This window comes from Camelus dromedarius, chromosome 32, assembly GCF_036321535.1.
Source record: "Camelus dromedarius isolate mCamDro1 chromosome 32, mCamDro1.pat, whole genome shotgun sequence".
Classification (NCBI taxonomy): Eukaryota; Metazoa; Chordata; class Mammalia; order Artiodactyla; family Camelidae; genus Camelus; species Camelus dromedarius.
In genome coordinates, this window is record NC_087467.1 from 12,557,646 (window position 1) to 12,683,841 (window position 126,196).

A 126,196-nucleotide genomic window follows, 5' to 3' on the forward strand; every position below is an offset into this window, starting at 1 on the left:
ATCACAACTGGAATACTCAATTCTCTCCCCAAATGATTTCTTCATCTTTCCTTCTACCTACCTTCTCCCAGAGGAAACCTCTACCCCTCTGGTTGCTTTTCACCAGGACTGTTTGGAAGAGGAACAGTGAACACATACTCAGATGAGACTGGATTCTTCTAGTGAAGGAGGAAAATTTACAAAACAGTAAGAAAACCTGTGACTAAATCTCTCAAGGAAAAATTCATACATTGTTTTCCCAAAGATTACAGGAAGATACTACTACAACCCTTGGCCTGGTACATAGTATACATTGAATTAAGAAGAATGGGAATGCAGAAATGGTAACGGATAGATAAGCATGCTGCCAGATGCAAATAAAGGGGGAACCTACAACTGTGTGCCTGTGTGTATACAGGCTATGACCGGAAGGAGATACAAGAAACTGGTAAAAGCAGGTGAACCTAGGGAGGAGAGCATGGGACCGAGGGTCTGTAAGAGAATTACCGTGGTAGACCTCGTTACACAGTGGGAATGTTCACCATATCTACAACAGTTCCAACTAAAGATTTAAAAATAATGGTATGACTTCCTTACTGCTTTCAAACCTGTAAGAAACTTAACAGGCAAAGCCACAAACATTAGAATTACTGTTTAACGGCTCCACTACAGTATCATACCTTTCTTCTTCTGGCCTCCCATCCTCAAATCCCAAATGCAATACATCAGAATTTGCATGAACGTGATGATAGTTAAATAAGACCCTAGGTTCATCCATTCAGCTAGTGACTTTCATCAACACAACCCCGTACTGGAGGCGGGAAGGAGGTGCAGTTATGCCATTCAGAACTAATACAATTGTAACAACCATTACCAACGTACAGTGTTCATATATACGTCGTGTTTATATATGTGACATACTGTTCTGAGGGCTTTACCTATCAAAACTCAATCAATTCTCACCACCATCTCACAGGTAGGTACCATTCTTTGCAGATGAGGAAACAAAGGCAGAGAGGTTAAGTAGTTTACCCAAGGTCATACAATGGTAAGAGGCAAGACTGAGATGAGCAGCCAGGGAGACACTGCCTCAGTACCACTGAAATAAGAGGACTTGGAAAGATATCAGCCTGGCCTGATTATGTCATCTGTCCCTCTCACTTAACCAGTCAGTGTCCACATACATGGTGGCCAACATTTTAGGTTCCTTGCATGCACAACAGTCTCTCAATGTTTCCCAAAAGAAAAATACGGCAAAAGTATCCTACTGAGGACCAATTTTCCAAGTGGTGAAATAACCACAGTGAAAATGGAAATGCACCAAAGCCAGACGACTGAAATGCATATGAAAATATTAACAGGCGGTAAAAAGTCAGAGAAAAAGATATTGGTATTAGATGTAAATTGCCTAAAAGTTAAAAAAAAAATTGTTTCAGTGCAGCAACGCATATGAAAGTATCTGAAAATATAATAACGCCAAAAACAACAAAACAAAAACTGGTTACTAGGTCATACATAAACATAGGGCACATTATAGTTTTGTTTCCTGAAGGAAGAATCACTGCGTCTTGTTGAGGTTAACGTTCTATAAACACTTAGTTGGTTCATTGTTCAACTAGGCATCAAGTCCAACTTGATCAGCATGAGATCTTGGTTTCTTATTTTTCTAAAGAATGTGCCCTAATATTACTTTTACATTTTGCTGTAACTATGACATAACTAGTGTAAATGGTTTTAATTCTAAATAAAGTTTTGTCAAAATTCCAATGAAACAAAATTTACCTCAAAGCAGATTTCAGGAAATAAAAGTTTTAAAAGGATGTTAAACTTTGCTTCTCTTAAGAGAATCTTTAAGAGCTTTTCAGAAAGAAACAATTTAAGAGTTCCATCAGTCATATTACAGTTAATGGATAAAATGGTGAAATTTACATGTAGAACATACCTCAATCAAGTTGCTTTAAAAAGAAGTAAGTAGAGAATTTCTGGTATTTTCCTTTTACCGTTCATCACTCAAGATAAATATTGAAGGCAGAGGGTCTCAAATTTCAACACTTAAAGGGATCAGACAAGGGAAGGTAAACTTATGCCCCCATATCTAAAGTGGACAGCCAATTACTGGCTCCAGCAGACTGTCATACAAACAGGTGCACCTAGTGATTCCAGATCTTCCAATTTTTCGAAAGAAGTGGAAATATAGATTTCTATGAATTAAAGTATTGGCCGCACTGTGTGAGTCACAGAGAATGCATTTATAGATCAAATCTGCCCAAGGCCCCCATTCTGCAAACTGAGTGGAAGAATATCTTGGGTCCACTGTTTGCTCTTTTGTATATGCCTCAGGACACAAAGTTTAAAAATGAATATTAAAAATAAATTTTGAAAAAGAATACCTTCGTAAAAAAACCTCAATGGGCCAAGAAAAGCTTTTGTAATGAATATGTGAAGCATGCATTGTAAGTCAAATACCATGCAAATTTACAACTGTTTCAAAGAAAAGCGATATAGGAAGTTGGATCTGAAGTGAGGTTCTGGAACCCATAAATGCTGACACTCCAAAGTAAGTACCAATCAGAGCCAAGAAAGATCTACTTCCTGATAGATATGACCCATTGCCCAGGCCCCAACTTCAGCGGCCAACTTCTAGAGATACTGGTTTTCAAAGTCAGAGACTGAGCAAAGTTAATCTTATAATAAAATAATTATTTTAATGAAGTGTTGGAAATAACTTTAAACATCTGATCAATAAGATTATACACAAATATGGGAGTGTGCTGCACTTTACAAAAAATAAAGCTAAGCATTTAAATATACAAAAACAACTTCAGGTATAGATCTCTTCTTAAAGGACTCTTCTATCATATACATAATTTATAGCATTTTACATGATAACTTGCTGAAACCAAAAACGTGGCCAATGTAAAACTTACTACAGTATAGAATATGGCCATAACAGTCCCGATGGGAAGAATAGGATGGAGAATAGCATACTTGAGGTTTCTCTTTTCCCCCTGAATTCTTTTTCTAAGCACAGCTTCCCCCCCCCCTTTTTTTGCCTTCTTTGGAGGCTTTACTCATTCTTTTAATAACTAAGTTATTATTTTTTTTTACCAGCTACATGCCACAAAAGTGGAATTAAAAAAAAAAAAAAAAGAAGAAGAAGAGAGTTTGCTTTGCAAAATGTCAGCTTCCTCCCCAGAGGAGAATATATAACATGCTTTTCATAATATATTTAGAGCCAAGATTTCCAAGAGTAAGATGCTGACATAACCTTTTGAGTATAGGACCCAAAATGGAGTCCTGTTGCTAAAATTTATCATCAATTAGGATTTTTTTAAATGCAACAAGATGCTTAAAACTTAGGGTAACTAAAAGAGTTTTTAAAAGTACCCTTCTTAAGATTTAAAGCAATACACAAAACAAAACATAACTTCTTCCTTTTGAAATACTGTAATTTGGAAATGTTTGATACATTTTTCCTTCTTGATTGGGCTGTGATGTTCTCCCATCAATGAAACATGTAGTTGTTGCTCTGGAGTTCCAGTTCCACCACGGCCCTTCTCAGGCACATGCAGCACATTTCCTGATTTATGATTCCATTTTCATATTTCTCCCATCAGTTTGGACACAACATCCCATCATCTCTTTCAATACTCTCCATCTTTTCCATTTTTCAACGAGGTATATCAGCAGCTTCAGTTTTAAGGTCTCCTTGACAAGATGTCCCCTCACTTGGTATCAGAAGCAGCGTATGGTCATGTGAACCAGGGAACAGCAACCTCAGGCACAAACTATCCCCATCTGTCTCAGTTTTGACAACACCAGGACTCAGCTGACCAAAGCCACCACAAGCCCTAAGCTGTGGCTTGTCACCTTCAACTACAGAAGGTGATTATCATAATTAGCTCAGCAATTTCTGATTCCAGCCCAGAAAACCTAACACTTTATGAGTCAGGTTCAGCATGGGATGAAATACATACAGTTTCTTGGTAAGCAGTGACTCTTCCTTCCTCTTGCATCTCAATGCAGGCTGTATTAGGGAAAGACATCTTACCTGTTAACAGTCTGGCAAATGAAGCAGGCAGTAACAAACAGGGTCTTGCTATAATTAAACACATAGGTAGGCAAATGCCTACCTGTGTAAACTGTATTTCACAACCGATTTTCAGAAGACAACGCTGACTCCTAGTCATTAAGAACCCCCACGGGATACATAAGTAAGATTTAATAAAAGTTTATAACTGTAAACAATGGTCTTCCCTATTGGTGACTGTTTTCCAGAAACTGAAATTTCAGGACAGCGTGGCAACGCTCTTCACGTCTTCTTTGGCAGTAAATAGCAAGGACGTGGCCGGAGAGGGGCGAGGTCACTTCAGAAGGGCCAAGTACAGAGCTCGGGAGTACTTCATCTCCCTCTCCTGCTCCATACAGAAGATCAGGTCCCTGAGGCAGACTCTCGTGATTCTTGGACGAAGCAATTGTTTGGTGGCTGTCAGGTTAGATGCCCCAGAAGCAAAAAGGTTGTCTTTTAAGCCCTAAATAAAATAAATGGAGAAACAAGTTTAAAATAAGCAGTCTTTCATAAAGGGAGAACCCGTCAATTCAGCGAGAACCCACTACCCACGAGCCCCTGGGTTAGGTGCTGGAGACAATACCACAATGCAGCTCGAGCCTGTCCTCCAGCAGCCCAGACTGCCACCACACCGCGTTTATGACCTCACTCATTCTCTCTCACCTGGGCCACGGCCACAGCCTCTTAACTGCCTTCTCCACTCCGTTCTTTGCTGCACATCGCAGGGCAGACTGTCCTCCTTAAAGGTCTTAGACAAAACTTTCGGGAGTGATCGATGTGGTCATGACTTTGATTGTGGTGATGATTTCACAGGTGTATATATGTATGTCATACTGTACACTCCATATGTGTGCAGCCTTTCATATGTCAATTACAAAAGTAAAAGTAAAAGCCTTCCATGGTTCAGATCCCACCACTCCATGTGCAAAATCCTTTCACGGTGCCTCACTGTCCAGAGTAACTACCTGAGCACTTGCTACAGTTTGAGAGCTACGTTAAGCACCTTCCACGTGTTATCTCTTTTCCTTTATATAACACTGCAGCAAGTTATATGGGTGCCGTCCCCATTTATCAAATGAGGAAACTGATGAAGGTCACCAGCAAAACTGAGCTGGGACTCAATTTTTGATCTGATCTAAAGTGAATGCTCTTAGTCTCTTCTATATTATACATCATATCAGGTACAAACTCATCATCTGCCTTCCCTTAGCCTTACCTCCTGCTGCCAAGATCAGCCAAAAGCCATTCAACACCTATCTACTCATCCTTTAAGACCCATTTCAAATGTGTCTACTTGCCCTCCATTCCCTGCAAGAATTCTCACTGTGGCAACTACTTAAGTTTATTATAGTAATTTGTGTATGCTACCATACCACCATCAACACATACCCACTAGATCAAATCCAATACTCCTGCATTAATATAGTTTTCTGTATATCAATATATCTCCACACCACTATTTTATAAAAAACAGATTGGAAGAAGAGAGGAAAAACACAGAATACTCAAACAAAGGATAATTTGGCAAAAATGAATCCTTTATTCTCCTTTTTTTTTTAACCACCATACTTTGTTTCAAAAACATCTCAATTTGATTGGCAAACCCTCCTTTCTCCACCCGAAAGACTTACACAAGGAAAGATATTTACACAAGAAGTAAATCTTCCGGTTTCATTACTATCCTTTTATAACTATCAATTTTTAATTACTCTCAATATTTTTTGTTTTGCTCTGTTTTATTTTAATGGAAAGTAAGGAAATCTTTAATGTCTCCAAAACACTATGGTCAAAACAAGTCAACTTAATTCCATACGTGTTCACAGAATGACTGGGGGCATTTTATCTCACAGTCAAATAAAATTTCCTTCAAAGATGCTATTCCCTTTTGAAGGGATATGACATCATAATCACATTTCTATACTCATTAGGTTAAACTTGTTCAAAAGCATCCATGGAACAAATTTTGGGAAGTCCACGTTTTAAAAAAACAGACAAAGAGATTATTCTTGGCTGCACAACTGCCTGCCTGCTTCTTCTAAAGCCTCTCTAAGGCGCAGAGCTGGTCTCTCATCACCTCTGGCAAAGGTGTTGCTCAAGAATGCAATTTGTACAAACGCAAGTGCCAGCCCCATAGCTTCGGCTGAGCATGGCCGTCAAGCCCCAGCACACCACTTTCCCTGCTGACAGGTGTAATCTTAATTCTTACAAACTACCACCACCATCAAAATATTCTCATAAGATTTTTACTGAATAAGCCCACTAACTCAGTTTTGGAACACTGGATAAAAGGGACACATTAGGAAGAAAGTTAATAAAACATATCACGGGCACTGCATGGCAATTTTGTCGTATACAGGAATTATCTGTTTAAAACTATGGTACTTTTAACTAGACATTTTTCTTAGCCGAAAATTAGACATATATTATGCTAAAGCTGAATCCATATATGTTTACAAATGTTTCCTACCAAGAGTTCACCTAAAATCACTCATTTAGTGTTTTACATGAATTTTTAAATTAAATGGCTAGATGGATACACTTTGCCTTGGCAATTTCACTTCTATGTAAATATCCAGAAATATGTCATGTGTTTACCAAAAGACATGTATGAGAATGTTTAGCACTACTATTCATAAAAGCCCGAAACTAGAAATAATCCAAATGCCCATTAAGAGCAGAATAAACTAGAATATTCATACAAAGGGAATACTACACAGCAGTAACAAACTGAGTACCATGGATAAATGTCACAAAAATGTTAAATGAAAGGATTCAGATACAAAGGAATACATACAGTCTGATTCCATTTCTATAAAGTTCAAATCCAGGTAAAGCTCTAGAAGTTGGGATGATTCCCCTTAAGGGAGAAGAGAGGTGATCAGAAGAAGCTAGGAGAGGTTTTCTGGGATTCTGGCGATATTCCCCCCACCCCTGCCTCTCTTTTTTGACCTGAGTGCTTGTCTACATGGGTGTGTTCATGCTGTGAAAATTCAGTGAGCTTATTCATGATTTGTATTTACTTTTGTACATACTTGTCTGCATTGATGTTATACTTCAATAAGAAAATTAAACTGCTATCAAAAAAAAAAAATCCTGTGTAGGTAGGAAATAAACGGGAACAAAGAGGAAAAAGAGGAAAGAAAATAGGCAAAATTGTTTAATAGAAAAAAAATTAAGGAGACCTAATCATCTGGGTAAGGAACAAAGAGGTCACAGTTCATGTCTGTCATGTGACAAGCCCGAAGGATCCAAGGGATAGAGCTGTATCACAGCTGCCAGCACAGGGTTGAAAAGGAGGTCATTCCAACAGGATGCAGCAGAAGGCCCGAGGCAACGTTATAAATGAAACAAACCCCAAGGGACATTCAGTAACCCCACAGACATGCCTTTTATAATGCACAGCTTTACGAAGGTGATAGCATTCTCTTCCTCCAAAGAGTGACTGGCTCGGAGAGTCAATCTTTCTTAAATTTAGGTACAAATATACAGCGTTTTTATTCCTAAGCTTATGACTTGGGAAAATCCATAATTTGACTTGTCAGCTGGCCAGAATAATCAGCTACCTCTCAATTATTGTGGCAAGGAGGGTGGAATGTGCATGGGTAACTGAGAGCCACACAAACTCAAACCTGCCTTCACCATCAGTTTTCATTTTCTTCCTCTCCCAGTCCTTTCCCCAAAGTTGCCTAGGACTGATTTCTGACTACACGCACAGTCAATGCCAAAGAACACTAATGTAGTTAAGAGACCAGAATTTGTAAGAAGGAAAAAAAAAGACTCTTGGGACAATGTACTATTTGTTTCTGAAACAGAGGGTTTTCCTAATTGACCTTCTATGTGAAGATATTCCTTAATCTGCATTCTTCACTTAGATTGAAAAAAAGCTAAAATAGAGGATGAAATTCAATGAAGATGAAAGAAATAATTCACTTACTAAGTGTACAACAAATGTTTTTGGAAGTGTAACCAAACCAAGATATAAACATTCTTTGACACTCCCAGGTCGATTAAGTTAGCCTTCATTAAATTGTTCAATTATATCACTAAACGAAGTTTCATATTTTTATAATGAAACTTCTGAGGAACTCTTTTTGCTCTAATAAGAAAAAACTGAACACTATCAGCTACTAATTTCACAGAAATAACACCATTTTAAGAATGACACTAAGTAATTCAAATAACCAGTTATGCACATTTCCCCCTCAACCTAATAGAACAGGTGCTGTGAAGTAACACCTTTAAAAGCATCTCTACTTCTTTTTTCACTGTTTCCTTAAATTATGCTACTGCTATACTGAGAAGCAGAAATAACATCCTTCTGAGCCCAGGGGCCTCATGAATCTGGCTGAGGGTCTCAGTGATTTCAAAGGGGCCTCTGTTTCCAAGAGCCACCATGCAAAGTCACTTAGCTTCATGCTAGTCCATGTGTTGATTCAATTCAAAAGTTACCTGGGTTACAGGGCACCTACTGTGGACAAGAAACTGTTCTGGCAGCATAAGATACACAGGAGGACTGAACAGTGGTGAACACAGGTTGTCTCCTCCATAAGCAACCTCAGACAAACTACTTTAACCTCTCTGTGCCTCAGCTTCCTGACCTGCAAAACAGGGACAGTTACTATAATTATCTCATAGGGTGGGCTTGAGCATGAAATGACAATGCCTGGCATACAGTACATACTCTATAAATGTCACTCATCAGTTGGGAGGCATTGAAGGTTTATAAACAGGAAACAAAAAGCCAAAAAACAAAAACAAACCAAAAACAGGAAACAGTATAATCCTAGTTCCAGATCTTTCCTTCCATCCCCTAGTTAAATCTAATTAGACTTTCCTGCCCATCCCCGTTTCTCTAAGTCCTAGCTAATTTAAAGAAATAATTTGTCCTGCCACACTTACCTTGTCCCTCCCAGTGAATTTTTTTTAATTTTAGTTGAGCTTTGAATACTTAAAGCTAAAAAGTAAACTAATGGGCATTTCAAACATATGGCAGGTGCATGAAGGGTGTATCCTGGGACAGCAAGGTTTACATAAGCCCTTCAAATCTAATAGTGTTCTGCTCTACAGAGCCAACCAGGCTTATCAATACTGTCTCCAGGAGCTGATGCCCACCTCTTCCATTCTAGTCCCTGAATCACTAGACCAAGAAAACACAAATGTATCCCTGGGTCTTAGCACTTAATTAGGAACAAAAATTGGGCATTTTTAATAGACAGAGGCAAAGATTCATTACATTTCTCAAACTTTCTACTTGATTTTATGCTTACCCCCTGTCACCATGGCAGGTCTTAAAGGATGACTCAAGTCAAACTTAGGGAAAAAATAATTAGACATGGGGCCTAGGGGATGGGGAAGAAGAACTGGCTCCAGAACAAAACCTGAACATCCTCTAAGTCTTAGAAGCAAGGGTAAATAAAAGTGCCCCGGATGCCTGGCCTAGTGTAACAGGTACACTGAAAATTTCTGTTCTGAAAACCTGAGCTTCTAAGCCTTAAGGGCAGCACAGAGTAGAAAATACTGAACTGAGAGACTGACTGCCCTCTGCTGGTCAACAAGCAGAACTTCTGAAGCAACAGAACTCCCACCTCTTACCACCTTCCTTTCATCCCTTTATTTCAGAATACTGACAACCTTGCATGTTAACTTCTGCCCTAAAATTTTGTCACCTCTAAGTATCTGTGTTTCAACAGTCTTTTAGAGAAGCAATATGTCTAAACAGACTGATGTGATACGCAGTCATGGGCTTTGAGTTCTAGTTGTGCAATTACAAGAGCTATAAATACTGGCTGTTCTATGCTAATGACCATCCCATCTTTATCTCCCAAAGAATGCTTTACTAAAAGACCTCATTGTTCAATTTCCTGATGAAGTAAGTATCCTAAATTTAACTTGTTTCAAATCATTACTTCTTTCCTTTCTCCTCTTTCTCATTTAAAAGAATAGTAACACCACTCACCTCCAGTGCCTAAGCCAGAACACCAGGGGTCATCCCTTTCTTCCTGTTCATTCCAGCTACACTTCCTATCTGTTCTGCTTCTTTACCAGTTTCCAAATCAGCTACTTCTTTCTATGTTTTCACTTTCATTATCTTCTGCCTAACATTACTTCATCAACCTTCTAAGAAATTTCCCTATTTCCAGGATTAATATTGCTCACACTGCAGTGAGAAAGATCTTTCTAAAATAGTAAGTAATCTGACAACACTGTTTTCCTGTTTAAAATGCTCCAGTGGCTAACAGTCTCCTACAGGACCAAGTCCAAGCATCCTAGCATGACACATACAGTCATCCCTGAGCATACCAAAGCCTGTCCCCACATTCTCATCTTTCATTGCTTGCTCTGTCTCAAACTATTGATCATGCCATAGAATATTTTTTCCTCTTTGTTCCAGACAGGTAATTCTCTCCTCCTGGAAGTCCTTCTCCAAGCTCTCTGTCCTATTCTTGTATCACATTCCTAAGTTCTTTAAGACTCAACTCAGGTAACATTTCCCCAATGCTGCAAACACAAACTGACCACAGGCCTAGATGAGGTACAACTTCTTTGTACGTTAGTGGTGCTCTGTGCTTTACTATCACATTTATCCGGTGCAAAGCAACTACCTCTTTAACTGTCTCACTCGCTGGAAAGGAAGGATTCTGTACCTGTAAATATTTTATATAGTGTTTGGCATTTAGCTGGTATCCAATCAACGTCTGCAGTACAGGTATGCATCAAGTGCCACCCAATAATACCAGTTATATGAATGACCAAACAGTGAAAATAAGCCATATTATGGGTTTTGGACCTTTAAAATCAAGATCCTGCTTTAAGCCAAATAAATCTGGGAGAAAAGCTGTAAAGGTAAAGTCCTTTGATGACTTGTTCCTCAGCACTACTCATCCCCACCAAGCTGCCACCAGATGGGATTTGCTCAAAAGGCTATTTTCTGCTACTTTCTCTGAACAACCCACTAAGTAATATAACACACAAGAAAAGCAAATAACCAAATACACAGTCAACTCTGAAAAGCAGTAACTTCCTGCAAGTTGAAAAGCCCATGTTAGGACTGTCCTCTTTATACTCTGGTTATTTTCTTCAACTTTTAATTAAGATACTTACAAAGTCCTCTAAAAATTCAAGTAAACTATGTCCAGAAATAAGTTTTATTTATCTATTATTTTAAGAAAACTTCTTTAAAGGAGTACCAGTTAAAGATTTTTCTTTCAGAACCAGCTCTGATTTTATCCTTGGAGGATGTGAAGGCTTTAAAAAAAAAAAAAAAAAAGCTACAATATCAGTAAGGATTGCTGTGCCTTATAACAAAAGGTAGATTTTTACCAGTATATTTAAATATATTAATAGTAGCATTGTTTAATTAAAACTCTGATAATTCTAGAGTTGGTGAATTGCATACTGAGGAAAAAAATACTAAAAAGATACATGAATTTACAGGAAAAATGAAAGAGCACTAGAAATGATAAATACTTTAAAAACTATTTTTATTTCCATAAATTCTTTAAAAAATATATGACCAAGTAATAACAATGTACTATGGAGGTTAAAACATATGCAGAAGTAAAACAGGCGACAACAGCACAAAGGATGGGAGGGATCTGCCTAATGGAATTATATAGTTAAAAGATTTTTACATAGGTGAAGTGGCATTAATTTAAGATTAACTGTAGTCAGTTAAGGATACATATTGTACCTTTAAACAGACACAGTAACCACTGAAAAAATAAAACAGGTATAGTTAAGAAGCCAACAAAGGATATAGAATGACATACTAAAATACTACTTGATTGACTCAAAAGATGACAAGAAAGGAAAAAAGACAGGACAAAGAAAACAAATAGCAAGATGGCAGACTCAAATCCAATCACAGTAATACCTACATTAAATGTAAATGGACTGCATAGTCCAAATAAATTTTTAGACTGGATATAAATCTGAAACTCAATTACATGCTACTCAAAAGAGATCAGCTTTAAATGAAGGCACAGATGGGCTGAAAGTAAATGGATGGAGAAAAAATAAACCACTTGAATGTCAAGCACAAGAAGGCTGGTGTGGCTATGATATCAAATACAGTAAGGTTTAAGACAAGGAATACTACTAGAAATGAGAATCATTTCACAATAACCAAAGGGGACAATTCATCAAAAAGACATAATGTGTTTGTAACCAGTAACAGACCATCAAATAAAAGAAGCAGTAATTTACAGGTAGGCAGAGACAAATACAAATGCACAACCACAGTTAAAAAAAAAAAGAACACAACTTATGAAATATTATTTGACCATAAATAGGAATGTAGTACTGATATATGCCAGCACATGGATGGATCTTGAAAACACTGTGCTAAGTCAAAGAAGTCAGAAGTCAAATATTGTATAATTCCCTTCATATGAATGCCCAGAATAAGCAAATCGAGACACAGATGGTTGCACAGCCATGTGAATATACAGTTGTCCCTAGGTATCTGCAGAGGATTGGTTCCAGGATCCCCTGTGAATATCAAAATCTGTGGTGCCCAAGTCCCGTATATAAAATGACACATCATTTACATATAATGTACATATATCCTCCAGCGTACTTTAAATCATCCCTAGATTATCTGTAATACCTACTACAATGTAAATGCTATGTAGATAGTTGCCACCACTAGGCAAATTCAAGTTTTACTTTTTGGAACTTTCTGGAATTTTTTTTTTTCAGATATTTTCAATCTGTGGTTTGTTGAATCCACAGATGTGGAACATGCAAGTATGGAGGGCCAACTGCACTCAAATCTACTGAACTGTACACTTTAAACATGGTGAATTATATGGTATGTGAATTACACTTCAACAAAAAACCAAAAGATTGGCACAGTCTAATAAGTCAAACAAACAAATTCAAATACACGTTTCAAAAGCAACTTACATTTATTCTTTTCAAGACTCATGTATTCTTAAGAAAAATGCATAAATAGTTCAACAACATACTCTAAATAGGTACTGTTGCAATATTTAAGGCAGATACACTGAATTTTTCCATGTAAACCTGGGTTTTCACTGGCAACATTAACTAGAAAATTTGAACATTTTATTTGGGAATATTGCAGAGAAATTAACTGTCATTTGAACCATGAAATGTATGCTTAGCAACGGAGTTACCAACCACTTCTGCCATAAACATTAGTTTGTTGTTAATTAATACTCAGCTGTCACTTTGGAAAACCTTGTAAGACCAGACTGATATTTATTATAGGCAATCCTATACAACATACACACTATTACATGTACCAAACAGATGCATAAGCCACTGAAACAAACAGGTACTAGCATAATATTAGGGAACAAGTATAACAATATAACTGGCCACGTGAGACAACTACAATTGAAAAACCTAAGGAGAATAATACCAGCCTCAATTACAGACGGAGTATGCATACAGACACTCTGTTTCAAACACTGCTTCCTGGGAGCCTGATAGCTTACAGGAGTCATTTTAAAGCCCGACAACTTAGGAGGTAAAAAACCTCTCTTACCATTTCCTCATCATTATGCCAACTATAATTAAAGTGCTCTGAAGGAAAAAATACCATATAAAGCTTCAAATATTACATTTAAGACACTATTTGCCCTGGGAGGAATAGTGACCAAAATACTTACTGGAGCAGAGGAATGTAACACTAAAAATACTCGAGGAAAAGACATAGGAATCTTAAAGGCTCACAGACAGTTCTGCAGAGATAACTTGATTTTTTATACACACTATGTTAATTTCCAGTTAATCACAAGTATCCATGGCCTACTGCTAAAAAGACCGCCACGCTAACAAAGTCCATCATCAGCGTCCTGTATCACAGGCTCCAAGGATTCCCCGATTCATGCTTAGTTACAAGGCAAAATAAAATAGGCCAGATCAGTGTGAATCCAGCACTACTGTAATAAAACTGTAACTTCTGGACCATAAATTCCAAGCAAGCCAATACCTAATTCTTTCTTCTCATCACTGTATCTAGCACAAGTGGGTGACCGAATGAATGAATAAGCTAACACAAATGCCATCCCAACAAATATATTATGACTTCTAAATAGAAAATAGAGTATTCACAATTCAAAAGACTGAGAAGAAACAAACGGCGTAAAGTTTGTAAAATAACAATATCTGGTACTGATGAGATGCAAATAAACACGTTCATGTACTGCTGGTAGGGACGTACACTAGTTCAAGTTTGGGGAACAACTGGCAGTAAATATTTTAAAAGAACTTTAATAATGAGTATCTCGTCTGACCTTGCAATTCTATTTCTGGGGGGTGGGGGAACATGGTCAAAGATTTAATTACAAATAGGTTCACACAATATTACTTTGGAAGCTAAAACATGTCCAGTAGGGGAGATGGATAAATCACAGTATGCCAATGAAATGTGTAAAACAGTTAAATGGCATGGATGAGATGCATATGTTATTCATTAAGTAAAAAGAAAGTTATAAAAAATTACACTATAAATTTTATAAAAATGTGATAGGGTATGAATTATTTTACATTTATTTCTCTAAGTTTTCTACAATAAACATTCATCTGGATGAAAATAAAAATTTTAAATATGAAAATTCACATTACAGAGACAAGGGAGGAACACTTAAGAAAATCACCAGCCTGAGGAATGAAAAGGTTTAAGTGACAGGAAAAGGAAAAGGACTCGGGAAGAGTTGACCGCGAAGGACTCACAGGAAATAAAAGAGAAAGGAGGAAGAACAGACCCCAGACACAAAATGAAAGAGAAAGGGGTAGCTTTGGAGCTCTGATTAGGACAACAGAGCAGAGCAAAGCTTGTGGAAAGAGGGACAGTCCTCATTTCAGATCAAGTGATGTGTATGTTGCCTCCGAAATTCAAATATTCCCCCTTTCTTTGTGATGGGAGAAGCCAGATATAGCAAGCTGTCTCTTACCTTGGAAAGGGTATCTCAGTATGCTGCAAACCACTGGACTCCTAGGAAGTACACCAAGATGACAGGCCCCCTAGTTTTTGTGAGACTTATTTGCAACCCTCTGGCACGCATGCACAACGTCTACAGGAGTTGTGACTTCCGGCTCACCAGCTCTGACAACATGATATCGATGTAATGGATTAGCATAATGTCCTGTGGGAGGGAGAGGCCATCCAGATTCTTGCACACTGGCTCATGACATAAGGCTTGATTTAGCCCCAAGACAGGTTGGTGAAGGTATACTGCTGAATCTGCCAGTTAGAAACAAACTAATTCTGATGGTCTTATATTAATAAGCATAGAGGAAAAAAGCAGATCAACATCTGCATATCAAATGCCAGGAATTGCACTGACTTGCTACGGCCGTAAAACCACATCTGGAACAGTAACTGCAATTGAAACCACCACCTGATTAAGTTCATGATAATCCACCATCATTCTCTAAGACCCATCCATCTTCTTCAGTGCCAGATGAGTGAGTCGAATGCGGATGTGAGAGGAATCACCACTTCTGCATCTTTCAAATCCTTAATGGTAGCTCTGCAGTCCCTCCAGGCAATAGTTTACTATTTCTGTAGGGAGGTGACATTCTAGTGGCTTCCACTGGACTTTCTCTCACTTCCACAGGTCAGTGAACCAATGTGAATTTCCCCTTCCCCAGTGCCCAGTCACTCTAACAAACGGCTATAGGTCTTTGGGGGAAAGGATAGACGGAGATTCACAGCATAAAATTTTGGCTATGTTGTAGAGTCTTTCCTCAGGAGGAACTGACTTTCCCTTCATTCAAAGGCATTGGGTCTGCGAACTGGCCTAGGTGTGGGGACTAGTTGAGTCGCTCTAAACTCTTTACTGAGACCATCCAGTCACACTTCTGTTCCCCAGGCCTCTAGTTGCTCTGTTTACACATCAGCGAAGACTTAACAGACTTAACAGGTTGCCGACCCATTTCAGTCGTAGGGACACCATGATCAGCCAGCCAGTGCCAAAGACCCCTGCAGCGGAGGCTGTTGTGACTACTTCCTGGGCTATGTAACCACACCAACTCTGCCTTTAGCAGTCAAGCACCAGTACCTGCCTCTGCCTCCTGGGCACTCTTTCACTCCTGACAAATTCAGGGATCCTAGTTTGATGGCAAGAGTTAACCCATCATTACTGGTTTAAAGAGAATAGCCAACAGAGCTCCCCAGCGATGCTGAGGCCCCTCCAATGAATGTGCCTCTCAGAACTTTGAGGAAAGGAGTCTCCTCTGGGCCCACCCAGGGGACACATGTGATCAAGTTTTTTTAAAATGAAAAATCCACTTTAGCATTCGAATCTCCCTAAGCCTTTGGGTAACTTCCTCAAAGTTCTAGCATCTACCTCAACTTGAGTTTAGGCCACCTTTTAAAATAATGAAATGTTCAATCAACTGACAAACCACTCCTAGTCCTCTGACCTAATCCCTTCACTCTGGAATCTCTCTGTTCAGTGTGCCCACATCAAAAAAATCACCTGATCAACTTTATATTCTGGCTACTCTGATCCCACACCATTCCCCAGGTAACTGCAGGCAAAACCACGCAATTCTTTAAGTGTGTGTCATACTCTCTCATGGGTGATCTTAGTACCTCATTCTCCGGGGGGTGTTGTAGGTACTTAAGCAATGACAGGTGGTGAAGATAGTTCCTGAGGAAGATACGTGGTCTCCTGCAAGGCAACGGCCTTAAGGGCAGCCATCACAGCTCCCTCAGGAGACTAAGCTCCCTGAGACGGGGTGGAAGGACTGGCAAAGGCAGTGAGGCAGAACTGAGGAGTTCAAGGTTCTCCGCCTCACTGGAATCTGCCCATATTCCCCATCCCAACGTTCAGTTTTCCATTCCTTTCCAATGTTGTTAACTTGAACACAAGAGACTGTACAAGACCGGAAGTTGAACATGCACGGTAATTCAGCCACCTGCAAAATCAGATTTAGGGTCTGGTTTTTAGAAATCTCTACCTCTGGCTACAAGAGATAAAGGCACCTTCCAGGGCAATCACTGAGGCTTTCACTCCCTTATGGAGATGCTGAGCTCAGAATCTCTAAAGCCTTTTCCTTCCCTAAGTTCCCCAGGGTACTGTGAAGGACCACCTTATCCCATGATCCCTATTTTCACTAAATGTTCTGTGGTAGTAAATACTCAGTATTCTTTCTATGGGCACTGGATTTGGAGATTTGGAACATTGAGGACATTATGCTAACTGAAATAAACCAGTCACAAAAAAGATAAATAAATACTATATGATTCCACATACATGAGGTATCTAAGTAGCCAGATTCATGGAATCAGAGTAGAATGGTGGTTACCAGGTGCTGGGAAAGGGGGAGAAGGGGAGTTGTTTAACGGACACGGAATCTCAGTTTTGCAAGATGAAAAAGTTCAGGGGATACGTTGTACAACAATGTGAGTATGCTTAACACCATTTAACTGTACACTTAAGGATGATTAAGATGGTTAAAAAAAGATTTGGTACTAACACATCAATAGTCATAAACAGACGTACGTCAGTAGACTAGTCCCGCTGCACTTACATAGTATCTACTAGCCTCCTGTGACTATTAACACTTACAGTAGTTTTTTTAAAGCTCAAACTTCATTTCCTCAATCACACTGGCCACAGTTCAACTGCTCAGCAGCCATATGTAGCTGTTCAGGACAGCACAGACACAGAACGTTTTTATCACAAGAAGTTCCATTAGGTAGCACTCGCTCAGAGTATACAGAAACAGGCTCAAGTACAAACAAGAATTTGTATTCAATACAAATTTGTGTGTAATAAAAGTGTCATTTCAAATCGGTGGGGAAAGAATTGTTGAGTAAATAGTGATTGGACAATCTGCTAGCCTGGAAGAGAATGAGAGAAGACTGAGGGAATACAGTTAAATCTGTATCTCAGCTCTTAACCAAAATAACCTGTGAATGAATCAAAGATTTATACTTAACAAGTAAAATAGTATAGCACTAAAACATAAGTCTAATTATTAAGAAAGGGTTTTCCAAACAGAACAGCAGCCCAGAAGACAAAAGCAAAAGACTGATTTTTGTTTTTGAAAATAAAAACTTGTAGATGAATAAAGCCCAAACTGAAAGAAAAGGGAAGGAGGTTGTACAGTGTTCCATATTCTTAATCTATTAAAAAATATAACTCAGTGGGGAAAAGGTAAATTGAAAAGTGCCAATATAACATGAAAAAATTGCTCAGTTTTTCTCATCATTTAAACACTCTATTAAAAATTGCCATTTTCAACCATCAGATGGAAAAGATAATCCCTAGTGTTAGTTAATCAGAGTGCAGAAAAATAGGCATGAATGGAGGTAAAAACTGATTCAACTTATTCAATTGGTTAATTTTAAAATAGTTACCAAAAGTCAAAAGCAACAAATAATATTTATGGGTAAAACGATATTGAGTGTAGGATTGATTTTAAAATAACCTGATGGGTGAAAACTTACCTGAGAAGGTTGGTTCAGATATAAATGAAACAAAACTGGGTATATATAGATAGGAGTTGTAACAGGGTGGTAGGTATGTGGGGGGTTCATTTTACAATTCTATCTTTGAGTGTGTTTGAATTTTTCCAAAAAGTTTTTCCTATTATGCATACTCTTTAACCCAGGAATTCCATTTCTAGGAATTTAGCCAATAGTTACATGGGACAAGCATACAACAATATAAATACAAGGATACTCTTTGAGTCAATAAAAGCAAAAACCCAGAAACAAACTAAATGTCCATTAGAGGAATGGATGAATAAATTACATTTATCTCAACACAGTAATGTCATATACCTTTAAAAATTATGGAGGTAAATTATACGAGAGAGATTATGGAAAAGTATCAAGGGCTGAACAAAGGTACAGCTGCACTGCTTTTAGTAAAAACAAAATCACAGGTGGATTTATGAAGGCACATGAGATATATGTCCATGTTCATAACAGATTTCTAGAAGGACATGTGAAATCTTAACAGTGGCTACATATGGCTGGGCAGGGGATGGGGGAGTGGAAATCTGTGAGGAGAAACATTTATTTTTTTCAAACAGTTTTATACCGTTACTCCTTTTTGCATGTGAACATGCCGCATTCATTACATTTTTATTAATAAAAACAATTAGTTTTTTTTAATCCTTCCTCTATTAAGATGATTGTTGATCATTTAGGAACTGTCAATGTTTAGGGTCAACGCTGGGAGGAGTCTGTCACAAAACACATTTAATTTCGCAGAACAGAACAGATAAACTGTGGCTCCTTTATTGCTGACCCTAACTCACGGCTCTCATAGATTTACTCTATCTCAGCCCTGATGATTAATCTGAAAATCTAACACTGTATCAAATAATTGCTCTGAAGATGCAAGTAAGATCCTTCCTTGGCATTAATCAAACAATTAATGATATTTATTGAACATATATGTGCCTAATCCTGTGGGGGATACAAAGAAACAGGATGATAGCTTTGTTCAGAAGTTCATACTCTCGAAGAAAAAATATGTATGAAAGAAACAGAGAACAATAAATGCCATGCAGACACATTATGTGCTGAGAAAAGAAGTCAGTGTGGGTATGAATAGTCAAGAAATGAGAGGGCAGATTTAACTTTAACAGATGAGCTGAATTTAGATACACAATGAAGAGAAAATTACATAAAACTGCCAGAATGAATGCACAGAAAAAATTGAGACAGACTCAGTATGACTAGAGATGGGGGATAGGAAGAAGTATAAAATAAGTAGTAAGTAGCAGTAGTTCAAGGCAATATATATATTTAAAAAAAACAGGCAAAATTAAGATTTTTTTTTAGGATAAAATAGGCAAAGGAATTTTAACAAGCATTTTGACAGCAACAGTAGGGTGCAAGGTAGAATAAACTATCTGCATTCTTTGCTTCCTTTCGTCTTGCTTTTTTTGATATGAAAAACAAAATAACAAACAAATATTATTTCAATACCTCACTTCCAGACCCAGATTCTAGTGGCCTCTTCTTTCTTGGTCCAATAGCTGCAAGAGCTGTGAGATTAGCATCTCTATGCTGTATCTGTGCGAGTTCCAACTGTTGTAACTAGAAGATGGAATAAAAAAAAAATCAATGTTTACACACAGTCATGCTGAGACGGGGAAAGAAAGTGATCACTAAACCCATTTTTCAGTTCTTCACCAAATATGTTACAGTGTAAAATAAATACCAGGTTTCACTAACAGCCAAGGGGCACATCAATTCCTGATTCCTTTACTCTAACAAACTCTTCAGTCCTGAGTCTCTAAATAATAGAAGGGCAGAATTTAAGTAAGGAAGAAGTATAGAAGAAAAAGAAGAAAGGAAAGACATCTAGAGCTGAATTTCTCTTGGGTTAAGCATAGGTAAGAAATGCCTGAAGAATAACTCAAACAGTAAACTGGAGGGGAAGTAGCCAAACTGTAGTCAAACTTTTCAGATTAAAAGAAAAATTACGGCTGACACTTAAACAATGAATGTGGGGATTAGAGGCGCTGACCCTCTATGCAGTTGAAGAAAATCCATATAAAACTTATAGTTGGCCCTCCGTATCCAGGTTGCTCCACATCCACGGGTCCGCACTGGCTGATTCAACCAACCACAGACGTAGTACCGCAGTATTTAGTGAAGAAAACATGCATATCTAAGCGGACCCATGCAAATCAAACCCGTGCTGCTCAAGGGTCAACCATACTTAAAAAGAAGCAGTTTCTGTATTTTATAGGAAACAGTTCTATGCTGTACGATTTACAAAGTACTTCCTTAAAATTAATGCATTTAACTCTTCCAGCCACATTGAAAGGTATTTATTAATTCCTATAATAACATGAATATTATACATAATTCATCCTTCTTTTTTTTAACTAAGTGAGACAGGCTCTAAGAGGCTGAGAAAATTTCATAAAGGTTACACAAACAGTAAGTGGTAGAAACAGAACTCAGAACTTACAAACTTTTTCAATATATCACACTTCCTTCTAGATTTACTCTGTATTTATCTTTATACCAAAAATTGAAAGTGAGGTAGTATTCTTTTGCCGTACAGCTTTTATTATGCTTAACCCAGAATGACCAAATCTACAAAGTATAATTTTTTTATTATGTGGACACTAAACTACACAGGGGTACCCATGAAAGATACCTATTAAGGTAGATAAATTTAAGATATTAAACTAGGATATAAATCATTAAACACAGCATCATTTCAATAAGGCAAGTTAAGTGTCAAATGGTATTCTTAAAAAAAAAAAAACCAAGGTGAAGAAGTCAAAATAAAATATCACTACACAGGTCCTTAAGCTTTTCCAGAAGAGGAAGAATATTCAGTTCCCATCAAAACCTTATTACCATGGAGAAAAAGGAAGAATCAGGCACTGGTTTGCAAAGTAAATATTCAAACAAGATCAGATTCCAAGAGAGTCAACTGTAAGTAACCTATTGGGGAACTGTAAATATATTATGAGAATAATCTTTTAAAAGAACACTAACCAAATTTTTAACACTTAAAAAAAAAGAGATTAAAGTAGGGAATAGTTTGTGGTGAAATAGGCAGTCTCAGGGAGATATAAAGCAAAGATCACTTCAAATTATTTATAATATTAGGGTAAAGACAAAGAATAAGCCACGGGTAACTGCGTCAAGCAAAGCAGCAAACACTTAACTAAAGAAAATGAACCAGGAGCCACTTTCCATTTGCTGCACAAATTACAGGGCAGAAATCCTTCTTCTAAATTGCATATTTACTCATATATAAATTGCTAGAAAACTGTTTTCAGGAGTTATAACTTATCTTTTGTTGATGCTGGCCTTTTAAATAAAACATATACTTTCAGAGTCTGATGCTGTTGCAATATAGAACTTCTAGGTGACAAAATGCAATTTTAGTTAATCTACCCTGCAGCACAAATCAAACAACAAGCTCTATTTTAAAGTCTTTCCCTGTAGAGAAATGGCATCTGCAGGATAGTCACACCAAATAAACAGTTTTCAAATTGACCTTTGTCAAACTGACCCAATCTATGCAGTAACACAATGTCTTCCAATCCGCAAATTATACTTTGGTTTTCTGAAATCTCACACACAATGTTTTAGAAAATTCTGCAAAACTCTAACAACACTGGAAAGGGACCATGGTTTGGTTGGCTCTGTATTCACAACAAACTTTTTTAGAGACAATGTATCTTGGTCAGCACAATACAGAAAAACTAGGCACTTTTAACCAGAACAGGAGGATGTTAACGCAAATTTGGCATACACAGTGGGTGAAGATGACATCTAAACTCAGTTCTGTAAAAACAGCCATTGAATAAAAGGTTTGCTGGTGGAAAACAGGATTGCAAATGGCATGATTATCTACATAGAAAGCCTCAAGTTAGTTACAAAGAAACAAAAACAAAAACCCTCCTAGGACCAATGAATGAGTCTAGCAAGGCTGCAAGATGCAACATCAATACACACAATAATCAATCATACTTCTAAATACCATTAAAGTACAATCAGAAACTTAAATTAAAAAAATTGTCACTTATAATAGTTATCTCCGAAATGAAATATTTAGGTATAAATCTAACATGTACAGGTATTTATATGTTACAAACCACAAAACGCAGATGAAAGAAAGAAAACAGACAAGTGGAGAGACATACTGCATTCACAGACTGTAAGACTGAATACAGTAAAGATTTCAATTCTTTCCAAATTGACCTACATATTTGACACAATTCCAGTAAGTTTTTTTGTAGATATGGATAAATTTATTGTAAAATTTATATGGAAAGGCAAAGAAACTAGAGAAGTTAAATCACAGTGGGGAAAAGGGGAACAAAATTGGAAAAACTACACTATATAATTTTAAAAATTACTTATATAAGGCTATAGTAATCAAAATAATGCAGTACTGAAAAAGGGATGGACACATAGATTAATGAGACAGGACAGAAAATCAAGAAATAGACCCACATAAATATGCCCAACTGATTTTTCAACAAGGTGTTAAACTCAATTCAATTGAGAAAGCAGTTGTTTTAACAAATGCAGCAACTGAACATTCACATGCAAAAAAATGAATCTTGAACCTTACCTCTTATACCAAAATTAAATCAAAATGTAAACTATAAACTTCTAGCAAAAAACACAAGAAAAAAATCTTCATGACTCTGGGCCCAGCAAAGAATTCTTAGATATGACAGTCAAAGTAGGTCTATTTCTTTTTAATTGACAAATTTTACTTCATAAAAATTAAAAACTTTTGCTCTATAAAAGATACACAGTTAAGAGAATAAAAGGACATGCTATTTAATTTTTCTCTTCAATCTACATGCTTTTTATTTTTCTTGCCTTATTGTACTGACAATATAAAGTTGAATAACAGTGAAAGTTTATGTCCTTCCCTAAATTGGGGGAGATTTCAGTTATTATTTTTTCAAAAATATTTTTAGTATATCTCACTTTCTCTTCTGAGACTTCAGTAATATGAATGCCAGATCTTTGGTCACTGTCCCACAGGTCTCTTAGGCCTTTTTTGTTTTTATTTCTTTTCGATCTAACTTTCCTCTCTATTGTTCAGATAAATTCTATCTATCCATCTTCAAGTTCACTGACTCTTTCCTTTGTCATCTCTCTTCTGCTATCCAATCCACCCAGCAAATGTTTTATCCTGGTTATTGTCATTTTCACTTCTAAAATTTCCACTTCAGAAATTGTTATATCTTCTACTTCTTTGCTGGGACTTTCTAATTTTCCAACCATTTCAAGAGTGTGTGCAATTGCTTTTTGGAGCATTTTTATAGTAGCTACTTGAAAGTGTTTGTCAGATAATTTTAATATTTGCGTCATCTTAGGATTGGCATCTGCTGACTACCTCTCCCCATGTAAGTTGAGATGTTCCTGGTTCTTCACGCTAAGTAATTTGGATAGTGTCCTGATTATTTTGAATATTATAAGATTCTGGGTCTTCTTTAAATCCCTTGAAGAATGTTGATGTTTCTGTTTTAGCATGCAAAACAGGTCTGTGACATTTTGATAACAAGTTCCAACATGACTTTCTGTGGGCTGTGGCTCTAAAATCAGTTCAGTTTTCCAAGCCTTTGTAGTGCTATTTGGATCTGTTCCAAATGTGCATCACTCAGTGATCAGTCTGGGACCTGGCAGTGGTCTGTTAGTGCAATTGCTAAAATCTTTGGTATGCTGATCAGAATCAGATTCACATACGACAAATGTGTAGCTCAAGAGTGGGCGTAAGAATTTAAAATAATAATATAAGGTTGCTTTCCTAAGCTCCTCCTCTTCTACAAATCTCTCAGTAACTTTCGGTTCCCTGGGCTCTAGTTACCCCTCTTTGCCACTTACTCTGTGACTGTATCCATGTCTAGGGTCAAGCAGCAAGAAAAAATGGGGGTGGAGGGTGGGGTGAAAGAGACGCAGCAACCTCACTGCTGATTCAGAAGTCAGTCTGCATTCTCATCTTCTTCCCCACTTTGCCTACTATTTATTTTTCAAAGCCTTCAAATAGCTACTCCATGCATTCTGTCCAGGTTTTAAGGCTGTACTTGGTGGGAGAAACAGTATGGGATGTTTTTACTCCATCATAACTGAATACTTTAAAAGCTAGTTTAACCAGAATTCTAACAACAAGTGTCTGTTACATTACATTCCTACTAGCCTTTGCTTCATAAAACTTAAGCCTACTTACTCACCTGCACCAGCAACACTCAACTTGGTCCAAAAGGACCTAACAAGTTTGGCAGCTTCTCTTTTAAGGGTACCCTCATTCCTTCCTTTATGGCTAACTGAAAAAGACAGAAGCCTTCATCTTCCTTATCACAGTCTCTCTGATATCAAGTAGAGGTCCCCTAAAATTCAAGTCAGTGCCCTAGAGAGCAATACAGCAACTGTAGTAAAAATTACTTTATCCCCAGTGTTTAGTACTTGTCTCTGTTCCCTTTCAAGTACAACTACGGTAGTATTGACTTTAATCAAGATCCAAAACACATTAATAGATTATCTTAAAGATCACACAAGTTCTCAGAGCTAAAATTCAATGGAGGTACTTCTTGATGCTAAGCACACAAGTTTCAAGAACAAAAGATACAGAAAAATAAAAATAAATGAAAACAGAACCTGGAAAGTTTAGGCAGAATCAGAGGAGCTGCAAAAAGAATGAATAAACCAGCGTCTTACAGCCAACTCCTTCCACAGATATAGGGATATATTTAACAGGAAGGGCTAAATTATATAGATAATTATGACACTGACATAATGGGAAATCCAAAAATGTGTTTCTTTCTCATGCTCAAGGAAGGCAAGATATAGAGAAAAAAATGTAGGCACAGAAAGTACAAAAGATGACAGCAGAGATTTCCTTCGTAACAAATGATCCAAAAATATGAAGCAGTGTCATATTCAGTGTGATTTTCCTACAAACTTCTGGAAAATGATAATAAGGTATATAGCAAAGGGAGGATCTGAGACATAAGTTAATGTCTCCCTAAAGGCTTATGTGTGCTGTCCGACGAGAAACACATTAACAGTAACAAAAGCAGCTAATGCCACCAAACAGTAATGTTTGAAAGACTCTAAACAAATAAGAGAAATAAAGTACACTACCAGGTTTTGAGTCCAGCATACAAAGGATTACGAATTATGTCCTGCTTATATTTCACAATTAAGTGTACTCAGAGATAACAATAAAACCCCACCATCAAACAACAGATGCTTCTTAAATAATAAAAATGTAAATAGAATTTTAGATATACTGTGAAAAAATAATTGACCAAACACTAAAATTCTCAGCAATGCTTACAATCACTTCTGAAGTATGGCAATTTATTGAGAAGCAAAGTTAATCCTAAAATATTATACTATAAAACAAGCAAACAACATGGCACCAAACTCTTTTAACATAAATCTTAAACCAAAGGAGCAAAATCTTAAGAGAACTTACCAAAAAATCACCCCCCCAGCTTAAATTCAAGGACATCACAATTGAAACACAGGATCCTTTACAACCCTTTAAAAATTAATAAGCAGGCATTCCACCAAATCAAACAATTAGAGTCTGATTAATTTTTTCTCCCAACCATTAAGGCTTAAGATAAGCAGAACACCTGAGATACTAGGAATTTGAAAAATATATTCTGATGCTTTGCTAGTCAGCCCTTGTAATTCATCCCTAACTTTCAGGAAAATATCATATTCCACGTAATCTCAATCAGACACGTTCCCCCTTACATTCAAACATAATACTTGATTTATGTATTGTTTAGAAGAAATATAATGCACTGTATTCATATTAGGTTACATTAACTTTTTTTTTCCAGTTCTCACTCTTACATTCTTTTTTCTTTCCAACCTTCTTTTCAGTCCTGTGTGAGGAAAAAAAAACTCCACTCCCCACCCCCCAAATACCAAAAAGTAACTGACATATCCGTGGTCAATCTCCAGCTTACGTTTAAGAGCTTGATAGCATCTTTCTTTTTTTTTTTAACATTTTTTAATTGAGTTATAGTCATTTTACAATGTTGTGTCAAATTCCAGTGTAGAGCACAATTTTTCAGTTATACATGAACATACATATATCCATTGTCACATTTTTTTCACTGTGAGCTACCGTAAGATCTTGTATACATCTCCCTGTGCTATACAGTATAATCTTATTGATCTATTCTACATAGATAGCATCTTTCTTAAATGTTCCTACAGCAAATGTTTTTAAGCTACTGGTTTTCCCTGTAATACCTCACCTTTCCCTAAATTATGACAGCTCTGTAATATAAGCAGAACATGTATTGTTACATTCATTTTAAATACAAGGAAACTGGGGTAAATTCAAAGAGGTGAAGAAGTTTTCCCAAAGTGAAATTCAGAGAATGGCAGGCCTAGCATCCAAGACCCCTGACTCTGGTCCAATGCTATTTCTTCTGTAATACACACATCTTCTACCAAAAGGAAACTACGTTTCTCAAGACACACAGATCTCATACTTCAAAATTAAGAATGCTTACAACCTTCTGATGAAGTTCTAAATAAAAAGTTATCTTTTCTGTGTAAGGTACATCAATCAAGAGATACAACCAATAAAGGTCTCTTGTGAAAATATCCATTAAAAAAACCTAGTGAAGCAGTAAAGCCAAGAGAGAGCCTAGTCAATGGTAACTTGATGGTAACTGAACTATGTGCCAGTTCAAGATGCCAATTTTCAGATTCCCAAACCACAGTATTATATTCAACTTTCTATGACCATTTAGTCAATGCAAAAATGGAAGTGAAAGATTTTAAAGGCTCTCGTCTTTCTTCTCCTACACTGATGGTTTTAAGTGTAATCTCCAGAGCAGCAGCAGAAACAGCAGAATTACTGGAAATTTGTTGGAAATGGAAATGCCCAGGCCTACTGTATCATAAATTCTGGGGGTAAGACCCACCAATGTGTGTTTTAACAAGCGCTCCTGATAATTCTCATGCACATTAAAGTTTGAGAACCACTGCCTTAGACATCAATGCTTTGAAACACTGCATCTCTGTTTCTCTGTTACGCACGTAAGCTCCTTATAACCTGTCATTTTAAGAACATCTTCTCCATACCACACTAATTTGATTGCTAAAATGTACTTTAAATGACAAACTTCATTTTTGCCTGTCTAGTGTTCCATGAGTTTTGGCTTGTGCAGAACTAGCACAAAGTTTAAACACAAACTGCTCTAATTTAATAGACTTAACTATCACACTTCACCGACTCTGTATCTTTTAAAATTTTTGTTTAAAAAAATCCCTTGCCTTTCTTAGGCTTGATCTCCAGAATATATAAGCAGCTCATACAACTTAATAAGAAACAACCAAACAACCCAATCCAAAAATGGGCAAAAGACCTAAACAAGCAATTCTCCAAGGAAGACATACAAATGATCAATAGGCACATGAAAAAATGCTCAGTATCAGTAATTATCAGAGAAATGCAGATCAAAACTACAATGAGGTATCATCTCACACCAGTCAGAATGGCCACTATTCAAAAATCCACAAATGACAAATGCTGGAGAGGCTGTGGAGAAAGGGGAACCCTCCTACACTGCTGGTGGATATGCTGTTTGGTGCAGTCACTGTGGAAAATAGTATGGAGATTCCTCAAAAGACTAGGAATAGACTTACTGTATGATCCAGGAATCCCACTCCTGGGCATATATCCAGAAGGAGCCCTACTTCAGGATGACACCTGTACCCCAATGTTCATAGCAGCACTATTTACAATAGCCAAGACATGGAGACAACCTAAATGTCCATCAACAGATGACTGGATAAAGAAGATGTGGTATATTTATACAATGGAATACTACTCAGCCATAAAAACCGATAACATAATGCCATTTGCAGCAACATGGATGCTCCTGGAGAATGTCATTCTAAGTGAAGTAAGCCAGAAAGAGAAAGAAAAATACCATATGAGATCGCTCATATGTGGAATCTAAAAACAAACAAACAAACAAAGCATAAATACAAAACAGAAATAGACTCATAGACATAGAATACAAACTTGTGGTTGCCAAGGGGGCGGAGGGTGGGAAGGGATAGACGGGATTTCAAAATTGTAGAATAGATAAACAAGATTATACTGTATAGCACAGGGAAATATACACAAGATCTTACGGTAGCTCATAGAGAAAAAAATGTGACAATGAATATATATATATGTTCATGTATAACTGAAAAATTGTGCTCTACACTGGGATTTGACACAACACTGTAAAATGATTATAAATCAGTAAAAAATGTTAAAAAAAATCCCTTGCCTTTCTTGTATGTAAGTAATATATTTTCTAATCAGTAATGAGCCTTATGATTTAGTATTTTATTTTTTTGTACAATAATGCTTTATGGAGAATTGTATTGCTACTAGTTTTTATATCTTATATTTTCTATAAACAAAAATTCAAAATACTTCAGGGTACAAGTTTTCTTTTTATATATATATATATATATATATATATATATATATATATATATATATATACACATATATGTGTATATATATATATATTCCTGTTACACATCTGAATCATTTAGTACTTATTCTTTTGCCCAGTTTCTACAGATTGCGCTGGTGAAGCTAATGTGCCAGCAGGTACATGTCTGGCATTCCTTTGTCTTTCTTCTATTGTCTGGTAACAAAATGAAAGTGGAAATGCTAGGAATTGTTAAAAAGAAAGTCAGTGCATTCTTTGTCTCACTCTGCACAGATGCACTGAACTCATTTCTCAAAAAAGAAAGAAGATAGTCAAAAGGAAGTAAGGGTCACAATATATACAACAAATGTTTAAGGAATCAGGATGTTTGAACTCCAAGGTCAGATGACTTGCTCCACAGAATTCTGGATGATGTGGTAAGAAAGGAAAACACTGACGGCTAGATGGTAATCTAGGACACACAGCACAGACAAGTCTGCAGCTGCATTAAACAAAGATGCGCCTGCTTGTCTGAAGTTAGAATTTGGCAATTAGTAATCTATTTAACACCTTTCACAAATTAATGATGAAATGGAAGAATTCAGTACCTACATTGTAATAAAAGTGTCTAGGGGATAAACATCATAATTTAAAAGTGTTCATATTTAGAACATAAAGTTACAAGAGAGAGAGAAAAAAACACAATGTTTTCTTTTTTAGGCAAAAACAGAAAATGAGAAAAAGACACCCATAAAGTTAGAACTAAAATGTTTGAATTACAGAGATATCCACATTTTAGCCAGACAATAATAAGGTTTTCAAACAGACAGCCAGCCTAGTAGGTAATAAGAACAGTATGCACCAGGATTTACTTCAATGGATTGAGACTAGGCTGGAGGCAAACCCAAAGGCAGCCTACTTTTTTTTTTTAAGTGCCAAATGAGAATGACAAAATTGGAAGAAGTCAATAGGAAGGATGAAAAGAAACTAGACACCTTTATAAAAACTGTCTAATTTAACACAGTTTGTCCTTGCACCAGAATGTAAAGAATAAATAAATAGATTCTTAAAACTGTATTAGAGAGAAGAAAACCTACGGGAGAAATGATCAAGATCAAAACTCTAGTCCTTAACAATTGAAAGCAATCATGGATTACAAGCCCATGTATGAAGGGGATTCAAGCTGTGATTTAATATTTATATGACAAACATCACTGCTGAAACATTTCCCAGGATCAATAAAACCTACAGCTTCTCTAAACAGCTCTTTGGAGTTTTCCATTCATAAGATACTGTCATTAATCTATTTCCTATGACCAGCGTGGTAGGTAGGTACCTGGAAGGGGAAAGCAAAGCAGTTTAGATGGAGCAACTGTAAGGAATCTGTGCTAATTTTCACAATTGGATAAAGAAAACTTTCCAGCCAGCCAAATACCAAAAACAACTCACAAACCAAAGCTTTATAGTTTATGCCAGTGTAGTATCAATTCATATACCCCAAACGATAACCTTACAAATTACCGTGTAAGAGAACAATTCAACTCTAGATGAAGATAGGGTCAATGACTTTTGCAACCAAAATATGATATCCCTGTGTTTGATTCTAAATTAGAGCTCCTTAGAATATTAGTTATTAGGAGCTCTAGGGGGCAATGGGGTGACAGAATGACAATATTTTACTTTCATCAAACATTTGCAACTAATACAGAGTGGCTCTGTTAATGGAACTGGACCAATGTATTTGATTTTTTTTTTTTTTACATCGAAGATGATTTAGAATAGGAAGCAACCAGAAAACTTTCAAAATATTTTGGGGAAGAACACAGAGTCCTTTTACTCTTGCTAGGATAAAGAAACAAACAAGTGAAAAAAGAGTGGGAGGAAAAAACAGGTCTGCCACCACCTGCTCTCACTGAGAGTTTTTTTTTTCCCCATATTCGCTCCACAATTTTCTTCAAAAAATCCTGTCCACCTATTCATCCCTCAGGGAATAATTAAACATAATATTAAAAGAAAAACCAACCAAACTAAACCATTCCATACAAACATGAAGGAAAAATTAATTTATGATTTAGATGTTTGTGAAGGTTTATGAAGGAAGAGCAGACAGGATAAGATCTTTAAGGATAGAAGGGTAAGCTTTCTGAGATACATTTTCCCAAACGAGGGTGTAATTACAAGAAAGTAAGATAAGAATCGAATCAGTCTTCAATGAAAACAAAGAGGGATACCCATGATTCACGGCAACAATAAGTTCCCCATCCCCAAATAACCCATCATCAAGCCAGACTTGTTTAAAGAAGATTATAGGTACAGCTCTCATGTTAATTTTTTAAGATAATATTTTTAGATAAATTTTCAACTGGAAAGAAATGAGTATGAGAATTCTTCTTTTATTGAAATAAAATGATTCTGGTTTCAAATCCTTTTTAATATTCTCCTTTTCCAGTTCTCATCCCAATCCAGAAACCCCTCCATCTAGAGTTCACGTTTTCTTCCTTCTCTATTTTAGTAAAAACATACCACATTGATTGTAGGAATCTTACTAGATTTCCATTTGTTTTGCCTCAGCTCCTACATTAATCCAAACAATAAGGGCCTTTACAACATTCATAAATAACCTGCTGCTGCTGGCACCTAGGAGCCGGTGCAGCACTGTTAAGCAACAACAAATTTCATAGTTCAAGAGGCACAGTTAAGGAAAAAGGTTGCTCAGGAAATCACTCTTATTTAGCACAAAGATCCTTAAAAATTGCATGAAATCAGTCAAGTAACTATAGAAACCAATTTCTTCAGCTCCATATCACACGTCTCACACCTCAATTGTCTTTATTATCGTCTGCTGTCAGATCCTTAATCAGAAATGTGAACAGGCTTGATGATTTATTCAGCAGGGAAAAGAGTCTGTAGGTCAAGGGAAAAATTTCACACACACACCCATACACACACCACATCTTCAACCTCAGGTACTTTCATTTCCTTCTGTTCTCAGCAGCTCTGGGGGCAACTCCAGTGAGATCCAATATTAAGGCTCAATTAAAATAAGCTCCAATTAGTGGAGCTTTTTTCTCTGGGGCTAGAAAAGTCAGGAAATGGATATTGGGAAATGTAAAAAGTCAGCTACTGAGAGGAGGCTGCAGACATAAATGAACTTATTTGTTGATTTCTACAGTTGCTATGCAGAGGCCTCTGGGAGTAAAAGCTTAACCAGTCTAAGCTATAAACTAAAACCCCTGCAGCTAAACATGAACTGTGTGAAACAAGGGCTCCATTCCAGAACAGAAAACTGCTGGGCCCAGAAAATTAAAAGCCAGAGGCGTTTTCCATTTAAAACTAAATCCCAGTACCACCTCCCAGCCAAAGAATTATAAGCAGTATCAGATTTACAAAACGAACAATTACCCTGGAAAAATGTAGCCTATTGTACAGTCCCAGATGCTAAATCTCAGAAGTTTCTTTCTTTCTTTTTTTTTAATCCCACATTATATTTCTCCAAGTACGCTGCTGTAGTTTACAAAGAGCCATTTCTAGACAGGCCTAAGCCTTGAAAATAAATTTTAAAAAGAGAGCACATAACTCATTGACCTCATTTGAAGTACTGCCCTTGCCTTCAGCAGTTCCTGTCCTTCCCCAAGGCTTCGGCAAATGGTATGCAACAGCAAAATAAACCCTGACCTAATCGCCAGGAGAGAGCTGCCAACCTTCCCCCAAACACAAAGACAAGCATGGTAACTTGAAAGTCCTACCTCTTTGGCTTTCTGCTTTAATCTCAGCTGTTCTGGATCTTCTTTATTGGAACGACTCTATCAAAGGAAAAGAAAATTTTAATAGAAATTACTGGCATCTAAACACCATAGTTGCCGTTAAATATTTAATAAATGACAATTTTCTCTTGTGATTGAAAACCTTAGCTCCAGGGGAAAATGCCTCAATCCAGTCTGGTGCACTCCCTCCCTTCCTCCCCCTCCCTCGCATCATCTGGGCCGGCTGCTGCAGTTCTAGCCCGGAGGAAGCTTATACAGAAGTGATGCTAACAATGTCAGTCAGGTCCAGTTGAGGCATGACGTTGTTGCTGGAATGCTAAAAACTAAAACACGAACGGTAAGGATGAAGGAAAAGAAAAGGAGGATAACTCTTGGCTCAAATAAATGAAATCAACACAGGCTAACCTTCAGGTGAAGCCATTTTGGTAAAACATATGGTACTTCAAGGACTATTAAAATCAAGAACCCGGTGAATTTTGAACCAAACCTCTCATCAAAAGTGTAACTAAAAAGAAATTAAGTAGGAAATACGTCCCAGTGTTTTCATTAGAGTATCTTACCACCTTCAGGTCCTCTATCGCACTTAACAGAATACTGTGCCCAGGTGAATGTTCAATAAACGTTTATTGGATGTTGCTTTCCATACTGATGCAGTTTAACATTCCAAAAATGAACTATCTTACAGGACTGCCATAAGAGAGCTACCTTCTACATGTAATGCTACGATGGAACAAAGGGTCAGGGAGGAACTTTATGTCTAACACCACGGGCACTTGTCCCCTTAAAAATACGCTGTGGATGGGTGTAGCCTTTTTCTCATCCTAACAAAGTTACCTAACTCCTTATAAACTTGAACCTTTGTTCTATAAAATGCAACATAAGCTAACTAAAGACAGCTAACAAAACAAAGGCTAAAAGGATTTTTTTTTTACTGTACTTTATCAGTACTTTCATTAAAGAAAATATAAGAAATTGTTTAGCTTTAAAAGAGTGCCTTCTAATTTTAAACATCTTAATTTAATATGTACATAAGATTCTACCCAACGCTAATCATTGTTTTCTTCATTTTGTCCCCAACCTACTAAAAAAACTTCACTTACGCCCAAACTAAGAAAACTCCTTTGTTATTCTACCTATATTAGGAGAGAATGAATATGTATATATATGTATTTATATAAAATGTGTGTATATGAATACGTGTGTATGTAATTTTTTTTGCCACAGTACAAAAATGGGCACATGTGGGCATCAAGTCTTTGTCAGGCAATCAATATTTATTGAATATCCACAGCGTATATTCTACGCTGTGTGCGACTGTTCTAGTTCTTGGAGATAGGAAATGAAATAACAAGATAAAGTCCCTGCTTTCCAGTAACTTACATTTTAAGAAGAGAAAAATAGTAATACAATTTTATAAAAATTAAACAGAATTATACAATGTAAAACATGTATGATGGGGGAGAATAAAAAACGGTTACCGATAGTGCTAAGTGCTATAATGGAAGTAAACAGGATAATGTGATGGAGAGGAAGAGAGAGGAGGGAGGTAGCCAGAACGGGAGGGAAGACATCCAGGAGGAGTGGCAGCTGAGAAGAGGTCTGAATGACAAGAAGGAGGTGGCCATACAAAGATCTGGGGGGAGAGCACCCTCAGCAGAAGGCACAGTCACTGCCAAAGCCTCAAAATTGGAACACAGTTGGCGTACCCGAGGCAAGATAGAAGCCTGGTGTGGTTGGAGAAAATCTGAGACTGCGTGCCACCTTGTAGGCCATGATACAGAGCTGGGGTTTGACTCTAGTTATAAGAAAAAGTCACTGGCGGGTTGGGAGCACAGGAGTGAGATGTCACTGACATGACACTTTGGAAAGATCACTTGGCTGCCATGTAGAGGATGCACTGTAGGGGTCCAAGACTGGAGGCACAGGCATACAGAGCAATCCGGAGACTGTTCTAAAACAACTGTTGTGAATACAAGACGGGGAAAAAGATGAAGGCCACTTGGACTAGCAACACAGCAGAGAAGATGATGACATGTAATTAGATCAAAATATATTTTGGGGGTAAAGCCAACCAGATTTATTGATGGGTTGGATACAGGGTATGAAGAAAAGAGAGGAATCAAGAACGACTCTCAGGATTGTGGCCTAAGCAATTGAAAGAATGAAAATTCCAACCTTCTGAGAAGGTAAAGACCAGAGCAGACTTAGGGAAGGGAACTCAGTGTTCAGTTTTAAATGCCTCATTAGTAGTCTAGGATAGAAACTTGGCACACACAAAGAAAGGTCACTGTGACTGAAGCAGAGAGAGTGAAGAAGGGAGTGACATGAGGAAGCTCAGAGAGAGAGGTGGGTGTCTTTTAAAGTGTGGTAAGAAGTTTGGATTTTAAGTGCAAGGGGAAGCCACTGAAGGCTTTTAAGCAAAAGAGGCACACATGATTTGCTTTGAAAACATTATCCTAACAACAGCATGAAAAATGGATTATAGAAGTAAAAGGAAATTAGAAAACATTATAAAAGTCCAAGAGAAAGACAACTTAGACCAGAGTAGTAACAACAGTGATGAATAGAAGGTGATGGGTACATTCTGGGAACAGAATAGGAAGTGCATTGGATGTAGGGAGACGAGAGGAAAAGGAGTTAAAGAGATCTCCTAGGTTTTCTGGCTTGAACATCTGGGGGAATGATGTCTTTATTGAGTTAGGAAATCCTGTAAGAGTAGAAGTTGTTTTGAGTAGGGAGAAAAATCAGGAGTCCTTCTGGATGTATTAAATTTGAGATGCCTATGGCCAACCAAGAAGAGATTTCAAGCAAGCAATTGTCTCCAGAATTCCATAATGCAGACTGAAATGGAAATATAAACTTAAGAGAGAATGCAGACAGAGAAGAAGCTCTAGGATTGAAACCTGGGACACTCCAAGATTCAGAAGTCTGGTAAAGGAGGAAAAACTAAGAGAGACTCAGAGCAAGTATAATATATTACACCAATAATAACTAAATAAGTATTTAATAGCTTATGACCTTGTTTACAGCATAGTAACTGGAAATAAAACACCAACAAACCACCTCATTATATTGGCTGTGTGCTTGCTTATAACTCAAGGGCTCAAGAAAGAGCATCTTCCTGTCCCTGCTGCCCCTTCCCAGGGCAAGTGGGGTCACAATGGAGACTGAGACTGCAGGACAGCAAGAAGCTGTACAGTGACAAGGTTGTGGTGCACCTTGGCACATGAAGGTGTACACCAGAGGCCAAGACTGCAGGGTGATGAGGGGCAGGGGAGACTCACAAAGGCAAGGGCCAGTGGGCATGGTGGCCAATTCCATAGGCAGTGAAATGAGGGCAGGTTAACAGTGGTAGCTGACAAAAGAATCAGTCAACATGGCTGCTTGGGAGATCAGTTATAAATTGAGAACATAAGTAAATACATCAAGGATAATGAAAGCCAAGTTTCTGACTAAAGAGTAAGTATTTATAAACATGGAAAGGTTAAAGCTAGAAAAAATCCTAAGATTTTGACTGGACTCAGAGGTATTCATATTAACTCAGTTTTATAATGTATGCACACAGAAAAATAGTTATAGATCTGTGTGTGTACATATATACATACCATACATGTATTTCCTAGATCTGCCCACTTGAGAGGGCCTACATGTAACGATACCTTAGCAGTGAGCATACTGTATGCTCTAATCTTGGTTTCTAGATATTATCCTCAAATGAAAACACAAGGTTCCTTGGAGAAATGACTGGTTCTAGGGCTGAAGAAGGATTAGTAAAAGCTGGGCCTGGAATAGCTTACGCCTGGAAGTAAGGACATGCTCGGGGAATAGTAGAAACATGACGAAAGGATGGAAGTGCTAGTCTCCCATTCAGGAGCAATCTGAGCATCAAAATAAATAATGATAGTAATGGGTTACAACCTGTTGTAATAGAAATCAAACAGAAATCCATGAGTCCATATTGAAATAAATGAAATGCATGAATGAATAAATCAGTGAATGAGAGAAATGAAAGCTCTTCCGTACAGTACAGTACTAGTAAACGTAGAAGGGATGATGAGAACAGACTCTCCATTTGGCAACCATGATAGAGGTGGCTGATTCACAGATATTGTGTATCATCTACAGATGCTAAAGTTGCTATGTGGAGGTCTGATGAGGAATGGGATACTGGCATCATCTTACAATACCTCCCTCCTGAAAACTGAACTGATTACAAATGGGAAACGGGAAAATTTAAAATGGAGACAATTTATCAAGGTTGTCTTTTGATATGATCCGCTGAGAATGCAGCATCATTCTATGTATTCCCGCAAGAATGCATGACCTAAGTTGTGAGGAAACATAAGATGAATGAAGGTTGCAAGTCACCTTACAGAAGGCAGGCCTGCACTCTTGAAATCTGTCAAAGACATGAAGGAAAAAGAGTGAGAAAATCTGACTGAGGGAGTGTGAAAGGAGATGACAACTGAATAAACACATATTCCTGAATGGGGAAATGGACCATGAAAGAAAAGAGTGCTGAGACGGCTGGTGATATCTGCGTGGGGCAGTCTTACACTGTTCCTGTCCTGACTTGGGGGTGATGCAGGGCAATGTCCTTGTTTTCACAAATACATGCTAGAATGTTAGACTGAGGAGACATCATGTCTGAAGCTTACTTTCAAAAGGTTTTGAGAAAGGCTACTCAGAGACAACAGTTGCATAATTTTGTGAATACGTAAGAAATCTCTGAATTGAAAGAAAAAAGGAACAAAAGAATGAAAGAATAATGATAACGGGAGTGTACACGTGTGTACAGAAAGGGTGGAGATGGAGCAAATGCAGTAAAATGTTAAAAATGGGGAATCCCAATTGAAAAGAAGAGAGTTCTTCGCATAGTTCTGGCAACTTTTCTATACGTATGAAATAACTTTTAAATAAATTAATTTTTTTTAAAGTGATTCATATGTGATTAGGAACAAATATTCCAAAAGGGGAAGCTGCCAAGAACACTGGAAATCAAAACTAAAGTGTTTTAACACAAAAAATAAAGCTAGTCTCCAAGCCGTAAGACTGCTCACCAAGGGCCAAGGCCTACAAAGAAGTGTGCTGCAACAGAATGTAAACTGGTGGGGAGCGCATTCACTCCACCCACCACTGACAGGCCAGGAAAACGTGTAAAGAAGGAAGAAAGAAAATCAATAATTGCCTTACCTGTTCTCTTAGTGTCACTCTAACCCATCTCTGCTCATCCTCTACTCTAATCCTAATTACTCCTAATTTTACCTTTAACCCTCCTGCCCACTTCCTCTCGCAACTTCAACTGGGCACTTATCAAATCATATTCCTGAAAAGACTCTGAAAATCTTACAAAACGTTTTTACTTGGGGGGTGGTAGATATGATGTTAGGCCCACAGGAATGAGGAGACAAAAGATTATCTCTCATTAAACTCCATTAACTGAAAGCCACTGTACCACATCCTTCGGTGGCTGTGTGAAATTTTATGAGTAATTTCATTACAAAACCAAGACAGTCAACCAATGACAAAGCCAATTCCGGCCTCCTTACCAGGCCATGTTCACTTACCACCCACACAGGATCTTACCTTGGCTGCCTTAAGTAACATTTCTCTTTCTTCTAAATCCTTCCTCTGCTTCTCCAGTTGATCTAGCTTTTCAAGAAATTTGAGCTGTGATCTAGTGTCATTAGACAGGATGTAATTTTCACTTGCCTGGGAAAAAAGAAAGTCTTATGATGATTCTAGGCAACACATTCTACATTAGGTCTTGTTAAACCAGCTAAAGATAGTAATACCAACATACACAGGGAGCTAAATCTTCAGGAGGTAGTATTTTTATTTCTGTTAAACAAACAACAACAAAAGAACTTTGACCATCCTTAAAATCTGAGAGGTGATTAAGCATTTAAGTTTAAAAGAGTTTTCTTAGTAAGCTTCCTTCAGAAGAGGGAAAAAAGGAATTAATCCAAGAAGATCCTAACAATAGGAAGTAGAAAGCAAAAAAGTGTACCATTTACTTATAATTTAAGTCTTTTTAATTAAATTATTGTCCATTTCATCAGACCTCAATATGATGATTAAATCTTAGGCCTGTGAAAGATAAAAAAGAAATAACCACCTCACTGAAAAATATGCCAAAGGTGACTTTAGTTATCACCCTTGTTTCTATTCTTGTATTGGTCTAAACTTGACAAATGAGTACAACTTCTATCAAAATACAACACAGGATAAAATGGTAAACATTAAAATCCTAAACCCTGTTTTAAGGACTCCCTTAAGCTATGGATTTGGGCAAAAAATACAGTCAAATAAATTAAGTACACAATGAGAGCCATAACAGAGAAGCATAATTATTTGTCTTAAATGTTTCATAAAATGATGAAATTTACATCATTTCATTTATTCCAATATTCTAAATGTAAAACAGTGCTTCAATGCCTAAATATTTTGTAATTTTCTTCATTCCCTATGACCACCTATCTTTCCTCCCTTACTCCCCTTATGTTTGTGGAGGCTCAGGGGTGACCTCCTGCCATCCACTCATCCTAGTAATTCAGACCTAGTAATTCAGACCTGCAAGCTACAGGAGTAGGAAAACTGAATGTTTTTACACATTTAGTCCAACAGTCAACGCCTGGCTTGGAAATCTCGAGCACAGCACCATTCCCATCTCTGTTTTATCCCATGCTTATGGCTGATTCAATTAACTGGGACTGAGAGATTTCATATGCCCGAGATTCTTTTTAAATTAAATTTTTATTGTTGGTACTTAACTAGATCAAAAGAGTATTACATAGTATAACGAACAAGGATGTATTAATGATACTTACTTTACCTCATGTTTAATACAAAAAGAATTCTCAAATGTTTTTAAAGTTAAATAATACAAGATAGAATATGGAATATGTTATAGCCAACCATAAAGACATAAACATAATAACCAGTGGTTTCTTAAATACTTCATTTTTTTTTTTTTACCATTTTTTTGTGTTCAAATACTCTGGAGATAGTTTACTGACAGGATTTAATTTTAAAGGACAACAAATGCTAAATTAAAAAGGGGCACAGACTTTCTAAATTTGAACTCAATCTCATTCCCATGCTAAGATTCCTTCTCTCTCCCTCAACTCAGATACAACTGCCTCTTGCTTAATGCACCCTTCCTTCACTCTTCCAGCTCCTAAACAAATGAGTGTCTCCCCCTTTTCTACTGAGTCTCTAACCTTATTTAAACAACATTAACCCCAATCTGATCATGTTCCCTCCTTGTCTACCCAGCTGGTCTAACTGAAGTCTTTACGCACCACAGAGCAGGGTGGCTTAGCAATGAAAATATAAGGACTCAGACCAAATGATAACATCATCAAGTGAACCCCGTCTAAAGAAAGCACAACAGCCCTTCCAGCTGGAACACACTGAAGTTTCTCCACAGCCACCGGCACGCAGAAGCCTCGTATTATACCTTCAGCGGGGAAAGCCTGGCAGCGAGATCAAAAGCTTTGTATCACACACGTCACTTTCTACTTCTTTACTTAAACCTCAGTTTCTGGACTATGATTAATCAGCAAATTACATCTAACCAGGTGAAAGATTATCAAAAGTAGAAGGATTTCAAATGGAAAAAGATGGTGGGATTTTGCTTTCAATAAAAGTAGCTCACTATTGTAAAATTCATGGAGTAAAAGTTCCCACACTGTACAGATAAAAAATAAATCCTATCAGGGATGAATGAAATGTAAGGTTAGGACTAAATCTATGACACAAATATTATTACAATCAAAGTCGACAAAACAAGTATAATTTTGAACTAGATCCAAATATAATTAAATGATGATTATTTCTGTTTAGAGAAGGATGACATAGAGCTATCTTTCTGTGTGTGCAAATTCACACAGTGGCAGCAGCTGTATATTAAGGAATGACCGTGGGGAAATGGGGACAGGGAAAAATCAATCAGGACAGGCAGTATCAAGACATAAGGGGTTAAGGATGTGTTAGCTTTGAGCTAAGTTATTGAGTTTCCAAGTGGGGTAGATACTATCCACTTTGCCTGGGGTGACTAGATCCTAGGAATACACGCTATTGATATACACCAGAAGAACTGCGTCTGAAGGCTACACATAATAGTGTTTTGGATGACACTTGGAAAAATTCTATTCCATACCAAACATACATGCTACGCTTTGTACAGAAACTGCCCACTGGAAAATGACAGTGCACTCGTGTATCTCTGAAACAACAGAGTGATTGAGGCAAGAAAACAGGAGAACCCAGATTTGAAAAATTGTGAGGCTCTTTAAAAAGTTACGGTAAAAAAATGAAGGAAAAAAAAAAAGGCTATTTCCTCCCACATCCCCAAACTGAAGGAAAGCTACTTATTAATTCAAATTAGGTTATTGCAAATTTAGGCTGTTAATTTTAGTCCCCAAGGTAACTACTAAGAAAACATCTAAAAAAGAAAAAAGAACTCCCCTCAAAATGAGAAAGGAATCAAAACAGTACACACCAAAAAAATAAGCAAAAAAGAAGGCAGTAACAGAGGGTGAGGAACCAAAAAAACCTATGAAGCACACAGAAAAACAGTGAAATAGCAGAAGTAAGTTCTTTCTTCTTTAATTAGTAATTGCTTTAAATGTGAATGGATTAAACTCCCCGGTCAAGAGGTAGAGACTGGCAAAATGGATAAGAAGCATAATCCAAAAAAGGCTGTCTACAAGAGATTCACTTTAGGTAAAAGCACATAAACAGGTGAAAGTGAAAGGATGGAAAAAATATTCCACGCAAATAACAAACAAAGGAAAGCAGGGGTGGACGCTATACTAGTATCAGAAAAGATGGACTTTAAGTCAAACACCGTTAAAAGAGATAAGGACATTATATATTGACGAAAGAGTGAATTCATCAAGAAGACATGACAAGCAGATATACACACCAGACAAGAGTCCCCAGATATATAAGGAAAACACTGACAGAACTAAAAAGAGAAACAGGGAGTTCTACAATAATAGCTGAAGTCTTAAATACCCTACTTTTAATAATGGATAGAATCCCTAGACAGAATTTGAAAAAAAGGAAGTAGAGGACCTAACACCATAAACGAACCAGATCTAACATACATATACATACATGAACACTCCTCATGACTACAGCAGAATACACATTACTCCCAAATTCACAAGCGTTGTTCACAAGTGCGCATTCTCCAAGACAGACCGTGTGTTAGGCCACAAAACAAGCCTCAATAAAATGACTGAATCATACTAAGAATACTCTGACAACAATGGAATGAAGTCAGAAATCAATCATAGAAGGAAAACCAGAAATTTCACAAATATGTGCGAATTAAACAACATACTCTCACTCAATGGATAAAAGAAATCTCAAGGGAAATTAGAAAATACTTAAGAGATGAATGGAAACAAAAACGCAACGTACCAAAACTTAAAGAATGCACTGAAAGCAGTGCTCAGGAAAATTTATAGCAGTAAATAAATGCCTACGTTAAAAAGGTAAGATCTTAAATCAGAAGTCTACCTTAACACTTTCAAGAACTAAAATAAAAAAAATGAAAGTGGGAGCTTTACTATTAACCTTACAGAAATAAAAAGGATTATCAGAGAATACTATGAACAACTCTATGCCAACAAGTTAAATAACCTAGGAGAAATGGAAGCACACAAAAAGAAATACTAATATTAGGGTCTTTTACTTATGATCAGATATTTTAAGTCAGTCCAGCAAATTCTCACAAAAATTTATACAAGTGAGGACCTTAGCAACTATAAACAGTAATTTTAAAGTTCTAAATGAAACAGAAAGAAAACAGAATGATTTACCTGTGCTGTGGTAGCTGATACTTACCTGGATTCCTTTTAATTTATGTCTAGGACATCATGACAATAACCATTCTTGGGAACTCAAAACCTCAGAAGGTTACCCAAAAGCATGTTGTACAAAATCTAGCTAGCAACATTTCCTGATGGGAGGGGGGAGAAAGGTTATCTTTTTCTTTTTCAACCTTCATCACCCAATAAATTGGCACTCCGTCGAAACCATAACGCAAATAAATCTAGTGCCTTCTTTCATCTTGATGATGGCAAGTGATTTGGTTCACACCACTAGGGACAAGACAGACTATTTCTGCATTTAATTTTTTTTAAAAGTAGCCAATATCAATCAATAATGAGTGGCACCAATATTGGCACTCAATGCAATCATTTAACTTATTACTGAATCCGATACTCTCTTCTAACACATCCTCCTTCCCAACCAAAAGCTTCAGGAGGAGAAGCCTCAGGCAGAACAGATGTATATATATTTCAATCTACACTGACACAGAAGCTTTGGATACCATATTAGACTTTATTATAATTTTATTTGTCATGTAAGCATATCTACATAAAGCAAATTAAGAATGAGACTGATTTTCTACCACTCTGAAACATGACTCAACCGTTTCCTTAAAAAATACACCTAGAATATGAATCCATACCAAAAAACTACCTTTAACACAACAAAGAGGAGACAGAAAAATCTGTACTTTTTTAATGATTTCCTTTACCTTGTAAGTTGTCATTCGATGCTGAGCAATTGTAGTCAGTTTTTCTAGAAGGCCTCGTAATCGCTCCTGTGTTGCATGGGAGATCAAGTTCACAGCATCAGAGTTAAGTTCCGTAATGTCATGCTTTTTACCTGTGGAAGCAGAGAAAATCCATTACGTATTTTAGTAGTGGCTGATAATTGAAATAATTAGCACAGCAGGTATTCTGTTCCCCCTGGAAGTCATACCCATTATGAATAAAGGTTTGGAGATTATGATTTTCCTGGTAAAGTCACAACTTCAAAGATCTTAGACATTACATTAATAAAACCTAGCCTGAAGCCTCAGAAAATATAGACATTGTTTCACTTAGCCTCTAGAATCATTCTCCTTGCAAGGTCATTTATAGGACAAAGTTAATAAGAACACAAATCAAGTCTAGTGTTCAGGGAGGAAAACGGTAACTGCAGAAATTAGTGCCGTATTCTGTTAATTTTAGTAATTAAAAAAACAGAAAATTACATTTTGCCCTGTTTGACACTGTTAAGAGTTTATGACATTTATTTCAATGAATTCATATTGTGAGTCTCTGTTAATGCCTTGTCTACACGACACCACTATACTCCCCTTTGTCCATTATCAATCATGCTTATTTTACACTAACTCATGTTCTATAAATTGACCTGGTATTTAATTGACAAGTTGAAATGAGTTCAAAGCATCATCACTTTACCCATCAATATGAATAACTTCTCTTTCACTATATCCCAATCCAGAAATAAACCAACCTTCTTTTCTTTTGCTAACTAGGAAGAAAGTTTCAGGAAAACAGCCTGGATCACATATCCAAAAGCAGAAGCTCATTTATAAATCAACTTTATCAGTATTTAAACAGTAATTCTCCAGCTCAGTGAAACCACCTGTAAAATCAGTAGATCTAAATCTAAAGATACAGGAAATTAGGTAATCTAATTTAAATAGCTTTTACTAGTGCTATTGTGTTTGTTTTTAAGGTACGCATTTACACAAATTTTTAAAATATTGTTTGGAAAAAAATATTATTTGATTTTGTATTCTATCTGAAACATACTCTTATATACTTATCAAAGTGTACATGAGTATAGCAAAAATAAGATTTAATTAAAAGCCAACAAATTTTAAATACATTCTTTGACATTATTCCATAATAAATGTTAAACTTTAGTTCAAAAAGTGGGTAAACTGGACAGAAAAAAAGATAAAAAATGATTCAGTTTCTCCTATACCAAACCTTCAAAATGTAGTTCATTACTTGGTAGCAAAACTGAATTCATCACCAAGTTACGATTCAGGGAGGGGAAAAACACTGCAAGGTCAAAACTGCTTTACTAAAACGTCAGCATAAACAAAAAGTGGGAGCCATCTATATAGAAGGAATAGTCCAATTTCAATCCAATGATCAAAGTTATAATTAAACACAGGGTAGGGAGAGAATGACATGTCAGTTCACACTTAAAGAAAATGAGCATTTAAGATACTTACTGTTTAGGGGTAAACTTTGAAAATAATTTCATATGTATTTATAAAACAGAACACTATATAAGAGGAAAATCTGTATTTTTAAAATATTAGAAATAAACGAGGGCTGGGAGTTGCAATTTCAGGTCTCAGTGAACAATTAAATGTTCTAATATCTTCACTAAACTGATAATAAAATATGACAGAGTTACAGAGTTAAAGTCACACTTTTAAGTAAAACACTCTCTTTTAATAAAGTCAACACTTACTGATTAAGGAGATCTAGCTGGTGTTTGCAACCTTACTACATGATTTTTACAGAATGTCTGTGTAATTTAATTTAGGTAATTATAATTAGCAAAAAAGGAAGAATATTGGCACATTTACTGCCCTATCATTATTCAAGTAAGAAAATCTTCCTCCCCAAACTCTTTGGGTTAACTTATAATTCCTGTTATTAAGAAACGATCTTGGTTCTGACCTGTTCTGTAAGCATGGACTTTTATTATAAATGAAAAACATTCCTAGAAATATGTAACTCTCCATTCACTCTATGTTTCTGTTTTAATACTTAGATAATTTAGAAGTAAGTTTTGCAATTTTCCATCACATTAAATGACAAGTTTGTGTTTTATTATTAAGAACTGAAAAATACAAATTGTCCCCAGAATTCTCTTTGAAAGCAGAGGTTGGCAAATTAAATTGGGCCTCTTTTTATACCGAAAGTTTGATGGGAAGACAGTTTTTCCCATTTGTTGCAATATTGTCAACAGTTGCTTTTATAATATAACAGCAGAGGTGAGAAGTTGTGACACAGACCATATAACCCACAAACTGGCAAATATTTACTATCTGGCCCTTTACAGGAGAAAAAATTGTCAATCCCTGTACTAAATAATTGAAAATGCTCTTTCAATATTAAAAGTTTGCCTATCACTTCATCAATGTTTAAATCAAGTTAGAAATAAAATTCAGAAGGGGGGCAGGAAATTGGTAAAAGTAAGTACGCATCTATGTCTACTCTACTAGAATTTTAAATAATTATATGGCTGAAGGAGCTAATAGTAAATTTCCCAAGCCATCACAGAAAGGTGTAGTGCTTAAGCTTGTTCCAAAGTTAAGGAACCGCCTCCTGTACAGTACAAAACACAATGCAAAGAAGAAAACGAGAAAGAACAAAAGGGAGGGAAGAAGGAGGAGGGAGGGCTGGAGAGAAGTCAAACAGGACACAGGCAAGGAGCAAACAGGCATGTTACAATGAGCTCTTCTGAATTCCTATCCTTTTCAACTACTTGTAAATTCTAGTTTTTCAAGATAACATATACCCAACTTAGAGATGAAAAAGGGTGATAATTTGTATAACATATAGTAGGAGCTCAAACACTTCCTTACTGAGTAATTGTGAAGCCGACTTAGAATATGTAACAGTAATGCACTCTGCAGTCCTTAAATATACCAGGGATGTATCAACAATCTGAAACCTACACATCTTCACATTAGGCCCTCAACACAGAATGTAAAGGTTCTTACTCAAGCATTCTAAAAGGCCACGGGTACTGACCTCCCGATTTGACATGGGTGAAGGAAGAGAGCTGGTGTCACGACACAAGAAACGAGACAAGTCACATGCAACAATCTCTATGCAATCTGCCTCTCTTTTTCAGGCAGTACTGTGAGTTTGGTATTAAACAACAACAAAAAAGCTGGCCCCAGAATAAAACTGGTATGTTCTCTTCCACTTCCGTTCACACACTTCAGTTACCTAACAACTACTCCAGGCCAGAGAGAACTCTGAATTCTAGTTCAGTTCTTTTATGGAAAGAGTGGGTCTGAACTTCAGGGCTGAGATGAGAAGGGGACTTCCTCTCATTGGCTGTTTCCGTATTTCATAAACACAAATTTGTAATCTAAGTGTGCATTTGCACACATACATGCCTAAAGGCCAATCAAGGAAGAACAGGACAGGGAAAAAAAAGTTTATGACATGTATATATTCATTTGAAAATATACACATCTATTCTTCCTTAAGATGAATAAAATATTAACTACTATTATCTACACCAGAAGCCATAGGTTATATGATTTAAGTTATGTTAATAGTTTTTAAAATAAAACACTTTTCCTGCAACACCCATGAAATCTTTATTACTTCCAGAACCTTTTCTGAGCCTCAGAGTTTCCAGAAAAACCAACCCAGGCTGTCTCTTTTAATATTTTCTTTGGAACAGAAGTCCTATCAGGTCAATAATCATACTTACCGATGTCTAAAATTCTTTTTTGTAGAGCTCCAATGAAAAGGAACGGTTCATCTTTACATGACTGAACGAGTGAGCCAACCAGTTCAGAGTTTGTTGCTAAGATGCAGGCATTTTCTTCACTGAGGCTGACCCCTGCCATGGCAGTCACATCATTGATGTCATCCTCATCTCTAATAGAAAAAACAGATAGTTTTTGGTGGTGGTGGTAAAATGAGAGATTTAAAGAGAGCAAAAAAATTACAGCTCTCACCTTATAACGAAGGGCTATTTTACTCAGTTCATCCAAGAAAGAGAAGAACTAAGGAATGGCTATCTTTCCCTGTAAGCCTTTGAAATTAACTGGTGTCTTTACACACTGGGTACATTCAATATCAGAAAGATGAATCAGAAGCAACTCGGTCATCTAGTGCCCATCTCTCCCTCTCTCAGTTTATTTAGTAAGATACACCAAGGAGGTCTGGAAGTTATACTAAGTTATCCACAAATCCCCAGCAATGAAAGACAAAGAAATGAAAACAGACTTCTTTGTTTTCATCCAATATGATGAAAAACCCCTCAGATATCCCCAGCGCACTCAATCGTTTCACTGAGGAGCAGGAGAAATACCCTGATCCTAAAAGGTCCGTACCCACATAAAGACCCTTGAGAAGAAGCTTACTTGACTAGCTATTGTGAAACAAATGGTTAAAACTAGCTTTGTTTTTCTGCTGCAGACTTTTGGTGTGCTCCATCTGCACCAACTGAATTCTTTAAACCACATCCTTGAGCACATGGCTGCAAAGGGCCTATATTTAAAATAAAAAACTGTATGTGCACACACAGGTAAAAGACATACATATAAAACACAAACTATGCTTGGGCTCCTTGCATTGTGCCAGCAAAATTAAACAGTTGTTTTTATCTAATAGAATTACTACATGGGTACAGTACCAAGATGAGTATATATATATGTTTAAGGAGAGAGACGAGAGAGAGAAAAGAAATACTAAAATTCCCTCACAGTATCCTTAACACCATATGTAATAACAAGCATGTTACTGATCATAACTCACGTACCAATGGATAACATAATCCACACAGACATGATTATATATTTTAAAAAGATATTGTTTCGCTTTATTGCATGGGCCAAATGATATATCAAGCGGTCTTATGTCAAAAGATTTAAATTATGAACCTCCCCGTGGTAATGCATTTGTGCACGGAAAACAGAAATAAATTATAACTGTCAAGCACTTAAGATATGAAGGTCTCTGGTGTTCAACTTTAAAGAGCAGCACGTGAGGGGTGAGGGGCAAAGAGCCCACACTCACACACGTGTAAGAGGCTCAAACTAAAGGGAAGAAAGTGAAGTGCTAGACACAGCAGCTCTAAGTGAAGAGAATGAACAATGGTCTTACAGTCTGAACAGTGTCTGTTTGTTTATTTATTCAAAAGAAGAAACTTTTATTTTTAATTGAAGTATAGTTGATTTATAATGTGTTAGTTTCAGGTGTACAGCAATGTGATTCAGTTATACATACATATATATACACACACACACAGTCTTTTTTCGATTCTTTTTCATTATAGGTTACTACAAGACATTGAATATAGTTCCCTGTGCTATACAGTAGGACCTTGCTGTTTATCTGTTTTATGTACAGTAATGTGTGCATGTTAATCCCCAAATCCTACTATTTTTGACAATGTACCAAAGCAATTTAATGGAGGAAGATAGTCTTTCTGATAAATGATGCTGGAAAATCTGGACACTGACAGGCAAAACAATGACCCTCAATGCAACACTTCACCTTATACAATGAAAATTTCAAAGTGAATCAGATTATTTAAAAAAAAAAGTATATATAAAAATGCAAAATCATAAAACATTTAGGGAAAAAAGAAGGTCTCTGGGATCTAAGGTTGGGAGAAGTGTTCTTAGACTTGACACTAAGAGCTGGATCCATCAAAGGAAAACAACCTCGTCGAAATGGAGAACCTTTGCTCAGTGAAAGATCCTCCTAAGAGGATGAAAAGATACCAAGTGGGAGAAAATGTGAACGAAGCACATATCTGAACAGTCTATTTAAAAGACTAACATTAAAAGACTTAACTTATGTAACATCTGCAATGGGGAAAAGGAAAACTTTTTACATTAATATCTCAATTCAACCAAATGAAACATTCAATATAAAGAAACTCTATGAAAATCGACTCCACCTTATCAAATGTCACAGAGGTATTGCCAGGGGTATGGGATGCTGAGAATAGTTCTAAGAATCAATTTGCCACCTATATAAATATAATAGTATTCCAGAAACACCTAAACATTTAAAACCTAAAGTGTAAGAATGGTAGAAATCATAGACCTAAAGACAGACTAAGATCTGAGTAAAAAAAACTTATAAAAATATTTTTTACTCAGATCTTTTAAAATAACTAAGTATCAAGAGAATGAAAAGATAAGCCACAGACTGGGAGAAAATATTTGCAAAAGACATATCTGATGAAGGATTGTTACCCAAAATATAAAAGAATTCTTAAAATGCAACAAGAAAACAAACCGATTAAAAAATGGGCCAAAGGCCTACTAGATATCTCATCAAAAAAGATACGTAGACGGCAAACGAGCTTATGAAAAGATGCTCCACGTCCTATGTCATCAGGGAAATGCAAATTAAAACAAGATACCTCCCCATACTCATAAGAATGGCCCAAATCCAGAACATTGACAGCGCTAAATGCTGATGATGGTGAGGAGCAAAAGGAACTCTCACTCACTGCTGACAGGAATGTGGAACGTTATTGCTGTAAGACAGTGTGGCAGTTTGTTACGAAACTGAACACACTCTTAACCACACGATCCAGCAGTTACGCTCTTTGGTATTTACCCAAGGAAAATTTATGTTCACACAAAAACCTGTAAATGGATGTTTACAGCAGCTTAACTCATGACTGCCAAAACCTGGAAACAACCAAGACGTCCTTCAGCAGGCGACTGGATTAAAAAAAAAAACGCCAACTACATATCAATGAAAAGTCACTTAATACCAAAACAGAATCCTAACCAATTAGTTAATACCTTTAGGACTCCAATTTTTCTTCCTCTGAAAAATGTACAACTTAGGTACTTTCTAAGGTCACTCCCAGTCACTTAAAAGAACGAGGCAGCTCTCTTTGGCCTGATACAGAACAACTGTCAAGGTACATTGTGAAATAGGAAAAAACAAAACAAGGTGCAGAACAGACTGCACCTTAAAACACACACACACACACACACACACTTATATGGGCATAACTTGTGTCTGAACACATAAGAAACTCTCCCTTCTCTGGAGGGGGAAACAGGGAAGTAGGGCTAGGAAGCCTTGGTTTATACCATATTATACTCTCTTCTACATTTTGAATGTTGCACTATGTACATGGATTACCTAATCAAATGATTAATGATATTAAAAAAATATGTAAATTAAACATTCAGAGAAAAGAAAACTGGAGATAGAAAATATGATGAAGTTTAGAAATACAACCTCATTCTTTCCATAAAAAAGATCAGAATTGTTTAAGGTACACAGCACATGGCCTTTACACACACACACACAACACTGACTGTTTACAATCTCAGCTGTGTGTCAGGTACACAGTTTACAGCATCCTGCTTCCATAGGCGAGTTTCTGCATAGCCCCTGTTGAGATTCCACACAAAGACCTGAGAGACCGGCACGAGGCCTCCTTACTACCAGTACCATGCACAGTACGAAAACTGAACAGAGTTCATCAATGAAGAGACTGTCCCACATCTTTTAGAATCTTCTTGCAGCACTTCTCTGAGATAAGCAGGGAGCTAACTGCCCAATAAGGTTTGCTCTTGCCTGCCCTCCCTCCTCCTATTTGGCCCCAAGCTGATCACAGCTCCCTCTAGCACTGCTGCCAGTTGCTATAGTTACAGGGGCAGCAGGAGTGAAGAAGACCCCTACTGAGGGAAGAGGAGAGGTGCCACAATAAACCGCACCCGAACCGTTTAAAACTTGCTCGAAGAAAGGAGGCAGACCAAAGGAAAGCAAAGACAACACGGTGCTGAAGCAGCATTATACATAAGGCTAAGACAGGCCAGAGCAATAGTAATAAAGGCTTTGATGCTGAGGCGTATTTGTGATTCGGGGCTGGCTTTCATATTAAAGGATAAGAAAGTGGGAATCTCCAAATCATGTCCTCAAGTCTTTTGGTCTAATGCAGTGCCTTTTGATGAAGGTGCTGTGAAAGATAACCTGTTTTGTTTTGTTTTAAAAGATATGCAAAAGGAAATTTAATAGTGCCTCAATAGAAAAAGGCTTCCACCTCAAGATTCTATAGTGGCGTAAGAGGTTACTATGCAAAATTGAAGTATGACTACCCAATTATCATTAATGCCTTGCATTCTGGCTTCTGAAACAGAGCTAATTCTTTAGCTTTTAATAAAGTTAACCACTGCTTGTGCCTGCCTTTTAAAATCTCTTCTATACTCTTAAGATCTATAATAGCACCAGACTAATTCTTGTGAAGTAGAGAAAATCACATTACTTTCCCACTCAAAAACATTTCATGATCCCATGAACTCAACCTGATGGTCAAGGCCTTCCAGGTGATGGCCTTAACTTAGCACTCTTCCCCACCACTACTCACCATCAAATAGCTCCTACTGACTCTGGCCTTTCACAGGCTGTTTCCCCTTTTCTGTTCTAGTTCTCAACTCCTCTTGCTTTATTATCCTTCCGCTGTCAATGCTTTAATCAAATTCCAGACGTCCTTCAAATGCCTACTTTGGAAACATTGGTTTAAATTGTTTTTATATTTTTAAAGCATGTGTCCAATTGCTACAACTTTTGAGCTTCTGAGAGCATATACTGTCTGTTTTGGTAGGTCTTAGTCTGTCTTCTAGTCTAATAATCAACATCTGCCTTAAACTCCAACCAGATTAATTTTATTGATCATATTAATCATCTTCATTACCTATCATTCCTAGCAGAAGAGTACATATATGACACTTAAATAGTTGAGGCATTTCTATGGGCTCAGAATGTGTGCTGTCTATGACAATGCAGTGGGAAGTAGAAGAATGGTAGGTAAAAATGGTGAGTCAAACTGCCTACTGGGGAATCCCAGCTCTGCCACTTAGTATCTACATGAAATAAAGCAAATGAATTGACCTCTCTAGACCTGCATTATCAGTAAAACAGGGACAATAACACCTCTTATATCTTAGACTAAGAATTGAAGGAAGCAATTCATATCATGGAAAAAGCAGTTGCCTTAATACATAAAGAGCTCCTACAAATAACTTAAAGAAAAGATCTATAATCCAATGGAAACTAGACAAGTAAATCTTCAATTAACAAAAAAATTAAAATGACTCAGTGATGTTTTAACTCTACTCATAAGAAAAATGTAAGACATATTTTTTCACCATTTAAACTGGTAAAAAATTTTGAAAGTTTACCAGAACATGTGGAAATATGCTATCTTAAGCTTTGTGCCTTGGATTATAATTTGTTAATCTAAATAAATAATCTGCTTAAAAAGTATAAACAAAATATTTTTATTTTAAGAAGATCAAGGTTTCCCCTTAGATCACTAATATTTAGTAAAATAAATTTGCCTTCAATAGTCCTTTATTTTTTTTTTTACCACCCTTGGGCATAACCTTTCTATTTTACCACAGGTAGTATATAAACTCACACAACACCCTGCTTATTTCTCCTTCTATGCCTTTTTTTAAAAGTTATTTTTCCCCATGGGAAATTCCCTTTCCTCTTTTTACCACAAACACATAGTCTACTGCAGTATTTCTCAAACTTCAGTGATTTTAGGAACCGCTTAGGAGTATATTTAAAATTCAGGTCCCATAATCAAACACACACCCACATAACATACATGATTCTCACTCAGTGAGTCTACAATGGAGACCACAAACCCTAAGTTTCTTAACAAACACACTTAGGTGATCATGATGCAAATATTCTATGGCCCACACTTGGAAAAATATTGAGCTATAAAAATTAACAGTATCAATTCTAGAGTTAAAGAGACCAAGGTTTTAGTCCCTGTTCTGATAATTTTTAAAAGAATGACTGACAAGTTTCTTTCCATCTCTATTCAGCAACCCCCTTATCCATCACATGGAGGTGAAAACTACACCTATTGTGATTTTAAATGAAAACTGTGTAAGAAACTAAAAATGAGTATTATTTATTCTCTGAAAAATAATAAAACTATTACATGTTAATATAAATCACATTTTAATGAAAACTAACATCAAAATTAAAAAACATAATTAGTCAAAAGAGTGGCATTGTTTTCTACTTTGGCAAATCTCTTTAAAATGCACTGGTCCTCTTTACTTTGAGTGGCTTTTACTGATGCATGGTTTTGTAACATTATGTATTGGTAATCTGGAAAATATTAGTTCACTGAGATATATAGATGTTCCAAATTTAGACTCATACATAATCCAAAACCACATATTAATATCACTACCAATCTAATCAGACAATCTAAGTATTGGGAAATTAATCTCATGATAGTGGATACAAGTTTTCCAAAATTTTAATTTCTGCTTGAAATGCTCAAACTTTATCACTGGCAAAAAATACTGTCCATTGTTTTCCCTTAAGTGACAGGGTCATTTTTTTCATTTTCATGAAAATGTCTGGCCAATCTTTAGGTCTAAACAACTCTAGTCGTTAGTTGTTCTTTGTTCTTTCAAGTAAAAGTGATGCTCCATGAAAAAGGTGGTTAGTTCAGCTCTAGTAACTGAAACACAAGCACAAGTACTTGTTTGTGACAACCATGTCACTTTGACCTGCAGCAAGAGAGCTTTATGCAAACTTCCCACTTTTCATACAGAATAGTTAAAAAAATGTGTATATTCAAGGATCAAGACCGAATAAAAATAATAATGTGTACTATCTCATTAAAAACATTTAAAAACAGCTTTTCTTTCTTCGTATTTACCTCGAGTGTGTTAGGATAAAGAAAAAATGGCTACTAGTAGGATTTCATGCCCCACCTTGATCAATGTTAACGTGCCAGCAGCTTTACCACTGTGGTTTTGAACCATTAACACAAATAATATACTGAAAGGGGGCAACTCACATAGCTATTATTTTTATTATAAAAATTGTTTTGACCTTGAAAATCCCTGAAAGAGTCTCAGTTTCAAAACTATTTTCTGTAGACCACATTTTGAGACCTGCTGGTCTATACCTACAGTCCTAAACCTATAAGAAATATTATGAGGATCATAACATTATGAAAATTATGAAAACATCAGAAATATTATGAGGATTTTAAACATACAGTTTCCTGCCCAGGTCCAGGCTCCAGAGATTTCATTTTGGATAAGCCTCACAATCAAAAATTTTAATGAGATCTCTGGGTAATCCTGAAATTGTTGATCTATATTATACTAGCAAATATTTATTTAGAAATTGTTCCAAAAGTATCTACTACCCTTTTATTGTTTGTACATTCTCAATTAAATTATTAACCCTGTTAGTAAATTATTATTATACATCGTATCACAGCATTATCACTATCTCTTGGCTTTGATCCTTCTTGAGAATGCCCATGACATGTAAGTAAGATATGTGGGATCTCCTGCCATGGTAACTTAACCTTTGGCTCATGATGTGTCTACCTCTAATGTCTTTCCTTCCCAGTTCACTCTGCCTGTGAGCATATACATAATTTTTCCTAAATAACATTTTACTATGACAAAATCTGGCTAAAAACTAAGAAAGACTTCACAATCTTATCGCTAAGCCTTCATTCATGTAATTTCACTGTGAGGAATGTTTAGAAATCTAATTGTTAACAGGACTGTGCACAAGGCAACTCCTCCAAGAAGTTTTTTTTGTTGAATTTTAACCCTAGATTTAGAGTTAATCTGGGCACAGCTCACAGGGATGCTTCTCCCCTGTACCCTGTCTTTCCAAGTTTTTGTCACCAGAGACTGTTATTCTAAGTCCTTACGTGGAACAGTTAACCATCTATATTGTCATATATCCTATAATGAGTCTATATTATTGATACACTTGTACATATAAGGACACTCAATAAATACCTGATGAAACAATTAATTACATTTGAAGCACGGTAGAGCACATTTTTAATCTACACCAGAAAATCTGATTCCTGCAATATGAAAAAACAGGATTTTAAAGTTGATGGGGTAATGCTATTGGTGCAAATAGCACGTAACTTTTTCCTATATTACATTCTAAAAGTGTTTTTTAAAGCAAATTTTCAAAAATAACACTCAACACCTGGCTGTTAAAATACCTTCACTAATTAATACATATAAATACATGCATTATTCATCCATAAATATTATTTCTAAGATATAAGGACTCTTCAAAAAAAAAGACCTTAACTATAAGGCATTATCATCTCTTCAAAAAATTAACAATAATTCCTTATTATCATCAAATAGCCAGTCAGTTTAAATCGGGTTAACTATACAGACATGCAGAGGTACCATAGTATTTGTAACTCTAATTCTGAGACATGAAGAATAAAACAGATCTCTGGCACCCCCTGGTGTTTAAACACCATATAGCTTCCCTTATTCATCCCAGACGTACTGACAAGCACGAAAGAAAATTTACTCAAGGGAAAATTTACAAACAAAAAAACCTTTCCGACTGAGCTAATTGTCCTTTTTGTACACAGCATCTCTTGTTTACAAGCAGCCCACCAGAATGCAGAATGCAATGCAAAAGCCTTCAAAATACCACTATGGACATTTTGTGTCCAATTTCTTAGTGGAAGTTGTTTTGCCGAGGGGACACTGATAGCACTTTCACAACCAGAAGAAAACAATTTTGGTCTGTAATTTTTCACAAAAGAGAAAAGAAACGGGAAAGGCAACCTAAAAAAGCCTATAGTATCTTCTGCCACCTCAAAATGTTCTTTCACACATATAAAAGTAGAAGAATGTTAATAAAAGCATATTTAACTCCTAAAAAAATAGGCAGATATTGCTCTATGTTATTATACCTCATCCAGTTAAGTCAAGACAAGATCTAATGCCATACACTATTGCCTCCTTTTACTTAACAAATTTAAAAGATGAAATATACAAAACTTAAAAAATATAACTTTCTGAAACTGACATTAAGATGACATAGAAAATCTATTTATAAATGAAACTGACTTTCTTATCAAAACCTTCCCCTAAAAGAAAACAAAAGACCTATTTAGTTTCAATGGTAAATTCATTCATATATTTAGGGAAGAAATAAGGTAATTTCTACTCAAAGTTTTAAAACATAGGAGGGAAAAACATTTTACAATTCATTTTTTGAGGCCAGGTTAACCACAGATACCAAAATCTGTCAAAGATAAGAACAGAAAACTATATACCAATATCATTAATAAACATACATACAAAACCCCTAACACAGTATTAAGCAAATCAAATACAGCAAAATACAAAACGGATAATAACACTTCAGGAATATTAACATCTAAACTATTTTTTTAAATCAGTATAATTCATAATACATGTAGAATTTTTTTTAAATGAACGACCATTTAGATGCAGAAAAGTGCATGACAAAATCACTCCATTTAAAAATGGGCAAAATATTTGAACAGGCATTTTTCACAAAAGGAGTTACACAAATGGCCAATAAGGACATAAAAATATACTCAGCATCATTAGTCACTAAGGAAACACAAATTAAAACCACAATAAAATACAGGTGACTCTCGATCAATGCAGGTTTGAACTGTGTGGGTCCACATGTACAGACTTTTTCCAACAAATATATACAGTAGCCGATGATCTGGAGCTGGCTGAATCTGAGGATGCAGAATCATGGATATGCTGGGCAGACTGGAACCTGAGCATCTGTGGCAGGTACTGGAACCAACCCTACCTTGGATACATATACCAAGTAAAATGGCTAAAACTTTTAACAACCGCAGTTTATCAATTGTTAGCAACAGTGTGGAACAACTGGAACAAACTCTCATACTTTTCAGTAGGACTGTAAATGGTACAACCACATAGGAAAACAGTGTGGCATCTTCTTACAAAGTTAAACACTTATCTATTAAATGATTCAGCAATACTTAGGTAAGAAAGGGGAAAGTATATGTCCATGCAAAGACCTGGAGACAGGTGTTCCTAGCAGCTTTAGTCATAATAGCCAAAACCTAGAAACAACCCACATGTTTACTAATCGATAAAAAGATAAACAATTCAGTGCAAACAAATGCAGTATATCCATACAGTGGAATACGATTCACAATGAAAAGGCACAGATTGCTAATACATGCAACAACCTAATGTAAATCAAACACATTATGCTGAATAAAGGAAATCAGGCATAAGAATACAAATTACATGATCCTATTGATTTAAAAACCCTAGGAAAGACAAATCTACAGTAAGAAGTCAATCAATGGTTGCCTAAGATATAACGAGGGGACCGGCTGGGAAGTTCACAAAGGAAACTTTTGGGATGTTAAAATATTCTATGTATCTTGACTGAGGTACTTGGTATATGGATTTAGGCTTTTATCAAAAATTGGTATATTGGAAGGTAATGATGACTGCCAAGATTAATCTTCCAACATTTACCGTGCCCCAAATAATACAGAACAAAAACCACAGCCTCAGCACAACTTGAAGACAAAAAATACCCAAACCTCAAAACAAGAATAAATGAAAAAGGAAAACAACAATTCCCAGTACACACTCTCTTGTCCTCTGGAGACCAATTCCCCACCCACTCACCCCTACCTCATTTGACACAAGGCTTTGGGCAAAAGCAGACTGAGAAAAGCTGCAGAAGAGAGACCAGAGAATTAGTGGCAGGCACAAGGATGAAATCTATCACTGGCAGGAAGACTAAGTACATCCCAAGTGAAAAAATATTAAATGCGTGTCCTAGTAGATCAAAACATGGGCTGCTTTCAATTAAACTTCATCCAAACAAGAGATGACTGAGAAAACTTCAGAGAACAGACCAAAGGTAAGCATTTTAATACACAAGGAGACCTACAACTGAAATGTAGACAGAGATGAGGAAGGAAGACTCATGTATAAATATTTACATACTGTGACAAATGATGCAACTATAATTTGGAGAAAATAAATAAGAAAACAATATTCACACACTGACTTTTGAGTAAGCAACTGGTGAAAATTAAAGAATATCAATTCAAGAAGGACAAATATAAAACTGTAAAACTTCGAGAACAAAGCATTGGAGAAAAATCTCTGTAACCTTGGGTTACACAAACATTTCTTAGATAAAACATGAAAAGCAGAATCTACAAGAGAAAAAAATTAATGAACTGAATTTCAACAAAATTTAAAACTTTTGCTCTGTCAAAGACACTGCTAAGAGAATGATAAAAGACACCACAAGGAAAATACTTCCTAATCACTATGTGACAAAGGACTTGGATCTTGAATATATAAAGAATTCTAAACATTCAATCATAAGAAAACAAACAACTCAATAAGGAAATATAGGCAAGATTCGAATATACATGTCAGAGAAGACAGTATATGAATAGCAAATAAGCAAAAGAACAGATACTCAGCATCTTAAGTCATTAGAAAAATGCAAACTAAAATGAGAATAATACTAACCACTACACACTTAGAATAGTAAAAATCAAAAGAACTGACGAAGTTGGAGAGTAACTGGAATTCTTATCACTGCTGGTAGGAATGAAAAATGGTATATAGCCCCTTTGGTAACAGTTTGGCAGTGTCTTAAATAGCAAAACACATACTTACCTAATGACCCAGCAGTAACACTCTTAGCTATTTACTACAGAGAAATGAAACCTATGTTCACATAAAAATCTGTATGTAAATATTTACTGCAATTTTATATAGAATCATCAAAAACTAGAAAACAACCCAATTTCCATCAATGGGAAAACAGATAAACATTCACACAAGGAATACTGCTCAACACAAAAGAACAATCTAATAATCAAAATGATATGGATAAACCTCAAAAACATGCAGAGTAGATGATGTAATTTTCTATTTACGTAAAGTTCAAGAATAGACAAAAATAATCTATGGTGATGGACATGAGAATAGTGGCTGCCAGAGGCAAGGGCTGGAAATAACTGATTTGAAAGGAGCATAAAGATGATGGATACGTTTAGCATCTTGGTCTGAATTATGATTATACAAGTATATGTCAGAAGTCATTGAGCTCTACACTTACAATGAGCGCACTTTACCACTTATAAATTATACTCAATAAAATACTGTTAGCTTTTTAAAAAGGCATCGTTATATTTATTTTGTATTATTCTGTCATCTCTTGTTTTTCAAAAAATATTAATTTCTTAAACCAGAGCAAATTTTAACTATTTAATTTCTTTACCTGAAGGATGTTGATCCATTCTCTTTTACTTTATTTTTCTGAATAGATGATTGAAGTGATAGAATTTTATTTCCTGGCAGCGTAATTTGCTTTAGAATGGAAGCTATAAAAACAAAAGTAGAAGGAAAAAAGTAGAATTAAAAAAAAGCAATCACACTACATTAGGAAAATTTCAGGACAATAGCTTTTAAGCATATAGAATAATCAAAGAAAATTTTAAGCTGCCCTAGACTATGTTTAAATTCAAACAGGACAATGAATTTATTCCCTACACAAAAAATCATACAATCAAGACCTCTCCGTATCTTTTTATATGGTCCTTAAATTGTCTATAGAATTACCAGCGTTCTAAAAATATTATGCAGAAAAGGTGAAATAAACACGTTAATAATACAGCTGTATTATTAAAATTTTTAATTTTATTATTTTAATTTAATCTTTTTAAAATTCATACTGGTAGATTTTAAAAATACATAAAACCCCTAACTTTTACTTGTAAGACTGACTTCCAAACGTAAAGAAAGTACATTTAAAAAAAAATGAAGCAATAACAAATTTTTTAAGTTAAAAAAGTATTTTATTTACTAGTAGATTATTTTATCCAGTTACAAAATACCATGAGTAGTGCTTCTTCAATCTTAAAAACATATACCCTTAGAAAGTAGCTATGTAAGTACAAGGAATGTAATAAAGTTATCTTTCAGTCTTCTCTCATAGGTCTCAACTTAAAAGAAATCTCTCTTAATGTAAGAGTGAAAAAGAAAAGTACAGAATCCCATTATGTTCCCAACCCTGAGTGATGGAGCAGGGATGGGCCAGACTCTACCTTGAGGAAACTGACTGGTAGGTACTGCAGGGCTCACTGTCACCTTCTTCTGTCCAGATTTCTGAATGGTCAACGCTGAGGAATGGGTAAGTGTGGTCACTTGTTTCGCAAGGCCTCCTGAAGGCTGCTGGACTACCTGAAACAATGAGAACTATCAATACAGTATTCAACTAAACTTGCTTTAGGAAAGAGCAAGCTTTCAATTGTAACAATACAACAAACGTTTGTGCTCACCTAACTAAATATACCTTTATCTTAGCATCACAAGAAAGCTTACTTAAAATTTAAGTTTGTAGCAAAATTATCTTATTCAAAAGTGAAAAACATGACCATTTCACACCATAATTTTTAGAGTGGAATTCAAATTTATACACTGCTTTATTTAAATCTCCAAAGAGACCCTATTTTCATCTTTTAACTTACCATGGAAAATTTCAAACATTTATACAAAAGCAGAAGGAACAATAAAATGAAACCACCAAACCATTACTACCCAACTTCAACAATGATTAATTCTCGACCAATTTTACTTCATCTCTATCCCTTCTCACTTCCCCCTACCCTCAATTATTTTAAAACAAATCCCAGATATATCTTTTTATCCATAACTATTTCAAAATATACCGCTAAAAGATAAAAACTTCCAATGGGCTGTTTTTTAAAAGTGAAAAATAACAATGCTAAAGGCATTCTCCAAGATAACAGTTCAAGAAATACAGAGGATGAGGGTTGGGGATAAAGGAAGAGAAAGTTGTAGCAGTGCCTTATTTTCAGCTTCAAACAAGAAGAAAAAACAGAATAGCAGAGTTTCATTTTCCACTTCAAAGAAAAACAGTCACCATGTATTTGAGTCATCTATTGATAGTGAACTATTCATAAGTCCTCAAACTCATATGTGGCTAATTATAAATGATCTAGGAGACAGACTTCTGAATAGAATTCTGGGCATATAATTTATTCTATACTCTGATTTTTCAAAAATAAAATTTTAAGTCAAGTACATATTATTAAACAAAAGTAACCCACAAGAAACCCAAAATGTCCCAGTAAATAATCGTGTAGGAACTAATGCCCCTAGAGAAGAAATATAAGATGGATCAAGTCAACTGCCATCATTCTATGAGAATAGACTCTTGAAAGAGAGAAAGAACTGTTGAAAACAATGATGTATTTCAGTAAGTCACAATCATACTTATGTAAAGTCACAGGGATCAGATTTAAATTCTACAAAATAACATATATTTAGAGCCCCATTTATGCATTCAGACTGAAACACCACAGAAAACAGAAACACTCCTAACAGTTCTGGCTCATCTCCCTACTCACATTTTCTTCCTTGGTATCTTTTATCTGATAAATTCTTTTCAGTATTTTAATTATAAAAGATAATAATAAAATGCTATTAGAAATTTATTTATGAGTTAGTCTTCACACTCAAAAATACTAAGAAATTTTTTTTAATTAATAATAAATTACAGCCTAGAGGTTGGTCCCTGAGGTGGATGAAGGCTCCATGCCTCCCAGGGACCAGCCAGGAGGGGTAGGGGTGGGGAGGCCAAGACACGCCAGCAGCAGTGTGTGGCCTTGGCAGAGAACAAGGCAGGGAAGATGAGTGAGCCTTGGTGCCTGCAAGCGGGCTCCTGGACCAGGGATGTGTGCCACATGGCCTGTAGATCAACTGTTAATCGATTTAACATTCCTGGATCCCCATCATTCCTCACCCTTATGACTGAAACACTTAGTAGCTTATGTGCAGCACATTCCTGCATACTTGCTGAATAAAATAAAATACCACAAGTGAGAAAGTATAAAAGAATTCATTACTGTTCTTTCAAAGAAAGTACCATTTTAAACCACAGTATTAGGCATTTTATGGAGACTGAAATTAGAGAGCTGGAAATTGGCCCAACGATGATATATCTGCTCCTACTTGGCAAGCAAAACAAAGAGGTATTATATTTTTTTAAAACATGTCCTTTATTGCCTTTCCCTCCAAAAAACCACTAGAAAGGAAGAATAGTAAATAGTACATACCTTAGCTTTTTCTCTTGACAAATCAAGTTCTCATGTTTTACTTGGATGTTAACAAAACTTGATGTTCTAGTAGCTTATAGAAACCAAAGGTCTAAAGAGCTACCCAATATTCTTCAGGTGGTAACTTTTTTTTTTAAACATTAATTAAGATTTTTTACATTAACTATAATCTGGGCTATGTTACACAGAACTTCTTAAATTCCATAAGGAAAGGAAGCAAAGAAACACAAATAGGGATTAAACAAGCAGATGAGAACACCCTTCACACTTTGCTTTCTCTACATCTCAGCCCCACCAACTCATCTGTTCATAAATACTTACAGTCGACAACACAGCCTTTAACACGAAGGTTTACCAAAGAGAACAAGGGCAATCACCCAAAATCAAGAGAACAGTTAGCTCTGTGATACTGTGAGGTAGGGGAGAACTTGACTAAAATACGATTTTTAACTCACCATGTACTATCTCCCACAGGTTAACAATACTTTCACAGTCTTCTGATAAAACCCGTCTTGAGTAAAGTAGATCTTAACATTAACTGATAAACAGCTAAGATTTCTTTCACTCAAGAACCTCTCAACCTACTGAGTTTAGGAAAAAACACAACTTCTTACTCACCTACTCCCCTCACTGTATTCCTCCCCCTTCAGCACATTTTTAAAAGAAACGTTACCATAATATCACCTTTGTAACAACCCTACCAAAAATATTTAATTTGAATATAATCTTGAAGAAACAATCAGACAAAACTAAATAAAGAACATTCTGCAAAACAACAAGCCCAGGCACTTGAAGTATTACAGGTAAGTGTAGCATGCAATTCTTTACTAGGAATAACGTCAGGGGGAAAAAAAGTAGCTATAAAGGACATTGTTGGGACAATTGGGGAAATACTGTGTTAATATTACCTTTCCATGTGTGACAATAAGTACAGTTTAATTATGTTAAAAAGATATACACAGTACTTAGCGTTGCAGAGTCATGATTTCTACAACCAACTCTCAAATGGTTTGGAAAACAATTATGTGTGTGTTTGTCTATGTGAATGGAGAGGGGAGAGACAAAGCAAACACGGGAAAATGTTAACGACCGTCAACCTTGGTCAGGGGCACACAGACAGCTCATTTTACTAGTCTTGCCAGTTTTCAGAATGTCTGAAATTTTCAAAATAAGAAATTGAAGAAGAAATGAAATGCTACTCACTAGTTGTTTGACTTTAACTGCCTGTGGAACACCAGCTGGTTGTGCAAGGATGGGGCCCGGCTGTGCAAGTTTGATTTGGACTGGAGTGCCAATGACCGGCTTGTCAGGTGTGGTCCCAGCAGAGGTAACAACAGGTTTCACAGACGGAAGACAAATAGCTGCTGCTGAAGTTTCTCCAAAAGTTACCGAGGGAAGGGCCAGGGTCACCGCTGCCCCAGAGACAACTGGCTTTTCAGGCTGAAGTGAGACTGCTGTCACCGTGTTTGGCAGAGACGTCACAAGTGGCTTTGGAGTCTGAAGCACAACAGTTCCAGCTGTTGTTCCTACTGGCACAGCAGCTGGACCCACAGAGTGAAGTGTCACAACCCCAGTTTTTGCTCCCCCTGGACCAGCAAGTGGATTCAGAGTCTGCACTGACACAGCTCCGGGCGTTGCTGCTTCAGAACCAACGACGGGCTTTTCAGGCTGGACTGAGGCAACTGCTGTTGTCACCACGGGAGAAGCTGTTACTGTCGTGGTACAAGCAGCAATGACCACCTCGCCAGAAGTCTGCTGAATGCACTGCTGAATAAAGCTCTGGGAGCTAGGCAAGAGTTGTCGTAAGGCTATCACACTTTTCTAGAAAGGGGAGGGAAAAAAACACTGATAACTAAACAAATTAGCTCTAGTAAAACAGAACTACTTTATATTTTGTATTTTTACAATATAAAAAAATACATCAATGTTTCAGTTGAAGAAATCTGTTATCAATTCTTTATACCCTGTCAATATCCAGGATATAACCAACTTAAAGCTCAAAAGTGCTTCATTTTTCAATTCAAAATTATGCCTCAGTATTAAACTTATTTTATATTAACTTAGTATCAAGTGTTAATTTGGTGAAATAAAACACTGTATCCAGCTTATCTGTATTCATCTAAACCCCAAAATAGATCACTCATAACTTCGGTATCTACAAGTTTGTTTACAGACAGCAGATTCTAAAAAAAAAAGTGTTTTATTTTTAAACAACTTTCAAATTTTGGACAGGAATAGTCTTTACATCAAAATAAAACTAATAAAAACAAGGTCAATTCCCTTAGTTGAGCTAGAATATTTTCTGACTGGACTTTAAGTTGGGGTCTATCTTTGTACCATGCTGAAAAAATAAAGACAGTTTAAACTAAAAGTAGAAGGTTCTGCTGGGATTTTTGTTTTTGAGTAAGAAAAAAACATGGGGGGAGGGGTATAGCTCAAGAAGGAGAGCGCACGCTTAGCATACACGTGTCTTGGGTTCAATCCCCAGTACCTCCTCTAAAAACAAGTAAATCTAACTACCTCCCCGACCAAAAAATAAGTAAATAAATAAATAATTTTTTTAAAAAGATGGATAAGTATGTAGTTAGGAGTTTATGTTTTGGTGAATTCATGAGCTGTTTTGGAAGATTTCCTTGTTTTGACACTTAACTGACTTTACTTAAGAAGCAAATGAGAACTATTGCTACACTTCCTGTCTTTTCCTTTTAGCTACTTCTTTTACTTTTTTTATTAAAAAACACTCAGAAAATTTTTATTTGAAGGTTTTTATTGTATGTATACATATATATAGTGTGTGTATATATATATATATATATAAATTTTTATTGTATGTATATATATAAATAGTATCAAAGGAAAGAAACACAAAGTCTCTTATGCTCTTTTTCCAAACTTTAAAAATGGTAGGAAACAAGCTGCTTTGGAAATATATGAACAATTAAAGTGATTTGATTACTTAAATTTAAGCAAGAAATCTAAGATGGGGGGACCTGAGAAAAACACAACTGGAAAGAAGTGTCAAAGTGGTAAGAATTTTAGAGACAATAATAAAAATATGTATGTTAAATTCTCTCTTGATCACCTGGCCAGAGTTAAGCCTAAATGCTGAATTCCTCAATCCTTATGCAATACCCAACCTCCAGAGCTCTCAAGGATGAGAAAAAAATATTCTCAAGAAAAAGGCATAAACTTCAGTCATTAGTAAACTGATATAAAGCGCAAATACTGGACGATAATATTTGGTAACCTCAAGTTAGCGTTATACAGTCAATAGAGTCAAGCTAAATCCTAGACCTGTGTGTTTAACCAAAAGTTAAGTCAATTTAAATAATTTTCTCATCTCCAAAATGGAAAATACTATACTATCTAGCCCTGATTCTCGAAGACTGATAGGAAAATTAAATCCAAACAAGGCAAATTAAAAATAAAGTATCTACCAAGCACAGAACACATAGTAGGTGCTTACTTCCTTCCCTCCTTCCCCCCCAGTGTCTCCAGTTGAGTATAAAATACAGATACACTAAAAAAGAGTGGTCAGTGTCACGTAGAGACCGACAGCTCACAGAGTACTGAAAGGGGCCCAAGGAAAAGCTGCCTCTAACTTCCCAGTCAAGAGAGGCACCTGCAAACAGGGCACTAGTCATTTGATTTTTCACTGCTGTGCTTACCCTTCAACCTTCCCTTCTCCAGACCAAGTCTCCTCTGACTAAAATATTCTCAGTTTCTTTGGTCACACTTCATATCACAGGATTAGCACCCCCCTGATCGACATGCGCAGTCACGCTCCTAGAGACAACTCTGAATATTTTAATAGCCTTCTGAAAATGGGGTGCTCCATCTCATTTCCCACTCTTCACTCATGAGGAAACTAAAAGGAGTCTTCCACTACGAAGTCTCTTTCCTCTCCCCTAGACACTTTAGTCAAATGTTTCTAAAGGCAACTCTTCATTCCATTATTTCAAAATACATGGGATGAGTCTTTGGTTCACTATAATCCCAGGTTTTAATGACTCCATAAATTTCAATTCAGTTCCTTTTCAGCTTCTAAGTATCCAAAAGTAATACATTTTTCCAGTCTGCCAAATTAAGTTCTTATTATCAAACTTACTGTTCTCCATCAAAATTCTACTTAATTCAATAAATCTCATATTATGTGCCTACTAATAATATGAATTAATTTTTAAAAATAATAGCTTTCTCATTAAATTTGGCACTATGTGGTTTATTATTTCTAAGACAACATGAGTCATTAGAAAAATAGGGTCTTTGCTTTGTTCTAAAGTCAAGAATCTGAGGATACAAGCACTAAATAATATAATCATTAAGTTATGTTCATGAATGAGATGTTACTTCTATTTTCCCAATGGGTCCCAATCTAAAGAATATGAATTATAAACATGCTGTACAGATTACAACAGCTCTGAGAGGTTTCTCCTACACTGTTAGTATCTTCACATTAAATTACTATCCTACTGAAATATTCAGATTTTAAATTACTTTAATCTAATCCAAACAATTTCTTCAAAGTAACATATAACTCTACCTTAAGAAAAGGAACTAGGTGAGGCTGAGGTGAAGACTTGAGTTCAACATACAGTTGCCTAGTAAATTCTTCTGCTTCAATTTTTGCATCCTGAGGAATGGAGGAAAAAAAATACTTTTAGGTCTACAAATATTTTAAGAGAAAAAATGTTTAATTCATGATTGTAGATATAGCAAGCTTTAAGCAGTGATAAATTCAAAGTCTATCATTAAATGGGGGCATTTTTATTCAGGTCCCCTATGAAATGAATGAATATACAGGGTTTGTTTTTTTTTTAAATTCAGACAGAATACAATGAAGAGATAATTTTTTTTTTTTTTTTTTTTAAGATCCCATTAAGCACAGTGAGAGAAGGGCTGACTGGCTGAATAAGGGGACAGTACTACAGTCTGTAGCAAAATTAAGAAGTGAAGACACTGGAGTCCCACATTTCTTAGGTAGGGAACTGGAAGTCATTTGTTCTGGGGGTCTTGGAGGTTTTTTTGTTTTCTGCTTTTTCAATTTTTAAATTATTTTAACTGAGGTTAGACTGTATTTTTAGAATGCTACTACAAGGCCACTGTAATAGATATGCTATTGTTTTAAAGGACTTAGGAACCGTTCCATACTGTTTTGGACTCTAAGCATTTCAGGGGTCTATGAGATCTAAATTATTCCCACTAATTGTTTCTCAGTCTTTTTCACTGTGCTGAGATCTGCACTGACAGTACAAAAGCAACAGTGGGTAAAACTGCTGGCAAGAAAGGCAATGGCAACAAACTGAAATAGTTGTCAGAGTACTCTCCACTGCTATGCGTGTGTGGTAAAAGAATGAAAACTAGAGCCAGCTCCACTTTAAACTGTCCTCGACAAAGCAGTAAAATTTAATTTTACTAAATCTCAACCCTTCAGTAGACATCTTTTTAATATTTTGTGTAATGTAATGGGAACCACACATAGAATGGACCAATGTAAGATGCTCAAGGAAAAGCACTTTGTGATTTTGTTGCTAGCTGAACTAGCTGCTTTTCTGTTTCATTTACTGGAAAGAATGTCAAACCAGCTGCGGTCATTAACACTGGGGTATTTTGATAGACTCTCAAAAAACAAGTCAAGCTTGCCACTATACAGATAACAACTGACAGTATCTGTTGCTAATGATAAAAATTAAAACTCTTAAGCCAAAATCAGAATTTTGAAAAATTTGTAACCACAATCCTGAGCTTGATAGCTTCCCTGCACTGAAAAAATTTTCTGATGAGATCGTTGGTGAGATTACAAGTGTGATTTTTTGATATCTTAAATAACAAATCTGTCAACATTTGGAAGATCTATACAACTCAGTGAGCCAATATTTTCCAGATGACCAAATTTGAGCTGTTACAAAAGTCATACATGGGTAAATAATTCATTCAGGGTAAAAGATAAACCAGGGGACTCTAAAGAATATCCATAATGATCTGGAGAAAAGCTCTTAAAATACTTTTCCAACTACCTCTTCATAAGGCCAAATATTCTCCAAATACTCTGACCAAATAACACATCACAGAACAGATTAAACGCAGCAGATATGAGAATCCAGCTGTCTTCCATTAAGTCAGATATTAAAGAATTTGCAAAAATGTAAAGAAATGGCCACTCTTTTCACTCAATTTTGTTTTGGAAACTAGAATTTTCATTTAAATGTTATTGTATGTTAACTTGCAATGGGTTTATTGTTATTTTTAAATAAGTTAGTAAATTTTAAAAAAATAACTGACAATTGCAATTTGCTGTTTTAAGCTGCATAGATCTCAAGCTGGAAAAGATATTTGATTAATTCCTGACTGCTCCTAGCTGTCCACAAAATTCACAAAAATCTTTCGTACTTAAAAATTTTTTAACATTTTACTGAATATGTGTTCCTTTCCATCCATCACGCCTCTCCATCTCAGAGAAACAAGCCACCAGATCCCCTTTCAAAACTAGCATATCTTGAAAATGGAAAACCAAAAGCTCAATGTTTACTTTTAACAAAAGGTGCTCAAACTTAAATTAAAAATTTGTTTATGACTTATTTTAAATATCTAAAATAGTTTTCCCAAATGGAAAACTAACCATTTCAAATGTGCTCTATCTCTAACAAATCACAGGTAGCACAAAAAAAAAAAATAGTAAAGAAGACATTTTAATATTTATAAACTACATTTGTTCTCCTGTACAATATTTGAAATATACACATTTTTCTGCTGGAAAAATGTGACCATTTTTATATGGAAAATACACACACAAAAAATTCTCACATGGTCAGAGAAATGTATAGATTTCAATAACTAAAAAAATTCAAAATTATACTTGTCTGTTGTATTTTCAGCATATTTCTTAAGCAAATAATATGTAATATTTGCTAATTTCTACCTTCATCTGCTTTAAAGTATCAAAGCATTTTACCTGAAAGAGGACATAAGAAACCAAGAGCGTGTAATTTGGCATATAAAAGGCACTCATTTAAACTTCAATAATCATTACATTTATTCTTCTCATCTTATAACGAAGGAAACTGAGACATAAGAAGGTTTACCTCACTTCCACAGGTCCCAAAATTTGTTGTTAGGACATACAGAACTGAATTTCCTTATTTGTTGACAGTCTGGCTTTCCGACATTTCCAATTCTAACAATAAAGTTTTATTTGCCCAAATGGTCAACCTTCTCTCCAAAGCCCTTTTTAGTCTAAGGGAAGCAGGACTGGCAAACAAAGTGATACAGTCGGCCCTTCGTACCCGCACTTTTCGCACCCGCAGATTCAACCAACCACGGATCGGTTTACTACTATGCTTAACAATCCGTGGTTGGTTGAATCCACAGCTGCGGAACCAACAGATACCAAGGGCTCTGAAACTTGAGCATCCGCGGGTTTTGGTACACAGGGCAGATTCTGGAACCAACCTTCATGGATACTGAGGAACAACTGCATAGAATAGATTTACAACCATTACAAAGATTTATAATCATTACAAAGCTTTTAAGAAGCAAAAGCAAAGTTTATCCAAAAATCCACGTAAGATAAACCTCATTTTAAAATATTTGTTTCCCATTTAAAACATGTTTTATGGACACTTACAGAGCTTGCGAGATTTTACAGTACCAACTTACCAAAAGTTGCTCCACCAACTTCTTCACGTTCTGCCCCATTTCCGGGGACTGCGATCCACTACATGCTAGTTTTATTAACATTGCCAGAAAGTTCTTACATTTCTTCACATTTTCTAGCATCGTCTAAATACAGAAATAGAAACAAACACTTACACATGTTAGCTAGAACATAAAATCAATAAAACTTGTAAAGAGCTGTATTTAGGTAAATTGCAAGTGAGAGCTTACCGGAGAAAGGTTAGTCTGAGCAGCAGCTGAGTTCTCTGCTTTGGGATGGGGCTCATTTGAGGGGATGGATGGTGCTCCCAAACTTGAAGGCTTCAAGGTAGTTACAGTATTCAAGGGCTTTACAGGCGTAACTGTGACAACGTTGGCTGGCACAGCCACAGACTGAAAGTAAAAGCAGTAGAAGCTGAGTTACGTATTACTACGCTATGTGTCACGGTGGGCGCCTCATTTCACACCCAGACTGTAAGTGGATCTTGACAACCTTGCTTTTATGTTATGCTCTACTAGTCTAATCAATGTAACCCATTGTCCCAGCTCTGGATTCTAGCAGCTCTGAGTTTCATTCTCATCTAGCTAGCTGCTTTTCACTGACAGCTGACCGCTGACCTCAGGCAAGTTACTTATTATTGCGAACTCTCTGATTCCTTCCTGTAAAAAAGGACAGCAAAGGTACATACTACCCTGGGAATGTTTTTGAAAAATAGTGCTAAGCACACAGCCCTCAAATAATATTGAGGATTTGAAATAGTAAGTCTTTATATGAAAATACAGAATTTCCTAATCTGTAATATTCTGCTTTTTATTAAGTACAAAGCTGAGAGATCTACTGATCATCTTGTATTCAGATAAGCTGCTTTTATGTAGACTATTAGGAAAGGCATAACAAATATTACAAAATGTGGTTATCTTATTTTCACACTGAAAAGAATTTGTCTCTTCTATCCTCTACTAAATGAGGTGTGATTATGGCACCACCTGCAGGATAAACAGTTTAATACAAGAACTCACAAGTTGGGTAGTAATTTAGACAACTATACTGAGATAAAGCAACAACCTGATTTTAAAGACAAACACTGAAAGTTATAGAAAATGAGTAAAGTTTGGGGGCTGGGGATAGAATAGTATTTACAATTCACACAGAAAACTGAACACTGCACCATCATTTGAATTCAAATGCTTATGTTCTACACGCATGCAACACAAAAAGATCAGGTTGCTATTATTACCTTCAAGAAAATTTCTGCAATAGCCAAGACAAGTGAATTCAAGTAACACCAAAATTTCCCACTTTAAAAAGACCGGAGCATATATTAGACAAGAAACTTTTGAAGGTAAAAGTGAGAAAGAAACCAAAAACACTGATTAATGATGAAGATTAAAGCTCATGATGAAATGTTAAGCAAAAACGGTAAAATTAAAAATCATACCTACACTAGTATAATTTTACTAAATACAAACAGACCTCAAAGACAACAATGAAAAGCAAATTTCCTCCTATTTTAACCTTAGTCCTGCTCTTTAAGGACAACAACTATGCAGTTTCCTCTGAATCCTTTTGGAGATTTTTTAATAAACTTGTTTTAGGTTTATGTACAGTAAATACATACTCCTTCTTCGGTAAGTCTATTTCATACTCTGCCATTAACCCTTTGTACCACTGTATTTAATGAAGTGTAATCTGGAATGTTAGCTGGTGATTACAATTACTTCAAGGGACTAGTGGGAGCAGTTCCTCAGGGGAGTATTGTCCCTTTTCCTTCTGAAGCAAGATAAGGCCCAATGAAATGCGAGCTGAGGAAAAGAGTCCGATTTTTTATGAGTAAAGGGAGCATTTAGAGCATTTCTACTTTCTTTGTCAATATTTTATTCTGTCTCCAGTACAAAATGTATCCTTCATAACTCCTTCTAATATAGCCACTACCTGTAGCTACTACCTGTACCAGATACCTGCACCTTCCATGCCAAGGCCACCTCTTAAGAGGCATGGAGATGCACCACCCCGGTCTCACTCTAGGCACGTGATCACACTGCAGTAACAGAAGGACTGTCTTAAACTGAACCATACATAACTCTCGATATTCTAGACCAGCCAACAGTACTTCCATGCTTTGCAAGACCTTCAGTGGCCCTGCTTAGGCATGTCTAGAGGAAAGGAGAGAAAAGACCTTGGGTATATGTGAAATAAATTTGTGAAAGTCAGTTATACAAAGAGCCAGTGAAATGAATTATGTGCAAACTTAACAGACTAAACTGCATTTCAAGGAGAGTCATCCAAATTCTAGCTCCTTATTTCCAAGAAATGCCTAAAACTGAGATGCTTTACCCCTCAAAATGCATACATATTATTGATTTCACCGTTTGATAATGTCTACTGCCTTAGCCTATCACTGAAGAGCAACTCAGCTTAAAATATACATCGATCTAAATTAAGAAAAGGTATAAACAACCCACATGGAAATAGCAATGGCAGACATATATATAGGAAAAATAATCCAGTGAAAAAAATTAAGCAACACATATGTACCATTTTAGAACAACTATATGTACTAAATCTTTAAAAACTAGATCCAATGAAAAATACTGATATACTCAAAATACTGCTGAAATGATAAAACCCTTTCCTAAAATAATTGTACTGTCAATTCTTCAAACTTCCTATTTTCCTGGTGCCTCAACATCCCCATAAATAAGCTGTGAGCACCTCGCCCAGGTGACCAGGTGCACCAGCATGATAAGGCTGGTCCCTGCCACAAGTTCTTTCTGCCCTCCTGACTGTGACCTAATGACATGCAAAACACCAATGAAATCCCCTCATGCCTTTACTTGTGTATTCCATACAAGCCCTCAATTAAGGTACCTGCCCCTGGGTCCTCATTCTCTCTCAGATTCCCACTGTTTGGTTGGGCCTGCCCTGGGTGCTCCTCCCATATGGCCCCCTGCATGGTGTGCCATGCCCTACCACCTCCCCCACCGCCCAGCTTCTAGGACCTGCGAGTATAATTAGTCTCTTTCACTTTCATACACCTCCCTGGGGTGTTCACATCTGACTGATCATCAAAAAATCCCATTTTAAGAAACATTAATTATTTCCTACAACACACAGCAGGTATCCCTAGTCCTAAATCCATACCCTTTGGCCCAGTGAGCTCCTTAGAATAACCTAGGGGTTGTGTGGGGGGGTGGGGCTTAGAATTTGAGACAGTCAGTACAGAGGTCATTAAGACCAGAGTGACACAGACCTTGGCTCAAGTCCCCATTTTGCTACATATCAGCAGAAATCATGTAAGTTTCTTAACCTCTCTAAACCCATTTTCACAAATATAAAATGGAGATAATCCTTCCTTACAGAACAGTCACAGGATGAAATGAGATGAGATGGGAAATGTAAAGCACTTAAAAAGTGTCAAACACATTAAGAATTCAATAAAAGTAGCCATTATTAGGGGGGAAAAAACTGTTTAAAATCAGATTCACTGTTCAGGAAAAGAATGGGAGCAATATGGTTAAATAATTTTGGAACACCAAACACCATGTTTGATCTACAGCATGGCATTTCACATAACATGCTCCAAGAAGATGCAATTTCTATACTGCAAAGTAAGTGCAACAGTGGTCCCAGCACCATGGGATCTACTGATTGTATCACACATGGCATGACCCAGAAGCTGCTGGCCTAGTAAAGTACTACCAACAGCAGAAGGCACAGGTGAAGTGCAAACTCAGAAGCAATACTCTATGAAGATGGAATTCCATCCTCCATCCTCCAGAGACTCAGTGTACTCACTGAACCAAAAAAAATTCTATATGGTACTATGTAACAGGACAAATATATGAAGAACCAAGGAATCAAGGAGTAGGATAAGTGGATTGACTTACCATCACTCCCCAGGACCCACTGGGGGCTCTGTGCTTCCAATGGTACACTTTCACCAAAGAACAAAGCAGAAGTACCTATAAACTAGACACCATGGCTGCTTCCTGGGCACTTCAACTTCCCTGTGCCCAGGGACCAGTAGGAGAGAGAAGAGCCATTATCATGACAGGGGTAATCGACCTGACATCTGGAATAGGTAGTGTTGCTTTTACACAATGGAAGCCAAGAGGAGTATGTGTGGTGAATCCAGGTGATCTACTCAACTGCCTCTTGGTATTTCCTTGACCAGTTGTGATAAATGAACAAGTGCAACAACTCTTGCTTCAAAAGAGCATGACAATTTGGACTTCAGATCCGTAAGGAATGAAGGTCTAGTCACACTACCAGTTAAGCTGCCAAGATCAGCAGAGTTGGTGCTCGTGTGCAGCAATGGGGACTCTAGTTCATCCTATACCTTCTGCTCATTGTTTCCCCAAGGAAGAAACCCACTGGGATCTAAGAAGAGCTGGTTTCCAACATGTATGAGGAAGTAGATCCCAGGGATGCAAGGAGTAGACTGTGATATACCATTACAATGAGAGATTTGTGTATCCTAGCTGTTGGGAATGCTATTAGACTGACAACTGTCACTTCCTTCAGGGTCTGCCTCAGCCACAGAGAATTATCTTGCCCATGAGCACAACTCTCCCTGGAGAATCCACATCAAATGACTGATCACAGAGGGGAATTAAGGCCTAGCCAACCAAGCTGGTACCCAGTGGGACAACTCTGACAGGCCACATTTGCTCCAAAGCTCTCCGTCAGGTTGGCCAAGGCCTTAACTGGGCCCACATTTAGTTCACGCTCTTCCTCTCCTTCCCTTCACAGGTATCTATCCCTAATAAATACCCCATACACCAAAATTCCATCCCAGTACCTGCTTCTAGATATTGCAACACATGACTATTAGATGCATCTAGATCAATATTCAACTAAAACTGATATTCCAAGAATATATATGATGTTCATTTTGTGTTTCCCATACTTCCAACAGTTCCCAGTTTGATAGGTACCCTCATATAATACCAAATTGCTCTCTTCAGTGTCACATAGTCAGCAACTTATACATCTGGCAAGAAACATTTAAGTAATAATGAAAGATGAGAAAATAACTGATGCTTATATGGCCACAAGTCGGTCACAACTTACTTGTACCGAGGAAGGCTTTGGAACAGTGGTTACCACAGTAGTTCCTATTGGTGCCAACGGTTTAACAGGTGCCACTGCCACCTTCTTGATTAATTGTGAACTAGAATTCTGGGTGGGAGGGTGGGGGGCAGAGAGAATACAGAGTCATTAACATTAATAATTTAAAATCAATCAGTACTGAGACAAACATTAAAACACTATACCACAGCAAATGTCTTTGTTATAACTGGTTTTATAACCCTAGGGATTTTGTGTACATTTTCTACTATAAGCTTCACTGGTCAACTGGCCAGCTGACACTCATTTCATATTCTTAACGTAACAACTGGTTAAACAAATAAATACCATAGTATTTCAGCATTAAAATCTTGAATTTTACTCTTTGGCTCCCACATAAAACATCCTATTTAATGTATGATTATAAAGAAAAATCTGCTAACCTATCTTCTGAACTCCCAGCAAACAAGAAAGGGAAGGAGCAGCTATCATTGACAGATACAGTAATAGAGAAAATGACTGGCTAAGAACCTGGAATCAAATTGGAAGAGCACAAAACAGGGTGGGGGGTGGGGGGGGTGGCAGAAAATGATATCACACATTACAATGAAATCTTCTGTTAGGATGAGGCTGATTCATCAAGAAAATGCTATACTACCTTCAGCATTTTCAATTTAACTAAAGAAATTTAACCTATAAAAATACATTTTTTAAAACTCTAGCACTCAAGATAAGCTTCAGTTACCCTAGAAAGATTATCATGTATGTAAAATAAATCATTTTTTAACAATGCCAAGTTAATGAAATAGTAAGCAGATTTCTGAATTTCTTACAGGTAATTCCTGTAAGATATGGATAAAAATGAATACTATAAACTGTAGTGTTGCTATTTTACCACAAATTAAAATTGAAGCAGAATGGTTATTTTCTTTACATTTAGAGATGCAAATAGCCCTCTGAATATTCCCTTGAAGACTACAAAATTTTGAGAATGAAGATTAATTTTTTATCATTTGTTAAAGTGGCAGTTTATTTTTATTTATTATGTAAGGAGGGGTTAGGCTTATTTATTAATTCATTTATTTTTTAATAGAGGTACTGGGGATTGAACTCAGGACCTTGTGCATGCTAAGCATGTACTCTACGGCTGAGCTATACCCTCCCCTCTGAAAACCATGTTTTTAATTTTTACCAAATGACAAAAATAAAAAATCTTGATTGAATTAACATATTCAAAGAAAGTCATTTAATTCAAAAAATTGAGCAGAATCATTTCTTCTATTATTTTTACTGGCAAATACATACACATTTGTATGAAGATAACAGCTGGGAAACTAAGGAAGACGAAAAAAACTTTAAGGTATATTACCGGCACTGTGCAGATTTTGACCGTTTGAGTGTTCGTTGGTACAGCTGGCCTTGAAGTTATGTTACTTGTAGTCTCGGTTCTTGTTACAGCTTGCTGAGGAGATACCAACATCAACTGACCACTATTACTTTTGATCAAAACTGTTCCTATAGTTGAAAGAAAACAAAATGTGAGCTAGTAAGTGAAGCATAATCGTCATATATTTTGTTCTCCCATTTCTTTCAATGCTATAAAATGCTCTGAAGAAGTAATTAGTTAGTATATACTGAATTTCATGTCTACTAATTACCACATATAATATGGAAAAAATGTTTTCACTCTAAACTATTTAAAATATTAAAAGCCTGGGTAAGCACATGGCTGAGATACTCCTAAAGAAGGCAAAACACGTTTCCTTCATGACACTGAACTATTTATTAAGCCACAGTAGGTAAGATGGTATAGCACAAGACTACACAAACTGACCAATGGAATAGAATATAAAACTCCCAAATAAACCCCCAACAGCACAGATAGGTCATATCAAATTTTCCTAAGAACACTGTAGATCAGCGAGGAAAAGAGTTACTATTCAATAAATAGGGCTTGTTCAATTAGTTATCTATATGAAAGATGAAAAGTTTCATACTATACACAAAAATCCAAGGACATTAGGATACAAAGATAAAAAGTAAAAACTATTAAACTTTTTCACAATGTAGAAACTGTCATTCTGAACTTGGGATAGAAAGGACTTTTTTAAACAAGTAAAGTTTGATGCATTCAACTATATTAAGAGAACTTTTGTTAGCAAAAGACATCATAAGGTAAAGTGATAAGCTACAAAACTGGAGAAAATTTTAGTTCACATACATTCAAAGAAAGAATATCCAAAATGCACAAAAGATACACCGATATCAATGAAAGGGAAAGGCAAATTAAGACCACAGTGAGATATCACTTTATACCTACCTAGACAGGCACAAATTAAGAAGTCTAATGACAACATTAAGTGTGAGAGAGATGTGCAGCAGCATCTGGATGCTGGTAATTTGGTACAGCTGCTTTGTTCAAATCTACGTGATTATGCCAAACTGGTTCCCATTTGTATACCATTTCACCCAGTGTTTCCAATCTAAAGAAATTCGTGTACTTGTAAGTAGGAGACACAAACAAGAATATTCGTAGCTGGAGTTAGATTTCTGGAATGGCAGCATGAAGAGCTCAACAAAGTCATTCTCCAGCAAAACAAGCATAACTAGTGAAAATTATTTTTAAAAACAATCATTTAAGAATAGATCAACAAGATTATACTGTATAGCACAGGGAAATATATACAAGATCTTGTGGTAGCTCACAGCAAAAAAGAATGTGACAACGAATATACGTATGTTTATGTATAGCTGAAAAATTGTGCTCTACATTGGAATTTGACGCAACACTGTAAAATGACTATAACTCAATTAAAAAATGTTAAAAAAATCATTTAAAATCTTTGGAAATTGCCCTAAGGCGTTGAGAAAATGACTAGACAATTATTAAAGAGGATCTACTAAAACTCAGTAAGAACAGCAAGAATCTGTGGCATCTGAACCACGACCCACTCCCTCTCCCTTCTCAGCTCGGCCAGCGTGGCCAGCACAGGGCCTCCCTCTCTCAAGCTCCCTGGGAGGCATCTTCCTGGGAGGAGAAGGCCACCAGCATCGCTCATCTCTGCCACCCCAAGCTACATACAACAGAGAACAAATTTAAGACAAGTGCATCCAAGAGTTTCCAGGCTCCTTGTTCCACTCATTCCCACTCATAAAGGGAAGACTCTACGCCAGAGATGGCATACTAAGAATACTTGGGCCCCGATCACCTTCACCCCAGTTCTTTCAAAGGGTGGAAGTTTCATGCTGGAAGAGGTAAGCAGGGAAGACCAGAGGCTACCACCTATGCCCAGTACCCCACTCCTAAAGCAGGGTTATCATTCAGAAAGGACCATGCCAAGGTCCTGGGTCCCTGCTCCAAGTATCTCCCTAGAGAAACTATTTCAAACAGAGTGTGGGAAAGGTCAAGGCTAAAGGCACTCTCAAATACAATAAACAATAAGAGGCTATTGGTAGCTTCATGACAGATACAAGCTAAGCCATAGGCCTTTCTCTAGTTTACCAGAGAGAACAAGATAAAAAGTCAACTAAGAAGGGCCCTTTTGGGGTCAGAACAAACCTCAGACAATAACCTCAAACACTATCTCTCTAAAGGAGTCCATATTTAATTGGATCAGGCTATAGAGCAAGTTAGGCCCCAGGGCACTGTTGAAAATAAGAGAATAACTGGCTGCCAATGAGTGGAGACTAATAGCTAGGCGTGATACCAGCAGAGGCAGAAAGCTTAATAGAGAGATTAGAGAAAGAAATAGTGAAAAAGAGTCCTCTGTCATACCAGGGTGGCTGTGCTTATGCCCAAGGCTGTACTCTGTGGTGAAAACAGACTTCACTAAAGTAATCCACCCAGACATTTAAAAAATAAACAAATAATAATAACCCACTCTAGGGAGTAAGGACCAGTATTTAGAATTGGTACAATATACTGGTTTTGAATAACAAATTACGACACATGCAAAGAAACAGAAAAGTGTGGCACAGAAAAAAAAAAATTGGGGGGGTGGGGGGCAGGCAACAGAAACCTGTTATGAGAGGGAACAGATGTCAGATTTAACAAAGACTTCAAAGTAACCATTATAAATATGTTCAAAAGACTAAAAGAAATCATGGTTAAAGAAGCAATGGAAGATACGATGATACCTCATCAGACAGAAAATACCATTAAAGAGATATTATTTAAAAGAAAAGAAATTCTGTAGTTAAAAAGTACAATAATTGAAATAAAAATTTCACTAAAAAAGCTCAACAGCAGACTTGAATGAGCAGAAAATAGGTCAGTGAACTTGAAGATAGATCAATAGAGATTATGCAGTCCAAAGAGAAAAAAAACTAAAGAAAAATGAACAGAGCTTCAGAGAAACGTGGGACAGTGATAGGCACACCAGCACAGGTATAATGTGAGTACTAGGGAGAGGGGAGGGGGGGAGAAGGAGACAGAGAGAGGGATGTGGGAACAGAAAAAATTATTCAAAGAAATAATGGCTAACAATTTTCCAAATCTGATGAAAAATAATCTAAACTTCCAAGTTGCTCAACAAACTAGGATAAATGCAAAAAGAGCTACACCAAGACACATTATGATAAAAATGATCAAAGACAAGAAGGAAATATTTAAAATAAGAGAAAAATGTACAAGAAAACCGCCCCCTATTAGGATTAACAGCTAACTTCCCATCAGAACAAATGGAGGCCAAACAGCAGTGGGATAGCATATTCCACTTGCTGGCAAAAACAAAGTAAAACAAAACTATCAACAAACAGTCAGTTACTCATCAAAAACAGCTTTCAAATAAGGAGGCAAAATAAAGATATTCCCCAGGTAAAAACTTGGAGGATTGGTTGCTAGCAGACACAGAATACAGGAAATACTAAATAAAGTTCTTCAGGCTGAAAACAAGAGACCCCAGAAAGTAACTCAAACTCACATGAAAAAGGGCACTGGTAAAGTTAATTTATAATTTTACAGTATAACTGCATATTACTGTCTTGTCTTAGTTTTTTAAAAACTGTATAGAATAATATATATAATTGTATCACTGAATCTATAACATATAGGAATGTAATATACTTATGAACAATAACACAAAGGAAGCAGGTGGGAGCAAAGTTGTATTGCACTAAGGAAATGACTTCAGATGGTAACTCAAATATACAGGAACAAATGAACAAAACCAGGAATGGTAAATAAGAAGGCAATAAAACAAATGCTACAAGTACATCCTTGTGTTCCTTTCTTCTCTCAGCACCTTTAAAAGATATAAGGTATTAACTATATAACAATATAGTTATATATATTGTATATATATATGTGTGTGTATATATATATATATATATATATATAACAATATAGCTCACTGAAGTAAGTTAATATAAATGTGAAGTAAATTCTAGTAAGATATATACTGTAAGCTCCAGAGCAACCACTAAAAAACATTCACTTGATGCAAAGGAAAGAAGGAACAGAGGAACAATAACAAAAAAAGGAAACACCAGAAACAAAAGTAAACAGCAGGCCTCCACGTACAACTGTATCAGTAACATTAAATGTGAATTGATTAAACATCCAATCAAAAAGCAAACAGATTTAAAAACAGAATTTAAAAACAGGATCCAACTACATGCTGGCTACCTAGGACACACTTTAGACTCAAAAATACAAAAATGGTTAAAGTAAGAGGACAGAAAAGACATATCATGCAACAGCAACCATAAGAAAGCTGGAGTAGCCACACTAATATCGGACAATAGATTAAAACAAAAAGTGTTACTAGAGATAAAGACAGTCATTTTATAATTAATAAGACAGCCAATGAATCAGGAAGATTTAACAATTATAAAAATTTACACACCAAACAACAGCCCAAAATATATGAAGAAAACCTGACATAAATGAAGGGAAAAATAGATTACTTGGGAGACTTCAATACTCCCCTTCACTTTCTTTCAGTAGAAGATAAACATCTAGACAGAAGATGAACTAGGAAATCAAATACTTGAACAACACTCTAAATCGACCATACCTAAACACATCTATCTACAGTCTACTCTACCCAATAATAGCATTCTTAAATGTACATGGAACATTCTCAAGATAGACTACATGTTAAGACATAAAACAAATTTCAATAAATTTAAAAGGACTGAAATCATAGAACATGTACACTCTAACTACAATGGAATGAAATTAGGAAGAAAAAGAAATCGGTGAAACCCACAAATATATGGAAAATAATTACTCCTAAATAGCCAGTTGATCAATTAAGAAATCACAAAGGAAACTGGACCATACTTTGATACGAATGAAAATGAAGATACAACGTATACTCAAATTTATAAGATGCAGCTGAAGTAGTGTTTAGAGGCAGATTTATACAGCTGACCCTTTAACAATGTGGGGTTTAGAAGCACTGATCCCCCACACCCTTGTTCAGTTGAAAATCTGTATATATCTTTACAGTTGGCCCTCTCTATTCAACAGAAGTTCTTTAACCACAGATTGAACCAACCACAGATGATGCAGTACTATAATATGTATTTACTGACAAAAATTTGAGTATAAGTGGACCTTACACTTCAAAAGTGGTTTGAAGTGTAGTTCAAGCCTGTGTTTTTCACAGGTCAACTGTTGTGGTAATTGTTATTTTAAAAGGAAGATTCAAATTAGTAATTTAACTTTCTATTTAAGATACTGGGGGGGGGGGAGGCAAAATAAAAAGTAAAGCAAACAGACGAAAGAAAATTAATGAAGATTAGAGCAGAAGTCAACAGAATAGAGAATGGATGAACAGCTGACAAAAGCCAAAACAAAAGCTGGTTCTCTGAAACAGGTAACAAAACTGACAAATCTTTACACAGGCTAACTAAGAAAAAAGGAGAGAAGGCTCAATCTGCTAAATTCAGGAATGAAAGAGGGGACATTACCACTGATCTTACAGAAAGAAGAACAGGTGAATACTATGACCAACTGTAAACCAATAAATTAGATAACTTACATGAAATGGACAGATTCCTAAAACACACAAACTCAAGAAAATAGGCAACCTGAATAGACTGCTACCAAACAGAGATTGAATTAATCATCAAAAAAAGCATCCATGTGACAAGCCCAGTTCCAGATGGCTTTGCTGGTGAATTCTACGAAATATCTAAGGAAAAATGAATGCTAATCGTTCACAAGTTCTTCTAAAACTTAGAAGAGGGAACATGTCTCAATTCATTCTGTAAGGTCAGTATACCCTGATATTAAAACCAGACAAAGACATCACAAGAAAACTAGAGACCAACATGCCTTATGAATACAGATGCAAAAATTCTCAACGAAGTACTGGCAAACTGAATCCAGCAACACAAAAAGTGTTAAATTCCATGACCAAATGATATTAATCTCAGTATGCAAGGTTGGTTTAAGACACACAGTTAATACCATACTTAATGGTGAAATGCTTTCCCCCTAAAATCAGGAACAAGATACGGATATCTGAAATGAAGAATGAGACAAGGATGTCTAAAGTCACTGCTACTTCTATTCAACACTGTACTAAGAGCTCTAACCTGGGCAATTAAGCAAGAAAATGAAATAAAAGCCATCTAGAAGAGCAAGAAAGAAGTAAAATTATCTATACACACATATTACAATCTTATATGTAGAAAATCCTAACAAATTCATGAAAACACCGTTAAAACTAATAAGCGAGTTCAGCTAGGAAGCAGGATAAAGAATCAATAAAATAAATAAAAATCAACTGTATTTCTATAAACTTCCAATGAATAAGTGTAAATGGAATTAAGGGGGGGAAATCCATTTATAGTAACATCAAAAAGAATAATACACTTTAGGAATAAATGTAACAAAATAAATATAAAACCAATACCCTGGAAACTACGAAACGTTGTTGAAAGAAATTAAAGAACATTTAAATAAATGGAAAGACATTCCATATTTGTGGGTCAAGAGACTTATACTTACCTTGCAGGATTGTTAAATGGATCAAATGAGACAACACTTTTGAGTGAATTAATGAATTTTAAGTTATTGGTAGGTATTGTTATTAATGCCAAAAGATTCACAAGCTTTGAGTCTATTTAACTGAAATGGGAGTTAAAGTGACTACACAGCCTTTGAAATCTAAACAGTGGATGGCGCACGCATATGGTGAGCACTAAAGACTACAGCCTTCCATTTCATGAAGTCCAGAAGCACTGTAACAACTATGGAGCAGATGATCACGTAATATCCCCTTGATAAAGCCAGGGTGGAAACAAGAACCAAGAGCTTATTCAGGAACTGATTCAGGAATTCGAGAAAGATGCAAGACCTATGACATGTCTCAGCATGAAGAAGTTGATGAAAAAGGACCTAAGCTATTTCATAAGCAACTGTCACAAACTTCTGTACAGTAAGACTGGGAAGTAGAATTTATGAAGCACAGTCTATGACATAAAAAAGCAATCAAGTCCTTACTCATCACTCTCAAACACATGATAGAAGAGACAGAATACCAAAAACAGAAAAGAGTAACAGTTTGGCCTAAATCCTGTAAGTTCACAAAGAGAAGACTGAAGAGATCACCAAACACATTTGAAAGACAAATTTTCAGAGTTTTGCTACAGTTTCTTTCAGTTCCTCACAATGCCTCCCTTTTTGTTTCCAGCCTTATCTCCTTAGAAAAACCTGTGGTGCATATTTATATACTTTAAAACTAGTTTTCACAGAGGAAATTATGAAGTAAAAAGAAATCAAATACTTAGTATTCACTACCTACGAAAAATCAGAGCTGACGTCTACGTAATTTAAGAATCCTTAAGTAATCATCTGCTAATCCTCAGTATATAAAAGAAATAGTACAAGACTCATAACCTGTTGAAAAAGTAACTTTAATCAGTGTTTCTATTTCATTACTAAACTACTGGTTATCTTATTGTGCACCTATGAGAGCACAAATCTAAGGATGCTCTTCTGCCACATGTCAGCAGAAATTCCCAAAAGCTGCCCTTCAAAGTACTTCCTCACCTCCTCTCTAAATAACAATTCCTGAAGGCAATTTACCTCCTCTCTTTTATGGGAGTTTCTCCGTGGCCAATAGCACAACATGTTTTCGTGTAGTGCATACTAGGCTGTGGTCCTAGTTTGCTGCTATTTTGCTCTGATAAGTTTCAGTTTTGGTTTCTTTGTGTAAAAAAAGGATCAGGCTCTAAAATTCTATAAATTGCCTTTTAGCACTGCTATTCAAAGAGGCATATTTTACAAACACACACCAAGTGGTAAGCATAGCATTGGGGAAAGAGCAGAGTTAAACAGACCTAGACTCAAATTCCCTCTGACATCTGAGTTACCTGTCATTGGGCAAATAATTTACCCTTACAGACCTCTTTCCTTATTAGCTAGTTATCTATTATGATCAATAAACAGAAGGGTACAAACAATGTATAAAAAGTGCCCAATAATATAATGTTGTATGTCAATTTTACCTCAATTTAAAAAACTGCTTAGCACAGTGCACCCTCAATAGGTGATCAGTTTCCACTTATCATCAAGTTTTCACTCTTGAAAAGTTTTTCTCTCTCAATACTTGGATTGTTTCTAAACAAACTTCACTGACTAGATAAGAATTTCGTTTTCAACATATTAGGGGGTAATCTCATTCAAACACATTCATAACTACTTTATAAGAGTGCAGACAGGATTACAATTTAGAATAAGCAGAAAACGTATCCAGTGGTGCATACAGCCTTAAGTATATGTACCCCTGTACCACACAAAACTGAAACAGAACTTCATCAAAGGTGAAGAAAATCTTTCCACAATGTTCATGACCAAACAGAACATTAGCTACAAAAGAGCCCCTCTCATTTTGCTAGGGGAAACTGAAATCATGTGAATCAAATGCTTCCATATCTTTACCATATTTGCTGGTCAGAGTTCCAATCGCTGCTAAGCAAAATACATAGAAGACAATATAATTATGAGTGAGTTTACTCCAAAGATAAGATATGATTTTTTCCCTCACTGAAATTCCAAGCGACTTTCATTTGAGGAAAGAAACAAAGTAGAACTCTCAAATATCCTTCAGCATATTTACGTATATGATCACAAAGCAAACCTTTGCCTCAACCATGAAAAACTGTCCAACAGAGGAAACCCTAGGATAAAAAGTAGTCGCAGACTCATTAACTGTAGCATTCACACACTGCTTCACATACAACAACCGCACGGCTCTGATCTGTTTGTCAACTCTGGCATTTACTCCCTGTGAGAAAGATTCTTCTAATTGAAAGTTAAAATCATCACACGTACAAAGATTGTGCTATTATCCATTTCTGCTACTAGAAAGCAGTAAACTTATTTTGGCTTGATTAAATTTAAAATTCTCTTTCAGTCTTAACACACAAGTACCTTTTAAAAACACTTTTTTTTTACATCGTAATCTAAGCGTGTGGATAAAAAAAACTGACTTTTTCTCCATATGAAAATAAACTTGGCGATACTCCATCTTTTCTCACTTAAGAACCAATGCCTCAAAGGCCCTCCCGAATAAGCTGCTCCAGCTTTTACTGTATCACTTAGCTGGAAAGATGCTTTCCTTAAATATGAAAAGGAAAACTGCAATACGAATTTATATTGCTTGTAAAGTCAAATCACTGCCCCGCAAAGTCAAGATTATGAAAGGTTCTCTTGGCTGACTTTTTAAGAACTACCAGAGAAAAGGTGCAGTCTCCGGCTGCGACGTTTCCCGCGTCACCGCTGGCTGGACCGACGGGTAAGCTGGACAAGGTGCGCGACATACCTGGAGGAAGCTGCAAATTAGCAGGCAGCTGGATTGTTGTGGTGTTGGGGGCTTTCACAGCGACAATCTGAGGAGCTGGCAGCCGAGGGCCTGTGCTGAGTTTAGGAAGAGCATTGGCAGGAGCCACTTTGGTCACCAGGGTCCCCACGGGGGACCGCAGGGGCTGGGACGCCACGGACTCCACGCAGACACTGACAGGAGCCTTAGTCACGGCGCCCAAGGCTACCGGAGTGCTCTCCACCCGGACGGGCAGAGCTGCGGCGGGGGCCATGGTCACGGTCCCGGAGGCGCCCACACCGGCGGTGGGAGCGGCGCCGGCCGGTTCTGTGAGGCCCGCGGGCATCCCCTAGGTAGATCAGCGGCAGCTGCGCCGCAGCCGTTCCGGGAGCACAGGCGAGGGGAGGCTCGACAAGCGGCAGCCGACTCCAGTGCAGTTCCGGCTCCACAGCATCGCTGAGGAGAGGCGCCGGGGCCGCGACACAGGAGTCAGTGACGAGCACCGGATGGACAGCAGGACCCCCGGGTCCCGGACCTTCCTCCCGTCCGCGCGGCCCCTCCGGTAGCCACACCTGCTCGGCCGCTCGCCGCCTTCTCGGCGGCGCTCACACGTGCGTCGGCTCAACCCGGCGCCTCAGCCTCAGGACCAGATGCAGCGGAGCCCGGCAGCGCGGCTCCCGGAAGGGCGTCACTTGGACTCCCACCTCCCAGCAAAACTGTGCGCCGCGGATCCCCCGCCAGAAATTTCAAAACTCCAAACCCGGAGCGCCCGAAAGCCCCCTACGCGCGCTCAGCACGGCCCCGGCGCGCGGCCACGCCAGCCATGTTTATATAGCCACGCGGAGACCTCGCGCCTGCGCATAGGGCGCCGCCGCCGCCCCGGGCTTCCCCCGGAATCCGGCCGTGCGATTGGTCACAGACTGGAATCGCGCTCGTGGCGTCACGAGGGACGGCTCCAGAGAGCGTTAGACTCTTACCCTGAATCCCGAGGAAGGCGGGGCGAGTTGCCAAAAACCTACCACGTGGGAAGGGCAGACCGCACTCCGAAAACTGCGGCATCCGCGTTCTTCTTTCTCCTTGGTATCCCAGTTGCGTGTTCCTTGAAAAGCCAGGACTTAACTCTCCACAGGCTTCTACTTTTTAAGGAAAAAATGTGGAGGGCTGATTTCAGAGGACGGTTACTCAGAATTCAGTCACGCTTCCTCACTGTTTTTCTGCGAGCTTGGCTCCAAAGCGTCGCTAAAATAAGCATTACATTTGACAGTGAAAAAAAGTCTATTCCTTTCTTTTAAATGTATAAGAATGGCGTATAATTTTATCTGTAAAGTGTGCCTATTTTCAAATAATTAATTTAGAGTTGAGCTGCCCCGAGGGAAAATCTTTTTCTTCCTTCGTGCTACTGTAGATGTGTCCGTCACCTCTGAACTTAGTTTACGTGTCTGTCTGCTTGAAAACTGGGACAGTATCTTTTGATTCTTACATCCTCAGATTCCAGCACTTAAATCTTAAGTGCCATCCTAAAATACTCTTTGAATAAGTGAAAAGTGTGTGGTGAATGAATCAATAATACAGTCAAATATGGGAAAACTTTCCCCTTAGAGATCTAGTCAGAGAAGATGCCTTGATTTCAGGCTACTGTCATAATACATGTTTGTAGGAACCGACACTAAAGGAGATTATGCAGGGAGGCAGGCATCTAGCCATTTACAGCTTCTGGTTACCTCCCTCCCTGTCTATTCCAACGGACAAGATCCACAGCCTTCATACTTCACTGCGTTTGCTGTCCCCCATATCTCAGCCAGTCCAAATCAAGAACCCATTTCGTGACCCAAATCAATCGCAACTTTCCCCATTTTATGAAAACTTACTTGATCACTTACCTTATAGAAAATTCTTCCAAGTGGAGCTGAAGAGAAGAAAACTGAATTTATTGAGCACCTCTTGTGTGCTGGTCACTAGGAGATACATTTCCTTGTTTCTTACTTTTTTTTTTTTTTTTGTAAACAACCACTTCATTTTACTGACTTAAAAAACTGTAGTTAAAAGAGTAATTTAGCCATGAAGCTGGGAATCTAACCAGTCTGTATGATGCCAAAGTACATCTCTTCCCACTACTCCACAAATGTCTGATTCACCATATATCCCACACTGCCCCTGGCAAATCACCTTGCACAGAAAAGGTATTTAATAAATATCTGCTAAGTGAATGAATTAAATGGAGCCGTGCAACATTTTCAGTGAAGTAAAACCATCTAGTGCGTTTGAATCTTAGACCTGCTCTTTACTAGCTGAGCAAATTGTTTAGCCTTGGTTTTTCTCTCCCCATGTAGCGTAGTTAAGTAAGTGCTTGAGGAAGGGAGGTTCAAAGTTTGCTCTGAGGACTTTCCTTTTCTAAATTTCCATTAGACCCCACCCCCAACTCACATACCTTATTTAGGTATGTAAATAGTCTCTCTCAAGTTAAAGAGAGGCTTGACTGAGGAAGTATACTTTCTCTTTAAGGTGACCTTGAACATTTTTCTTTTAAATGTTTATATGTGCTTTAGAATTTGCCTCACTAATGAGAACTTTAATTTTCTAGTTGCAAAGAATATACTCCTCCTTACCCAGCACAGGTAACTAGTGTCCTAAATTTGGAGCGTAGTAATAATTAAGTTTATTACATTTTCTTCCTATAGAAACATAAAATAATAAAACAGGATACATAGGAAGGCAAAACGCATCCTGTGTCTCTATTTATGTAAAAAAAATGCGGAGGGAAGATTATACTTTGATTTAATTAGGTTTATCTATTAAAATATTTGTAAAATTAAAGAATTGAGAAATACGTATTTATTTACCTTCTGTCTTAGTCCAAAGTACTAATCCTATTCATGAGGGTTCTACCCTTAGGATTTAAGGACTTCCCAAAGGCCCTAATACTAATACCATTACCTTTGGTAATTAGGATTTCAGAATACAAACTTTAGGGAGACACAAATATTCAGACCGTAGCACCTTCTAAAGGAGGGACTAAGTCGTTAATTGTCCACATATTCTGCTCATCAATTCAGGTAATAAAACAAAACTGAACAAATACAAAATGTATGTTCCTAATATTTTACTAATTTACACACACACACAAACCCAAATTAACTAGGGCAAAACCAAAAGCTAAAGTTACAGTTATTGAGTGGACAGTGTAAATTATCCTTATTATCCATTTGATTTTCAAAGTGCCTACAGTCTCTTCACAAAATGAAGTTCACTATAGAATTTAAACAGGAAGCCTTCTTTATCTGTGAAATGAGATCAGCTGAAAAACCTGCCTGAGAAAACATAACTATTTGGCTAAGACGGCTATGGCCCCAGCTTCAAAGTGAGCCAGAAATGCATGCCTTCAAGTTCTATACCTTGAACCTAGTCCAGTATCTGTGTTTTGCATCAGAATATTGAAATACTTTCTGCAACAGAACACCACTCTGTTATTCCTTTCCTCTTAAAGGAATGTGGCTGAAACTTTTTTTAAAGAGTTTTGACTTCATTAATGATTTCCATTTTTGGTGCCTTCATTAAAGGTTTAATGAAGTCTAAGGCACTTTTTAAAAATTTTTAGTATTTGAAAGACATGCTCCTAGAAAAAGTGGATATAACCAAATGATCATAACATAAGAGATCCATTCACACTATGGAATATTAATCAGCCATTAAGATTTACACTTGTAGAGGTACGTTTATGCAAACATGATCATGGTATATTGTTAAATGAAAAAAAGAGGTTATAAAATAGTATACAGAGTATGATTTCATTTTTTTGTAAATTAAAAAAAAATTTAACCAGTAGCAGATTAGATATATGCTCAGAAGAAAATCTGGATTATACACCAAACTGTTAACAGAGGACATGTTTGGAGACATTCTAAATGATCTTTTCAAAAAAAATTTCTCTGTTTTCTAATTCTTTTAACAATGAATGAATAGTGTTTACATGATCAAAAATTAACACAAGCTTTTTCTCAAAATATGTATTCTTAGTGACAACTGAAATCTGTAAACACAGCTAACTACTCCCTAATCTCCTCCCCATAGCATCCAAGAAACTTCACTGAACTTCAGGAAGTGGGGTACTTTCCACTGGCCCATATACGTAACTACAGGAATTTCCCAAGTGTCCCAAACTGTCTCTCAATTTCATGCTTTTTCATACACTGGTTCACCTCCCTTCGAAGACCTTCCCCGTTTGAAACATGTTCTACCTAAACAATTCTATTTGGCCCTCCAAAGGCTATAACCTATGAATGAATTCAGTGCCCTGTTCTTCTCCCACAGCACCTTACCATAACACTTATATTGTAGTATCCAAGTTGTTTTTCTTGTCTGTCCTCTCTCACTAAATTGTTAACTTCCTGACAGCTGAAACTGTGTCATGTTCATCTCAGAACCAGAAGAGAGAACCTAATACACAGTAGACAGAGTATTTCTCCAACTCCTGTTCCAATCCCAACCTCCTAGGGGCAGGAATTCTGTCTTGTCTGTGTATCCCGTGTCTAACAGGAGGTTAGTATTTCAGTTTCTGTTCTGTCTGTACTTTCCTTGGGGGATAACATTCTCTTCCATGGCTTAATTTCTATCTATATGTTTATGACTTCCAGATCTATCTGTCTTTGGCCCAGATTTCTCTCCTGATTTCCAGACTTACGTGGACAGCTGCCTACTGTCTTCAACTAGATGTCCCACAGGTTCAAGCTAAACCTAACATGACATCTTCAAACCTGCTTTTTGTCCTATGATCCCTATTTCAGTGAACCAATGAACCCCCTTCCAGTTGCCTAAGATGTAAAATTAGGAGTGGACCTTGAGTTTTCCCTCTTTCTCACCTTTGTTTCAATCAGTCAATAGATCCTGTCAATCCTGGTGTCATATCTGTACTATCTCTGTAATCCATTGGCTTCTCTCATTTCTACCATCACTATTTTAGTTTAAATCCCTTTGGAGTTGAAGTGCACTCACTTAAATTATGCCAACTGGGCCTTCTCCATGCCTCCAGCATTGCGCCTCCATTCTATTCTCTAGAGAGATTCTATTCTATTCTTCAGATTTTTTTCCCCCCAAAATGTTCCTTTAAGCATTAACATTATAATTATTATCATGACTCTTTGATTTAGGATTATTTTTCTTTCTTCCTAAAAGGAACCTAAGAAGAAAATAATTTCTATTTTTAACTATTTATAATTCCATCATTCTGGCTGAATTCTCATGTTTGCATATTACTTTCTAATCCTTGTCCATTGTATACTTGCTACTATGTGAAGTACCAGTATGATTTTATATATAATTTAGAACTTATCTTTCCCTTAATAATTTTCCATGCCTAAACATTCAAATCAAGTAACTTACATAATCCCATACTTCTAAAATCTCTTCATGATCATTTTATGCATAATATTTATTAAGCAAAAACACATAATTGTTTGCACAAATTATTACAAATTATGATAAACGCTATGAAAGAAAAGAACATGGTGCTTCGAAAGAGGCTAATGGGCAGGGCCTAATATAGCCAAGGGGCTAGGGAGGTGTTCCGGGAATTGAAAGAATGCCTGTGGGACTGAACTAGAGGAAGAGTGGCCTAAATGACCTTTGGAGAGGCCAAATGGGCTCGACCCCCTTCAAGGCTTAAATGTCATGTGATATGCAAATGAAAGCAATTGAAATATTTAAACAGAGGAGTAAAATGAATTAATTTACACTTCAAGGCCTTTTATTTGAAAATAATTTCAAATTTAGAAGAGAGCTGCAAGAAATAGTACTCAAAACTCCCATATCCCCTCCATCCAGATTCACATTTTGATGTGTTCATTTGCTCTCCCTCTCTTCGTGTATAAGTGGGTGTGAGTGTGTGTGTGTGCGTGCGTGTGTGCGCATATACAGTATATATACACGCTTGATCCTCATTACTCACACTTTCCAAATCTGCCAGTTCACTTACTTGCTAAAATTTATTAGTGCCCCCATGGTACTTGTCAGGTCTTTTGCAGACGTTTGCAGAGCAGGAACAATTTGAATTGTTCGATGCACACTTTCCCAGGTGAGCTCAAACAAGGTGGTGCTCTGCCTTCTTGTTTCAGCTCTCATACTGTAAACAAGTGTCCTTTTCGCAGTCTGTCTAGTGCCATGTTTTACGTGCTTTTGTCCTTTTTGTTGATGATGATGTCACTAATAATGCCCAGGCACAGTGCTTAAGTGCGGTCTAGGTTCCTAAGCGCAGGAAGGCTGTGATGTGCCTTACGAGAGAACAGATGCATTAGATAGGCTTCATTCAGGCGTGAGTTGTAGTGCTACTGGTTCTAAGTTCAATGTTAATAAGTCAACAGTATATATTAATAAGGTGTCCTTAACAGAAACACACATAAAACAAGGTTATGTATTGATGGGTAGTAAAAAAAAAACTGTTATAACCAGGAGCTTATAGAAACCTAACTCTGTGTATCTTCCAGGAGCGATTTTTGAGTATTTGTTAATTCAGTGTTCTGCGACTTAATAGAACAGAATCTTCACAATGAGAATCAACTCTAAATACACTTTTTCCCTGAACTGCTTGAAAGTAACTTGCAGACACTCCCCACTATTCCAAATATTTCAATTTATAATCCTAAAGACAAGGAATTACTATAACCACAGTACAATTAACAAAATTAGGAAATTTAACATTGATACAACTATTTAGTCAACAGATATTAAATCAACAGATCTTTTTCAATTGTTGCTATTTGTCCCAATAATTGATTTTTTGGGTACTAATAATGTTTTTTATAGCAAATTTTTTCTAGTCCAGGATCTAATCTAAAATCATTCATTGCATACAGTTTTATCTCTCTTTAGTCTCCTTTAATCTAGAACAGTTCCTCTGCCTTTGTTTTTCATGATATTACCATTTTTGGAGAGAACAGGCGCTTTATTTTGTAGAATGTCATTAATTGGGTTTGCCTGTTGTTTCCTCGTGGTCAGATTTAGGTTATGCATTTTGACAGGAATACTACATGAATGATGTTATGTCCTCTGTGTCACATAAGGAAACATGATGTAAATTTGTGTTCTTATCATTTACCTTAAGTTTGATCCCTTGTTTATGTTGATATATGCCAAGCTGCTCACTGTAAAGTTATGATTTTTCCTCTTTGTAATTAATAAGCAGTGTGGTGGAACATACTTCAAAACTGTGTAGATATCTTGTTCTTCATCAAGCTTTGCCCTATTAATTTTAGCATCCATTATTGACTCTTGGCTGAATCAGTTATTACTATGATGGCAGCAAAATGGTGATTTAAAAAAACTCATTACATTATTGTTTGCCAGTCTACTGAAAGTAGTTTTCCCATGTCTCTTATGTATGTATGAGCATGGATTCATGCATTCTTTTTCAGTCAGTGAGCTATGATCAGTTATTGTCATAACTTATTTTTATTCTCAAATTGTCCCACATTTAGACAGTAGGAACTCCTTTGCTTCTTGTGTCCTTTTGCTGTATCCTTGTCATTTTCTGAGTAATGTAAGTTCTTAAAAAACCATTCTAGTTATTATATGGAGAATGAACTTGGGGAAGACAAAAAAGGCAACAAAGAAACTAGTTGCATGGCTCTTGTAGCCGACCAGGTATGAGATGAGGGTGGCTTGAAATAGGGTGGTAGCAGTGGATAGGTTTGAAATGTATTTTGGAGGTAAAAATCTGTGGGTATTAGTGGTAAACTGAGCAAAGTAGCTTAGGGAGTGAAAAGTGTTAAGAATGACTCTTGTTTCTACCTTTAGAAACTGGGTGGATGGTGATTTCATTCACAGTGATGCGGAAGACTGGAGATGGAGCAGCTCTGATGGGAAAGATCAAGATTTTAAGAAAAACCAAATGGAACTTTAAAGTGAAACAAACAAAAAAAGAAAGTGAAACAGAAGCTAGGTTTCTATCACATTTCTACCTGCACTTCCTGACACAGTATGGATTATACTTGAAGTAATGAGACTGGATGTTATCAATGAAGGAGAGAAGGTACAATAAAGAGAGAAGAACTCATATCAAACCTCAGCATTTAATGGTATCCATTCTAAGTTTCAACAAGTTCTTCATTATATCTTCCCTATACTCTCAAGTAATCCCACCTAATGTATTTCATCTCCTCTTCTCTTTTTTTATTTCAGAAACTTCTGAATGAGAAAAGATTTCAAGTTTTCAAGACTTAATATTTGTTGACTTCATCATCCCTACAGCTTTATATACATTAGATCTGGGTTTAAACTTAGAGTTGCAATGTCTCTTAAGTATCAAAAATCTGAGAAGACTTGCAGTAAAGCAGCTGTTTTCAAACTTTTTCATCTCAGGAAACTTTTACACTCTTAAAACTTACTGAGGACCCCTAAAATCTTTTGTCTGTATGAATTATATCTATCAATATTTACCATGTTAGAAATTAAAACTGAGAAAATTATAAATTATTTCTTTATAGATCCATTTAAAAATACCAATAAAAGCCTCATTACATGTTATATTAGTCAGGGCCCATTCAGGGGACAGATATCACATCAGTTATTTGAAGAGGGAAAATTTAATATAAAGAATTGTTAGTTACTAGAAGGTAGTTAACTACTGAAAGGAGTAGAAGAGGATCCTAAGGCATCCACAAGTAGCAGGTGCAAAAAAGCATCTACTCCTTTCAGCTAGGAGGAGTGGACATTCAAACACTCCTCACGGCTGAGATTCAGACCTCCTCAAAGAGGTCGCTGAGCACACAGCCTGGCAGAGATGAAGAAATGTGCCAGAGAGAACAGGCTGTTGCTGATCTATAAAGCCACTGAAGGTGGGGAAAGCATGGCCCAGGGCTGTAACTGGAGTTCATTTGCACTTAATAGTAGTGGAGGGGGAGGGTGTAGCTCAGGGGCAGAGTGCATGCCTAGCACACAGGAGGTCCTGGGTTCAATCCCCAGTACCTCCACCAAATAAATAAATAAATCTAATTAACAACCGCCCCTGAAAAAAAAAAAAAAACAAAACACCTTTAAATAATAGCAAGTACCAGAATGCAGAAGCAAATAGTTACCTTTTGCAGTAGCTCTGCAGTATGGCCTCAGCGCCCTCTACCGGGGAAGTTTAGCATTTCATTAGCTGGCAAAGGAGAAATGTTTCCAGGGTCCAGAGGAAAGAATAGGGCAAAGATTTGTAGCTGAGAGACAAAAAATTGGTAACTAGCACACATATTACCATACATATTTTACAACATTTCATAAACATTTTAAATGAAAAATAACTATAGTCTTTTTTTAGCCAGAGATGCTCGCAGATGCAAGTATGAAACAATTACTAGACAGTATGAAACAGGTCACAACAAAGAGCTTTGGAGACACAGAGGACAGGCCTCTAATCAAGCCTGAGGAAAGGCTTCTTGGAGAAGACTACCTGGGTGAGTCATAAATTTCCAGCGTCAGCTCAGTCAACAAAAAGGAGGAGGAAAACAGTCTTTTCTGTGAGGAGAAGCGTGTGTGTGCTCCCCAGATCAGTCATATACGCAGCCCCTTGCAAGAGAACTGCTTTCCTGGCATGAAGGGCATCACTGGGTGGAACTACCTGATTTCAAGCCACTGGCCACTGCTGGCTGGACAAGGAAGCTGGCCCAAGGGCAGCCAATCCTTTGGCCACAATGACCCTGGCCAGGCCTGATGCAAAAATATCAGCTAGTTCAAACACATTTATTCCTGCAGAATTGCAACTGGGAACCTTGGAAAGAGAAGGGAGGTTAACTATGGAAGCCACATGATCAAATTAAAAGAGAGGCTAGAGAGGCCATAATGCACATGTATAGGCTAGAAAGTTATAAGGGAAGAGAAACCATGAGTTAGCATAAGCAAGGAGTTAAAGAAAGAAAATGAGGCTGAGAAAGCGAGAGTCAAGAGAGAACAGATGTGTTGTAAGGAACTGACCCTATTCAACATCAGAGTTAAGACTCAAAAGCTCTTGATGCTGCTATTCCTAGAAGGCAAAATGATGTTATTGTTTCTAGTTTTGTACTTCCCCATGAGAGCCCTTATTTCCTTGAATCCTTACTGGAATGTTGTTTCTTTTAACCAAAAAATCTCAACTGGAACGGGCATAGCGAAAACACGACACAATATACTCCCACATATGGGAAATGGCAAACAGAAGTTTATTCACCTGCAGCATTATCTGCAATAGCAACACCATGAACAGTAAGTTCATCAACAGAAGACTGGTTGAGAATTTAACCTTACATCTGTACACTGGAAAGAATGATACTCTCATGGGAAGATCCTCAAAGCTATGTTAACTGAAAAAAATCAAAGATACTGAACAATATATAGTCTGCTGCCTTTTGCATTAAAAGAGATCTTCTTATATGTTTGCATATGTATGGAATATTAATGGAAGTATAATGAAAATATCAGTGGAAACATATTGATTACATGGGTTGCCTCCAAGAAGAGAAACTCAGTTACTGGGGGTCAAAAGTGAGACAGTGTATTTGTACTATTTTTTTGTGTTTTTACTTCATTTGTACCATTTAAAATAATATGTACCATGTATATCTATTATTTATTAAAAGTTAATGATATAAAAATTTCATTTCAATGTGATTATTACATTCATTTCTTCTATTTATTTCCTATATATGCCCCTTGAAATCAAGATCTTAAATATTCTAGTCATCTGTTTTCTCTATATGCAAATCACATTGCACCTGTATAACTCTCTATTAAAAATACAGTGAAAAAAACTTATAATTTTTAATCAGATGAGGCATTTTTGACCCCTCAATTACCACTAAAAATTTATGTGGAGGTATGATAAAGTAATTGCTTACTTTGTTTCTAAAGGAATCTCAATGTATGAAATCTATATATTTCAATTAAATATGTATATTTAATATACATTATTGACGTACATAATTGAATACTTATATCCAATTAAGTTACATAAACCATGAGAATGCCTGGAATGAAAAGCCCTAAGGAAACATGAGATTAAGTGGGTTTTTTTTGCAAACTTGGAGAGTATTTATTTCAATCACATCCTTTTCCAAAGATCAAGCAGAAATTTACTAGGTTCCAAATGGTCTTTTAAAACTTACTGGGCAAACCGCTGATCTGCTTCCTAAGAGAATTAGTCATGATTTCATTTCAAATGATGGTGAGACTGTCATGTCTTTCATTACTTCACTCACTTGTTTTCCTCAACATGACCAGGAATAAGGGAAAAAGAAATTTTTAAAAAGAACTGTGCTAACTTAGTAATGAAGCAAAGCTGTCTCTAGCTCTGTTAGACAGGGGAATATTGTAATGAACACTCATACCACCATTAAAGACATATGATGTGGCCAGTACAGTTGAAGCCCCTTGTATTCCCTTCTCTTCCAACTATTCTGATTTTGCTTTTTATTTTTATTATATATGGATACATTCATAGACAACAAAATATAGTTTGCTTTTAATTTTTCTTAACGTGCTTCTGAAAGTCAAGATATGCATGTTTAAACTTCCTTACAACTTTTTTCTGCATTGGATGTTTTTGGATTTATAACTGTGAAGTACATAATAATTAAGTATAGATAATTTACATGCACAGTTTAGAGAATAATGAAGTGAACCTGCACATGTTCACCACCCAGCTTTACAAAAGCCTTACTGTTCTTGTGCATTCCTCTCCCTGGTGCCCAACAGAAGTACTCACTGTCCTAAATTTTGCAACAACTATTCCCTTGCTTTTCTTCAGTTTTACTTCATTGTATCTGTTAAACACTATATTTAGCTTTGTAAGTCTTTAAGCTTTCTATAAACATTCAATTGTGTTTACACAATTGGTTTCAGTTTTTGCTCAATGTTTTGTAGACACATCCCTGTTGATACATGTAACTGTACTGTCTTTTTCCCTGCTATATGGTATGCTTCTGTATGAACAAATCACAATTTATTCATTCTCTTATTGATGAATATTAGGTAGTTTCTAATTTTTTTTGCTATCACAAACAATGCTTTTGCATGTGTTTTTATGCACATACAGTAGAGTTTCTGTAGACTGTATACCTCAAGAGTGGAATTAACTGGCTGACAGGCACATGCCTTTTTGACTTTCTAGATCGCACTACCTTGCTGCCCAAAGCAGCTGTCCTAAGACTAATAGCAGTAGATTGTTCTTTTGGCTCCAAGTGCTCAGTAACATTTCACAGTTTTGGTTTTTTTTTCAACTTAAGTATAGTCAATTTACAGTGTTGTGTCAGTTTTGAATGTACAACATAATGCTTTAGTCATACATATTCTTTTTCATTACAGGTTACTACAAGATATTGCATAAAGTTCCCTGTGCTATACAGTAGAAACTGATTTATCTATTTTATATATAGTAGTTAGTATCTACAAATCTCAAACTCCTAATTTATTCCTTCCCAACCCATTCCCCTCTGGTAACCATAAGTTTGTTTCTGTCTGTGAGTCTGTTTCTATTTTGTAAATAAGTTCATTTGTGTTATTTGTTTAGATTCCACATATAAGTGATATCAGATGGTATTTTTCTTTCTCTTTCTGGCTTACTTCACTTAGTATGACAGTCTCCAGGTGCATCCATGTTGCTGCAAAAGGCATTTTTTCTTTTTTATGGCTGAGTAGTATTCCATTGTGTATGTGTATGTATATGTATTTATCACAACTTCTTTATCCAGTCATCTATCAATGGACATTTAGGTTATTTCCATGTCTTGGTTATTGTAAATCATGCTGCTTGAACATTTCACCAACACTTTATAGTCATTTAAAATTTTTGCCAACTTTCGTGGGTGTCTCATCATAGTTATAAGATGCATTTCCTTGATTAGTGTGGTAGAGAATCATTTAATAAGCTCCTCATAAAGAGAAAATCATTCAAGTTTCCTCTTCTGTGAACTGCCTGTTTAAATGGTCCACCCATTTTTCTGTTGCACTGTGTTTTTTATTCCTTTGAACCAACAGTACTTTATAAACTCCAAGCACACACCTTTTATCAGTTATATGTTACAAATGTCTTCTCCCATTTGTGGCCCATCTTTTCACTTTCTTTATGGTATCTTTTGATGTAGAGACGCTTACATTTTCAGGTAGTTGAATTATCAATCTTTTCATTAAGTGTTAGCACTTTTTATATCTTGTTTAGATGAAAGTCTTTCTTAAAGATCTTTTCCTGTATTGTCTTCCAAAAGTTTCATCTTTTATGTTTAGGTTTTTATTTCATCTGAAATTGATTTTTTTAAATGGTGTGAAGTCAAGGTCCAATTTTTTCTTTTCAAATGGGTAACCAGTTGTCCTATCACCGGTTACAGAAGAGCTTATTCTTTACCCACTTAACTGCAATCTTAGCAACCATTACCAAGTATCCCAGTGAAGGTGGTTGTGTTTCTAGGCTTTTTATTGTCTTATTCTTAGTTTGCTTATTCCCTGTGCCAGTACAACTTCCTCCTAGGCAGCACCAGCATCTGCTCAAATGCCTTCTCTGATTTTCAGACTCCTTTCTGTTTTTGGCCTCTGGGGATTTCCTTTACTTCTTGTAAGTTCAGTTATGCATTTAAAGGGATGTTTGTTAGATTTTATCCAGCATTTCTACACTTGTAGTGAGAGATTTTTTTTCAGACTGTCTAGTTAGTGATAATCTAACGATTGAAAGATGTTTGTGATCATCTCACCTTGAGGATATGAGGGGGAAAAGCACAAAGTGCTTGCATATTCCAAGTGACATTTTAAATAGCAATAATGATTGAGTATACTTTGGCTAAAACTTCACATTAAATAAAAAATCACTTTGTATAGGTCAGCAAAACCTGGTCTAATCTGGTCTAATGTGTCACTTAAGGCCAGTGTTTATTGATCTTCTATCTGAATGATGTACCCATTGATGTACGTGGGGTGTTAAAGTCCTCTACTATTATTGCATTATTGTTGGTTTACAATCTTAAGAAGTACAAAGCTGGGGGTATTACACTCCCTAATTTCAAACTAACTACAAAACTACATTCATCAAAACAGTATGCTACTGGCACAAAAACAGACACATAAATGAATGGAACAGAAAAGAAAGGCCAGAAATAAACCCACGCCTATTTGGGCAATTAATCTATGACAAAGGAGGCAAGAATACATAATGAAGAAAAGACACCCTCTTCAATAAAAGGTGTTGGGTAAACTAGACAACCACATGCAAAAGAATCCAACTGGACTACTGTCTCACACTAGGCACAAAAAATAAATTCAAAATGGATTAAAGACTTAAACGTAAGACCTGAAACCATAAAACTTCTAGAAGGAAACATAGATAGTATTCTCTTTGACATTGGTATTTGTAATTTTTTTTTTTTGTTGGTATGTCTCTTCTGGCAAGAGAAGCAAAAGCAAACATAAATAAATGGAACCTAATCAAACTAAAAATCTCTTGTACAGCAAAGGAAGCTATCAACAAAATGAAAAAGGCTACCTACTGAATGGGAGAAGATATCTGAAAACACTATAACCCATTAGGGGTAAATTTATCCAAAATATACAAAGAACTCATACAACTAAACATCAAAAAACCAAAAAACCCAATTTTAAAAATGGGTAGAGGATCTGAATAAACATTTTCCCAAGGAAGACATACATACAGCCAAAAGGCACATGAAAAGATGCTCAAAATCACTAATCATCATGGAAATGCAAATCAAAACCACAATGAGGTACCATTTCAAACCTGTAAGAATGGTTATTATCCAAAAGACAACGAATAACAAGTGTTGCCAAGAATGTGGAGAAAAGGGAACCCTTGTGTACTGATGGTGAGAATGTAAACTGGTGCAGCCACTATGGAAAACAGTATAGAGATTCTTCAAAAAATTAAAAAAAGAAGTACCTTATGATTCAGCAATTCCACTCCTGGGTACCTATCCTAAGAAAACAAAAACACTAATTAGAAAAGATATTCCCACCCCTATGCTCCCTGCAACATTATTTACAATAGCCAAGATATGGAAGCAATTGAAGTGCCCATCAATAGATGAATGGAAAATGTGGTACAATCAAAAAATGGGCAGAAGACCTAAACAGACATTTCTCCAGTGAAGACATACAGATGGCCAACAGGCACATGAAAAGATGCTCAATATCGCTAATGATCAGAGAAATGCAAATCAAAACTACAATGAGGTATCACCTCACAGCAGTCAGAATGGTCATCGTTAAAAAGTCCATAAATGATAAATGCTGGAGAGGGTAAGGAGAAAAGGGAACCCTTTTACACCGTTGGTGGGAATGTAGTTTGGTGCAGCCATTATGGAAAATAGGATGGAGATTCCTTAAAAAACTAAAAATAGACTTACCATATGATCCAGCAATTCCACTCTTGGGCATATATCTGGAGAGAACTCTAACTCAAAAAGATACATGCACCCCAACGTTCATAGCAACACTATTTATCATAGCCAAGATAATGGAAGCAACCTAAATGTCCACTGACAGACACACACACACACACACACACAATGGAATATTACTCAGACATAAAAAAGAATGAAATAATGCCATTTGCAGCAACATGGATGGACCCAGAGATTATCATACTAAGTGAAGTAAGTCAGACAGAGAAACACTTATATGTGGAATCTAAAGAATGATATAGGTGAATGTATTTACAAAACAGAAACAACTCACAGATACAGAAAACAAACTTATGGTTACCAAAGGGGAAAGGGGGAGGGGGCATAAATTAGGAGTTTGGGATTAGCAGATACAAACTACTATAAAATAAACAAGATCCTACTGTATACCACAGGGAACTATCCTCAGTATGTTATAGTAATCTATAATGAAAAAGAATTTATGTATATACATATGTATAACTGAATTATTATGCTGTATACCAGAAACTAACACATTGTAAATGAAATATACTTCAATAAAACTGAATAATAAAAAAATGAAAATGTGTGTATATATACACGTATGTATATATGTGTGTATGTATGCATTTGTGTGTGTGTATATATATATATATAAATATATATAATGGAATATTAGCCATAAAAAGAATGAAATCTTGCCATTTGCAGTAACATGGATGGACCTATAGGGTATTATGCTAAGTGAAATAAATCAGAGAAAGACAAATACTATATGTTTTTACTTATATGTGCAATCTAAAAAAAAGAAATGAAAAATAACAAAGCAGGAACAGTTACAGATAAGGTGAGCAAACAGGTGGCTGGTTGTCAGAGGAGAGGGTGGTAGAGGAAGGAAATAAAAAGGTGAGGGAGATTAAGAGGTATAAACTTCCAGTTGCAAAATAAATGAGTCACTGGTATGAAATATACAGAATGAGGAATATAGTCAATAACTATGTAATATCTTTGTAGGGTGACACACTGTAACCAGACTCATGGTGATCAGTTTGAAATGGAGAGAAATATCAAATCACTATGTTGTAAAGCAGGAACTAACATAATACTGTAGATCAATTATACTTCAAAAATAAATAAACTCACTCAGTCATAGAAAGAGAGATCAGATTTATGGTTACCAGAGGCAGGGGTTAGAGGAAGGGGCAACTGGAAGAAGGCACTCAAAAAGGCATAAAATTCTAAGTTATAAGATAAATAAGGACTATGAATGTAATGTACAACATGGTAAATATAATTAACACTGCTGTATGTCTCTTTTCCCCAAGAAAAAATTGTTTCTATTTCCTTTTTTTGGTATATATATGTATATATATATATATTTTTAATTGAAGTATAGTCAGTTTATAATGTGTCAAATTCTGGTATATAGCATGATGCTTCAGTCATACATGCACATACATATATTAAACAATTTTCACCATGGGTTACTACTATTTCTTTAATTTTGTGTCTACATGAGGTGATGGATGTTCACTAAAATTTACGTGATAATCCCTTCATGATGTATATAAATCAAATCATTATGCTGTACTCCTTGAACTTACACAGTGCTCTATGTCAATTACATCTCAATAAAACTGGAAAAAAATAAAATGTACTAGAGGATGTACAAAGGTTAATGCCAATACTATGCAATTTTATATAAAGGACTTGAGCATCTGCATATTTTGTTATTCACGAGGGGAGCTGGAACAAATACGCCTCGGATGCCAAGAGATGACTGTACTACAACTTATAAAACAACAAAGGTAAAATAAACATGACAAAATATTTAAAAATAAAGAAGGCTCTGACAAAATTGTGGCAATTTACCAACACAAGGATGTTTTTATCATTCATCTAGAAATGCAACCCAGTATTATATTCAGTTTATTTTGGAACAGCTATCTTTGACAGTCAACACTCAAATGGCACCAAATTATTAATTTTTTAAATTTAAGCTTGCACATATGAAAAAAGTAACATGCTGGGTAAGTTATAAAGTATAATCTCAGGCCTATGTAAAATTATGACTGCTTTCAACAATTTCTGAACTCTTTTTTTCAAAGAAAATCTTCACACTAATGTAAATTTGTCCATGTAACAGACTGAAGAAAGCTACAAATCTAAAATTCTCAAAACAACACATAACTACTAAATGTTATGTTGCAAATCAACTTATTTGCTGTAAAATTTCACTAAATAATTCTAAGGAGTACAACAAAACATTAAAATTCCCACTGCTTATCCAAAGAATTAAACAGTCTTCTTTGATTTCTTCCTCTCTGCTTCTTCCTTTTCCTTTTCTATTTCATTTACCTGTAATTCAATTTCTTTGGCACTAAACATCTGAAAAGAGAAAAAAATTTTAAAAAGCAAATTTCAATTACAGCAATAATCTCTAAATATTTAGAATGTGAAAGGAATCCAATTGTATTTTATACATTTATATTTTCAATTTGTAACTTTGTATCTTATAACTTCAAATATATAATGAAATATTTCAGAAGGTTCAAAAGCAACATACTTGTAACAATTACGGACAAAACCAGAACTCTATGACATTTCCACTACCATTGTGCTAAAACAGAAGCAGGGCCAATGTAATACTGCATTACATACCCTATATGTTCACATAACTCTGAAAACATTTTAACGCCAGGCTTATTCTATTTATGAGGAAACAACTCATTACTGAACTCCTACCTCTACCCTACTGTGTGGTTCTTGATAGGGTCTGTCTATTTTATCAGCTCATAGACTAGCCGAAGAAGTAGGAAAATGATGATTTACACTGTGCCTTGTTTACAACTCCCTCACTAAGTAGAAAGCACAAACAGCTTTTATATTATTTAAATCCATTTTATTTTATTTAAAATTAAAGATGGGAGCAACCTGCTCAAGGTCATACTGTTAAACAAATTTATCTGCTGAAGTTAAGCCCAGGTCTATCCAATTCCAAAACCCATGCCCTATTCACCACACAGCCTATTCTGAAGTATCATGTGGAAGGGTAGTGTAACTCCGCTGCGTATTTACCATCCTACTACTCATAAGTAAAAATATGTGTATATCTGTGTTGTGTGTGTCTATGCAGCTGTCTACATATGTATGTGATGGGGCTGGAGAGGTGGCTCTGGACTCAGTGGTTCTGTGTACCTGCGGTGTTGGCACATCTGTCCCTGTCTGTGGCAGCAGGGGTGAGAGCCCAGCCCCGATCCCATCTCCATCCTCTGCTCAGCACCCTGGTTATTTATGTGGAGCCATACAGGCGCAGACCCAACCACCCTGTCCACATTTCTTTTATTCATTGAAATTTTGCTCCTGCTTGTCCGTGTGTCCTCATCCACTGGTGTCAAAACAATAATGACAACAACAGCAATACTGCCAAAAAACAAAAGCAAAGGGAAAAACTTCACTGCTCCACACAGCACTGATTTTAACACTATTTTCCCTTGAAATATTTTCTGTAAAACAAAGAAAAGGTATACATAAAACAACACTTTTTTAGTGCACTTTTCAGTTTCCCATGCAAGTGCTTTTGTACACTCTCAGCTAAAGAGAGCTAGCTGGCAAACCACAGTGTGCAGCTCTCCCTAATGAGTGACAGTGAACCACATTTCAAGTGCTCTTTACCAATGAGTCCTCTATCACAATGTTTGGAACAATTTATCACATTGTTCTGAACGATTAATTTTGTGGTCCAGTGGTTTTAACCCATAATGGTTGAAAAGGGGTGTACAAACAATAACGCTAGACCTGCCATAAAAAATATGGAAAGATCATCACACTAGGTATTAAAATGTAAGTCTTGCAGAAGCTCAAAGGCACTCAAAAGTGAAAAGTAGAAAAAAAAGATAAAACCAGTAGGCAATCAAGAAAGAGTGCTTCATTTTGACATAATGAAGGATAACATCATATTAGAAGCCTGGAGGGCCAACAATTATATAAATAGCAGCTGAATGACACTGGCTGGAAGCGTATCTTGATTTCAGAAGATCTAAAAAGACAGAAGAGTAACTGTTCTCTACATTGTGCTAGAATGACTCTCCATAGGGCATATGCTACACTGACCCTGCATAGGACTAACTCAGCAGGGGTTCCTACTTATAACAACTATACTAAATGGGGTCGACCTATACAGAGATCTCAGTACCTCTAGGTCTTTACAAAGGGCTAGGGATAGATAACTGCTTGCAATAAGCACACACAAATTAGTGAATATTAGCCTATAGAAACAAAACAGAAGTCATCATAGTGTCAATGGAGCTAATGTATGTTTCAGGCTTATGATGAAGATTCACAGATGTCAACACATTAACTTTTGTCACCTTATACTACAGACTTTTTTTTCTTGTTAGGTTAATGACTTACCTTCAAAGGTTGGTTTCTTCTTATTATAGCAAGTTCAATGTTTTTTCCACCAGACTGGACAACCTAATGTAGAACAAATGCAATATCAGAATTACTTCAGGAAATTCTGTGTTCTAATAAGCAACTGAATGAATTAAAAAACCCACGTTTTTCTGAATATCCTTTATTAGATCACTTACTTCTAGCAAAGCTCGTATTGCTAATTTGATAGCTTCATTGTCATTTGCTATAGCATCTTCTGTGTAATTCTTTTCTAGAAATTCTCGGACAGTTTTAGCACTTCGACCTATTGCATTTGCCTTGAAAAATAGAAGACAATTATTAATATCACTGCAATATGAACAAATTTATGGTTACTAAGTTTAGAGGGTTAGTTTACTCCAATATTTCTTAGCAAAATCTTATTAGAAAGTACAATATGTAGTATTACTAAAATGATAATAGAGCATACATGTGTGTCTGCACATGCGCACGCCATTCATACCCTCCTTACCTCCACCACATGTCATACCACACCACAGCAAAGCATACTTTCAGACCTAGATGATAAATGAAATCCCCAACAATTAAAAAGTACCATGATTTACCTAACTAACTGACTTTGAAATAAAAAGGAAATGGTTTTCTGTATAACCTCCAGGGAGCAACCAAATTAAAATGGAAAATTACATAAACTTGAACTGGGTTATGACATTGAAATGAAAGGTCACAACATTAATGATAAATGCAAATAGAAGATGACAGACTTAAAAATATTTAGAGAAAGACTGAGTGTAATAACTTGCTTTGTTTAGGGATTCGGGAGGCACAAGAAATCTAGTACCTATAAAAGATTTCCAACTGGCAGAAAAAAAGTCTGGTATTTGCATCAGGTAAATTAATAGCTTCTGGTTAGCACTTAGATTGTCCAGGCAGCTTTCTAAGTTGTGTAGCTAATAACACAAGTATTCATATTTCTGGGCAGTTTAATCCACTTTTTTATTGGCCTGGTTAATTGGTCCATAAAACAGCATCTTTTGAATATAGTCGGCTCAAATCAAATCCTTTAGTTAATAGAGACTTAAAGATAAAGGCAGTATTTCCCATTAATTTATTTGGCTCTTAATAATAGTAAAATAAATTTCATAAAGTTATTTAAAGCCTGAGTATTTAAACTTTAAATAAAGTCAAAATCACTTAGGTTCTATAGTGTAATTTTATTCTTATGTATGAGAATATACAAAATTTCACTTCTGGAAACTGCCACTAGTTTCCCTAGACCCTAGAATTTTGTATTAGATTTGAGTGCACCATTAAACAAAGTTAGTAGTTGGGTATTGAAATAAGAATAACAACTTATCCAGAAAACAAACTATATTCCAGGAATTAGGTGGATACAATTGTAATACACTAACACCTAAGTACAGATTCACAGTTTGGGGTGCTTTGATTCTCCTAGAGTAGAGGATGCATTAAAGATTTCAGTATGGGGTTTAAAAGTTCATTTAATTCTATTTTTTTTTCTTTTTTGGAGGGAGGGATGTAATTAGGTTTATTTATTTTAACTTTTAGAGGAGGTACTGGGGATTGAATCCAGGATCTTGTGCATGCTAAGCATGTGCTCTACCACTTGAACTATATCCTCCCCCATAAAAGTTCATTTAATTCTTTATTAAGAGCAAAAAGACAATTTTTACTCAAAGCAGGCATCCATATGTGCAATACTAACACAGAAGAATGAACAACGAATAGAAACTGAGCATTTACATTACTTGGCCATTTATACACATTTAGGTTTGTCACATTTTTCAAAAGTGAGGAAAAGATGCTGTAATTAATAAAAAATGTTTCTCTAACATCAAAAACCATCATAGTTTCTGACTAGATAAATCGTTAAAGTTTATACCACCATCAATATTTTAATACATCACCATCTTTTTATCACGTCCCTGAAAGTGATAGAGCATTTACACTGAGTACATTTACTCAACTTCTATAATATATTAACAAATTCATGACTCACCTTCCAAGCATGGTAAGTACCAGAGGGATCAGTCTGATACAGTCTTGGGATACCATCATCATCAAAACCTACGATTAAGGCAGAAATACCAAAAGGTCTTCGTCCATTGCTCTGAGTGTATTTCTGAAAAATAAAATGTTTTCATAACTACTTTCTATGAGCCCAAAGAAAGGATAACACTATTATTTATCAAGTAACAAATTCTAACAATAAGTAAAGTATTCCTGGCAAAATAATCTTCTTTATCAATTCGTATTCTCTATAACTTCAAGATCTTCTTCCTGATCTTTTCTGGACTAACTTCAATCCATAATGAAATTTTTAAGAAGTTAATGTACACAGTATGTAAAATACAATCGTAAGTTTGCTTATACATGGTCTTAAATTTGTTTTCTTGTTGCCTTATGTACATTTTGGTATCATAACTAGGCTGATCTTTTTGTTATAGCAGAGAACTGTGTACGTCACACCATTCTGGATCCCAGTAAAGCTGATTTCAATGAGCGGTGCCTTGGAAGCCTGTCCTTGGTTTACTTTGAGGGACACTTTGTTACTATGATCATCAAATATTCTTACTTGACAATATTATTATCAAGTATATTCTGTTCATTATATACTAAGTTACCTTCACATAAAAACCCAACCAAGACATTCCTTCAGTCCTACGACAAGGAAATTGTTGTTTCTTTTGAAGAAAAAGCATGTTTTTCCCTCACTGACAATGGGGCACTGGAAACTAATTGTATTTCTTTCTTTAGTGCCAGGAACTTCCTAGATTTGTGGTCCAGGGAGAAGAATTCACACTAATTATGAGACTAGTGCCCCTAGAAGTTGTGCAAAGAGTCAGCCCTGGCAGAAAACTCAGGACTGCATTTGTAGGCAGCTGTAGGAACCGTATACAAGTCTGTGGCTTGAGACAACTTTATACTCTCTGTCTTCTTGGATTTGTCTATGTAACAATCTATTTTTTAATTTTAATTTTATTATATGTATTTTACAAGCCACTTTAAATTTTGAATGCCAGCTGGGCTATAACATAAAGTCTTAAAGAATAGGGTCTGTCTTAATTTCTCTGTATTTCCTAATGTTACTAGTTCATACTTAGATATGAAGTAGATGTTTTGTAACTATACCTTAGGGAAGAGATATTTTTACTTTACTTGCTTAACCACTTTTTCTAATGAAAAGGTAATACATGTACAAGCTTAAAATAATTTAAAAGTACAAAAGGTGTACATGAAAGATAATTCTCTTTTGTCCCAGAGGCTCAGGTCCTTCCCCAGTGGCAACCCTACTGTTACAGATTTATAATGTATATTTCAATTAAAGTTCTACACATAATAGCTTTTATATTTCCAAAAGAAAATATAAAAACCACAATTGGGAACCTTGTATACACAGTGCTCTGCACCTTGTTTTTTGGTGGGTAACTTTTTAATGACTGGGAAAATCAAAGCAAATAAAAACGAAAAGTAGAACAACATAAAAATGTTGAACTTTCTTGCAACATAAATTAAACTAAAAAATAGGATACTTTCTTATAAGTATGTAACCTAAAGCTTTAATATCTAGAATATATAGAATCTATAAAAAACCTCTACATAGACAAAGGGTAAAATCTATGCCAGAAAGTATTCCAAATCCTTTAAATGAACTAAATCATTTAATCCATACTGCAACTCAATAAACATTACTGTAATGTTCATTTTATGAATAAAAACATTAAGGCACAAAACACACTAAACAGTTTGCCTAATGCACTAAAATAAGAATTAGCAAAGTTAGGATTCAGACCCCAAAATTCTGGCTCCTGGGGGCACATTCTTAACCACCAGAGTGACTGTCAAAAGGAAAGATAGTTTACACTAAGAGAAATGAAAATAGCAAACCAACATGTGGAAAAAAAATCGACCTCACCACTAATTATAAAATACAAATTAAAACAACTATTATAGTACTCTGTTACACTTATTTGCAAAATAAAAGAAAAATGAAAAACCCAATGCTCATGATTCTTCAGGGATGCATTTATGCATTGCTAGTTGCACAATAAAAATTCGTTCAATCTTTTTAGAAAGCAATTTAGCCACATATAACAAGAGTCTTAAAACTAATTACAATTTCTAATCTACTACTCCCATACTGAAAATGAATTTAACAATATAATTTTAAAAAGAAAAATGAAAGCTGTGACAAAGACACAGTAATGTTATTAAAAGTAATAAATTGAGAGAGAGAGAGAGAGAGAGGGAGAAAGAGAAAGAGAAGGGATAATGAAAGAAACTGGAAACAATCTAAATAATTACCAGATAGCAACAAGAAATAGTTACATAGTAAGAATGGTAAGTACAAGGACTATGTTAATATATATAAAGAATATAGAAAATAATAATAAATGAAAAATACTTGTACGCATCATGATTATATTTAATATCAAATCACGTAGCTACACATGGATTCAGAAGTCATACCTAAACCTCATTAGTTGTGCTTAGCTTTGTAACTGAAAGAATCACAGATATTAAACATTAAAAAATGTTTCTCACTACTGTATCTCCAGAAGTGTAGAAATGTCCTTAAAGGTTAGACTTTATGCTTTTTAAAAATTTAATATAATTACTAGAACTGATAATGACTGAGATTTCTAGTGATAAAATCAATCGATTCCATTGGAATAAGAACGTGAGTATGAAGTAAGTGTGAGAAAGAACAAGAGATTTAGTAGATTTAAAAGACTAAACGGTTGGAGTGACCGTAATATTCACATGACAGGACCCATAATGATGGAAAAGGAGAAAACGTGAAGAAATCTTTTGGAATACTGGCTTACCTGTTTTAAGGTTGCTATGAAGCGAGTTATATATTCTACAGTGACGGGGTCCTCAACTGTAAGCTTATGACTCTGACACTCCACACGGGCTCTATTTATTACTACTCGAGCATCAGCAGTCAGTCCTATAAAAGTAGTTGAAACATTATAGAAAAAGGATGACTTTTTTTCCTTGTCAAAAGGATTTTGGCCACCATGATATCTGTCTTACAACATCCTTTGTTTTTCCCAATATATATCTCTTAAAAACAATTTGTAAAATAGAGCACTACTCATCCTAACTCGATTTGTTTCCTTCATTTGATCCATTATTTACTTCGTAAAGAAAATGGTTTTAAAGAATAATGTTTAAACACTAATGTTAAGTGAATTATTTCCCAAAGATCAAAATGGTTTAATTCATAGTAGTCGGTTTGGTTACTAGGTTTTATTAAATAAAAAAAAACCTCTGCAGTCATATTTTTAAAAACATTTTTGAGAAGATGTCAATAGCAGACTGTTCAAAGGTTGACAGTCTATCCTGATTCCAGAACCAATATACCTTTTTTTCCCCCAATATACTTATTATCTAAACCATGAAGCTGCTGGATGTATGTCACCAATCCTAATTCCCCTACCCCCAACCGCCAACTGGAAAACAAAACAAAACAAAACATGAAGTAAACTGGATTTCTTCTTATGAAACTTCATTATCAAACATGTACCTACTGAATTCAATCTGCATTCAATATAACCATGACCTGTCACTTCACAGCTTTTTGTCCAAGATTAAGAGTTTGAAAATCAAGAATGTTAAAACAGAAAAAAAAACCCACTTCATCTTGCTTTTATCATACCAAAATATCATGTGATTAATTTTCAGCACTTCTAAAAGGAGATAGAATGTGTTTATATCAAAAGAAAAACAAACTGACCAAAAACTTAACAGATTTTGATGGTTGCAAACACTTCTATTAAAGACTTCTTTAGTATTTGACTTTTCCATCACCATTTTCTTTCTCCACTCTTAATACTACATTGCCCAAAAAATTCATTCACAAAATCTGACACAGCCATTTCTCACATAACCATCAGTCTTTTGCAGTCACAATCTCTTGTTTATTATGATAAAATACATGCAACATAAAATTGACCATTTTAACCATTTTAAGTGTATAAGTTCAGTGGAATTAAGTACATTGACACTTTTGGGAAATCACCACCATCCATCTATAGTACTTTTAACTTTCCAAACTGACACTCTGAAGCCATTAAACAGCAGCTTCCCATTCCCCCTCCCTCACAGCCCCTGGCTACCACCATTATACTTTCTGTCCCTATAAATGTGACTACTCTAGGTATCTCATGTAACTGGAATCAAACAGTAATTGTCCTATTGTGACTGCTTATTTTACTTAGCATAGTGTCTTTTAAGGTTAATTCATGTTGCAGTATGTCAGAATTTCCTTACTTTTAAAGGCTGAATTATATTCAATTGTATGTATACAGCGCATGTTGTTCATCCATCCAACCAGAGATGGTTGTTTCCATATTCTGGCTACTGTGAATAATGCTGGCTAATGGAATAACATGGGTGTACAAATACCTGTTTGAGTCCCTGCTTTCAGTTCTTTGGGGTCTATATCCAGATGTGGTATTACTGGATCATACAGCAATTCTATGTTTAATTTTTTATTGAACTACCATATTGTTTTCAAAAGTGACTGTTCCAGAGTTTGATGATAATACTTGGTACAAAAAAAAAAAAGGGGGACTGTTCCATTTTATATTCTCACCAACAGTGCACAAGGGTTAAAATTTTTCCACATTCTTGCCTGTACTTGTTATTTTGTTTGTTTCTTTGTTAATAGCCATCCTAATGTGTGTGACATGATATTTCATTGTGGTTTTGATTTGCATTTCCCTAATGATTAGTGATGCTGAGCATCTTTTCATTTGCTTATTGACCATTTTTATATCCTCTCTGGAAAAACATCCATTTAAAGTCTTTGCTTATTTTTGAATTGGGTTGTTTCCTTTTTTGTTGTTGTTAAATGTTCTTTATATATATATTCTGGCCATTAATCCTTTATCAGATGATTTTACAAATATTTTCTCCCATTCCATGGATTGCCTTCTCACCCTGTTAACTGTGTCCTTTGATGCATTACAGTTTTTATTTTGAGATAGACTTATTTATTTATTTATTTATCCTCTGATTTTGGTGTCCTATCCAAGAAGTCACTGCCAAATCCAATCTCATGAAGCTTTTGCCTGCCCTTTGTTTTCTTCTAAGAGTTTTAAAGTTTTAGGTCTTATGTTTAAGTTTTTAATCCATTTTGAGTTAATTTTCACATGTTATTAGGTTAAGGTTCTACTTCATTCATTTGCATGTGGATATCCAGTTTCCCCAGCACCACTTGTTGAAAAGTATTTTCTTTGCCCCCATTGAATGTTTCAGTATCCCTGTCAAAAATTGACCACATATTTAAGGATTATTTCTGGGCTCTCTGTTCTAATCCACTGGTCTATGTGTGTTTCTTTATGTTACTACTACACAGTTCTGATTACAGTAGCTTTGTAGTTAGTTTTGAAACCAGGAAGAGTAAGTTATCCAGATTTGGTCTTTTTCAAGACTGCTTTTGCAATTCAGGATTTCTTGTGATTCCATATGAATTTTAGGATGGATTTTCCTATTTTTGCAAAAAAAAGTAATAGAGATTTTGACAGGGATTGCATTAAATCTGTAGATTGCTTTGGGTAGAACTGGTATCTTAACAATATTAAGCCTTCTAATCCATGAACAGGGAATGTCTTTCCATACATATGTCTTCTTAATTTCTTTCAGCAATGTTTTATAGTTTTCAGGGGACAAGTCTTTCTAGTTTCTCATTTCCCTTAATTTACTTTTTCAGATTGTTCAGTATAAAAACACAACATTTTTGTGTGTTGATTTTGCACAAACTTTGCACAACTTTGTTTGATTCAATTATTATCCCTAATACTTGCTTTGTGTAGAATCTTTAGGATTTTCTACAGTCAGGACCATGCTGTATATGAAGAGAGATAATGTTACCTCTTTCTTTCCACTTTGGATGCCTTTTTTTTTTCCTTCTTGCCTAACTGCTCTGGCTAGAACTTTCATTACTATGCTAAACAGAAGTGGAAAAGCAGATATCCTTTTCTTATTCTTGAGGTTAGTGGAAAAGCTTTCAGTCTTTCATCATTGAATATGACTGTTATTTGCTATGGACTCTTCATATATGATCTTTCTTATGTTGAGGTAATTTCCTTCTACAACTAGTTGGTTGAGTATTTTTTTATCATGAAAGGATGTTGAATTTTGTCAAATTTTTTTTTTCTGAATCAACTGAGATGACCACGTAGTTTTTCCTCATAATATTAACATGGTATATACGCTGGGAGATTTTCGTATGTTGAACTATCTTTGCATTCCAGGAATAAATTCCACTTGGTCACGATGTATAATCCTTTTAATATACTGAATTTGGTTTACTAGTATTCTTTGTTTAGGATTTTTATATCAATATTTATAAAGGATATTGATCTGTAGTTTTCTTGTGGTGTCTTTGTCTGGTTTTAGTATCAGGGTAATGCTGGCCTCACAGAATGAGGTTGGAAGTGTTCTTTCTTCAATTTTTTGGAAGAGTCTGAGAAGTATTGGTACTAATTCTTTGAATGTTTGGTAAAATTTACCAGTAAAAATATCTGGTCCTAAACTCTTCTTTACTGGGAGGTTTTGGATTACTGATTCACTGTTTACTCAACATATATCTGTTGAGATTTTCTATTTCTTCTTGAGTAACTTCAAGTAATCTGTATATTTCAAGGAATTTATCCATTTATCTCATTTGCTGGTCTCTGATTGTTCATAATACTTTCTTATAATCCTTTTTATTTCTGTAAAATCATTAGTAATGTCCCCCTTTTCATGTCTGATTTTAGCTGAGTCTTCTTTTACTCTTAGTCCATGTAGCTAAAGGCTTGTAAATTTTGCTATACAGAGGCAAATAAACACATGAAAATATGTTCAAAATCATTAGCCATGAGACAAATGCAAATTAAACCCACAACGAGATTTCACTACACACGTAAACAAATGTCTAAAATAAAAAACAGTAACAACACCAAATATCAATAAGGATGCAGAGAAAATGAATCATTCATTGCTAGAAAGAATATAAAGTCGTACAGCCTCTCTGGAACAAATTTGGCACTCTTTTATTAAACTTAACATGCAGTATCATATGATCCAAAAATTGTACTCAAGCATTTTCCCAGAAAAATGAAAACCTACGTTTACACAAAAATTTGTACACAAATGTTCACACCAGCTTTATCTATAAAAGGCAAAAACTGGAAACAATTCAAATATCCTTTAACTGATGCGTTGTTAACAAAATGTGGTATATCTCATACCACAGAATACTATTCAGCAATAAATAACAATGGACTACTGATACATGCAGTAACTTTGATGGACTGCAAGAGAATTATATTGAACAAGAAAAACCAATATGAAGAGGTTATATGCCCTGTGATTCTATTCATATAACGTTTTCATGCAAAGTTACAGAGATGGAGAATAGATTAGTAGTCGCCAGATGTCAGAAACAAGAAGGAGGAATAGCATGATGCAGCCTTGTGGTGACTGAAAAGCTGCATATCTCAATTTTGGTGATGGCTACATGAACGTACACAATCAGTCTACTAAACGTAAACTCTCACACAGGTGCACACAAATCAATTCATGCAGAACTGGTGAAATCCGAATAAACTCTGTGGTTTGTGCCAATCTCAACTTACTGGTTTTTAAAGATGTTACCATTGGAGGTCACTGGCTAACAAGTAAAGGGGACTTCCCTGTGTTTTTTTGTAACTTTCTGAGTATAATTATTTCAAAGTAAAAAGGTTAAAAAGAAAACAGGGAGAAAGTTATAATTAGGGTAATATGTACCTTTTAACATTTATGTTTTAGTAAAGCTCATTATCAGAAATCCTGGCTTACAGAACTGTGACTTCCCAGAAAAGATAAGGCATACTATTTGTGTTTAATAAGCAATGCAGTATAACTCTATATGTTATACAGATATAGCATAATAGCTATCGTGAGGCCAAATGCATTACCCTACTGCACCAAGATACTCTGTATCATTACTGTAGGTTGCAAATACCTGCAAAAGCCATGCAGACATGGTCATCAAGGGCACAAATTTTCCTCACAGTTCTTTCATCTTGAAGCTTGGCAACAGATTTTTTTTCAACGCCGAGCACAACTATATTAGTGCCTCGAATTCCAACCTGTTATGTCATTAAAAAAATAGTGAGTTGTCAGTTTTAACACAAAAATCAAATTATTCTAACACACAGCTTACAAAAAAGGCTTTTTCTTTAGCCTTCAATAAAAATGAGAAAAGCAGATTTCTAAGAAAACAGATGCATACAGGCTTACTGGAAGTCCATTCCCCAAACTCAAAGCAAAGATGACAAATAGATACAAATTAGAAGAAGATACGACCAATACTGAAGCTACATAAGTGTCCTAATCTCATACAATACAGCTAAAGAAGTACTATCTAAATATAGAACAATTTTAACCAAAATGAAAGAAGATGCTGAGAATACACGCGGCTTCCTTGCAGAACGGGCAGTACCAGTACTGGTGGTAGCAGAAGTAGTACAGAAAGTCAGTAGACAGACTTCTGAAAGCTCTTTCATGTTTCTCACAGTTTGGAGGGATGAGGATCAGGGGCCATAAACAGCCAAGAGAAAAGACTGAATGCCCTCGTGCTAGATCAGTGATAAACAGAACCTCAACTCAAACATGAGTATGGCAAGAAGAATCACTATTGCTCCTCCCTCCATTCCTCCCCTTGGGAAGGAAGTAGGAAAAAGTCTGAAGAATAATGTATAAGAGTAGTAGTTCTCAGACAGGGACCTCTGGGGGAATCTGACTATTTTCTCAGGGGTTCAAGAGAAATCTATGAGAATTTTAATTCTGTATAAAATGGTAATCTAACTACTTTGAGAGGCATTAGTGTTTTATGATTGCCTTGTGACTAAATGTGAAATTAGTAGTTTTATACAACATAAGTAGGCAAAAAGGTGTGCTTGAATTAGTATTATTGAAGTAAAAATACAGAACAAGTTAAATATATAGAATTTGACCTGGGATTACATCCTTCAATTAAATAAAATACAGACAATTTATCAAGGCTTTTACTCTTATTGTTCCCTCACTTCAAGTCTGTCAGTTTATCCCACAGTCCTTCTCTTACTATCCTGTCTAAAACCAGCAACCCTCCCTCCACATCCCATCCTTACCTAATAAGCACGTGTTGAACTTTATGCCCTACAGAGAATATGCCTTTCTATCAAGCCATGGGATATTATAACAATTTAACATATGTTAGGACTCAAAGAAAATCTCAGTATTCCCCCAAATTGAAATAAATCAAATTAAATTCACTGATCACAAGACAACATAATAATTTTTATAACTCTCATCTAAACAATTTTTGACTGGATAAAGTAAATAAAACTGTTAACACAGACTATTTAGAAAATGTTTATAATAAACCCTAATATCAAAGTGTCTTGATGTGAGGAAGATATAGCTCATTGGTAGAGTGCAGGCTTAGCATGCACGAGGTCCTGGGTACAATCTCCAGTGACTGTTAAAAAAAAAAAGTAAATAAATAAATAAACCTAATTACCCTCCTCTTCAAAAAATAAATACAATAAGACAAATACAAAAAAAAAACCCCACACTAAAACAAAGCAAAACAAAACAAAACAAAGTCTCTTGGATGTGGACAAAATTATGCTCAGAAGAGAATTCATAATCTCACTTTATAAAACAAATAAAATTAAGAATTCATTCAAGAAAGTCAAAAAGGAATAAAAATATTATGTTAAACTTAAGGGGCAAAATAAGGCAAAAGCAGAAATTAATGGTTAGGGGGAAAATAATACAATTGGTAAATAATACCAAGTTTTTATTTTTAAAGAAATGATTAAAACCAGTTATCTTAGTTACTAAAGCCAAGAGAGGGAAAGAATAAAATAAATATATGTAAGTGTGAAAAAGTAGGAATTTAAAAATTCTAACTCTAATAAATTTGAAAACCTGCCTGAAGAAGATGACAGATCAGAAAAATTTTAAACTGCCCATACTTACACAAGAAAAGATAGAAGACTCACTCTCATTAACAAATATGGGATAATTTCAGAAAAGAACTATTCCTTAAAAGCAAGTGTCAGACCTAGAAGGTTCATGGATTAATCTAATCTTCTGTGATATTTAAATCATTCTATGGGGCAGATCAAAATTGAAATGCTTCTAATTGTTTTGGGGAAAGCTATGTAACAATGTTAATATCTGGTGAAAAGTACCAATAATTTTCACTTAGGAAACGTAATGCCAAAAATTCAAAATGATACTCATAAATAGAATCCAGAGGTACAGAAAAACAACAATATACCATAAACAGTATGGTTCATTCCAGGAATTTTAGGAACATCAGTAAAAGTAAATCTTTTAATATAAATGTTATTTACATTGGATATACTGGATAGTGGAGATCTGTTATTTTTGGCCTTCCTCCCATAACAGCAGCACTTCAATTGTTCTTGGAGAAATACCAGTCTTTAGGTGGGGCTGTAATGTAACCCCCAGGCTAGCCAAACGGTAAATCCTTGAAGTTTTACTGGCAGTGTTTGGAGCCAAGATAATTCCTTCTGTAGTAGCTAGAGCTGGGAGCCTGGAGCCTCCAGCTACTTAGGAGGCACCACTAAGAGATGTCATGTCTGAGGGTGAAAGTAATATGGACAGGAAGCAAGAGGTAGAAAGGGAGAGAGGAGAGAAAGGGAGAGGGAGCAAGAGACACACCAGTCCTGCTGACATTTAATGCCCTAGCAGCCACACAGGTGAACCTAAAAGCAAGGTTTACCACTGCTCCCTTTGGGCACTCGGTTCAATAGATTTGCTTTTTTGCTTAAATTAGTTTGAGTTGGATTTCTGATACCTGCAACTGAAATAGTCCTAACTGAAACAATTAAACAGTAAAAATAAAAAGTAAATGATGGGGGAAAGGGTATAGCACAGTGGTAGAGTGCACATTTAGCAGGCATGAGGTCCTGGGTTCAATCTCCAATACCCCTATTAAATAAATAAATAAATAAACAAATAACTAAACCTAACTCCCTCCTCAAACAAAAAGAATTTTTTTTTAAAAAAGGAAAAAAAAGTAAATGATGAAACTACAAAGACATGATAAAATTCAACATTCATATCTAAATTTAAAAAATAACACTAGAAAAGCAGGAAGATCATTTGTGAAGACTATTTCACAACTTGTTAAAAGTATCACAAACCAGTAGCCAGAATAACATATATCACCATCCATTCAACCGTTCAATCTGAAAACCTGGTTGTCATCCTTCCCCTACCACCACTCTATTAAAAGCAGCCACATTCTCCTGCCTGGACTACTGCATAGCCTAATAGGTTTTCCAGTTTCTTCTCTTGCTCCCCACCTCTCGTACCCTCCTTCCTACAACCTCCTTGCTCCTCGTAACCCCACGTAGTCTCCACAAAGCTGTCAGCATGAGCATTGGAAAACATCAATAGGGTCAGATTACCCTCTGGTTGAACACCCTTCCACTGCACTTAGAAACTTTTTTCAAACTCCTTAGTCTTGCCTGTAGAGCTGGGCATGATCCAGCTCCGGCTACTTCTCCAATATGCCATTGCTATTAATCATGCACCAGCTACACTACCTTCTTTCAAGGCTTTCTCAAACACACTTCTCTTTCCGTCCTCTGAGCCTTCACATGTTGTATTCCCTCTGCCTGGAATGCGTCTCTTTTTATTTCAGGTCTCAATTTAAATCTCACCCTTTCAGGGATTCCTGTATGGTCTCTCTGCTACCAGTTCTTGATTTCATCCAATCCACTGACCACAATGCAGTCTGAGAAATCTCTTAAAAATAAAAATATGAAGAAAAAAGAAAATAAAATCTGAATGTGTCATTCCTCTACTTAAAACTTGTATTAGTAGGGAACATTTCTCACTGGGCAAATCAAGACAGCACAGAGCTGGACCTAGGACAGAAGGACTGAGGTATTATAGTATTTACTTTTGCACACTGGCCTTCTGCTCTCTTAACGCAGAGAGACTTTATCTGTACAGGAAAAAAGACAGCCTTCAGCAACCTTAGACTCACATCCCAACAACTCTCCCAGAGGAAAAAACCTACCACTATCTCTGGCTAGCAAAGTCCTAACGATGGACTTACATTGGCTAGGTTTGGGTCACATGCTCATCACTATGTCCAGGAGGACAGAAACTATGAGTGATTCTGCCTGGTCATGTGAGTACCTCTGTGGTGGGACAGATACAGTCTGTTACTAGAAAGAGAAAACAGCAACAGCCACATCAAAACCCTTCAGGGTCTCTTATTCCCTTAAAAGCATTCCATGATCTGGCTCCCGTTTCTAGCTTTGACTCTTCCCACTTTTCCATTGCTTCAGCAATTCTGAATGCCTTCAAGTTTGTACACCGTAGTTGTCTTTTCCTGCTTGGTCTTGATATCTATGTTACGGATAGATAATTAACATATGAATATTTTGGAATAAATTGCATGGTGCAATGGAAAGAGCAGAGAGAAAAATTTAACTGAGAATATGGGATCCTTCACTTTCTAGCTGGGTACCTTCACCAAGCTATGAAAGCTTCTGAATCATTAAAAAGGGGATTAAATACCATTCTTAACTTTAGCTAAGGTACATGAAACACTTAGTACAAAATAAGTATTACTTAAATGGTAGTTTACTTCTTTCCTAGCCCCTCCACAGTGTATCACGTAGTAGAAATACAAAAGGAATTACACCATCCAGATTCTCAAAATCCTACTATCTAGTTGGTGTGAGAAGTCTACTAAGCATATCTGAAGTTAAAGAGAATATGAGGCCAAACAGTAAATACTATCCACTGCTCTGTGGTAGAGATGATAAATTTAGAAAAAAGAGATCCATAGTGACTGGAGGGGATCAGACAGCTCCACAAAGAGGGCGAAATGTGCAGTCTTAGAGGATAAGTAAGATGGAGAGTGAGAGAGACATGTTGTCTCCTCTCCCTACCTTAGGGGGCACAAACATATATTGGTAAAACCATGAAGCTGCCCCCTTAGTTAAAGAGGGTGGATGTGGATCATGGAAGACTTTGATGGCCAGACTGTGGAGCTGAGATTTGATAAAGTAGAAAATACGGAGCTAATAACAGTTTGGGGTCAGGAAAAGGACAGAGTGAAGAATGATAATAAATCTTATCTTTTTCATGGGAATATTGTGAAGGATGTATTTTTTTCTTCCTTAAAAAGAAAAGTATTACCTCTCCAAAATGTTATTCAAACATCTTTTTCACTTAAATAAAAGGGAACTAAAGCAAAAAGAAAACAGGCCTCTTGCCTCACTTCATGCTGTAAGATAATCATCAAGAAGAAAGCAGAAGCCAAGGCCTCTAATTGTGGCTCACATAACTTTTTGTATTACTATAATATCGCCACTACATACTGGTTAAAACTGGCCCAACTCAGCTTCTTTATAACTCATCATATCAACTGTCACTTAGACAAACATTCCATGATATATTTTAATGAACAAGTGTCATTATAAACTTTACCTCATGTAAAAGGTCATAGCACCCTCCAGGAAACACAATGAATAACTCCATACAAAGATGCAAATTATAATTTCAGAATCCTGAGACAAAACTGTCTCACCCTTCCAATGTATCTTTAAAAATGCCCACTATAGGTATTTTTATATCCTTACCCTTTTACAGCTCATTACAAAGGAACTATCAATCAGTTCTATAGCATTCTTAAAACATTGTAAATAGCCATGTGGTTTCTTATTACACCTCAGTCTTCTCCCACTACTCCCTTTATTTTAGGCTCTAAAACTTGGGCATTATTTTCTAACCATATGCTTCATGCCATGCTGGGGATTATATAACTTTTTGTTTTTATCAAAATGGTACCCTTTTGGTTTAAGCTACATCAGGCTTTTCTTAAATTTACAATTCTAAAAAAAATTACTTACAAAACAGAAGTAAAACTAGAGGGTCCAATTAAATAGAAAAATACTTTAAAAAATGATGGTAAGGTTCTTTCTAATTTTTTTACCACTTTACATTTGATAGATTTATAATAAAAGTGAATTATTTCCTTCCATAACTAAGTTGGTATGAAAAGCAAGAGAAAATACAGTCTTACAAATGAACTGTGTATTCTCATAGCTAGTGTCTGAATTTCAAAGATGCACAATACACATGCTCATGAAATTTGAAAGCTTTTAAAAAATCGGATTCTTCTGAATTCAAAGGCTAGAATTTGGAAGGTTGGGGTAATAGATCTTTGGTCTTCAGATCATTTTTCTCCTTTTATAAATCACTAAGATTATTGAATATAATTAAAATTTGGCAAGAGTATTACTACTACCCTTGAGTATTTTAAAGTTTTTCAGAAATGCGGATATTTAAAGGAGGATATAAGCTCTCAAGAAATTTCAGTATTATTTAAAAACCAAAGAAAAAGATGTGGAAAGTGGCAAGAGTGAAGATTCTTGGGGCCAAACACTCGGGAGCAAATTTTTGGACAATTATTTCTAACAGGTTGAAGTGTTTGAGTGGACTAGCATTTTCAACTGTTTCCTCAACAAAGATTTACTTTTACATCAATTTAGACCATATTTCAGTAACAGCCATGATCAATTTTTAATTTTACTGTAACTGTTATCAAACAACAGCTCCCCAAAGAAGAAACTTTCCCGTGTGTCTGCCAAATCCCGAGGAAGTGGGCCGTGTGCATTCAGCATTCAGCATTCAGGTAAGCTGTCAGAGGCTAAAAGAAGTGTTTTGGTTCCTTACTGTCAGACACAGCATTCATATCTCTTGTGGAGTCAAGGCTACAACACACAGATACATACACTCCCAGTTAAGCTGCTATGACGATTGTTAAAGGCAGTTGCACGACAGAAACTTATCTACCAACTCTTAACTCCGCCCCTTCCAGGCCAAATTTCAGAAACAGCATCTCCTTCAAAAAATTGAAGGAAGCAATTTTCACAAGTGGGAGACTCGTCTCCTGTTCCCCTCAGCTGTGGGCTGAGCAGGCGGGTAACAAGGACCTGACAACGGGCGGGGGGTGGAGGGGGCCGTCAAGAAATTGCTAGCTCACCGCTGTGGATCCTTTCTTCACCGCTTCCTGGGCATATTCCACTTGGAACAGGTGTCCGTCTGGGGAGAAGACAGTGATGGCCCGGTCGTACCGAGACGCCATCGCGCAGGGCTACAGCGATTCCCGCTGTGCGTCGCACGCCACCAAACTCGAGGCCGGCACGGGGGTTGCGCCTGGGGCTACGCACAACCCGGAAGTGCTTGCGCACGCCCCTCAAGGCGCCGCCGGAAGTGTCGTGTCCTTCTTCGCCGGTGCTTCAGGAGTCCACGTGCCCATCCGCTGCTGCGAGGCTGTGTCTATGAGCTGGCCATGTTCCTCCGCTACCCTTAGGGCCTGGCGCCTGTGTCCTACTTCTCTCACCCTGGTGTTGCCCCAGCGGGTGGGGTTATAAAAATGACCTCAAAGTTAGTGCTTAACAGCGAGAACTTCAAGATCAGACAGTTTTGTTTTCCCAAACCTGTTAGAGAACCAGTGGTAAGTTAATTTTCCACCTCTTCCTTTTGGCTTCAAATTCTAAATTTTCTTCTATCTCGCACTCTTCCTCTCCCTCTCTTGTTATCTTATGTTGTTTTAACCCGAGGAAAGAAATGGTAACTTACGAGTTTTCATTGTTCCTTGAGATAGATAGATAGATAGATAGATAGATAGATAGATAGATAGATAGAATCGTGATGGAAGTAGAGCAAATGAGCAAATAGTCCATCAAACTAATGCTAATAATAGGAATTAAGATAATACTATTTTAATAAAAGACTTTTTTTAAAGGCCCAAATTATACCATTTGAAAAGTATCTGCAAATTTAACTATGCTAGAAAGTCTGTATAACCTGGTACAACATTACTACCTGTGTAAAAATTGGTAGCAAAATGGTGCTCTGAGGGTTACTGTGTTTACAGGTACAAATAACTTAAAATGGTGCATAGTGGATAGTAATAGCCAGGTAAGTTTAAATATTATTATTATTATTTTCCATTGAATTATCTTGTCATCTATATTAGTTCCCTATGGCTGCTGATAAATTACCACAAACTTGATGGCTTAAAATAACAGAAATGTATTCTCTGCACAATAATATTATGCTATTATTTTTCTTTTATAGAAAATACACAATAAATATGATTGATAGGTTAGCTTAATATGTAATTAGGACAGTAGTTCATAACATATTGAATAACATTGATATTTTAGAGCACACTGCATAATTCAACCATAAATGTTAGACGGGGAAAAAACATTGTATTAGCTTCCTATTGCTGCTTGAACAAATTATCACAAACTTAATAGCTTAAAACAACACACATTTTTCACTTTGCAGTTTTGGAGGCCAGATGTCCAAAATAGGCCTCACTGGGCTGTACTTAAGGTGTTAGCAGGGATTGTCCCTTCTGGAGGGTCTAGGGGAGAATCTGCTTCCTTGCCTTTTCCAGCATCTTAGAGCCACCCGAGTTCCTTGACTCATGATCCCCTTCTATACTCAAAGCCAGCAACGGCCTGTCAAGTCTTTCTCAAGGTGCCATCTCTCTGGTTACGATTCTTCAACCTCACTGTTTTCTGTTTAGGGATATCTGAGATTATACTGGGCTCACTCAAATAATCCAAGTTAATCTTCATGTTTTAAGGTCAGCTGGTTGGCCTCCTTTATTCCATCTGGAACCTTAATTCCACAGTGCGATGAAAGCTATCATCTTCATAGGTTCTGAGGATTGGGGGGTAGTCATCTTTGTGGGGATGAAATTATTCTGCCTACCTCACGCATTCATAGGGAACTTAGTTAACAATTCATAGGGAAATTAGCATATTATAATCATTTCTATAAATTGTGAAGTAGTTTAAGAGCAGTTATTATATTCTTTTACTAAAGGCAGAGTAATTGCACATCAGTCAGAGAACATGAAAAAGTAAAATGTGATCTCTAAATAATGTCCAGAAAATATCTCAAGGTTAGACTGCACTATCAGGTATTTTCAATCATTCCTAGTCTTAAAGCATGTATTTCTCTCCTTAGATTATTAAGTACAAATCTTTTAGTAATTTGTAATGTCACATGTTTCTTACCTGTTAAAATTGGGGCATTCTTAAGAATCTAATGTAAGACTATCACTTAGCACAGTGGCTTTGCATAATAAATGCTCACTAAGTAATTAAACATCTTGTTATTTCTAATAGCTTTTTAGATAGAGAGGCTGTTTTGCAGAAAGATGAATGACATATGGAATGTGCTGTTGGGTATCATGCCATAGGTGGAAGAACTAGGAACTCCAGACTCGTGCATTTGCCAAAATAGTGAGTTAAGATTGCATAGAGCTTCACATAGAAACTAATTTTTTGAAGCAATACTTTTTTTGTAACATTAAACCCCCAAATATAATTGCTTCATCTCCTCCTTAATTCATTCTCTGTTTGATATTGTAAGAGTTGGAAATGCGCCAGAGAGGCTAAGTTATAGTTGACTTGGAATGAAATCTTCTGGAGTATTGAAAAGAGAATGTTTTATGGAGAATTGGTAAAGGTGATTTTTTTCTTGCCTAGAATAATTATATATATATATAGATGGATGCTGTTCTCCTTATGGTCTTGAAATCTGTGGAAGCCACAACTCAGAATGACTCATCAAATGCCATAGTGACAGTGAGCAGAAATATTTTGAAAGATATTACCTGAGGGGTTTTGCTCTGGGCCCAATTACAACCAGACAGGCTTGGTCTCTGCCTTCTCAATGTATTATAAGAATCTATGGCAGCACAGGGGCTTAAAGTATCAACAAATTTAATACTACAGAGATTCTATTAATTATAAAACATTAAGTATTAAGTAAATGCTAGTATGAAACAAAAGTTATTGCATTATCTGCACATGCATGATATGTTTTTTTGTGGATTAAGATAATTTTTAATGCCATGACTATATAGTTTCACTAAATATTGAGCATATCACTTTATCACTTTGGTGAAATACATTAAGGAATACAAATTCATGTAAAACAAATAAAAAATTCAAACATATTTGAAAATTAAACATGGACAATTTCCTTATCACCTTTTTTTTGTTAAGCATATCTACATTCATTAGTGTGAATAATCAAGACATAATTGATCATGCAGATTTTTTTTTTTACTTATTCTGAGCTATTGTATATTCTGTAAAAATCTTTCACCTCTTCATTATGTGACCTCAGTTCTTTTTCAGATGTGTCAATCCAAGAGCAGTCAAATAATGGGACTGATTTTTCTGGTTGGGGAAATGGTTGCCTGGGTAGCTCATTTTTAAGTTTCCAGAGTCATTTCTGAAACTTGGACCAACTGCCTGTATTCATTCTCTGTTTTCTCACTAAATGCTGGGGACTCTATATTTTCCTTTTCCCTCCCAGTTCTGCTATCACTCCATCTGTACCTTGGGATTCTTCTCTCTTAACTAATGGTGAAGTGAAACAGGGTTTACTAGATGCCTCTATCTTTCCCTAACTCAGGGCTCTTACAGGTACAAACACTCTAAAATTCTAGGAAAATTCTTTCAGGCTAAAACCTTCCCTATCACTCTCTGAATCATACTTTTCCAGGTCAAGTTGACTGATTGGGTTTACTA

At 36.2% G+C, this 126,196-nt stretch overlaps 2 protein-coding genes across 4 annotated transcripts; both read right to left on the bottom strand.

The window, feature by feature from the left end:
• Window positions 1-2,662: 2,662 nt before the first annotated feature.
• TAF4B (TATA-box binding protein associated factor 4b) lies at window positions 2,663-86,581 on the bottom strand. Its single transcript, XM_064481531.1, has 15 exons — window positions 85,765-86,581; window positions 76,353-76,498; window positions 74,987-75,094; window positions 70,144-70,305; window positions 69,916-70,038; window positions 66,803-66,892; window positions 63,463-64,080; window positions 60,226-60,361; window positions 59,400-59,502; window positions 47,014-47,183; window positions 43,280-43,410; window positions 38,305-38,430; window positions 32,701-32,757; window positions 19,977-20,087; window positions 2,663-4,511 (listed from the first exon to the last, which is right to left on the bottom strand). The coding sequence occupies exons 1-15, from the start codon at window positions 86,105-86,107 to the stop codon at window positions 4,344-4,346; spliced, it is 2,592 nt and encodes an 863-aa protein (XP_064337601.1). The 5' UTR covers window positions 86,108-86,581; the 3' UTR covers window positions 2,663-4,343.
• Window positions 86,582-103,421: 16,840 nt separating this feature from the next.
• On the bottom strand, window positions 103,422-122,780 carry PSMA8 (proteasome 20S subunit alpha 8). Of its 3 annotated transcripts, none has more exons than XM_064481692.1 (7): window positions 122,614-122,780; window positions 115,660-115,672; window positions 110,372-110,496; window positions 107,542-107,664; window positions 105,719-105,838; window positions 105,540-105,602; window positions 103,422-103,514 (listed from the first exon to the last, which is right to left on the bottom strand). In XM_064481692.1, the coding sequence occupies exons 1-7, from the start codon at window positions 122,713-122,715 to the stop codon at window positions 103,422-103,424; spliced, it is 639 nt and encodes a 212-aa protein (XP_064337762.1). In that variant the 5' UTR covers window positions 122,716-122,780. The 3 variants fall into 3 exon arrangements, with proteins under 3 accessions (XP_064337762.1, XP_064337761.1, XP_010975419.1); XM_064481691.1 differs by having other exon boundaries at window positions 110,372-110,516; window positions 115,548-115,672; XM_010977117.3 differs by having other exon boundaries at window positions 115,546-115,672.
• Between the last annotated feature and the right edge of the window lie 3,416 nt (window positions 122,781-126,196).

Excerpts from the sequence above, each read along its gene's own strand:
- PSMA8 (XM_064481691.1), bottom strand. The coding sequence starts at position 122,715 with ATGGCGTCTCGGTACGACCGGGCCATCACTGTCTTCTCCCCAGACGGA. Across the intron at positions 110,517-115,547 it reads CATGTCTGCATGGCTTTTGC|TGTTTCAACTACTTTTATAG; the intron begins AGGTATTTGCAA and ends CTTTTTCTATAA. Across the intron at positions 105,839-107,541 it reads GTACTTACCATGCTTGGAAG|GCAAATGCAATAGGTCGAAG; the intron begins GTGAGTCATGAA and ends CTATTTTTCAAG.
- TAF4B (XM_064481531.1), bottom strand. The coding sequence starts at position 86,107 with ATGCCCGCGGGCCTCACAGAACCGGCCGGCGCCGCTCCCACCGCCGGT. Across the intron at positions 75,095-76,352 it reads TCAAAATCTGCACAGTGCCG|AATTCTAGTTCACAATTAAT; the intron begins GTAATATACCTT and ends CCTCCCACCCAG. Across the intron at positions 20,088-32,700 it reads TAAAGCAGAAAGCCAAAGAG|TTACAACAGTTGGAACTCGC; the intron begins GTAGGACTTTCA and ends TCCATCTTCTAG.